The sequence below is a fragment of the Hippopotamus amphibius genome, chromosome 8, assembly GCF_030028045.1.
Source record: "Hippopotamus amphibius kiboko isolate mHipAmp2 chromosome 8, mHipAmp2.hap2, whole genome shotgun sequence".
In the NCBI taxonomy this organism is placed as follows: domain Eukaryota; kingdom Metazoa; phylum Chordata; class Mammalia; order Artiodactyla; family Hippopotamidae; genus Hippopotamus; species Hippopotamus amphibius.
In genome coordinates this window covers 24,277,591-24,382,776 of record NC_080193.1, presented here as the reverse complement: position 1 = coordinate 24,382,776, position 105,186 = coordinate 24,277,591, and the positions used below count along the sequence as shown (strand labels likewise).

The following is a 105,186-nucleotide window of genomic DNA, read 5'->3' as shown; positions in this document are numbered from 1 at the left end:
GAGTGTAAGAAAAGGGTGAGGAGGGCTCTTCCATCAGCAGCTGTAAGCTTCATCACTGACTAAGTCAGGTGTGAGCAATGCCTCTTTGCTAGATAACACCGTGCTACATTAACTGCATTTTCCCTCCACATGTAAAGGTTATAGTGTCTTAGTTCTATCTGGAAACTGACTCTTTGAGTCATTCAAACCTGTACATCAGCAAATTGGAAACTATACGCAAGATGTTTAAACATAAAGTTAACCGAGTATGGAACTAAGAGTGTCTAGAACATTTACAGAAAAACATTTTTTTTATGTCTATGCTTTGGTATTAAAATAGCAATTGCATTTTAAACTCTTCTTAATGAGATGCTCCAGTGTATCTTCTTTTAAAAGTGTGGGAACTGGAGGGTGGAGTGGGGTCTGTCTCTTGCAGACCGAGGCTCACAAAAGGAACACACAGGGGCTCTTTCTGTACGGCGGATGGTGACATTTTATTCATTTAAAAACATGCCCTTCCCCAAAGGGCATGCGGCATGTGTGCGTGTTTCTAAAAAGACATGAATGAACAATGCTGAGGTTCAGTGGAGCCCAGTATGTACAATGTCAATCAACCAGGATGAGCGGAGCTTCCCGATGACCAGCATTTTACCAACAGCAGCATCACTCATCGGTACCCAGGACAACATAGCCTTTTCTTAGGTTGGCATTGCTGATTCCAGGCTCAGATGGAGCTGTCCACTAGGAGTTTGGACTCTGTTTCTCCCTCCCTCTCTTCGCTATGGCCACAGGGGAGCCCTGACCCTACTGACCCTCAGATGCCAGAAAAGGGAGGATGGGGAGGGATATTGTTAGCAGGAAAGCAAATCCTGGGCCTGAGGAGCACCTGCAGGTTCCAAGTAACAGCCTTTGGGAAGGGACCCTGTTCTGAGATTGAGGCGTAGAATGAAACAGGAAATCACACAGTACAGAACCTGTAAATGTGCTGTTCTCATCCCCACGTCATCAGAGTTTGTTTAGTCTGAGGCTTACTCTTCTAAAAACAAGATGTAGGTTTGGCTGTTTACCAAAATAGGATGGTTGGAAAGGAAAAAGTCCAAAATGTAGTGAAATTTGAGGCAAAGATGATGTGGGTCCTTCCTCTCCTCTGCATGCTCTGCTGGCATCGAACACCAAAGAAACAACTCCTCTGATGGGCTCATCTCCTCCTTCTGGACCCCACTGCTTCCCACCTCACGTGAGAAACGGAGCATTTCACCCCCAGTTGTTGATACAGAATGTCCACTGGAAAGCAGGGATTTCAGGATCCAACAGAGGCAAATACCGCCACCAAGGAAAACAAACACGGAGTTTGGAGGATGCAGCACCAGTATGGTCAGGACGTCATTACAGTGATGGCAACACTTGGTTAAACTCACCTCGTGGTGGATAAGATCACAGGGACCCAAGTGCTGGTCCTGCGATGGGCTGGAAGCTGGTGACCAGATTGACACTCATCCCCAGGTCCCTGATGCTGGATCACTGATGCTGGACCACTGATGCTGGACCACTGATGCTGGGTCCCTGATACTGGATCACTGATGCTGGGTTCCTGATGCTGGATCACTGATTCTGATCACTGATGCTGGGTTCCTGATGCTGGGTCCCTGATGCTGGATCCCTGATGCTGGACCACTGATGCTGGGTTCCTGATACTGGATCACTGATGCTGGATCACTAATTCTGGACCACTGATGCTGGATCACTGATGCTAGGTCCGTGATGCTGGACCACTGATGCTGGGTTCCTGATGCTGGGTCCCTGATGCTGGATCCCTGATGCTGGGCCACTGATGCTGGATCACTGATGCTGGACCACTGATGCTGGATCACTGATGCTGGGTCCCTCATGCTGAATCACTGACGCTGGGTCCCTGATGCTGGATCACTGATCCTGAACCCAAAGATCCAGGCTTCAGTATCTTCCAGGTCATGGGCAATGTGGCCCTGTTCCAAACGGTTTTCAACCCAAAATCAACCAGGGGGGTAGGTGGAGCCTACTGGGCGGGGGGGAGGGAGGTGGCCGGAGGCAAGGGGCGGGGTCTGCCTGCTTATCTAGAGAGCTCCCCGCTATCAGTTACATGACTGATCGTGTCACCTCAAGCACAGCACTGTTTCCAGTGTTTAGAGAAGCAAATGTGCAGAGCCTGGGGGCCCAGCCACACATCTGTTGGGGCCCCAGATTTGCTGTTGAGTCTTTACCACATTATAATCACTGCCAGGACCCCTCTCAGCCATGTCTAATTTTTGCTCTTGGAACAGACAGTGATGGGTCAGGTCAATCAGAAGACAGGGGAGAAGTGCCTACCTTGGGACGGCTAACAAACAAGCCCCTACTGTCTCTAGGAAGTTCTAAAGCAGCTAATTCAACTCTCTCCCTGATTCCCCTTAAAACTAGTTACCCCGCCCCAATTAGTACTGCATCTCCACTAGGACTGACTGGAAACACATCTGGGCTGTTACCTGGAAGCACAGAGACGTTTTGGATGAATCGTCTTATGACTGATAAATCTATGATTCCAATGAACTGGGCTTGGTTTATGCTGGACGGTCTCGCTGCCCAGAGCCCTGTTCCTGGGTATCCGCCCAGGGCTGAGCGTCTCATGGCAGCAGGCATGCTCCCTTAATCTTCAGTTCTTCCCTCCAGTGTCCTGACCAGGTGCCCATAGGTGTTTCTTTCCACCTGCCACGAATGATGCATTCTCACGTACTCCCTTCCATTGGCCACCATTTTTTTTTCTAACTCTGGATCGCTCACCAGTCTCTTTGCCAGCTGAACAAACTCCTGCAAAGAAAGAGGTGGAGGAGAGAGACAAATAATTGGTGAAAGGGGGATTGCAAATTCATTCAAAAGCCCACATCTGTCTTTGCTCCAGGTCCCTCCTTTACCCACCTATTGTATTCTGGAGAAAATGGCCTTTCAGAGGGATGTGAGTTAATGTGAACATTGGGATAAAGTAAGAAATTAAACACACACACACACACACACACACACACACACACACACACACGAGAGTTAATGCAAACACTGGGGTAGAGTAAGAAATTACACTCAGGACTTCCCTGGTGGCACAGTGGTTTACAATCCGCCTGCCAATGCAGAGGACATAGGTTTGATCCCTGGGCTGGGAAGATCCCACATGCCAAGGAGCAACAAAGCCCTTGTGCCACAACTATTGAGTCTGTGCTCTAGAGCCCACGAGCCACAACTACTGAGCCCACATGCCACGACTACTGAAAGCTTCGCACCAAGAGCCCATGCTCTGCAACAAGAGAAGCCACCACAATGAGAAGCCAGCAGACCGCAGAGAAGAGTAGCTCCTGCTCACCACAACTAGAGAAAGGCAGTGCACAGCAATGAAGACCCAACACACCCAAAAAGAAAAGAAAAAAAAAAAAATTACACACACGCACATGTGCTAGGGTGAACATCATGGGAAAACACTGGTGTCATCAATTATGCTTCCACAACTTTCTTCCCTAGACTGCCCAAAGCTGCTGTTTCTTACAGTGACTGAGTCCTTACAGTGACTCTCAGCTCCACAGTTTCTTCCCTCCTTTGTGAATATCAACTGAGACAGGGAGTTTAGTCTTACTCCAGAATCTGAGCTCCTATATTCTAGACAACATTACCCCGGCCCCGTTTGATTTCCACTGTGTTGGTTCTTTCATCTTTCCTGGGCACGGAGCATGTCTTCAAATCATGAACATCATCTGGTGGAGGGGAAAGGGCCAGGCTTCCACTGGCTTTGATCTGGGTTCAAATCCTTCTTCAAGATGTAACTTAGCTGTGTGTAGCTTTGGGCAAGCTAGTTAACTTCTCTGAGCCCCACAGTGATCCTCTCCAAAAGGGTAGTAGGCACTTGATGGGAAAGCCCAGCCCTGCCCCGACTCCACGAGTGAAGGAGGGGAGAGGGGATTTAACCAGCCTCAATTTTCTAGACTTTTCTTAAATTTTTCAGCTTCAGAAAGAGGAAGTCTGCTTTGCTCTATATTTATCAATGCTTGCAGACGCAGATGCGATGAAAAAGTGGCCGCTTTTTAATATCAAAGCCCTTCGTGATTGGGAAGAACTAAAATTATTTTGGGGACTTTCCTGATGGTGTAGTGAATAAGAATCCGCCTGCCAATGCAGAGGACTTGGGTTCGATCCCTGGTCCGGGAAGATTCTACGTGCCTCAGAGCAACTAAGCCCGTGAGCCACAACTACTGAGCCCATATGCTGCAACTGCTGAAGCCTGCGAGTCTAGAGCCCATGCTCCACAACAAGAGAAGCCACTGCACTGAGAAGCCCATGCACCACAACAAAGAGTAACCCCCACTCGTCACAACTAGAGAAAGCCGCGTGCAGCACTGAAGACCCAACGCAGCAAAAAAAAAAAATTATTTTGATTGCTAAACAATATTCAGAGGGAGGAGGGAACACGTATTATTTATTATATTTGTACATAAGTCAAAGCAGGGCTCACAAGCCAAGAGGAATTTAAATTCACACCCTACCCTTCACGGGAGTGATGCTGGGAGCATTTCGCAACCTCTCCGAGCCTCAATTTCTTCATCTTTAAATTAGGGATAATTACAGTACCTGCTTTGCAGTGTGCTGACAGGATTCAATGAGATAATACAAAGAATTCAGGGCAGAGCCTAGCCCAGCCTTAGCTGTCACTATTGTGATTCCACAACCCAAGTAAATTCCAATAAGGCAACAGTGCCTGAGATTAATACACGATGCTTTGCTGTTTGCAAGGAACGTCCTCATATTCACAAAATTATTGTTAATTAAACGTTGGATGATTTTTACAGCTAGCAATATAAACAGGAATATTTATGATAGACTGGAATTATATTTTTATGTAGTATGTATACACTTTATGGTAAATTGGTGTTCTTTTTATAATAAAAATATAACATATTTATTCCCATCTCATAGGAGAACAACATTCTTATTAAACTTATTCAAGAGCCTTATAGTTTTGGTACATTATTTTATGATGTGGGTCATATCTTTGATTTATCTGATGCAGCGACTTTGGCTAAAATCTAACCCCCTGCTTATGATTTCTATAGAATCTATAACCGTTTTACAACAGAACCCTGAATGATAGCGTTTCTAGGAATAGGATGTGATAAAGCACACTTTTTTTTTTCCCTCTCTGCATGGAAGACTGAACAAAAAGCACAGACTTAAATAAAGCAAGAGAGAGTTGGGTGAGGAGTGAGAAACTTTTTGGCCATTGGTATAAAATCCTGGATGGGTGGCTGAAAGAAAAGAAAGAAAAGAGGAGGACAATCTCACTCTTGAATTGTAAGAGCCACTCCCTGAGGCCCTGGGATTCTTTTCTTCTGGCCTAAAAGATCTCCTCCATGATAGCTAAGGCAAGACTCTGAACACACGCCCGTGGACAATGAGAAAAGCATGTGGACACAGACCGTCATTTTCTGTGTGCAAGGTGGCGGCCACAGTTCCTCCATCCTTGCATGAACGTCCCTTTGCAATAGGACCCGCCCACTCCTCCCATAAAGGAGGAAGGACGTCTATTTCCCCATCTCCTGAATCTGGGCTGGTCCTGGAATTTGCTTTGACCAACAGAATAGGTCAGAAGTGATGTAGTTTGACTTCCAAGCAAAGCTGCAAAAGGTCTAACAGCTCCACTCGTGCCCTCTTGGAGCCCTGAGGCCATTCCATAAAGGAGCCTGAGCTAGCTTCCCAGAGGATGAGCGACCACTGGGAACCAAGTTGCCCAGCAATCACACGCACCAACGACCTGTCATGTGAGGCCTGCTTCATCCAGTGGACCGTGTCATAAGAGCTGCAGCAAAACTTCCAGGAAACAAGTACAAATGCCAATTCGTCACCATCCTAACCAAAGCCCAACAGGTTTTACGTAACTGTCAGCTTCAGAACTCACCAGAACACTCATCATCTGATCACCAAGTCTTGACTAGGGGAGGGGAGTGTCCATCACTCATGTGATGTAATGATCTGTTCTTGAAAAGTACTCGATAGTAAGTTATGAGGCACTAAAGGGTACACACTAAAACAATGGAAAGAAAATAGACACCAAGTATCAGGATTCCACATCTTAAGAGAATTCAAAAACAGATGTAGACGGATTTCTCTGGTTGTACAGTGGTTAAGAATCCGCCTGCCCATGCAGGGGACACAGGTTCGATCCTTGGTCCAGAAAGATCCCACATTCCTCGGAGCAACTAAGCCTGTGCACCACAACTATTGAGCCTGCGCTTTAGAGACCATGCGCCACAACTACTGAGCCTGTGTGCCACAACTACTGAAGCCCACTTGCTTAGAGCCCATGCTCCACAACAAGAGAAGCCACCGCAATGAGAAGTCCGCGCACCACAATGAAGAGTAGCCCCCGCTCTCTGCAACGAGAGAAAGCTTGTGTGCAGCAACAAAGACCCAACACAGCCAAATAAATAAATAAATAAATAAATAAATAAATAAATAAATAAATAAAAATAAGTTACAAAGATATATTACACAGAATAGGAAATATAGCCGATATTTTATAGTAATTTTAAATAGAGTATAATGTACAAAAATACTGAATAACTATGTTGTACACCTGAGACTAATCTAATATTGTAAATCAACTACATTTCAATTACAAAATGTTTCTCACTGAATCCTTTTGACCTGCTTTGTCCCCCTGAGGCACCAGCCAGACCCAGGGCACGAGAAGCAGTGTCAGTTTTACAGGATGGATATTTAGACCCCTGTTGAGATCCTTCTCGTAACCGTGTCCGCTGAAAGCCATGGGGCAGTGGGGAGACCATGCAAGAGAAACCAGGAGCTGGCAGACTGAACATGGGGTGGTTTGAAAGAGCACTGCATTCTGACAACCTTCTGTGAGTAATCCATACGTATTCTTCCAGAAGAAGCAAAAGTCAGTCGCCTGAAAACTGTGGATTTCAGGCTCAGGAGGTATGGTCCATCAGACATCTCTGAAACTGCTTCTCCAGATGCTTCCAATATGACAACTCGCTGATGGCAGACGTTGACAAGGAGGTTCCTGAAGACCGACAGGTGCACTGTCATCACGATCGTGGTTTTCCGCGGAACCCTGGAGCTGATGAAGGCTTAGTCTGTGCCTCTAGTTCTCAAACACTGCCATAAGATTCTGATTGGGCAGTTTGGGAGTGAGGATCAGGAAAGGTGTCTTAGTCTGTTTGAGCTGCTATAACAAAATACCAAGGACTGGGTGACTTATAAATACCAGACACTTATTCCTCACGGGTCTGGAGGCTGGAAGTCCAAGATCAAGGTGCTGGAAGATTCAGTGTCTGGTGAGGACCTGCTTCCTGCTTCAGAGATGGTCATCTTTTCATTAGCATCTCACACGGCAGAAGGGTTGAGGGATCTTTGTGGGGTGCCGTTTATTAGGGCTCTAATCCCATTCATGAGGGCTCCACCTTCATGGCCTAATGGACCTTCAGAGGCCCCGCCTCCTAATACCATCACATGAGAGGTTCGAATCTCAACACGTGAGTTTGGGGGTGAGTGCGAGGGGAAACATTCAGTCCACAACACATGTGCACTTTCTGATAGTCCCCCCAGGTGACTCCAGAGAGTCACACTATGAAAACCACTGGTCTGACCTGTATGCAGAAAACTATAAGACACTGATGAAAGAAATCAAAGACGACACAAACAGATGGAGGGACATACCATGTTCTTGGATTGGAAGAATCAACATTGTGAAAATGACTGTACTGCCCAAAGCAATCTACAGATTCAATGCAATCCCGATCAAATTACCAATGGCATTTTTCACAGAACTAGAACAAGAAATCTTACGATTTGCATGAAAATGCAAAAGACTCCGAATAGCCAAAGCAATCTTGAGAAGGAAAGATGGAGTTGGTGGAATTAGGCTTCCTGACTTCAAACTATACTACAAGGCCACAGTGATCAAGACAGTATGGTACCGGCACAAAAACGGAAAGGAAGATCAATGGAACAGGAGAACCCAGATTTAAACCCATGCACATATGGGCACCTTATCTTTGACAAAGGAGGCACGAATATACAATGGAAAAAAGCCTCTTCAATAAGTGGTGCTGGGAAAATTGGACAGCAACATGTAAAAGAATGAAATTAGAACACTTCCTAACACCATACACAAAAATAAACTCCAAATGGATTAAAGACCTACATGTAAGGCCAGACACTATAAAACTTCTAGAGGAAAACATAGGCAGAACACTCTATGACATCCATCAAAGCAAGATCCTTTTGGACCCACCTCCTAGAATAATGGAAATAAAATCAAGAATAAACAAATTGGACCTAATGAAACTTAAAAGCTTTTGCACAGCGAAAGAAACCATAAACAAGACAAGAAGGCAACCCTCAGAATGGGAGAAAATACTTGCCAATGAAGCAATGGACAAAGGATTAATCTCCAAAATATACAAGCAGCTCATGAAGCTTAATACCAAAAAAGCAAATAACCCAATCCACAAATGGGCGGAAGACCTAAATAGACATTTCTTCAAAGAAGACATACAGATGGCCAACAAACACATGAAAAGATGCTCAACCTCACTAATCATTAGAGAAATGCAAGTCAAAGCCACAATGAGGTATCACCTCACACCGGTCAGAACGGCCATCATCAAAACATCTAGAAACAATAAATGTTGGAGAGGGTGTGGAGAAAAGGGAACTCTCCTGTACTGTTGGTGGGAATGTAAGTTGGCACAGCCACTATGGAAAACAGTTTGGAGGTTCCTTAAACAACTAAAAATAGAACTACCATACAATCCAGTAATCCCACTCCTGGGCATATACCCAGAGAAAACCATCATCCAAAAAGAAACATGCACCGTAATGTTTATTGCAGCACTATTTACAATAGCCAGGACATGGAAGCAACCTAAATGCCCCTCAACAGAGGAATGGATAAAGACGATGTGGCACATATATACAATGGAATATTACTCAGCTATAAAAAGGAATGAAATGGAGCTATATGTAATGAGGTGGATAGACCTAGAGTCTGTCATACAGAGTGAAGTAAGCCAGAAAGAGAAAGACAAATATTGTATGCTAACTCATATATACGGAATCTTAAAAAAAAAAATGGTACTGAGGAACCCAGTGACAGGACAAGAATAAGGATGTAGATGCAGAGAATGGACTGGAGGACACGAGGTTTGAGGGGCAGGGGGCGAAGGGGAAGATGGGACGAAGTGAGAGAGTAGCATAGACATATATATACTACCAACCGTAAAACAGATAGCTAGTGGGAAGTTGCTGCATAACAAAGGGAGATCAACTCGATGATGGGTGATGTATTAGAGAGCCAGGACAGGGAGGGGGGGAGGGAGTGGCAGGAGGGAGGGGATATGCGGATATGTGTATAAATACAGCTGATTCACTTTGGTATACCTCATAAGCTGGTACAAGAGTGTAAAGCAATTATATTCCAATAAAGAGCTGAAAAAAAAAAAAAAAAAGAAAACCACTGGTCTGAGACAGACCATTGTGCGTACTTTATTTTACACGAGTTATTTGGCCACAGAATAGAGTCATGTTATTGAAAACTGCAAGTTATGAGAATCACACTTCAAGAGCCATCTAGAAAAATGACATACACGTGTCTGTTCTATTTTTCTTACAGACAACACCATTTGCTGGTCGAGGTATTTATTTATTTATTTATTTATTTATTTATTTGCTGTGTTGGGTCTTCATTGCTGCACATGGGCTTTCTTTAGTTGCAGCGAGTGGGGGCTACTCTTCATTGTGGTGTGCGGGCTTCTCATTGCAGTGGCTTTGCTTGTTGCAGCGCACAGGCTCTGGGCTCGCGGGCTTCAGTAGTTGCAGCACATGGGCTCAGTAGTTGTGGCCCATGGGCTTAGTTGCTACTCAGCATGTGGGATCTTCTCAGACCAGGGATCAAATCCACGTCCCCTGCATTGGCAGGTGGATTCTAAACCACTGCACCACCAGGGAAGTCCCTCACTGCTCGAGTTTTAAGCTCTGTCCAAATGCCAGCATTCACAATGGTGTGTGTGTCAATGTGGCCACACAATAATCTCAACAGCCTGCATACATTAGCTGTTCCCTAGATGACTCCTGCTGTTGGGTCAAGTGGGGACCACTAATAGAAACGTGCAGATAGTCTCAGAGTTATTCAGGATAAACCTCCAGCCTATTTTTTTTTTTTGAAGTATAGTTGATCTACAATGTTGTGTTAGTTTCTGGTGTATAGCAAAGTGATTCAGTTACACAAATATATATACATATTCTTTTTCAGATTCTTTTCCATTATAGTTTATTACAAGATACTGAATATAGTTTCCTGTGCTATACAGTAAGACCTTGTTGTTTATCTATTTTATATATAGGAGTGTGTATCTGTTAACCCCAAACTACTAATTTAGGCCCTCCGACCTTTCCCCTTTGGTAACCATCAGTTTGTTTTCTATGTCTGTGAGCACATTTCATTTTTGTAAATAAATTCATTTCTGTCATATTTTATATTCCACATATGAGTGATATCCTATGATATTTGTCTCTGACTTACTTCACTTAGTATGATAACCTCTAGGTCCATTCATGTTGCTGCAAATGGCATTATTTCATTCTTTTTCATGGCTGAGTAGTATTCCATTGTGTATTTGTACCACATCTTTATCCATTCCTCTGTTGATGGACATTTAGGTTGCTTCCATGTCTTGCTATCGTGAATAGTGCTGCTGTGAACACTGGGGAGCGTGCATCTTTTTGAATTATAATTTTCTCTGGATATATGCCCAGGAGTGCAGTTGTAGGATCATATGGCAACTCTGTTTTTAGTTTTTCAAGGAACCTGCATACTGTTCTCCATAGTCAGCCTATCTTTTAAATTTGCAGCAGCGATAACTGAGTTTGGGGAGGGTCTGCTTGCTCATGTGATAACACAATGGTTAGAGAGAAGGGTTGACTTCAAATATCAAAACCAGCCACGAGAATCTGTGCAGATGATGGCGCAGGAGAAACCACCCTGGGTAGGGTTAGAAGCAGCTTCTCAGTAGATCATCCCCATCCCCACCGCCTGCCTGAGGCAGAGCCGGAGAGGGTGGCAGGGGCTCAGGCCTCTGACCTTGACCTGTGGCCACGAATGGCGGCAGCTGGGAGCTTGATCTGGCTCTTTCCCACCCGTCCCTTCCAAGATTGGTCTCTGCAGAGTCTGGCTGTGAGTCCTGTTCGCTCACACTGCAAACTGAGACCCTTTTATAGGACAACTCCTGAGCTCGCATCTAACAAGCCAGCTCATAGCCAGGTCGCGAGCCCAGCGATACCCAGGAGTGATGGGGCAGAGCGCCAGAAGCTCTGGCATGTGATCTAGACCACTGTTCTCGGGCTGCCCACGAGAGGTAGCGGGAAGAGGGCAGTGAATGACCGTGGACCACTTGGTGAGAAAGTGAACTGCCCTTCCGTTCTCTTCTGTGCCTGGTTGAGTCAAGGTGAAAGCCTCAGTGAGATGCCAACCTGTCCTCTAACTTCTCAATAAGGACACCTGGTTTCTGGTTAAGAGCCTCACATCGGTGGCCAGAATTGGCCAGAATTTGATAATAACAATAGCCAACATTTATCAAGAGCTTACACCCAGGTAACCCGTCATGTTTCAGAATCCAGGATTTGGGGTTTTTAATAAGATGGTCTATGTACCCTTTTAGTAACATATGCCCTCCAGCAGATCTAGGGCAGAGTCCCATAAACAACACACCAGAACTTCCAAATCATACGTAAGAATCGTCCCACCAAGCAGGATAAACAAAGCCACGAATAACTTCACATCAGCTCAGACACAAGTTTGCTGCCAAATAAGTTTTGGCACCCGACTTACTAAAAATAAAATTGTTTTTCAAGTGCTTTTTGGATTTCAGAATTGCAGAAAAGGGATGAGGACTCTGTGCTATGACTGACTCTTTTCACACAGAAAGAAACAGTGCACAGAGAGGTCCAGGAACCTGCTGAGGTAACACAGCAGTAAGTGGCAGAAATGGGAATTAAACTCAAGACTGTGCAGCCCCAGAGCTGAAGTCCTTCTCCTCCGGGTCTAGCTGTTTCACAGGAAGAATGAGCAAACACACAAGGCTACACACAGATCAATGAGATTTGGGAACTACTGATTAAGCTAAAAGCAGGGAGAGTGAACATTCTCTGTGTTTCTCACTCTCTTGCTTCCCAGATTCCCATCAGAGCATCATCTCAAATACACAGAAAGATGCTCTTGCTACCCTGGCTGCCTTGGAGGCAGGGAAGAGGAGGACATCAGGAAGGAAAGGGAAGAAAGTGAGGAAAGGCTTGGAAAGAAGAGGTGGACCCAGGAGATGGTTCTGGTGGACACGTTACTGGCAGCTCCAAGTCAGAGGGAAAGAGCAAAACCTGCAAGAAATGTGCAAGTAATTATGCAATTAAGTCATCCTGGTCATGCTTTGGGGAGATGGCATGAACGTGACACTAACTGGCAGTGTCACCCAAGGAACGCTGACTTCAGCGAAGCCGTGGAAAGAACCATCTAGGGAGGGACACCTCAGAGTCCAAGCAGAGTTCGGGGCTGAGGCTATTATCTGCTACTTTGCAAAGAAAATAGGAAAAGAAAGCAGTTCAACTACATCTGGGTGGCCTGCAGTGTAGATTCACATCAAACTAAAATAACCAAAGGTGTTTGCCAGAAAGGTTATCCCTTTAATTCCCTGTTGTAACTACCTCTCCCAATAGTTACTGAGCAGCCATTTGTGCCAGGACCACCACGACGAGCCGTGTGAATAAACAAGCGTGACCACCACCCTGGGGGGCATCCACTCAGGCAGGGAGGCCATGGACAATAAAAGCAAGTGTGTACATGTGAACTGTACTGAGGGTTACAATGGAAAAGCACAGGGTGGGGGATGGAGAATATGGCGTGGGGAACAGGGTGGTAGATTGGGGGTGAATGAGGATAAGGTGAATGTGTATTTTTTAACACATGGACACATATATTGCATCATGGTGATTAGGGATGGTCAAAGCTTTGAAATTGAATATATTTAATAAAGTAACTAAAAATTCTCACTTTCAAAGAAAAAAAAAAAGCCCCCTAACCACAATGTGCTCATTCACACGCAGAGGGGATGTGCACGGCCGGCAGGTCGGAGAACTGCACTCGTAGCCTGTGAGACACGGGCGGCTAGCAGAGGTCGGGTCAGAAGGTCAGGTCAGAGATGCTGTCTCCTGCCTCGTAAAGGCGGGTGCAGAGGCCACAAGCGGAGGAAAAACTATCCTCTCTTCCTCCTATTTTAAGAGAATGTCAGACTTTGCCTGCTGGCCAAGAGCACAGGACCCTGCATCAGAACCAGGACCCTGGACCAGAGCCAGGAAGGGCCCTGAGCTCATCCCTGATTGGCTCCCAGCCTGGCCTGGCCTTTTCTAAGCAGCGAGCCCCACCTGGTGGTTCCATTCTTGTCCTCCTCACCTGGCCAAAGCCCGACTCCTCCATGTAGCACCGCTCAGTACCGGGGCCACTGGGGGCATCCCTGTCCCCACTCCCAGCCCCCACCCCGCCATCAGGGTCGTTCTGACCCCAGGGGCCAGCCACAGGCAGAGAAGCAAAGTAGGACTGGCCTTAGAAAGAGGTTCATTCTGCAGGATGCTTTTAGAGGATGGTCCCATGGAAAAGTGCCCCCTCTCTCCCCAAACAACAGAGGAGGGCAGGGAGGGAGACAGAGAGAGAGATGGAGAAGGACACAGAGACAGAGGGAGACACAGAGAGAGACACAGATAGAGGGAGAGAGAAAGAAACAGAGGGAAATACAGAAAAAGAGATAAAGAAAGGAGAGACAGAGATGAGAGAGGCACAGAGAGAGAGAAACAGAGACCAGAGAGGAGGAGAGACACACAGAGCAAAGTGGGGGAGAGCCAGAGACACAGCAGAACCAGAGACAGAGAAAGAAGGAGAGAGGCACACAAAGACAGAGAGAGGGAGAGACAGAGAGTGAGAGACAGAGACAGAGGGGGAGAGACAGAGGCATACAGAGATAGAGGGAGAAACAGAGACGAGAAAGAAGGAGAGACAGAGGGAGAGACAGAGACAGAGGGAGACAGAAGCAGACAGAGAAGGAAAGACAGACAGAGGGAGAAACAGAGACAGAGAAAGAAGGAGAGACAGAGACAGAGACAGAGACAAAGGGAGACAGAAGCAGACAGAGAAGGAAAGACAGAGACAGAGGGAGAGGCCGCCACATGAAGAATCACATGCAGACGCTCTCAGGGGTGGCCGCGCTGCTGGTTGGACTCCCTGCCCTGCCACCTCCAGCTGAGCTTCTAAGGCAAATGCCTTATCCTCTCTGGGATCACCATGGTAACACCCTCGGGGGTTACTGGGAGGATTAGTAAGAGAAATGAGCAAGGTCCCTACAATGGTGTCCAGCCCACAGAGGAAGCCCGGCTGGGACCACCTGCCCCATCACTCACTCCCTCTCCTGAGAGCAGCGCCGCCCAGCATGCAGCCGCCACTGCTCACTCTGAGCTCTGGAAATGTGGCCAGTGTCCCCCATTCACTTGAATGCACTTAAATTCAAATTTTAAAACTGGTGCTCTATTCAGGTACCACAAAACTTTTCAAGTATATTTGGAACAACCTGCATACGTGAATCTACTTTTTCAACTGCCAATGGTATGGAGTCTTGGTGCGAACCAAGTATTTCAATACAAATTTAATCTCCAGATTGAGATGAGCCGGTGTGTAAAACACACATGGGATTTCAGAGGCTCGAAAAAATAAAAGAATGTAAGGATCTCATTAAAAACTATTTATATAGATTACACGTTGAGATGATGCAAGTTTGGATGGATGATGCTAAATTAAATATATTATTGATAGGAATTTCACCTGTTTCTTTTTATTTTCTTTCAACGTGAGTATTAGAAAACTGTAACATACGTGGCTGGATGCACCTCTGTTCCCTAGCAAATACCAGCCTTACATCTGATCTCAGCTCTTCAAGAAGACGGTCCTTACCTGCATTATTTAGGACAGGTTCACAGTGTCATCCCAGCAAAGTTATCAATAACACCCCCTTTACTCTCATAGCTATCCTGGTTTTGCACAATGAACAATATGGTCGCCTTATGGACAAATCCATGTAAATAAATGTAGGACTGACTTCCAATTTCATTCACGCATAGTTTGCCCTGAGTTTCCTTTCAGCTTAAGTGGCAATCCAATCAAGACTGGACATCCCTGCATCTGTGCTTTTACATTCCGGAGGGACTGGTTAGGGGCTTGCACATCATAGGCGTATTTAACATCCAAGAATTCTAAATGTTTGGTTAAAAAGTTACAAATTGTTTTAAATAAAAAATAAAAAGAAGGAGAGAAATGATACGCTGCAAGATGCTGGCCAGATTCCACAAGGAGAACGTCTCTCTGCACTGAGCCTAATTCCGCTGCTTAAACCTAAGAGCTCCCCAGGGGCAGCGGATGACTTCACCCAGCAGTCAGCACCGTGAATACGATCAACTCTATGTCCACGTAGCTCTCCTCCGAGCCCACATGCTTTCTGTTATTCCCCAAAGACAGGCATCATTATCTCCAGCTTACGGATCAAGGAATGAGCACAGGAAGAAGAACCGAGTCCAGGATCACTCAGATTTCACAGAGGAACACTCCAGATCCAAGCTTCTGCCTGAACAAAAGTGTGGAAGCTGGCATGTCTCCAACACGCCTCCCTTCTTCCAAACATGAAATTGTGGATTGATTGTCAAAGTTTTACAATGAGACAGTCTTAATCAAAGTGTAAATTTATGCTGAATGCGAAGAACAGCAGCCGGAGCATAATACGTACACGATAAATGTTAGCTGTCATCGTTATTATTCCGAAAGTTATGATTTTTTTCTATAGTTGCCTAAAAAACAAGCAGCACCTCCCAGCGACATTAGGTTGGGCCACACCTCAAAAGTCTGTCCTTGAGAGAGACTATGGATTCACAGTTTCTATTAAATGTCAAATGGATTTTAATTTTGAAGCTATAAAAGGCAGCCATAAAATAGCTCAGCTCTTTTCTTCTTAAAAAGAAAAAGAGGGACTTCCCTGGTGGCGCAGTGGTTAAGAATCTGCCTGCCAATGCAAGGGACACGGGTTCAAACCCTGATCCAGGAAGATCCCACATGCAGCGGAGCAACTGAGCCCGCGCACCACAACTGCTGAGTCCATGTGCCGCAACTACTGAAGCCTCTAGAGAAAGCCCGCACACAACAACAAACACCTAACGCAGCCAAAAAATAAATTAATTAATTAAAAAAAAAAAGAAAAAGAAAAAGAATGAGATTGTCACAGTACCAAAAAAAAATCAATGTTTAGTAGGTTTGGAAAGCTTCACTCAAATTAAGGTTTTGTAAGGCTGAGGTATATAAAAATAGAGATTATTTTGTTCCCACCACAGCTGAATATTTTTAATCATCATTTTGTTGAAAATCAAAAAAATGATTTTTCTGCATTTGATATGTATCTATCATCTATCTATCTATCTATCTATGCATTATCATATAGATAGATGATAACTTTATGAGGCTGACACCGTGGCACGGAAGTTCCTTCTTAACAAGTGAGACAGAGCCTTGAACACATATTTGAATACACATCTGAAACAAACCTTGCAAACACCGACAACAAATCAGTGGTTAATTTCATCTGAACTTCTGAGCCGAGATGACTGTAACCACAGCCACTGACTTATAGAAAATGCACCTTTGTTTTCGAGGAAACAGCTCTCACTCCACGCTAGGTCGAGTCTGATTGCGACTATAAAACAAAGACACGTGTGACATCCGTGTCTAGCGCACTTTTCAAAATGTGTTAAAAAGAAAAAAAAAGCAGCCTCCCTCCATATGAAACCTAGAGCGTTTTATTTTTTTTAACATCCTTTGTCAAAGTAACATTAAAGTGCTGGAATCAAAATAAGCCCACGCCTGAACTTTGTGAGTGCTGCAGGGCTGTGTCTGGTAACTCACAGGAAGTCGGTACCCAGCAGAAATAACTTGGACATGTCAGAGATAGGACAATTATTTGCAAATATTAAAAGGAATGCCTTACAAGGAACATGAAATGAACTCAGGATAGCCAAACTGCTCTTGTTCTAGCGTTGGACCTGATACACCCATTTATAAGTGATGGCTATTCAGACACTCACTGATAAAATTGTAGTGCACTGAAATTGAGCTATAAAATAAATAGGCATTGTGTTTGGGGAGATGAAAATAAAATCTCTTTGCCCATGGGGAGACAATATTCTATGACCTCCAGCTTGGCTGGCATTGATGTTGAGAGATGCAGAATATGGTAAAAAGCAATACGCCTTTGTCTAAGGAATCAGCGAGGAACCACTACACGCTCTTCCTGTCCTGGTATTGTTTTGGCCGTTAGGGGTTACTATTCAAAGGAAAGGCATTAGTGTTGATGTGCCTTTTGTTAGACAAGCACAGATAATCCCTGGGCCTGACCTTTGCTTCCCAGGTGAGCGGCTGCATCCACACCATACCTGGCCTGGACTACCTGCAATCCTGCCCCTCCCCTGGGGAAGCTGGCGCCCATCTTGTCCCTGTGACTCTGTAATAAGAAGGCAGTGAAATGCAGTGACCTGTAATTATACTAAGGCGAAGGGAAAGTGATCTGGGATGAAACATCTGCTGCAGGAAAACTGAAAAACGGAATTTTCAAATATTGGAGTTGACCCGAGCTTTTAAGTATTAATCCCTTCACTTCTGCATATAACATGGGTTTTCATAAAGATGATGATGCATAGAACCTAATTTTTAAATCTAAAGACAAAGAACAAATGATGGAAATGAGGGGCCTAAGATTCTTTTTTTTTTTTTTTTTTTTACTGCCTGACTGCGTACCATGCCCACGGCTCTGCCCACATCACACCTCTATGTGCAGTTATAATTAGCTCCCTCGTGTAGAGGAGAAATCAGAGCCTGAAGACATGCCCTGCACAGGGCCCCAGGGGTTCAAGGGCACATCCTTGGAACCTCAGCATCTCATGAACGGGAGATGCACACACATCCTGGGAGGTCCTGGCACACGAGTGCCCCAGATGACACTGGGTCCACCAGCTGTACCCACCGTCAGCTGCACCGGCCTTCATTTTTACTTCAGATACATACACGTATCAGACACCTACATGTATAAACACAACTGCAGGGGCTTTGCTGGTGGCGCAGTGGTTAAGAATCCGCCTGTCAATGCAGGGGACAAGGGTTCGATCCCTGGGCCGGGAAGATCTCACATGCCATGGAGCAACTAAGCCCATGCGCCACAACTACTGAGCCTGCACACCACAACTACTGAAGCCCACGTGCCTAGAGCCCGTGCTCCACAGAAAGAGAAGCCACCACAATGAGAAACCGGTGCACCGCAACCAAGAACAGCCCCTGCTCGCCACAACTAGAGAAAGCCCGTGTGCAGCAACGAAGACCCAACGCAGCCAAAAATCAATAAATAATAATAATTTTTAAAAAAGCACACAACTGCAGTGCCTCTTCTGTACATTGTTTTGAAGGATTGCAAGGGATCAGATATATGGCAGTCTTCTGAACACCAGGAGGTGTCCTAGCAGTGTAGGATTGTATCTGAAGAGTACCTGCTTCAGAAACCATAAACCCATTTGGGAGTTTGGGGTTAGCAGATGCAAACTACTGTATGTAGGACGGATAAACAACCAAGTCCTACTGCACGGCACAGGGAACTAGACTCAATATCTTGTGATAAACCATAAGGGAAAAGAATACGAAAAAGAATATATATAAATGTATAACTGAGTCACTGTGCTGTACAGCAGAAATTAACACAACATTGTAAATCAACTATACATCAATAGAATTAATTAAAAAAAAAAAGAAGAAACCAGAAATCCAGACATCTAAAAGGGGAAGTGACCTGCTCACAATCACACGTATTACCAGCGGCATCAGAAATAGAACCCAGGTTTCATGTTTCTGGAAAGTCCCCAGGTTTCTTTCAGTGACACACCCAGGTGGCTGCCTGGCTGACAACAGTGACACTGCACTCCACACACTCTTCTACTGGTTATAAAGGGACCACCGAGAGCCAGTCACAGAGACGCAAATCACAGACTCTGAACCGCACGCAGATGAAAACTACTCGGACCAGCTGAACGCGGGGAAATCGCTCTCCTTTACCTGAGGGTCAGAAAACAGCAATCCTGTAACTTCGTGCTTCACCACCGCGGCGTTCCCAGGGATGTTTCTCGCCAACACGGGGACTTCCAAATCCATTGCCTAAAAGGATGAGAAGAGCAAAAGAGAGGGGGGCGGTCATTGTAAGAGCTTCCGTGGTAAGATGAACTGGTTTGTGGGAGAATAACTTCTTAGGTTAACTGGAGGGGTGGCCCCACACAAAAATACCCCAAAAGCTTGCCAAAAATGATTTCCTGTTCCAAACCCCAGATTTTTCAGCTACATACAGAATCTTAATGACTGACTGTACTTGCAAGTCTTGGGAAACTATATACTGGAATGATCTGTCTGACATCATCGCTGCAAATGCATCTCTCTGTCAAGTTCAGTGGACACTTCTTTGGTGGCAGCTTGGAGTATCCATTTTTAATTCCATCATTACTTTCCCTGATGAGTAATCTTCTCCCAGCACCAGCCGTACGAATGCCACCAGGATCCCACGCGTCCCTTTGGCATGCACACCGTAGTGAGGAGGAACACGGTGTATCACCTGATTACCCACAAAGCAGCCTTTCCGGTCCCAAAGGGCTCAGATCAGCCAGCCCAGGAAACCCCATAGCCTGGCACAACCTGGCAACGAGGCCTTGAAAAGATGCCCAGAAACGTGGCATGCAGTGTTGGCCTCACCTGCCCCGTAGGGGGGCATTTTTCTGACTCTCTCCCCAGTTGGGGGGAGCTGACTTAGAAACGTATAGGATGAGGCCAGCCCTTCTGAAGCCCATTTCAGCTCCCTACATTAACTTTCCCATGGTTACTTTCACTGGAGCCAATCCAGCTTTTTTTTTTTTAAGGTAACCCTATTTATTTATTTATTTATTTATTTATATTTTATTTTTGATTGTGTTGGGTCTCTGTTGCTGCACGCAGGCTTTCTCTAGTTACGGAGAGTGGGGGCTACTTTTCGTTGTGGTGTGCGGGCTTCTCAGCGCAGTGGCTTCTCTTGTTGCAGAGCACAGGCTCTAGGTGTGAGGGCTTCAGTAGCTGTAGCACATGGGCTCAGTAGATGTGGTCCACAGGCTTAGTTGCTCCGTGGCATGTGGGATCTTCCCGGCCCAGGGATCGAACCCGTGTGCCCTGCAGTGGCAGGTGGATTCTTAACCACTGTGCCACCAGGGAAGTCTGCCAACCCAGCTTTTATGTCACAGGTGCCTTTCAGATGGTGAGAGGGATACCCCTTCACAGCTTGGGGTCGGGAGGCAGCCCTGGAGGGGGTGTTTGCTATCAGCAAACCAATATCCTGGCTCTTACTCTACACAAGGATGTTTTGGTATGACAGCTGTGCAGGTGGTGTCTAGTTTCACGTAATAAAAAATCTGATTATGAAGGAGTGACGTTTGATTTTCAGAAATGAATGTTCAGATCCATAATCTCAGCTGCTTAGTATATCACCACGGACAGCTCTGACTCCAGGGACTTCATACGGCACGAATGCCACCAACGCCCAAGTGCCCAGAGCCCTGTGTGACACACAGTAAGAATCAACCAATGCTTGTGGATCAAATGTTCCAGAAGCATCTGAGCGTAAAATGATTATAAGTCAATGGTTTACACTGTGATCATCTTTTCGTTAGCAGCTTTCTTGGTGAAAGTTTTCCGGTCCTGTGTCAGCTGTATCTTCCTAGGACACACTGAGTGTGAGATGCAGGCCCTGGATAAGGTCAGAGGAGAAAGGACACCCCTCCTTTTTGCCCCCAACTATGCTGTTCCCACCATCGGGGAAAGTTGAGCTGGCTGCTCGGACTGGAGCCTTCCTGCCCGCCCCCAGCTGCACGGCCCCCTTCCCGGAACAGCGACGGCCTCCTGTGGCAGCGTTTCACGGTCACAGAAAGTCTCCAAGTCATGATTTTCCTCTATCATCTTGCAGGGTAAAGATTGGGACCTTCCAACTGTCAGAAACACAGGTGAAAAGTAACTCCAAACGGCCACATCTCAACATTAGGGTCACAGGTGGGCCACTTGGGTTCTGACACACTGTGGGCACAATCCGGTATTTTGAAGAAGAGCAAGGCCAGGAATCACGAGACCTCGGTCTTGCCCTGGTGGAGGCTTTGCCCTCGGCTAGCAAGGCGGGTCTCAAATTCATTGCTCTTCACAGTCATTTTGGGGAGGTGGAGTCGAAGTTCAACACCTAGTACCAGACCACTTCCTGGGCCCCAGTTTTAGCATTTGGAAAAGAGGGGCTAAACTTCCCAGAGTAAATGAAAACTTCAGATGTCACTTTGCACAAATACCACTTAGGGGGTTGATGGCTTAGAGCTGACATTGACCATGTAAGTTACAAAGGTCATAATATAATCACGGAGAGTAAGACCACGTGGCGTCTGATGCCTCCTTTCCCCACGTATCACCCTGTTCAGGTCGTTTGCTGATCAAACTGGCACGACGCACTGTGATTCCATTTCTAGGCATCTGTCAACCGACTACAGAATCCTCTACGTAGATGAGACCTTCCAGACCGTCTCATCTCATTCCATCATCTCATTTTAGAGCAGAGGCTCCCTAGAGGCTGATCACACCCATCAGGGCACACGGCTGGCTCTGTTTTCTTTGTCCTCTGTTCCAGGTGGCCCCCGGAGCATCTTCCAATCCAAATGGTACATTTATCCACTGACTGTAGTCAAGCATCAGTGTATTCTGGAGAATCTAGCAGACACACAGATTGAGGAGATTCTATAGACATAGATGTAGACATAGAGATGAAGATGCAAATATAGATTCTATAATTCTCTGTAGGCCATCTGAGAATCTCAGAACCAGCTGGTCCTGAGGGAGGATAGAATTTATATCCCTGCTTCAGGCAAAAAAGATCCCATCATCCCTCCCACTGTACAGACTTACTTGTATATCAACCACTGCACACCAAGCACCCAATGCACAAGTAAGGCCATGGGCGACTGAGATCACCCATCCCTGGTCCTTCATTCAACAAATAACCATCAACCTATAGAGGGCAAGACACAAGAGATTTGGGGGATGAGACCAGTTGATTAAAGGGAAGGAGGTGATACTTTGACTCAATTCAGTTCAGCGTTGCTCAGTGCAATGAATATTTATTGATTATTGCTGGCACTAAGCTAGACTCTGGGGGAGGGTCCAAGGTTGCAGAGGACATGCAACCTTGCCATCAAGGAAGACTGCAATTCAGCAGAAAAGATGAAATACCATCTGGAAATCTTGCCATTTGCAACAATGTGGATGAACGTGGAGGGCATGTTGCTAAGTGGAATAAGTAGAACAGAGAAAGACAAATACTAGATGACATCACTTACATGTGGAACCCAAAAAACAAAACAGACAAGAAAGAAGCAGACTCACAGATATAGAGAACAAACTAGTGGTTACCAGTGGGGAGAGGGTGAGGGGAGGGGAAAGATAGGAGTAGGGGGTTAAGAGGTACAAACTTCATTGTATAAAAAAATAAGCTAGGGCTTCCTAGGTGGCGCAGTGGTTAAGAATCCACCTGCCAGTGCAAGGGACATGGGTTCGATCCCTGGTCCGGGAAGATCCCACATGCCTCAGAGCAGCTAAGCCTGTGTGCCACAACTACTGAGCCCACGTGCCGCAACTACTGAAGCCCACATGCCTAGAGCCCGTGCTCTGCAACAAAAGAAGCCATGGCAACGAGAAGCCCGTGTACCACAATGAAGAGTAGCCCATGCTCACCACAACTAGAGAAAGCCCATGTGCAGCAACAAAGACCCAACACAGCCAATAAAATAAATAAATTAAAATAAATAAATTTAATTAATTAATTTTTTAAAAAGCTAGAAGGATATATTATACAGCACAGGAAATATAGCCAATATTTTATAATAACTATTAATGAAGTATAACCTTTAAAAATTGTGAATCACTCTGTTGAACATCTGAAACATATAATGTTACATCAACTACACATCAAAAAAAGAGAGAGAGAGACAATCTGGGTCATGAAGTTTTGAGTTGGGTGGAGGAAGAAGATACTTAAATGTACTCTGAAGGCTGTATATTCAGAAAAAACTAATTTTGAAGTGTCCTCTTTAAAAAATAAACTGTCTTTAAGAAAGGAGACATTTTTTTTTTTTTAATTTGAAAGAATTAAGGTTGTGTTTAAATTTATTTCTTGAACTGGTAATACTTTAACGTTTCAAAATTCCAAAAATATCAAGATATATAATGAAAATTATCCCTCATCCTTTCCCCACTTTTCCTCCCCAAGAGCGACTAGTATGTACGGTCACTTTGTACTCTTCAGATGATCTGTGTGTGTGTGTGTGTGTGTGTGTGTGTGTGTGTGTGTGTGTAAGCAATAGCTTCCTCTTTACACAAATAAAAACATACCATACAAACTGTTTCATACCTTTTCACTTAACAATGTATCTTGGCATTCTTTTCCACATGTGTTCATAAAGACAGTCCCCATTTTAAGGCTGTGTAAAAGCCAGCCAGTCCACCATAAATCACTTAGCCAGTTCCATGTGGTGTTCACTGAGGTTGTTTCCAAATTTTCACTTTTCAATACCATAGTAAAAAATACAAAACAGTTTGCACAGGTACAAATACATCTGTAGGATTGATTACCAGCAACTGACTTGCTGAGACAGTTTGTTTGTTTGTAATTCAGATAGCAACCAACAAAGTGCCCTTCACAGAGGCCATATCAATTCATACTCCTTCAGAAATGTGTATGAATCCCTCTTCCTCCTCTTGGATAAAAGTCAAGGCTGGTAAGATGCTGGATGAAGGTCACATTGCTACAATCTTCCTGAAAGGTAATTCAAAAAGCTACATGAAATCCATTTTCAGAGGAAAATGTTCAAAATATAGTAAGAAGCACATGTTACAAGAGAAGTAGAAGGATTCCAATTTTCTAAACGCAAGATAACTATACATATTTTTGTTGTGTGTATAAGATTGTGTTCACTCTATGTATACACACATGTATATTGCAAGAAAAAATTACAAGGAAAATTAACAAAATCTTAAGGTAATAACCATCTCTGGATGGTGGAAGTATGAGGAATTAAATTTTAAGTAAACCTTCATACTTCTGTGTATTTTACTTTTGTGCATTTTCCATGTTTTGCTACAAAGAATTTGCATTACTCTGATAAAACCATATATTTTGCCTAGTTTATAGTAATTTCCCCTGAGGAGTTTCCTATGTGACTTTGTTTCAAAGTATCTGTAAGGAATTAATAGGAATATGATGCCTGGAAAACACGACCTGAAAAGAAAAATGGAAAATTCCCAAAGACCTGCAGTGCACGCGAGAGGGCAGCAAATGGTGACAGTGACAAGCTTGTCCCCAGTTTACCCAGTGAATCCACTGTAGCCTCAGCCCACCCAGTGTCCATTCTGAGAACTGTGGAAACATGACCCTTTGGCAGCTGCCATTTTGGGGGTCAAGGTGGAGGATACAGAACAATTGTAGGCCTGGTTTCCAACCTGTCCACAGAGGGGAAGTTACAACCGGGTCTCCCTCCCTAGAGCACACTGGCAGTGGGAGCCTTCTGAGTCTGCACCCCACGTCACTTACGGGGCAGTGAGGAGGTAAAGCGAAAAGCGGGGCGGGCTCTGGTGGCCAGGCCACTCGCTGTCATGTTACTTGCCCTCTGGCAGCCGTCCTGCACCAGTGGTGGCAGTGGGATGTGAGACAGATGAAATGTGTAGATGGTAAAACCAATAGGATATCTGTCTTCTGGCTTGATGGGGTGGCGGGTGGCAACAAGCCCCGTCAAAGGGACCCGGGGAGGAGGAACAGGTCTGGATCGGAAAGTGGCCTTTCCCTTCAGGTAGGCTGTGTGTTCAGAGTTTGTGGGGCATCTACGTGGAGCTGGGAGTGAGCAGCACAAAGCCGTGGGTGTGGACGAAGACATCCTGGGAGCCTACAGAACACAAGATGTGCCGCTGGGACAATGCACAGGGACTCCAACACTTAAGGTGGGGGGGGTGGCAAGAAGTCCCTCGAGAGGTGGGAGAGATCTGGAAGAGTGTGGAGTTCCAGAATGCCAGGGGACCGAGCATTGCAGGGAGGGGGACCGGCCGGCAGGCTGGACCATCCTGGGGATGAAGGGACGGTGCTGAGAGGTGGTGGCCCCGGTCAGGAAGTGGCACCTCCTCCAAGAAGAGCCTGGAGGAGAAAAGGTGCAGCTGCTGCCCGCTGCCTATCCAGTACCGCTTCCCAAAACCTTTTCTCTGGTACAGTCTCAGCCTCAGGGGTTAGAGAAGCTCATCACTAGGTTTCCAAGCCCCCTCGTCACTGGGCGGGGGAGGAGGGAGGGGACTGTGACCCAGTCTTGGCCAGTGAGACATAACGGGCATCGGCTGGAAGCTTCGGGGACAGCCTAAGAAAGGAGACATTTTAAACAAGGATTTACTGTGTAGCACAAGGAACTATATTCAATATCTTATAATAACCTGTAATAGAAAAGAACCAGAAAAGAAAAGAATATGGATACATACATATATATGTATAACTGAATCGCTTTGCTGTACCCCTGAAACTCACACGCTACTGTAAATCACCGCTATTGTAAGTGAACTATACTTCAATAAAAGGAAAAGGAAAAAAAAAAAAAAGAAAGGAGGCGTCTTAAGAATGAGGAAGCACATGGAAATGCTATTTTCATACAGCCAAGACACAGCATTAAGGAATCGGAGGGTTGACTCACAAGTCACTTTCTTCGGGTGTGGAGTCACCTCTTTAAAAAACAAACTGCATCTTCAAAAAAGGCAAAGTCCCAGAATGTGACAGTGCTGTGAGCTGGTCCTGATGAGAACTAGGCCTGGCGATGTCTTGGGTGAGACAATGTTTGGAGGTGGGCGAGCTTGTTCCCTAAACCCTTTCAGCTCATGACCCGGGAAAGGGGCAGTGGAGGGAGAGGGGGAGCTTAGAACAGACAGCCGCTTAAACCTGGAATCCAGGGCCCCATCTGGGGACTAAGAAGAGGAAACATCAGAGCTCGAGGAGCATCTAACACTCCGTCGAGTTTGCAGTCACTGGATTTCTTCCTCCCCGCCCCCCAAACGCCATGAGCTCTTCAACCTTCCAGCAGGTGGACGGAAGCTTCATATTTGACCTTTTTAAAATGCTTTGTCGCTGGTGCACTGTCTTCAGCAGGGCTGACAAAGGTTTTCGGGGACATGGCCCCCAGTCTACACGCAGAACAGCCTTTGGAAACAGCGACAGCACAGCCAAGCGGGCTTTTGCAGGGCGCTGTCACCTGTACTGATGCTTTTTTAAGCTTCAGAGGGAATTCTGATGCACATCCTAGGTTGAAACCTCCATGGTCCAGATGTCCTTGCAGAGAGGTCTGCGTGCATTTCAATGGCCTTGACTGAGCATGTGTCCAGCACCATGATCACAGGAGGGGATGTGGTTGTTTCTGCGTGTTTTTCTCAATGATGTGTATGCGCAGTGCATCTGGACCTGACGCCATGGGGGGTTAGAGCGTTTCTCGAAGGACACTCCGGTGGCATGTTGGGGACAGATCTTTGAGACAAAGACTGCCTAGCACCTTGAAAAAGACTTTACCTCCCTTGTAGCTCCCTCCCCACCAAACTAAATGCCAGTAGCATCCTTCTAGTTGTGACAGCTCCAAAGGCCTTTCTGTTTTAAAGTTGGCAAGGGCACAGCTTTGCCCCACACACCTTTGAAATTAGGCAAGGTCAAATGACACAGGGTCACAGTTGTCCTTGAAGAGCCCTGAAATGAATCTTTCATCACCTGGGCCTGGAAGCTAAGAACCCAAGAATTATCTTCTTACTGCTCTTCGCTTTAGAAGATGGACTGCCTTTCCTCTGGGCAGTGAAAACTTTGACCTGGAGGTTAGGGTGTGTGTGTGTGTGTGTGTGTGTGTGTGTGTGTGTGTGTGTGTGTGTGGTTGTGTGTGTGGTGTGTGTATGTGTTTTCCAGGGCAGGGAGGAGAGCCCAGTGAGGAAGAGTGGGATAAGAAAATAACTTTTGGGAAATTCCCTGGTAGTCCAGTGGTTAAGACTTGGGCTTCCACTGCAAGGGGCACGGGTTCAATCTCTAGCCAGGGAACTAAGATCTCACATGCTGTATGGCCAACACAAAACTAATAATAATAATAATAATTTTGCATTCTTCTAATCCTATGTAGAATTCAACTCCATAACAGGCCCAAACTTGAAACAAGTGAGGCTCACTCTACCACCCAGGCATTCAGCTAACACTTGCTTTTTGGAGTTTATCAGCAAAAGAAATGTGTTTCAGCAAATGGCATTTTTACATGCTTCCATGGCAAAACAAAGCTAATTCTGAAAGGTCAAAACATCCCTGCCTTCAAAAGTGATATGCACTTATTCTGTGATTAACCACTTTGGTTCTTTGAATTGATTCTAATGAAATCCACCTTCGACAACTCTTCTGAAATCAGTTTCATTCAAAACCCTCAGCCCAAAGGTTATTTTGGAGTTTTCAAAAGGAACACAGCATCGACATCTGAAGGCAGACAGAATTGCTAACAGCTGCCTTTCCTTTGAAGTCAATGAGATTTGAAAGCAATTCATCTGCAATGAAACTCTGTGTGTGCTGGTTATAAAATCATTCCCGAATTCCACTTTACCTTTCCTTAAGAAGTTGGAGGAGAAAAAAATGTATATTTACATACAAAGGAGCGATTCAGCAACAGCTTGAGGACTGGTTCTGTAAGAATGTACATTTTTAAAGCTAATGTGGAGAGTACAATGTATTGCTCCAATGACTCTAGTCCAAAGCCGAGTTTAAACCACAATGGAGATAATAATAATTAAGCTTGGACTGAGGTATTTAACATCTTACTGAAGATGAACATGTCACAAATCCAGGCTCTGTGCTTTGAAAGCTTCCACACACTGGAATTATAGGTGTAGGTATATAACTTCTACCCCAGTCCACAGTATTTTGTTTTTGGTAGGTTGGGTTTTGTTTTGTTTTATTTTTTAAGTTACCTCTCTCAGCTTTCTTTTTCTTTCCTTTTTTTTTTTTTTTTTTTTTTTTTTCAGCTGCACCTGGCAGCATGTGGGATCTTAGTTCCCCAACCAGGGATTGAATTGAGCCTCTTGCAGTAGAAGCATGGAGTGTTAACCACTGGACCGCCCCAGGAAGTCCCTTTTTCCTTTTAAAATGATGTCATATTAACAGAAAACATTAAGCATATGGCATCATTTCTTAAATTTAGAAAGCATGATTTTTTTTCCTGCTTTAATTATTTACCATGTTCTCGCAAACAAGGAAATTCACAAATTGTACCTTTAGCCAGTAAACTCGATCAGTGCCCAAAGGAATAAATGGATGTTACAAATACTTATGATAAAATAATAGCATCGCTCTAAGTAGACCCTGAAGTAAGAAACTAGCATCGTGAGAAAGGGGATGTGGATTGTGATTCAAAGACCCAGAGGACCAATGGCCAAATGTTTCCTTTTCTACAGTGGGTTTTATCACATGCTAACCAAAACGACTTATGTAGCATCTACTGTGTTCGAGGCACGTGTAGAGAACTATAGGCGATTTTGTGTATGCAACGGCTTGTGATTTAACGATATGAAGAAAACCCAGCACTGAAAGCTGTTTATGACAGGAGGAATGGAGTCTCCTCTTTGCTAAGATCACTCTTCAAAAGGAACCCATCCTGCCATGAACCAACAGCAAAATAAGAGAAAGGAAAATCCTTTTGCATTAGATGCTCACTGGTGATGACCTCAAGAAACCAGCATCAAAGCAGTTAAGATATCCTGGTAAGGCAGCTCCCTGGCGGTCCAGTGGTTAGGACTCTGTGCTCTCACTGCCTAGGGCCGGGGTTCAATCCCTGATTGGGGAACTAAGATCCCACCAGCCACTGAGCATGCGCCCCCCCCCCCCGCCCAAAAAAAAAAGTTTTAAAGGTAACCTGGTAAAACACCCAATCATGGAAAACGCTTAGTGAGAAGAGATTGCAAAGGGCTTCTAGGTTGGATGAACTTCCTCTAACCTAAGAGTGAACACATTCAAGCCAGAGGCTGCCAGGATTTTAAGAGCAAGGGCTTTTTATTTCAACGTCTCCCTGTAAAACACAGATAACTTCAGCAGCAGACTGCAGGGTTGTGCTGGGCTGTCCACACTTAGCCCAAGTAGAATAAGAGATTTTTCAGAGCGGAACACTAGGCAGAGAGATGAGGTCCACCCTCATCCCTGCCCCCATGTGCATCCTTAGCTACTCTCCTCTGTGTTGCCACCCCCACCCCCTGCCATGTGCACAAACCCAACCTTTTATTTTTCCTTTTTTTTTTTGACTGTGCACGGCATCTTTGTTCCCTGACCAGGGATGGAACCAGTGCCCCCTGCAATGGAAGCGCAGTCTTAACCACCAGACCACCAGGGAAGTCCAAGCCCAACCTTTTCTTATCCCTTAAATTCTGGGATCACAGAACACGCCGAAAGGAGGGAGAAGAAATCAAGGGAAAAGGAGGTGTCCTACAAAACACATCTTCATCCCATATCCTGTCCCGACCCTTTATAACCTCAGCCGCCTTGCCACTGAAGCTACTTGGCAAGTCATAGAGACAATACCACCCTAGTTTTATTTCGTCACTGGCAAGGAAAAATGGCAAGGAGAGAGAAAATAGTATTTTTAAGTCCCAGGATAGGGTTTAAAATCTATGTTAGAACTCCTGAGGAAATGCGGTTTTGCTTTGTTAGCTTTGAGAAGCGGTCAACTTTGACAAAGGCGTCACCTCCATAACTAAGAAAAGGGGTGACAGACAATTTCATATTTCCACTTTCAGGATTCGTTAGATCATTACCTCCAGGATTGCGGCTGACATGCCTTCCGAGACAGAGCTATTCACCACTGCGAAGCAATTCTTCACGACCGCGTGGAGGTCTTCCTGAGCCATCTCCCCAATCAACCGCACCCCAGCAGTCCTGAAACAACACGGAGCAGAGAGAGAGTCTGTGGCTGGAAATCTTACAGGGAGGGGCTGGGAGAAGGAGAGATGACAACTGTGGAGAAATACCCTGGATCCACAGGGAAGCATTCTTCTTCTTCTTCTTCTTCTTCTTCTTCTTAATTATTTATTTTAATTAGATGCCTGCTCCTCAAGCTGATGATGTTTTATTTCTTTCCTTTTCTTTGTTTCTGGCTGCATAGGGTCTTAGTTGTGGCACTTGGGATCTTTCATTGGGGCACGCGGGCTTCTCTTTAGTTGTGGCGTGCAGGTTTTCTCTTCTCTAGTTGTGGCACGCTCGGAATCCAGAGTGCATGGGCTCTGTAGTTTGCGGCATGTGGGCTCTCTAGTTGAGGCGCGCGAGCTCAGTAGTTGTGGCACGTGGGCTTAGCTGTCCCGGGGCATGTGGGATCTTAGTTCCCCGACCAGGGATTGAACCCATGTTCCCTACATTGGAAGGCGGATTCTTTATCACTGGACCACCAGGGAAGTTCCTAAGCATTATTGATAAAGGGTTCAATATAGAAAACCATACTGGAGAGAGAATCTATCCTATTTCTATCCCTGGTGACAGAGAGGAAGCCTGTTACCACATCTGCTTTCATTCTGAATCCACTTGACCAAGGAGACACATGCTTCTCAGATACTGGACATCAGAGATAAATGATTTTTCAAATACTTTTTACAGGATACTCAGAGAGAGAATCACAGATGTATCATAAACAGAGAGAAATAGAAATAGTAAGATAGAGAGAGTAATTCAACCAATAGCCGTGTTCCCAGCACTTTGTCACAAGGTTTTGTCTTGTTCTATTTTTTTTTCACCAAACAATACAGACATTCTTACCCATCCCCCACCCCCTCCACTAGTCTCCTGGTTTTGAGATTATCCTTTCACATAATTGGTTATACTTTTACATATGCAAATTCTGTATCTATGAGCAATGTAAAGACACCTGATTGCATATAGGGATGAAATCAGTGTTTCCCAGTCCCCTGGGGGTGACGGGGTGGCCAGTGAGAGAAGCTGGAATCCTAGGGGTGTGAGGAAATTCACACAAAAGACGGGCTGACCCACACGGGAGATGATCTTTCTGGCCTTTATCTTTCCCCACCTCCCCACTTAGAACTCGGAATGTGATGAGTGGAGTTCTACAGCCACTGTCACCTTAGGGATGATGCAGGGACTGTAGGACAGAGAGACAGGAGCCGACATCTCTGAAGACTTACTTGGTCCTGGACCAATGACCTCCGATATTTTATGTGAGCAGTTAAGCCCCGGGGTGTGCATGCCGGTGTTGCTGGGTTACTGGCAGACAAATGCAATTGATAAAAAAGACCCTGACAAATTGCTATCCGAAGAGATGGCAGCAATTTTCACTCTCACCAGCAGATGTTTTAAGTTTTTTCCATTTTAGCCAATGTGATCAGTGACAATTATAACCTCAAAGTGGGTTTCCCGGGCATTTCCTGACCTAGCGAGGCTGCAGGTCTTCACATGTGTGTCCACGCTGCTGCCCCCTAGGGAATTGCTAATGCTCTCAGCCTTCTGGCTTGTAAATGGGGAAAGTAAGAGCGCCCAGGATCTCACAGCATCATCAGGCAATTAAAGGAGGAGTTATTAGTAAAGTGCTGGGAACAGAGCCCAGGACTCGGTGAGTGCTGGGAACTGGGACCATTTATCAGTCACCAGGCTTCCTCTCCCGCAAAACGCCTGTTCCCTCCCTACACCTACCTCTTTACTTTGGCTTTTACTTCCCTTGTGAACACTGGATCAACCTGAAAAGAGGCAAAGATGAATCTTAGGAAAAGCCGGAAATGAATCTAAGTCTCAAGAGAACTGCAGATCATGGCAACAGAGCAAGATGTAACAATTCAGAAAGGGAAAAAAACAAATCAAATAGGAAATAATACCCCGGAGTCCAGCTATTAGAAAGTAATAAGGAAAAGAGAAGGACTTGAGAGAAAGTTTAAAGAAATATACACATACAGTCATCCCTCAGTATCCATGGGGGGTTGGTTCCAGGACCCCCTCAGATATCAAAATCCTCAGATGCTCAAGTTCCTTATATAAAATGGTGTAGTATTTGCATATAACATATACACATCCTCCTGTATACTTTAACTCATCTCTAGCTTACTTATAATACTTAATACAATGTAAACACTATGTAAATAGTCATAAATACATGTATGGCAAATTCAAGTTTTGCTTTTTGGAACTTTCTGGAATTTTTTTCTGAATATTTTTGATCCGTGATTGGTTGAATCTGTGAATGCAGAACTTGTAGATACAGGGGGCCGATTGTATTCCTGTTTCTTGTTTGGCCTGTAAGATAAGAGCCTGGTGAAGCCCCAGGTACAGGAGGGCAAGAGCTGTCCACCCAACTCAAAGTCTTGAAACAGAAGCCATTTATAGCCAAGGGAAAATCTGACAACACAACACTTCAATGAAAGATTTGTCTGGCTCATTACAGTAAGTTTTGTCATAAAACCTTTGAGGCAGAAGGAGTTGGAGCCCTTAGTAGACCTAAGACAAAAGATCTGGCGGAATTAAAATGTTATTTTTAACAGGGAGCCTTCCCAGACACACAGTTTTAAAGCCAAGGGCACACCCATGAGCTGACACACGGGAAAACAAAATGTGGTCTGCCCATGCAATGAAATATTATCCAGCCACAAAAAGGAATGAAGTACTGATTTATGTTACAACGTGGATGAACCTTGAAAACATGATACTAAGTGAAAGAAGCCAGACACAAAAGGCCATAAATTGTGACTCTTTTTATGTGAATTGTCCAGAATAGACAATTCCATAGAGAAAGAAAGTAGATTAGTAGTTGCCAGAGACTGGGGATGGGATGAATGGGGAATGACTGCTGATGGGTATGGGATTTTTGGGGGGTGATGAAAACGTTCCAAAATTAGATAAGGGTGATGGTAGCAACATTTATGACTATACTAAAAACCACTGGATTATCGAAAACTACTTTAAAATGGTGCATTTTATGGCATATGAATTATATTTCAATTTTTAAAAAGCCAAGTCCAACTTTTTAATTAGTTGTAACCTAATATCCTTCAGTCTGCATTTCACTCCTATTTCACATCTGTAGGAAATATGTCCTTTGGGACAGGCACCGTGTTTTGTACCATTGTGTCCCTGGTGGTCATTGTGTTTCTTGAATTAATGTAAAAATTAATAGCAATGCTTTCAAGCTGATCTGCTATACCAACATATTTGACTCCACGTGTTTTTAAGCAAACTTGTATGTAGATGTCCAGAGGCCAGAAAGAGAGGCGGTACAGACTGAGTGGGGCTCTGGAGACAGACCACCTGGGTGAAATCCCCCCAAAACCAATCACTAGCCACATGGCCATGCATACTTTAATGGACCTCTCTGGGTCTTGGGCTCCTCATCTGTCAAATAAGAATGATAACAGCACCTTGGGATTGTTGGGAGGATCAAATGAGTTAAAACACCAGGGCTTACAACTATTTCTGAAACATAGTAACTACTATACAAGTAGCAGAAGAAAACAGTTAAATATCAAAGCCCTTCTAAATAGATGGAATGAGAGCTGCAGATTGCTCCACTAATACAAAAATATCTATACACTTAATCTCAAATGTGTACTTTCCCAGAGACACTGCCACACTTCTCAGCAAGAGAAAGACAGCTAAACACCTGAAGATAATAACTGTATCCACAGAGGAACATACTTTATTCCTGACCATCAGCAACCAAACCATAATACTCTTTGTGCACAATGATCTCTTCTCAGGTAAATTTACTTCCTGAGGTACAAAGAGGACCTTAAGGGATACTTTCCCACCCGTCACAGGGTTCCTGTAAGCCTAGTTAGGATGAAGCTGCGGTATATGTTTATTACACCTGGTTTATCCAACTGCAAACTCTTCAATGAAACAACCAATAGGCTGGTTTTGCCCCGCATCCCTTCCCTGGTTGTATTAACAGTGAATACAATTTTAAAATAACTGAGAAAATATTCTTAAATTTATGCAAGTGTAACACAAAATTCTAAATATGTCTTCAAAGATAGAGGCAGATGAGGGTGTAAACACATTTTACAAATCATGTCTGCAGGCTCGTCCTGCTGATGGGCTTAGAAGTGAAGGCAGATTCCATTTCTATTCTCATTCACACTTCACCAGTAGGTATCAGGAATTACAAACCAAGGCAGTTTAATGAATATGATGATATCCCTAGAGTTTTTCATACTAACTGAAATAACTTTGTGTTTTCCAGAAACTTCATTTTGGTTTCTTTTGGCACTCTGTGTGTGTGTGTGTGTGTGTGCTGAACCCCAAATCCTACAAACTACTCATATGCCTGAGATGTATCCCAAGGAACCAGTAACGCAAAGCTCACTTAGATCCCTGAGATGATGGCATCACTTTGACGGCTAACAGGGCAAATCTGCATGCATAAGGAAATTAAAATTATTCCTAGATTTTTTTTATAGCTTAATGTATTTTAATAGTAAACTTGCAGGAACAGCACAGAAGACAGACACCATTAAACAAATGCACTTGCATGTAAAGCAACTCAGAAAAGTATAGCAAATACGTGGAATCTACCTTATGATAAAAATGCTGCCAACACCATGTAGTTGCCGTCAGTAACAAATTTACTAATTTTTTTAGGTTTGTTTTCTTTTCTTTTTTTTAGTATACTTATTCATTTATTCATTTATTGGCTGCTTTGGGCCTTCGTTGATGCTCAAGGGCTTTCTCTCGTTGCAGAGAGCAGGTGCTACTCTTCATTGCAGTGCACAGGCTTCTCATTGCAGCAGCTTCTCTTGTTGTGGAGCACAGGCTCTAGGCACTTGGGCTTCAGTAGTTATGGCACTCGGGCTCAGCAGTTGTGGCACATGGGCTTAGTTGCTCCATGGCATGTGAGATCTTCCCGGACCAGGGATCGAACCCGTGTCCCCTGCATTGGCAGGCAGATTCTTAACCACTGCGCCAACAGGGAAGTCCCACTTATTGCTGTTGTTAATATTCAGCAGTCACTCACTGCTTACTCGAGTGACTAAGCTACGCCAGGTCCTACTTACCTGATGCATTACTTCTTGTCAACAATCCTGTGATCATTATCCCTGCTTTAGGTGGGAGGACAGTGGGGCTCAGAGAGCTGGTGTAACTTAGCCAGGATCACACAGCTAGGAAGGTGCTGGGCCAGGAGGCAAACTCGGGCAGCCTGACTCTGGAGATGGCATTCTTAGCCACGCTCCACTACCTCTCCAGTGTCTACTCAAAGGATTTCTATCCAATAGTTCATATAAAGCACACGTGGATTATGGGACCCCTACCTGCTTACCTACTTATATCATGGGGAGGAACAAATCTGACTCCATATTAGATGTTTCTTTTACTTTAACCTTTTTTTTTTTTTGGCTGCACCTCGAAGCTTGCAGGATCTTAGTTCCCCGACATGGAATCAAACCTGGGCCCCTGCAGTGGAAGCTCGGGGTCCTACCCACTGGACCACCAGGGTATATATATGCTTACTTTAACCTTTGTAGTCTATTGCTTTTGCTACAAGTTAAGAATGTTGCCTAGGGACTTCCCTGGTGGTCCAGTGGTTAAGACTCTGAGCTCCCAATGCAGGGGATGTGGGTTCGATCCCTGGTGCAGGAACTAAGATCCCATATGCCACACAGTGTGGCCAAAAAAAAAAAAAAAGAATGTTGCCTATAGCCTGAAATATACAAGAGAGCCCATTCTCAAGGCTCTGACCTTAAAGGTATGACACTTTTCCATTCATACAGAGATAAAAAGTTGCAGAACAGAGAAGACATTTGTCTTCTTTAAGATCTATAGAAACATCACAACCTGACCTACGTGGACTGCTACAAGAACAAAGGATTCTGACGACGTCCAGAAGTTTGCAACAACTAACCACATTCCTCCCCTTTCAGTATAAAAGACGTCTGAATTCTAACTCGGGGAAAATGGTTCTTTGGGACATTACGCCACCACCTTCTTGATCTGCTGGCTTTCTGAATAAAGTCACTATTCCTGGCCCCAATGCTTCATCTCTTGATTTACCGGTCTGTTGTGTGGCGAGCAGTATGAGCTTGGACTCAGTAACATTTATTCTCCACTTCTCACCTCTCTTCTAACTGCATGTATTTCTCTCCACCAGGAATGCCACCCTCTACCCCTAAAACCCATACATCCCCCAAGGCACAGGTAAATGTCACCTTTCTGAGAAACTTTGCCCAATTATCCAAACCAGAAGTAATAACTCCTTCCAAACTCTTCTACCACCTCCTACCAAACACGGGCCTACTGGTGTGTTTTGGTGCTTGACCATCTCTCCTCCTTATATATCTTCATTTTCTTCCCAAGGTCATGCTACTTCTATGCTTGATAATATTTGCTAAAAATGAATGATTTCCAACTGGCTCTATCCTTCTATTTCCCACTTCTGATTCTTTTCATTCAAATTATCCTAAACCACTGAATTGCATTATAATCCTAACATCCCATCATGAAAAGATAAACAGTCTCATGAAAGCCTTCTTTTGGCATTACATTTTTTAAAAATAGATGTATTTATTTATTTATTGGCTGCATTGGGTCTTCGTTGCTGCACACGGGCGTTCTCTAGTTGCAGCAAGTGAAGACTACTCTTCATTGTGATGCGTGGGCTCCTCATTGCCGTGGCTTCTCTTGTTTTGGAGCAGAGGCTGCAGTTGTGTGGGCTTCAGTACTTGCGGCACATGGGCTCAACAGCTGTGGCTCACGGGCTCTAGAGCACAGGCTCAGTAGTTGTAGCACATGGGCTTAGTTGCTCCACAGCATGTGGGATCTTCCTGGAGCTGGGGTAAAACCCATGTCCCCTGCATTGGCAGGCAGATTCTTAACCACTGTGCCACCTAGAAGTCCCGGCATTACATGTTAATTCTGACATACATATTTTACTTACGATAATTTTTCGTTAGAAAGTCCTCTTGTTTTTAATTATTTTTTAGCATTTTTTGTCTCTCTTGATTAACTATTTAGGGGAAAAGAATTCATCAAGGGAAAAAAGAAACTTTACAAGATAGTTGAATTACCTAACCCTTTAACTAAAATTTTGAAGTAAAACAGCAACTTTCAAGTTGAAAGTACAAACTGCATTAAACTTTTCTGGGTCTGCCTTCCGCACCAGTTCATTTTCAAATCTCTTAGTGAAGCCAAGGGGAACAAAACACAAGATAAAGAAAAAAAGAAGGGTAGATATTTTTATTTAATGAAAGCACAAGTTATGAAATTTTAAAAAGCGGAAGCACTGCAAGCAGCAAAGAAAATTCTCATTTCCTCCCTTCAAGCTTATTTACTTTCTAGCAAAATATATTGTCTCAACTCCCAGGCTTAAGGAAAGTCATCTTTGATATAAGAAATTATCGTGGAAAGTCATTAAGCTGTCATGCTCTAGCCGAATGCTCCGATCACACTGCTTATCAAAGAGCATCAAAAAATGCCCCCACTCCAGACCCCCCTGCAAGCAGAAACCACATGCTTTGCCGAGATGGTTGGACCAAGAGATCAAAGAAGCTTTAGTAGAAAACCAATGCCTTACTCAAACCATCCTGCAGCTAAAACAGAATCCTAGCATGTCAACACAGAAAGGAAACATCAACACAGAAAGTTCTTTCATTTAATGTCCATATGATGCTGCCTACGAACCAGGTGCTGTGCCAAGTGTGCACTCATTTTGGTAGCGTTTTCTTAGTCATGCCCATTTTACAGATGGGGAAACTGAGACTCAGAGCAGTGACGTGCACCCAACTAGCACACGATCACTCTACTACGTAGCCATGCAAGACTACCCTTTGCCTGACACAGATGATGCGATTTTGGCCCAAAGGTGTAAACTAACTTGCCAGCAGTAAGCAGTAATGGAGGATTAGGTAGATTTCACAGAGGACTGAGATAGCACTTTTTGAAATGTTCTTGCTAAGAATGACCACAGAAGAAAACATGTGTGTTGCATCTAAAAAATAAAGCACACACAAGAACATTTACTCTCCTATTTTATAAACCATTGGTAGAAAGGTAACGCCACTCAAAAAGCAGAGCAATACTGTTCCAAAGAGGCGTGTGATAACTGCCTTCTGAACTGGGCCATTGGACATGGCAAGAACAAATGTGAGTGCTGTATGCAGCCCAGGTCCTGGGCTCGGCTGTCCTGGTAGACACAACTTCAGCCTGCATTGACTTTGTTAGTTAATATGTCTTGAAAAAGAGCTCAGCCTATTATTAGCGAGTAATCGCAGCACATACAGCAGTGGTTCCCTCTCTCTCCCCCTCTCTCTGTCCATGTCTCTGCATGGTGCCTGGTTAGATTGGAGACCACAGCTCAGCCAGTGCCCCTTGGACGCTGCATCAGTCCAACTTCGGCCCAAAGAAATTTATTAGCAGATGACAAGAGCTACTAGGAGAAGCGTTGGGAGGCTGAAGACCAGCTCTGACTGCATCCATTTCTTCGTCTCTGGATCATTTCCTTCAAGGCCCGTGGTCCAGCGTGGGTTACATCTGCCACTTTGTAAGAGGAGGACCAAGCCCTGAATTCCACTTGCACCAGACCACATCCAGCGGGAGGAGGTGAGGAAGACGCCCTAAGGAAGCAGAAGAGGTGAAATGGATGCCAAACAGTCAAAGCAAACAATTGATGAGCGTGGCATATGTGGATTACCTGTTTGTTGTTATGAAAGATGAAACAAGAACTGAATGCTTTTGCAGGTTACTTAATGGAAATCAATGTGGCCACAATTTATTCCTTCCTAACTGGACTGCGTGCTCCATGCAGGCAGGGGCCGTGTCTATTCTACTCACTGGGATGTGTCCACGTGCCTACAACACAAGGCCACTCGATACGTATTTCTTGAAGAAATGAACAAAAGCTGAATAAAATTATATGTACAGTGGGAGAGTGACATTTGCCACCCCCAAATGTCTCTTTGGTATGGGGACTATTATTTATTATTATTTCTAGCTGTAAATAATCAAGGCCCAAAAAGACTCAGGAAGAAATTTTGACCCCCCCCAACTGCCATGAGGGCTTCCCTAGTGGCACAGTGGTTAAGAATCCACCTGCCAACGTAGGGCACACGGGTTCAAGCCCTGGGCCGGGAAGATCCCACATGCCACGGAGCAACTAAGCCACGCGTGACAGCTACGCCTGCGCGCGACAACTACTGAGGCTCCGTGCTGCAACTACTAAAGCCTGCACGCCTAGAGCCCATGCTCCACAACAAGAGAAGCCACCGCAATGAGGAGCCCACGCACCGCAAAGGAGAGTAGCCCTCACTCTCTGCAATTAGAGAAAGCCCGTGCACAGCAACGAAGACCCAATGCAGCCCAAAATAAATAAATAAATATAAATAAGTAATAAAATAAATCTTAAAAAACGAAAAAAAGAATGTAGATGGAGGACCAGGAAGGGAGCATCACCATAAGTAACCACAGTATGAACTGGGTGAGGAGACACAGAGGAGTCCAGCACAGTCTACTTGTTAAATTCCTCCTTGGGCCCCATGATCTCTGCTTGGCGCAGCAAACATGTGCTTTTCCATCTCCATGTCAACTGCCTTCCTTGCCTGTAGGGTCCCCTACCCCTACCCTCAACATCCTCTTCTGTCTTTAGCTGAGGCCTTAGTTTTCCTGGGCCTTACGTGGCGACATAGTTTTCCTGGGTCTCTCCCATGTACACAAATGATTAGACTTGTGTTTGATTTTTCTCCTGTTCATCTGTCTCATGTCAATTTAATGCTTAGACCAGCCAGAAGAACCTAGAAGGGGAGAGGAAAATTTCTTCCTTCCAAACAATATACATGCATATGCATATATACGCATATATACACATGGACTCATACATATACATGTGAATGTACGCATATCTACAATAGCATGTAAATGAACAGGGAAGTCAATGAAGGTGTCCAAGCCTGTTGAAGTTTTCCTCACAAAGGTCAGCGTATCTGTAAAGGATGACGCAGTAAGGGGTAATTGCTACATTAAACTACAGTGGAGCACCGTTCCCACTGCTAAGAGCATTCTTTCCCTGGGGAAAATCACTGAATAAATGCCGGTGGCCAAACATAATGGCCACATTGATTTCCACTAAGTGACCTACAAAAGCATTCAGTTCTTGTTCGATTGTTCATAAAAACAAACAGTTATCTGCATATGCCAAGCTCATCAATTCTTTGCTTTGACTGTTTGGCATCCATTTCACCTCTTCTGCTTCCTCTGGCAACTTCCTCACCTCCTGCCACTGGATGTGGTCTGGTGGAAGTGGAACTGGGGGCCTGGTCCTCCTCTTACAAAGTGGCAGATGTAACCCACGCTGGACCACGGGCCTTGAAGGGAATGATCCAGAGACGAAGAAATGGATGCAGTCAGAGCTGGTCTTTAGCCTCCCAACGCTTCTCCTAGTCGCTCTTGTCATCTCCTAATAAATTTCCCTGGGCTGAAGTTGGTCTGAGGCTACCGCCAAGGGGGCACTGGCTGAGCTGTGTGGTTTCTTCACTGTGGTCTCCAATCTGACCAGGCTCCGTGCAGAGATATAGACAGAGAGAGGGGGAGAGAGAGGGAACCACTGCTGTATGTGCTGCGATTACTCCCTAATAATAGGCTGAGCTCTTTTTCAAGACATATTAACTAACAGAGTCAATGCAATTTTGTACTAAGAGGCCCTGCGCATGACCTGGAAAGGCTACAGTCCTCCAAAAGCGTGTAATTTAGACTTAAAGAGTTTGTTCAGTCATCGAGCTTAGCAGTTAACAAAGAAAAAAGATGAACAGAAGAAGAGTGTACGCACATCAGATGTCAAAAATAATTGTCACACTTGGGGTGTTTAATTGGCTCTAAGAGAGAATGGTTAAAAGATGAATTTTAATATGTCTCAAGATTTGACCTCTGACCCACTTCTCAAATCCATTTCCAAAAGATCAGCATATTAACCCATAACATTGGAGCAAATATTCAATTTCAAGTGTAAAATCCTTTTAGTCTCCCCCTAGTCCTGTATTCAAAAGTGATGTTAAATTGAACTCAATGCTGAAAACTGAGATGCTTGGAAATCTTATAATGAAGATGGGGAGGCGCTTGTTTAAACTGAGTGGTCAGGAGAAGCACCCCTGAGCCAGGCCAAGACCTAGGGAAGGAATTTCACTGAGGAAGCAGCCAATGCACTGGCTTTCAAGGGGGAATGTGACGTGTCATCCACGTTTAGTGGATAGTCAGACAGACAGGCACACACAGACACACCCCCATCCAACGTGGCCCAAGTCAGTGTTTTCCAAACTTCAGATCATGGAGCACATCATGAAATCAATTTTGGAATAACAATAAGCATTGCTTTAATGACAAGGAACAGCAAAGCACAGGCATGGAACAGGGTTTTTAAAATATCAAGAGCATGTGAAATACAGGAAGCAAAAGTATTGTTTAATAAAGCTTGTTTCGGGAGGGGTGTGTGTTTGTGTGTGTGGTGGGTCACACTGTAAAATGTGCTGTGCTGGAGTTGGCTTTACCTGCTGTCTGGTCATTTGAAACTGGCCATGGGGAAAAGCTTTGTATAGGAATAGGCAAATAGGGACTTCCCTGGTGGCGCAGTGGTTAAGAATCCGCCTGTCAAGGAAGGGGACACAGATTCGATCCCTGGTCCAGGAAGATCCCACATGCCATGGAGCAACTAAGCCTGTGTGCCACAACTACTGAGCCTGCGCTCTAGAGCCTGCAAGCTGCAACTACTGAGCCCACGTGCCACAACTACTGAAGCCCATGCGCCTAGAGCTGGTGCTCCACAACAAGAGAAGCCACCACAATGAGAAGCCCGTGCACTGCAATGAAGAGTAGCCCCCGCTCGCCACAACTAGAGAAAGCCCACACACAACAACAAAGACCCAACACAGCCAATAAATTAATTAATTTAAAAAAATAGGCAAATAAGGGTTTTTGGCAATAGGGCTTCCCACACTGCTCTCCCCTGTAGAACCAATTGTTAAACACTTAGCAGCATACCACCGGTTATGGAGAAAAAGCAAACAAACATAAAACTTGAGAGACACTAGCACTTATCTGAGTTATTGGGAGGATCTGAAATGTGTGTCTACGTATATTGGTTTTAAATCTTTTGGGGAAGTCCCTGGTGGTCCAGTAGTTAAGACTCCGTGCTTTCACTGCCGATAGCCTGGGTTCAGTCCCTGGTAGGGGAACTAAGATCCCACCAGCAGCGTGGCATGGCTCAGGAAAAAAAAGAAAATCTTTTGTAGGGAAGAGGAAATCAAGAAGGAAACAAGTGGTTTGAAGGAGTCTTTGACTAACTGGATTCTAAGTGCTGCCTTAGAAATTTAGAAACAAATTATTCTGTCTACTAAGATGACACTAAGGTGTTTGGGTTGTGGCTATTGTTTCTCTTTAGATTTGATAAAGACCTTTTACAAAGCATGGATATTGGTAATGGGCTGAATGTTTGTGACCCCCCCTAAAATTCATACATTGAAATCTTAACCCCCAAAGTGATGATATTGAGGGGGAAGTGCTCTTTGGAAGATGCTTAGGTCATGATGCTGAAGCCCTCATGAATGGGATTAGCACCCTTATAAAGAGACTCCAGAGACCTCCCTCGCCCCTTCCACCACGAGGACACAGCAAGAAAACAAGAGCATCCTCACGACAACATGACCATGCTGGCACTTTCGTCTTGGACTCTCAGCCTGCAGAACTGTCAGAAACAAATCGCGGTCATTTGTCAGCCACCCCATCTGCGGTACCAGCCGCCTGGATGGACCAGGACAGATAAACATGCGTCAGGGCCAAAGGCTTTGCTTCTGCACTCAGGTCTGTCTGTGCAAGCCTGAGAAGGCGGCTGCAACCCTGCAGGCAGATTCAGATCTGGAAGATCCGGTCTCTCCGGTCAGTAGAGGAGAAAGTGAGCAAATCTTAGGAAAGCCCGTGGCACAGTGCCAGGTGCTTACGACTGGTTTTGCTAAGTGGCAAATTCATAACCCGAGGATGCTTTTCCCCATTTCCTGGAGGGTTTTTAATTATAGATAGTGGATTGCCTTGTGGAAGGAGTGCCTGAGAGTTATTACTAATTCATCGCAATGAACTTGAGGACTAGCAACTCTCAGATCACAGCCCTTCACAGCCCTTTACTCAAGAGCTCCTCTTTCTCTCATTTGTTCCCTGTTGCTTTGTGTTTCTGGCTCCACCCAAGCAAATGAACTCGGTGGCTGTAGAACAGTCCCACGGGGGCCCTAGGGGTGGGGGTGGGGGGTTCCAGGACCTGCATTTGCCCAGCAAGCATCTTTTCCTCAGGTATATCAGAGGTTTATTAGACTAGTTTGGAAAAGGGGAGGATGGGCCCCCAGAAACTGCAGAAGCACGAAGGTTTCCCCAGACATGTCTTTCCATGGTCCTGGTAAACCTGCTTTGCCTTGCCCAGCTCAAGTCACTCGCTGTTCCCTGATCCTCACCAAGCAAAGCCATGACAGCCCTTGCTCAAAACCACTTAGGATGGCCTCCCTCTGGAAGTTACAAAAAAGAAAATACAGAGATGCATTTTGTAGGGCCCGCAAGGCAAACAGAGAGAGAGAGTGATAGAGTGTGTGTGTGTGCACACGTGTGCGCGCATGCATGGACAAACATAAGTGTGTTTGTCTAATTAGTTCCCAGCACTTAAAAATAAGACATTTCACACACACAGGCATTTTTTCAAAAGAGAGAGGAGAAAGAAAGGCTTCTGAAATGTGCTTCTCTTAGAAGGATGACATGGGGCCTCCATCTCCGGATGCAAACCCTGCTGCAGCTGAATCGTGCCCCTGCCCCCCATTTCATTCCACAGTTTGCCACACTCTCCACCCTCCCCTAGTGTCTCCCAACCCAGAGCCTGAGGGACTAACTTCCTTGCATTGAAATTAGGAGGAAAGAGAAATTTTTTACACTCACTGTTCTTTCAAAAGTAGGCAAATTAAAGTTAGAGGGAAGGTTGTATGTTTCAAAAAGAAATGGCAGAATAGGTAACTTTCCCCTGGGAAGGGAAAAGCCTTCCTAATTGTTTAATGTAAAAAGAAAAACAACAGTGTCTCTTCTAACAGACTGTGACTTAGGAAGCCTTTATGAAACAAATGGCATCCCTCACCTGTAGGCAAATGAGTTAAAGATGAAGATGCTAATAGCTGCAGGAAAGCATCACATGCCTGGTCTCTCCCTCTCCTCTGACCTCTGTACCAGCTCAAATGCTGCCTCCATCTTTATTTCTCTGGAAAAGGGTTTCTGGCACATATTTAGTGCTAAGCTAGTGCTTCGAAGTTTTGTCACCTCCCTCTAGGTTTCCTTGAAAGGAAACACGGCAGAAAAAGTCAAATGGAGAAATCAGATCATCATTACTCTGGTTTTGCAAATGTTTCTCTCCACCAAGCGTTCTTCTTTTGGTATTTCTTCCACCGAGCACACTGATTCTTGATAAAAACTGTTTCCCAAACTTCAGCTATTTGCCTACTTTCACATTTTGTCACATTTGTGCCCCATCTCTACTATTGCTCATTTCATACTCTTTGTGAAATCAATTCTTTTTTTTTTTTTTTTTTGGTAACTTGGACTTCACCAATATCTAATATGTTTGGGTTTTTTTTAAACATTTTTTAAAATTTATTTATTTTTGGTTGCGCTGGGTCTTTGCTGCTGTGCGCGGGCTTTCTCTAGTTGTAGCAAGCGGGGGCTACTCTTCGTTGCTGCACGCAGGCTTCTCAGTGCAGTGGCTTCTCTTGTTGAGGAGCATGGGCTCTAGGTATGCAGGCTTCAGTAGTTGTGGCACGTGGGCTCAATAGCTGTGGCTCGTGCGCTCTAGAGCACAGGCTCAGTAGTTATGGTGCATGGGCTTAGTTGCTCTGCGGCAGGCGGGATCTTCCTGGAGCAGGGATGAAACCTGTGTCCCCTGCATTGGCAGGCGGGTTCTTGGCCACTGTACCACCAGGGAAGTCCCTGAAATCAATTCATTTTTAAAGGAAATTTTCAGCATTGGAAAGCCAGTATCATGCACCATAAGTAGAACAAAACTATAAAAGTAAAAACAATGGAAAAGAAAGCCACATTACTAAATTCTTTCCGGGTAACTTGTTGCCATGGCTCTGAGCTTTAGGCCTTCTCTCTTGGTTAGTAAGGATTTTAGCATCAAACTGAAACATTTTTGGTCAATCATGCTCTTCAAACAGAAGGATGGAAAGAGAATTAAAATAATAATAACAATAATAATGATAGTAACAACTTTGCCACCATGGGACTTGACATTCATTAGTGCACTGGGAATTATCTTATTAACCTCAAAAAGCTGGCTTGGGGGCTTCCCTGGTGACGCAGTGGTTAAGAATCCGCCTGCCAATGCAGGGGACATGGGTTCGAGCCTTGGCGTGGGAAGATCCCACATGCAGCGGAGCAACTAAGCCCGTGCACCACAACTATTAAGCCTGCACTCTAGAGCCTGAGAGCCACAACTACTGAGCCCATGTGCCACAACTACTGAAGCCTGTGCGCCCAGAGCCCATGCTCTGCAACAAGAGAAGCCACTGAGGTGAAAAGCCCTCACACCACAAAAAAGACCCAATGCAGCCAAAAATAAAATAAATTAAAAAAAAAAAAAAAACAGCTGGCCCCGAGTGTGTGTATGCGCGTGCAGGGGGGTGTGTGTGTGTGTGCATGCCTGTGTGTGTGAGTGTGTGTTATACCCAAAAAAAAGCATGGATGATGGTACGATTCATCCTCTGTGTGGCAACCAACGTGGCCACACAGATTCTAGCCCTAGATATGTTTTTAGGCTAGGGGGCCTTTTTCCAGGTAAGCGTATCATTTCCAGAGGTCTTTAGAATACTGAGAAAAGTTTGCCACCGGCCTTGCAGGCTTGGTGGGTCCCTAGGGAACCAGGAAACCAACGAGAGGAGGAATCACAGAACAGAATAGGGAAGTCATGCAGGCATTTTACACGCACAGACTCAGCCACCCCTGCTGGGTAAAAAGGAAAGGAAGTGGGAGACGTCGTTCACGGCGGCAGGGGGTGCACTGTGCAGCCCTGGCACAGAGGCTCCAAGGAGAAAAGAAAGGGCATCGTTACTGCACTGCTACATGCCGCCTGGCAGGATGCATATTTTGTTTCCCAAACTGCTTGGAGCAAACTGGCATTCACTTTCATGAGATGACCAACGTCACCACCCAGACGCTCTGTGTCCTGAGTGCTCAGAATTGACTCTAGAACAGAGCACGTGCTTGCTCCGGACCTGCCGGGGGGAGAGCGGATATCCTGAGTCCCAGGGAGTGGCAGGCGGCACCTCCAAGCCCGTTCACTGGTCTCCGTTCCCAGGGACAGCGGCCACCATCAGCCAAGGACATCCCCCAATGCAAACTGTATTTCTTGTGCTTATAGACACTTACTTTCCACCCTACTTGGCTCCTAAATGCACATCAATGACTTAATCCGGTGTTCAGGTGAAGGAACAGCTCTGTGTTTGTCTGTTGAGCACTTCCAGGAAGTTTCAAAGACGACCTGAACCACATGTAGCCTTTGTCTTACGCACAGACTAACTTGAACTTTCTTTATAGCCTCCTCTATATTCCCGTAAGAATTCATTACTTACATTTGTAGCAATAAATTAATTGTAAAGACTTATAAAGCCTCATAATCTTTAACCTTGGTCTGGTGCTCATTTTTAAAAAGGCAAACAGATTTAATTTACTTAAGAAAGAAATAAAATTTGGGTTAGAAAAGTAACATAGGGCTTCCCAGGTGGCGCAGTGGTTAAGAATCCGCCTGTCAATGCAGGGGACACATGTTCGAGCCCTGGTCCAGGACGACCCCACATGCCGCAGAGCAGCTAAGCCCGTGCACCACAACTTCTGAGCCTGCACTGTTGACCCCAAGTGCCACAACTGCTGAGCCCACGTGCCACAATTACTGAAGCCCGAGCTCCTAGAGCCCATGCTCCACAACAGGAGAAGGCATTGCAATGAGAAGCCCATGCACCACAACGAAGCGTAGCCCCCCACTCACTGCAACTAGAGAAAGCCCGAGTGCAGCAACAAAGACCCAACGCAGCCAATTAATTAAAGTAATTAAAAAAAATAAAAATGGTTCACATCAAAAAATATCTTTTTAAAAAAAGGTAACATTTTACACTAAAAAAAAAAGGTAACATAAACTAATTTTAGAAAATATGTAAAAAGAATAAACAGAAAAACAGAGATGAGATCAATGCTTATGGAAAATCCGACTCACTTCAGGACCGACAATAACCATGTAAACGTTGGGCTCTTCCTGATGCCATTCTTGGGGAGAAAAAAGGAAAAAAAAAAGACTTTTAAAATGGTTTTAAGTCACAGCTGAAAACATAATTTGGTTTAATATTAACTATACTGCAATATAAATTATTTCTTACCATTTTGCTTTCATTCATATTAATCAACTTATAATTATTTTAAATGTAAGTATTTGACATTTTATAGTTTTAAGGAAAATATTTTTTCTAGAACATTGTGATATGTTTATCTAATTTATTAGGTAATTAGGATGGATATGCAATCACAAGTCAATGTGGGTTTTAGAATATACTGAAAAGCCTATAGATTAACTTAAGCAATGCAACAAAACTCCAAACATATCATACAAAATGGCATGTGTAAAGTATTTCCAGATAAAATTATTTGAGCCTTATCATTATTGGCTATGTTTTATGATCTCCTCAGAAGCTGAGGGCACAGGAAAGTAAGAGCAACTGAAATGACTAGACAGCGAGATTACTTTTCTGGTGGTTTCTGAAGTAACAATCTAGAAACAGTTCTGCTGATGGGCAAAATAAATGAGAAAACTCAAAGCTCTAAGGAGAGACGCGTGAAGACAGGGACCCCACTGGAATTCCGCAAAGAGTCACCTGAGAACACGTACCTGAGAACGCATCCACCAGGTAGAGAGGGTCTTTCACTTGCCTGAGTCCACAGATCAGGAGAAACACGTGTAGGTTGTCAGCACTTTGGTTAATCTCTGCAAAAGAAGAGTTCAGGGTATTTTCAAAGAAGGGGACCTGGCTTGATAACCTGGCGACAATGACCCGGCAGACACAGCTCTGAGGCCACACGGCTCTGACCTCTCAGCCAGCTGCTCCCATGCCTAATCTTTATCTTCACTTCGCTGCCTGAACTAGCCGTTCCTCCTGACGGACCAAGCTGAGCTGAACTTGGCCGAATAGACATAAAGGTACTTCCGCTGTGATGCGGAAGGATGGGGTGGTGACAGAGAACTGATTCAATTATTTACTGAAATATGAACCACAGGTCCTAGAAAATATTTTGATGCAATTCCAGTTAGGAAGAATCTTTTCTTTATGAAACTAGAAAGACGGTTTATATATGAATGACCTCGAGTTTATATGTCTATATACAGGGACATACACGTAATGTGTACACGCCCACAGATACATTAAAATAAAAGGTTTGGACTTTCTATATTTTTTAAGCTCTTTATTGGAGTATAATTGCTTTACGCTGTTGTGCCAGTTTCTGCTGTGCAACAAAGTGAATCCGCTGTATTTATACATATATCCCCATATCCCCTCCCTCCCGCGACTCCTCCCCTTCCTCCCTATCCCAGCCCTCTAAGGGGTTTTCTATATTGAAAGCTGTCATGTAAGGCTGGTTGTAGGTGACCACATTCTTCATGGTTCCTCTCAGCAAGAGGTGGAACCCATTTCCCTACCTTCAGATGCTGGGCTGACCTGGTGACTGGCGTTAATAACAACACAGTAAGTAGAAGTGACTTCCAAGTCCTGGCCATGGGAAGCCTGGTGTCCAGCACCCCCACCTGCTGGGACTCTGCTGCCTTAGAGTAAGGCCCGGCCACCTCCTTAAGAATGAGACTTGGAGGACTTCCCTGGTGGCACAGTGGTTAAGAATCTGCCTGCCAATGCAGGGGACACGGGTTTGAGCCCCGGTCCGCGAAGATCCCACATGCCTCGGAGCAACCGAGCCCGTGAGCCACAACTAATGAGCCCATGTGCCACAACTACTGAAGCCCGTGCACCTAGAGCCCATGCTCCACAGCAAGAGAAGCCACCGTGATGAGAAGCCACCTCAATGAAGAGTAGCCCCCACTCGCTGCAACTAGAGAAAGCCGGTGCGCAGCAACAAAGATCCAACGCAGCCAATAATTAATTAATTAATTAATTAATTAAAAAAAAAAAGAATGAGACTTGGTGGAGAGAGACCCAGCCACCCTGGCTGGAAAATGCTGTGCAGGACCCGTCAGGCCTCAGCCCAACTTGCAAGTGAGCCCTGCACACACAGGGCAGGCAGGGATGACCCAAGTCCAAACCGCTGACCCACAAAATCATGAGCAAATACGTGGTGGTTGTTTTACGTCGTCATGGGCTGAGGTGGTTTGTTCTGAAGTCACAGATAATGGGGTCAATAGACAGTATTAATATCATTAACTCGAGCTGACCTAAAACTTCATCACTTTCAAACACATTTAATCGGACATAAAATCATGCAAGGAGAAGGTTTTCAATCATTCATTTTATGTCATTCATCCAATTCTTATTCTGTTTTTTTTGTTTTTGTTTTGTTTTGTTGGCCATGCTGCAAGCCTTGCAGGATCTTAGTCCCCTGACCAGGGATCGAACCCACGCTCCCTGCAGTGGAAGCGTGGAGTCCTAACCACCAGACCGCCAGGGAAGTCCCTCATTCACCCAGTCCTCAACACAAACAATCTCACTTCTTCTGTGCTTTTGTAAATCTTAAGTAGTAATATAATTACAATGACCGTAGTAAGATACACTGACAGCACTCTGACACAATCACAGAAGCTAATAATAATAATAATAATAATAATAATATAATTCCTAACCAGTTCTAGAGAAAATCTTTACTGAAATGTTAAGACTCAGATATTCCCTTAGAAAAACCTTAAAGCCACTCAGAAAAGCAGATTTGGAAGACCAGTGGGAGAAACATGGCCCTCGACGTACCCCCACCCCAGGATCCCTAGGAAAGCCAACCTCAAGAGAGAATAACCCCTAATTCACAGTGCTGATCTTCGGGACGCTCTGACTATGACTTACAGTAAGATGCACACATTACACTGCAACCCTGTACACATGAGATACGTGTTTATACACACAGACTTACGGACACACACACAGTACACTTTCAAAGAATAATTTAGACATTGCATACGAGGCACTCTGATATTTTCTATTCTATTTCATTTCAATTTTTAAAAATGCTGGTGGGCTATTTACATCAGCCAGGACATGGAAGCAACCTAAATGTCCATCAGCAGAGGAATGGATAAAAAAGATGTGGTACATACATACAATGGAATATTACTCAGCTGTAAAAAGGAACAAAACTGGGACATTTGTAGAGACATGGATGGATCTAGAGACTGTCATGCAGTGTGAAGTGAGTCAGAAAGAGAAAAACAAATATCGTATATTAACATGTATATGTGGAATATAGAAAAATGGTACAGATCAACCAGTTTGCAAGGCAGAAATAGAGACACAGATGTAGAGAACAAACAATGGACACCAAGTGGGGAAAGCTGGGGGGGGGGGGGGGTTGGGGGGGGATGAATGGGGAGATTGGGATTGCCATATATACATTACTAATAAGAAAAAAATATCAAATTGTACACTTTAAATATATGCAGTTTATTGTATGTCAATTGTATCTCAATAAAAGTTGTTAAGAAAAAAATGTGCTAGTGGGCACCTCACTGGTGGTCCAGTGGTAAAGAATCCGTCCTGCAATGCAGGCGATGCAGGTTCCATCCCTGGTCGGGGAACTAAGATCGCAGGGCAATTAAGCCTATGTGCCACCACTACTAAGCACACACCTTAACTAGAGAGCCCACGTGCCACAACTAGAGAGAACCCTGAGCACTGCAATGAAAGATCCCTCATGCCTCAACAAAGACTCGTTGCAGCCAAAAATAAAAATAAATTAATCAATTAATTTTTAAAAAGTGCTGGTGCCCAACTCACTAAACTCATTTTGAGATCTCCCTGACCTACCAGACCCTAGAGGGTGACAGAGTTAATCCCATGTTCCCTTGCCCCTCTCCCACTCTGCTTCCTAGGCTGGAGATGAAATGTCATGGGGATTTAGAAACCTATATCAGAACAGGATCAAACAAAGATGCTTTGTCTTGTTCTAGGATTTTAAAAAAAAAAATTGTTTTAATTAAATGCAGAGACAGCATTTGGGTATGCGTACTTCTATGTACTTTTCACATACACCAATATCGTTTTCAGGAAGCAAAGCTCAAAAATCCTGATCAAACATCCGAGGTCTCAGCCCCACTTCATGTACACATCGCTTCTGAGTAATCCCATTTCAGCTTCTCCCAGGGCCCTGGCCAGCTTTAGGGAAATGTGCTGTGTTCATTCTCAGATTTTAAAAAAGAACTAAAACAGGCTGGCCTCTAGAGGTTTGGAGGTAAGGCAGGTACCTACCTAATTGTTTTAGTGGATTTCCTTTCCTCATTCTAACCCTAAACTTATTTTTCTTGTCTTTACTTTTCCCCTAACATCCTGGATTCACAGGATGGAATTCAAGGTTGGAACTCACCCCTCACAAATGTACCTGTTTACGTGTCTTTCCCATATTACCATTTCCTGGAGAATGGTATTTTTATCTTCAAAACAAAACGTGTTGATTTCATGGTCTGGCACCCTAGCGGTCCCAACAGACTAAGCACCACGTTCCCAAATCCTCTAAGTGACTCATCGGCTGGTTCTAGAATAGAAACCCAATCCACGTTTAAGCCGCTTTCTTAGCTGTTTTCTATTCCAGCAGCTCTCTCTCTCTCTCTTTCTTTTTTTTCCACATGTTATCATAAAGAGAAAAGAATTCAAGAACTTCTGCTGAGTGATTAGACTTAGTGAATTTTAGCTAAAAAAATCTGATATGCGGGTCTGTGAATGCATACAGGGATCTAATAACATGAATTTTCCATGTGAAAAACAACTGAGTTTTCCTACGAATAGCCTGAGGAAGGAAAATATGACCACCTGAGTTGTGCATATGAGTTTCCATATAGAAAAACAAACAGTGTTTTAAAGAAGAGAGGGAGAAAATTAAATAAACAATGAAAATAGAAATAAAATGAAAAGAAAACCAAGAAGTTGTGGGCAGGTCAAGTTTAAGTTTTCACGGTTTCAGGATTTGATGGCCTGAGAGGCACCAGTACTCTAGATCCATTAGTTACTGGCATTTAAAAGCAAAAATCATGGATCACTGAATCATAACAACATTTAAGATGTACCTGAAAACGCGAAGACCAGGTAACTACCTTGACATCTAAACACAGATCTTCAGATCAGAAGAGCTATTGTGAATATCATGTGAAAAATTATAACAATGCCACTTAGTGCCTTTTGGCCTATTTTATTCTTTATTTGTCCCTAGTTGACCTGCTTGAACATGGAATCTGGTTGGCATAAAACTGATTTCATCTTTTAAACTAAGGAGACTTAGTTAGCTCGGGCTTAGAGATATAACTGGGTATCCTCAGCAAACCCTAGACACACCTTAAAGGATGAAATTGACTTCCTTTAAGGCATCCTGAAATTGACATCAGATATTTAAGAAGGTGACTGTGAACCCTGGGGACAAATCAGCTACCTGCCTATTTATACCGAGTGTTCAGTGAGGCCCTTCCCAACCCACCCCCCTCAATTTTAAGGTTAACAAATCATGGGAATCCAGAGGGTGAGTATTTGATCACTAACGGTCTGCATCGAATTCACTGTAACTTCTGTTTTCACTGGCTCAGCTCAGAGTGGAAGTGACAAAACACAATCAGAGGTTTCAAATGCTCCAGAGGCCAGGGTGAGATAGAGGATGGGTGAGAAAGACGGTCCACCTCTGGAGCCTGAAATTCGACAAAGATGAACGACTCTACAAATGAGAACAGACACCTGATCATAAAACACAGAGATGCTGCTGAATTCTCCATCTTACTCTTAAGCCGTTATCCAACAGTCAGCTCCTGCAATCCCCACCGGAGCTTCCCTAAGCCCATATATTCTGAATACATTTACAGCTTCTAATTGCACACATTAAGATTAAACTGAAGCCAAGTAGATCTCCAGAGGGAGTGTTGTCGGAGGAGTATTTTAAATCTGCTGGCTGTTCCATTAATCACTCAACAGTGAGACCAACAGAATAAGCAACCATCAGGCTACAGAACGTGATGACAAATCACTCTCCTTTTGGAAATTATGAATCTTAGTTACACCGCAGCGGTAACCTGCGATATACAGAAGATGTAATAACCTTACAACAGGCAATTTAAAACAGGCCCCCTGGTCCTGAATAACGGCTTACACTTCCTGACATGATAAAGCAATCGGACCGTTTGGGTTCATTTGTAACGCTGACAACAGCTCTGTCACTCTCGCTGAGATTGATGTAAAACACTTGGAAAATTATTTCTAATCAAATGCCTGGAAATTTCTTCTTTCCAGGGGAACCGAACGCTGACGCGGAGGATGCGGTGGAGGTTTTGTTTGAAGTTTCTGGAGCAAAAACAGGCCTGGGGTGTCTTGCTGTCTGCTGAGGGCAGGGCACCGATTTTGCATTTTCACTCTCTTCTCTGAAGTTTACAGCAGGACCTGCAACTTCAAGTCCCCCTAATGGTACCCCTGCCTTGTCGTCTTTAGGGAGAAGCATTTCAGGTTAAAAGAGATGACTTCTTAGGCTTCGAATTGCATTTGCTGAGTTAATTTTAGCTGTTCTAGCCCTTTTACCAGAATTTCTGGGCCGATCAGCCTGTAAGGTAGTTATAATCCCAAATAGCATATACTTACAGGCTTCATTCGTGGACAGCTAAACTTTCTACACTTAAAGATACTGTACAATACAATAAAATTTTGCTTAAACACCGTGATTATGCTTGGATCATACCATGCACAGAAAACACAATGGCACTGCATGTAGGGAAACTGGTACCCTCATAGCTTCACTGATGGACATGCACCCTGATGTCAGCTTTCCAAGGTGACACACTTACACATCATGTAAGATGTATGAAAGCTCTGGTTAAATGCATAATTTAATCCAGCAATTCTATTTTTAGGAATTGCTCCTACGAAAACAATTGGGCGAACATATGAAGATTAACATCCTAGCACTTTCGTCACCGCGTATCAAAAAGTTTTTAAAAATCTGAATTCCCAACAAAAAGGATTGCTTGGATACTTTTATAGGATTTTAAATACAGTAAAGGAATTAAAAATATGATGTAATTAGAACCAATAAATTTATAATATTTCAAGATACAATGCCAACATATTATAAAAATCAAAGGTATCGCTATATACTAGCAGGAACTAAAATTCAAAACTGAACTTAAAAAGAAAAACTTTATAGCACATCAAAAATAATAAAATCCTTAAGAATATTTTTGCAAGATGTGAAAGATCTGTACAAATCATTATGAAGATAAATAAGACCCAAGCAGATGGAAAGATACATCACGTTCAGAGATTTTAAGACAAATTATTGTTGATAGCAATTCTCTCTAAAATGATCTATGGATTCAATGCAACAAGATTTTATAGATATTGATAAGATGATTCTAAATTTTTTATGTGGATATGCAAAACACCCAGAAGAGCTGAAATAATTCTGAAACAAAGTGGTAGGCTAGCACCACCTGATTCCTAGACGTACCATAAATCTACAGCCACAAGACAGCATGATACTGGCATAAAGGTAGATTTATACAGGCACATACAAAGAAACACACACAGCAAACTGATTCTCAGCAAAGGAATCAGAGCGATTCATTGAGAAACATTTTTAATGATACTGGAATTTATATGAAAAAATGAATTTCAATTCCTACCTCCTATCACATGCAAAAATTAACTTCAGATGGATTACAACCCTAATAAAAAAGCTGAAACTTCTGGAGGAAAAAATAAGGAAAATATCTTTTTGACCTTAGTGTAGGCAAAGATTTCTTAGGACTCAAAAGGACTAACCACGAAAGAAAAAAATTGACAAGCTAGACTTCGACAAAATTTAAAACCTCTGCTCTTCAAAAGACATAGTTAAGAACATGAAAAGGTAAACCACAGAATGGAAGAAAATATTCACAATATATGTATCTGACAAAAAGCTTGTACCCAGAATAAAAAAACAAAAATAAATGAAAAAAAAAAAAAAGCTTCATGCAGACCGAGAATCAAAAGACAGCACGCTAAAAATTGGGGCAAAGAGCTTGGCTAGACACTTCATCAAGGAAGATAACGTGAATGGCCAACCCCACAATCAGATACAATTTCATGCTCCCCTAGGATAACTACAATTAAATAGACTGTCCACACCAACTGTTGGCAAGGATGTGTCATAACTAGGTCTCTCATCAACTTCTACGGACACGTAAAATGGCACAACACTTCCGGAAACTGTCTGGCGGTTCTTTTATAAAGTTAAGCATGTTTCTACCCTACACTCAAGCTCTTCAACTTACAGGCATTCATCCAAGAGAAATCCAAACAAAGGTCAGCAGAATCCTTGCACAAGAAAGTGGAGAGCAGTTCTATTTATAATAGCTAAAAATGGAAACCAATCCAAAAATTCATCAGTAGGAGAAGAGAGGCACAATGTGTGACACCTCCATACAACGGAATAGGACTTCGCGATAAAAAAGGAGGTGCTACAGAGGCACACATTATGGACGAATCTCAAAAACATTATGTTAACCCAAAAAAAAAAAAGATGCCAGACACTAAAACATACTTACATATGATTCCACTCAGATGAAGGTCAGGAACAGGTAAAACGAACCGATGATGATAGAAACTGGAGTCAGGGGCCCTTACAGGTGGATGGGAATTACATACAGAAAAGCACAAGAGGGAGCTTTCTCGAGTGGTGGAAAGGTGATCTGTGTGGATTCGGGTATTTATACGTTTGTCAGGACTCATCTAATTTTACCCTAAAGGTCTGTATTTCACGCTACATAAATTTTACTTTAGTTGAGAAATTTTTCAAAAAGAATAAGTTAGCTCGTATTGTTAGCAGCACAGTGAATAAATAAAGCAGCTTAGAGCAGTAAGTACAGTTTGACTCTACTTCTGTCTTTTAAAAATCATTATATATATGATCATTTATGCATATGTATTATTTAAATATAAAGTATAAAATCACACCTACATTACATATAATCTATATATAATCTATATGTAATACAAACAATATAGATATCACATATATTATGCATTTATAATAAACATACAAATATCACACATTTATATATTTAATATATGATTTTAAAAGACAAAAATACTTTGGTGCACCTCAAAAACTGGTACAAGAGTGTAAAGCAATTATATTCTATTAAAAAAATAAAAATAAAAAAATAAAAGAATAAAAAAATTTTTTAAAATGAAAAAAATAAAAAAAGACAAAAATATATAATAGATTAATACAGCTATAATGTTAATATTATATATAAATATATGAAAAGCATTAATATGTATATGTAAAATTGTTGAGAAAGATATATCAAAACACTAATAGCAGTTCCTTTTCGGTGTTGAGATTTCAAGTGGTTTAAAACTGTGTTTCTTAATCTGATCTCCATTTTACAATGGTCACTTTTTTTTTTTTTTTTGCCCTGCCACATGGCTCGTGGGATCTCAATTTCCCCACCAGGGATCAAACCCAGGCCACAGCAGTGAAAGCGCCAAGTCCTAACCATTGGATCCCCAAGAATTCCCACAGCGGTCACTTATTATGTGTGTAGCTAATAAAGTAACATCGAATGAACACAGGAGGCTGGCATCCTTAATAAGAATGAATGTCACATGACAGTAAACATTTGGGAGGTTTATCTGAAGTAGCAGCATCAGATGGGCTCGCGCTACCCTTCCTCCGGCATCCCAGCCTCATTCCCATCCTCACGGGGATCAGACCACCGATGACGCCTCGGAAAACGGGGAGAAACAAAGTTTGTTCTAATCGTGCCTTGCTCCCTCCCTTGTTCTACCCAAACAGTTCACTTTGAGCCTGACAGCCTCTTCTTCAAAACCACGTGAACCTAGCAAGGAACTGACACAAGCTGACCAGATGCACTTGAGTCAAAATCCTATCGGAAGATTTCATCTCTTACCTGAACGCTGAAGAAAGGTGTTCCAGTTAAAGGTGGTGTTCGGCACTGTTGCAATTCCTGGACCAAAGGAAAGAGAACAAGAGAAAGTTCATGTTGTTGAGACATAACCTGTTATTTTGCGTTGACATTTAAATAACCGTCATGCTCATTTCTTATAAAGAACGGAAGTACTGAGGGCTTCACTGAATTCCCGTTAATCCCTCCAAGCCGGTGCGGTTTAAAATGAGCCCACAGGGGAATTCCCTGGTGGTCCAGTGGTTAGGACTCCGTGCTTCGACTGCAAGGGGGTACGAGTTCAATCTCAGGTCGGGGAACTAAGATGCCGCATGCTGCAAGGTGCGGCCAAAAAAATAAAATAAAATAAAATAAGATAAGCCCATAGTTCTTAAGGAGAAAAGATCCATCACCTTCAACCCCACCATCCATTCCTGGGCCACGCTGTCTCTAGATCACATAAAGCTTGAGTTCTTAAAAAATGTGCATCGGTAACAGGCATCCAAACCACTACCAACTACACTCTAAAAGAAATTACATGGAAATTATGTCTGTATTTAAAACTCCTCATCTCAGCCTTCTAAATCACACATAATTTCCTGCTATCTGTGTCACTTTTTCAGACAGATTTCACTTTAAAATTCTCTGCAAAAATGAACATTTTAAGATTTCAAAACATCAGAAGAGATTTGACATTTTATGGTATGTACATTAAGTCATCGAACCACCTCTCCAAGGCACTTCTAAGCTGGCCATTCGAGCTGACATACAAACGGCTGCCCTGGCACAGACTCTGACTGGGAGTGTTCCACCCCATCCTGGAAAGCCCTAAGCCCTGTTAAGCAGGTTGATTCCTCCAGTTTATCCAGCTGTAAACCGAGTTCACCGAGGTTATTCGGGATCCAAAATGCCTCAGTGTGCAGGTGTTAGAGGCTGCGTCCAAACCCACGTGGTTTTCCTGCTACCCCAGCATCCTCCGTGGCTATAAACCAGGGGCTGTGGAGGAGGAATGGGAGGTCCAATCCCAGGCCTGCCCTGACACTCACACGCCGCTTTTATGCATACTGAGTCAGTGCACCTTTTTTAAAATGTGGGCTCCAAGAAGGTTTATTTGATGAGTGACTCTGCTGCTAAAAGTATATCTGAAGCCACTAGAGCATTTATACGGTGACAATGCGATCTGTACAAGGGGGACTTGAACTTGAGACCCTGGGCTCAGCACGGGTTCAAGCCTAAGCTTGGAATCAGCTATACATTCTTTGGAGCTACTGTTTCCCTGATTTCTACTGTGTGGGGTAGTGGTTTGCTACGTGTGTTTAGGAGATCCCGAGGGTCTCAGGAAAGGATGTCAGAGACCACCACCGGGGCAGGACTAGGGGAGGGCAGGAAGGGCTAGAGATGGAGGTAGAGGGTTGCAGGGGCCCCCAGCTTAATCCAAGCGGAGAAGCTTGTCTTTTTCCTTTTGTAAACATACCACTGATAGAGTACCTGCACTTCTGCTAAGTGACCTGCAATCTGCATTTTATTTTTTGTTTGTTTTGTTTTTTTTAAATTTAAAAAAATTTTTTGGCTGCGTTGGGCCTTTGTTGCTGCCTGTGGGCTTTCTCTAGTTGTGGAGGGCAGGGGCTACTCTTCATTGTGGTACACGGGCTTCTCAGTGCAGTGGCTTCTCTTGTTGCAGAGCACAGGCTCTAGGTGCACGGCTTTCAGTAGTTGCGGCATGTGGGCTCAGTAGTTGTAGCTCGCGGGCTCTAGAGCACAGGCTCAGTAGTTGTGGCACACAGGCTTAGTTGCTCTGAGACATGTGGGATGTTCCCTGACCAGAGACCGAACCCGTGTCTCCTGCATTGGCAGGCGGATTCTTAACCACTGGGCTACCAGGGAAGTCCTATTTTATTTTATTTTTTTAACTTTTTATTTTATATTAGAGTGTACTTGATTAACAATGTCATGTTAGTTTCAGGTACAGCAAAGTGATTCAGTTATACATATACATGGATCTCTTCTTTTCCAAATTCTTTTCCCATTTAGGTTGTTACAGAATATTGAGCAGAGTTCCCTGTGCTAGACAGTAGGTCCTTGTTGGTTATCCATTTTAAATATAGCAGCGTGTACATATCCATCCCAGACTCTCTCACTATCCCTTCCCCCGCCCTTCCCCCCTGGTAACCATAAGTTTGTTCTCTAAGTGTGTGAGTCTATTTCTGTTTTGTAAATAAGTTCATTTCTACCATTTCTTTTTAAATTCTGCATATATAGCGATATCATGCGATATTTCTCTTTCTCTGTCTGACTTACTTCACTCAGTATGACAACCTCTAAGCCCATCCATGTTGCTGCAAATGGCATTATAACGTTCTTTTTTATGGCCAAGTAATATTCCATTGTATATATGTATCACATCTTTATCCATTCCTCTGCATTTTAAATTATTCTTTTATAATGTTCTCCTATTTTTATCTTAATATTAAAAATAATAAAAGTGTACCCATTCTACTATTTTCAAGTAAATCCCAGACATTATTTCATTTCAGTAGGTGTCCTTAAAAGGTAAAAGACTCATTTGTTTTTCAAATATATATATTTAAAATTTCTTACCTTGACTCTGGACGTAGATCTTATCCTTAGCATGAGGCTTTTGAAAAGGGGGGAGAAAGAAAAAAAAGTAAGTTTGCTAATCCATTCCTATTGCTTTTTAGCAATAAAATGAAAGCCATAAACATGTCCTCTTGGAAAATATCGCAAAGAATCATCTACACAGCCGCTCACAGACAAGTTACTTTATCAGAGCGAGGAGTTACCTCTGCTTTTAATGGGGATTAGCCCATTAAAAATACAGCATCTCTAAGGTAAGAAGCACAGAGACGTCCCTTAAATCAGGCGTAATGAAATATTACACATTTATCATTATTATGTTAGTAGAAAAGTTACGAAGCTCAGACAGAGAACATGCCAAGGAGAGGGCCCACTGAGTGCATAACGGGAGCTGAAGCTGAAGGTAGAGATTTTGGGGAACATGGTTTCGGGTATAAATCCTTGAATAGAGAGTACACTCCCCACATCTAGAGAAGAAAGGAGGAGGCGGAAGGGATGAGGAGGGAGTGAGGAGGAGGGGGAAGAGCGGGAGGAGGAGGAGATGAAGATAGAGATGGAGGAGATAGAGATGGAGGAGGAGATACAGATGGAGGAGGAGGAGATGGAGATGGAGGAGGAGGAAGAGGTGGGGTTGGAGGAGGAGATGGGGATGGAGGAGGAGGAGATGGGGTTGGAGGAGATGGGGATGGAGATGGAGGAGGAGATGGGGATGGAGGAGGAGGAGATGGGGATGGAGGAGGAGGAGATGGAGATGGAGGAGGAGGAGATGGAGATGGAGGAGGAGATGGGGTTGGAGGAGATGGGGATGGAGATGGAGGAGGAGGAGATGGAGGAGGAGGAGAAGGAGGAGGAGATAGAGGAGGAGATGGGGATGGAGGAGGAGGAGATGGGGATGGAGGAGGAGATGGGGTTGGAGTAGGAGATGGGGATGGAGGCGGGGATGGAGATGGAGGAGGAGATGGGGATGGAGGGGGAGGAGGGGTACCCAGTATGTTGGGAAACAGAACAGGCACCAGGGGGCAGACTCCTCCAAGATGTGAGTGGACTGGTCTCAAGGACTCTGTAAGGACCTCCTCAAAAGCCTCTTTGACATTGAAGGACATGGTGACACTTGCATGACTGATCTAGATCTGTGTCCCCAGATATAAACTTACTATTCCTGGTGGTGTTTTCTGGTGGAACTTCATAAAACTACTAGAGAGAAAAAGAATCCATTTCTCCAGCTCATTTTGAAACAGTGACATAAATATTTTTAAAATCAGGTTTACACTCAAAGATGGATGTCACAGGAGCAGAGTGAGAAATTCACTTTTCAAGGGCGGCAGGGTCAATTAGGTGACAAAGGCTGTTTTCTCATAAGTGATCAAAGATGGTCATTTTGGTGAAAAAGTCTAAAAAGGTGCATCTTTCTGCCTTGTAACCTAAATATCAGCTCCAAGCAAGGGACGACTAAACTAGGAAAAGAGTGGCCGTCACAGAAGTTGCAAGTTTGTGCTCTCTCTACCTGAATGTATGTGAAGGGCTCTAGATGGCCCTCAAGGTGCCCTGGAGCCTGTGTACTGTATGTGATCTGCTGACCCACCTTGATATTCATCCTCAAATCAGTTTTATGTTTTGGGAAACAAACTAAAGGCGAGGCAGTCCCGACAAGGGAAAGATGATCAATGGGGAGAAGAGGGAGTTACCCCACCCTCTGCCTGGTGGATGGAGAGGTTCTGGGTGAGGTGGCATCTGGCCATCCTAGGACGGCTGAAAGGAAGTTGATACAGAGGGACTTCCCTGGTGGTCCAGTGGTTAAGACTCCGTGCTTCCAATGCAGCAGGTGCAGGTTCGATCCCTGGTTGGGGAACTAAGATCCCACAGGCACAGGGGCCGTGCATAGCACGGACGAAAAAAAAAAAGAGGAAGTTGGTACAGGGACATGAGTGCTGGTTTGGTTTTGCTTTTGACCTTAACATTACATTTTATATTTAACCATCGGAGGTACCTGAGACCTCTAAAAGTCTTGAGTATTCTCCTCAGTGCACCATATAGCAGGGATACAGCCCCTTTTAAAATGCCCTTAGAATAGCAAGCCTCAAAAAAAAAAAAAGGGTTTCAAAAATCTCTTCTCTACTAGTTAAAAAAAAAGTTAAATTTAATGGGGAAAAAAATGGCTAACAGGAGCCACCTGAAATCAGAATTTAGCTCAGAGTCCTAAAATATTTCTTTTTATTTAATTATAATTTCACTAGAAAACGGAAGAAAATTGTATCGGAATGCAGTGCAGGCGAAGAGCGCCTCTCCTTTAAGCCCTAAGTCTACAACATTGGCTCAAAAAATGTTTATAAGAAGGATATTGAAGCACTGTTCAAAAATATACCTGGATGGCATTTTAACTTTAAAGGTAATACAAGTGTTTGACAAAAACAGACTCAATGTAATTCTAAATATATGAATTCAATTCATGACGGTCAGGCAAAATTGAGTTTATAGCCTTGCTACTATTTTTGCTAGCACTGTGCCATGCAATTAGAAATATATAAACCCCAAATGCTCCTCTCAAGAAAGTTCCTTTGGGCACAAAAAGAAATTAACTAATTAAACGGGTATCTCAACGCTATAAATAGAATAAATGGACTCTGTATGGAAACATCTGGGTTTATCTGCTCATCTTTACATATCTCTGAAGATTATTTCCCCAAAATCTATGGAACCACTCCCCCCGCCCACCAAAAAAAACAGGTAAGTATCAAATCCAATATAGACTTTGAAAACATGTCATCAACGGTATTTAAAGATCTTATCCAAGCAAATCAAGAAAATAGAGGCACAGTAGAAAGGAAATCTGCATCTGAGTTATTTTTAATCATTGCAAGAAAAGCGATCTGGCAAAAGCCAATTGGCTTATATTGATTTTGAAAATCATTTTCTATATTAAAATGCTCTAAATACAGATTAGCTTTCTTTGCTCAATATTTACTGTTGTTTAACTTGCCTTGAAATAACATGAGTCGAAGTCCTTATATATATCATTTCCCTTGCAAGGTCAGCAGCTTATTGATGCATGAAATGAAAAAGAAGACGTTGTGTGTGTGTGTGTGTGTGTGTGTGTGTGTGTGTGTGTGTGTGTGTGTGTGTGTGCGTGCGCGCGCGCGCGCGCGCGCATGCGCGCGCGCAGCAAGGGTGGAGAGGGAGGATTCTCCATTTCTTTTCTCCATTTTTAATGTCTATGAGAAACTATTACTCAATTTGACCCAGTAGTAAATATAAAAAGCCAGTGCCCTTTTGGATAAATACCTATAAATACATGTGACTTTGTAACAGATCCAAATGCCCATTTATGCCTTTTTATAATGGAATACCAGACAGACAGCAACAACAGAAAGATTTTCCACTCTTTGATTAATATAATCTTCTGAAGTTAAATTTTCTGCCAAGTGGAAACCACAATAAATATTATTTTTTAAACTCTATGCACAATTTCATCCTCTACAGGTGGCAAAAATATTAATTTTTAATGACAACTTCTGATGATGGTTTTGTTAAAACTCTTTTTAAAATAGTTGCAAATTACTTAAAAGAAATCATGGCCTGTAAGTGTAAAGCTCTTACAATATACATCACAAAACACAGAAACTGGGCATTTTTCAGGGGTCACAGTTCTCTTCTTTTTTCCCCTCTTCTCTTTTCCCTTAGAAATTGTTCTTAAGTAAGGAAAGAAAATAATGTTCAGGGAATTCCCTGGTGGGGAACTCAGTGCTTTCACTGCTGGGACCCAGGTTCAATCCCTGGTCAGGGAACTAAGATCTCGCAAGCCAGGAGGTGTGGCAAGAATTATGATAATAATAATATGATGATGATGATGTTCAGAATAAAAAGGAGAGGGCACAGCCTTGTCACTGAATTCCTGCAACTGAACCAGACAAAGAAAGGTTTTTCAAGAAAGGGAAAAAAATCCACAAATGAGATGGGGAGGAAATCTGAGAACAGGACTGGGGTCCAGTTTTATGGGATCCGACGTGGAACAGGCCATAAAGATGAAACTAAAACAACCCTGGGCAAAATCAAAGGATGACTATGTAACACGTAATCTAGTCTAGCAACTCAAGAAATAGGAATGCCAACAGGGAAATTCCCAAGATTTAAAAAAAAACAAAAAACATACAGTTAAATGTATGGAGTAAATAACATGGAATCGTTATGGATTTTATTCAAAAGCTTCCCCTCCTGTTCTCTGCCTTAGCCATCGGATGAATTAGAGCAATGCTTCTGGTCCTTCCAAAAGTTTGTGCCCCAGATTGTGGGAAACGTTAACTCAGAATCTATGATCTGGAATTGATGACTTTTCCATCCTTCCAGTTCCTTTAAAACTTTTTGATTCCCAGGGATCTCACACGGGGGAAAAAAATGTAAAGAACACTTGTAGTTCTATCAGGAAATCTTGGAGGGAAGCCAATCTTAATAGAAGTTGTTAAAAATGATTAGCTTCCTAGGATAAGACCAGTCTCTGGAGTTTCGCTTACAGGATATCTGTGGGGAGGGTGAGCCTACAAACTAGGGTTTCCAAAGATGAAACAGAGAAGGTGAATGTTTTTAAGTTTCCATTACAATAGAAACTATACTCAAAGATGTGGTCTGTGTAGCTCCTGCTGTTGTCAATGTGATTTTCAGAGATGATCAGATACAAAGCAAGGGGCCATGCACAAAGGAGAAGAAATAACAAGTAATTCAAAGGACAACATAATTCAGCAGTGAGGTGAGAGGCAGCTCTTTCAGATTAGAACAGAATTAACGTCTACATCGTCCTTTAGAGCTCACCTGTGCCAGAGCCAGGCATGTGACAGCCAATGAGATCTGTCTCGATTTCTGCATTTCAATTTCCAAAAGAATTCTGATGAGTAGGTGTACACAATGAAAGTAAAATTACTCTCTGGTATTGCCTAACTGCTTCCAGAAAGTTATTTTTCTTTAACGAGCGCCAAGGCAGGGTAGATATATTAGGTCCCAGAAGGCAGTGACTCAAAGTTTCCAAATTTAAAAAAAATCAAAAAATCACTAAAAGGTAGGAATACCAGGAAGCTTAGCTCAGCACTAACCTCAGCAAAGTGTGCCCATGTGCCACTTTGGTTACAACTTTGCTTTTTCTGAATTCGATAACTGCGTCAAACAATATTTACTCAAACTCAAGATTTTTTAAAAATAGTTCATAAATAAATATTTGAATTTAGAGAAAGTCTTCATAGCTGAGTACTTACTAGAAAAAGCATGTGAACAGTGCAGTTAAACTTTACATAGGCCAGTGGGGTTTTGAACCCAATGGAGACAAATTAAATCACAATCATTGCTTCTGCAGAGAGAAAAGCCTTCAGTTAAGATATTATGTAATAGGGGCTTCCTAGGTGGCACAGTGGTTAAGAATCCACCTGCCAATGCAGGGGACACAGGTTCGATCCCTGCTCCAGGAAGATCCCACATGCCTCGGAGCAACAAAGCCCGTGCGCCACAACTGCTGAGCCTGTGCTCTAGAGCCTGCGAGCCACAACTATTGAGCCCACGTGCCACAAGTATTGAAGGCTGCAAGCCTAGAGCCCATTCTCCGCAACAAGAAGCCACTGCAATGAGAAGCCCTCGCACCACAACGGAAGAGTAGCTCCTGCTCTTTACAACTAGAGAAAGCCCGCGCACAGCAACAAAGACCCAATGCAGTGTAAATAAATAATTTTTTTTTAAAAAAGAGAAAATTTGAAAAAAAAAAAGCTAGCAGATGTTTTTATATAAATGAAGTTTGAGAAAATACAAGTTTTAGGCCAAATTTTATGCTCAAAACTATACTTATTCATACAGACTCTACATGAGATCACAAAAGCAGTAAGAAGCAAAGGCCATAAATCTTGCTAATCTGGGATTATTGGAATTTGATTCTGGTTTGATAATAATTAGGTAGGATTAACTAAGTTTGTACCTGAGTCAAGCCTACTCACCAAAATAAAGAAGAAAGAATTAAAAACAAAGTTGGCAGTTCGATACTGAAGAACAAACCTTAATTACTCAAAAACCTAATTACTCAAAAACTGCATCATTGTTCAGAACACGTAACTACAAGCGCTCTCTCCAGAAAAATCCATCCCAAAGCGCTACATAGATGTGGCTGAACAATGAACCTTTGTATTACTTCTACCTAGTTTTCATTTGCAAAAACTAACCAAATAAAGGTATCGAGCTGAACTGTATTGAAAAATCACCCGCCAAAAAAAGTACTAAATCTGCATTGAAAAACAAGTTCATACTCGAATTTAATAACTAAGCTCCACCATTTTAAACTATAAAAACAAATTCATCCCTTCTTTTATGAGTTTTTATGATACTGCCTCTGACATCATTATCCAAGACCAAACAATTTTTGCTGACGTCTCCATTTTTTCTTCAAATGCTTTGTTATTATATTTGGAAAAGTATCTGTCTGAAAACAAGGACTGTTAACCCAGGATTAGGGTAGATTGGGTGTGGCTGACCTTCTGGGTGACAGGCAAACGGTCAACTTAATCCTGACATGTAAGATAATCCTTCCAGCAGCCCAGTGGTTAGGACACCGCGCTCTGACTGCTGTGGTCCAGGTTCAATCCCTGGCCGGGTCCCAAAAGCCTCACAGCACGGCCAAAAAAAAAAAAAGAAAAGGATTGGAGAATGGTAAGCTGGGTGGTGGATGCATAGGAGTTCGCCCTATTCTTCTTGCTATTTTTGTATATGCTTGGACATTTCTATAATAAAAACTTCTAAAGAAGGATCCATTCCTGGCAAAGTCAATTGGACAAAATTTATTGAACGCGAGGTGGTATGTTACCCTCTGGAGATGCGGGAGTGAACCACACCTTTTCCCTGTCCTCGAAGAACTCACAACCACATGGGGAGAAAAGCAAAGAAAAGAGGTGTTATCATCTCGAGGGATAAGCACTAGTGTGGCAGATTATTAAAATGTACCTAATAAATCGTGCCCTCCCTGCATCCCTGTTTTTTTCAAGGCCACCTTGACGATCATCCCATAAAGAGGTAGAGGCTACAGCTCCATCCTTGACTTGCTCTGGCCAATAGGACAGTCGCAAACATCACACAGGCAGAAGCTTCTAGGCTGCTTGAGCACTGGTGCCTGCTCTCTCCTGCCACTGAGCCTAACAAAGGGTGACACACCACACAGAGAGAGACGGCCACTGTCTCAGCCACCCCAGCCGAGGCTCCAGCATGTGAGCACAGCCACGGTGGACCACCCAGCCCCGCAGAGCTGACGCCAGCCAGAAATGCCCAGGCACCACAAAGAATAAATGATAAAGGCCTGTCTTAAGGCACTAAGTTTGATGTGATTTGTTACATAGCAAAAAATAATTGATACAGCAGTGAACGCACCTCTACTAGTTTTGGAGGGACATGGCTTGTACAGACAAAGGGGACACTGAAAACTGAGAAATTAGGGAAAGGGGAAAAATCATGGAGGAGAAACACGCTTCAACAGGGAAACACGTTCTTTTACATGTGGCTTTAATAGAAGACAGTTGGAGGCTCATATTTGATGCTCTATTCAATGTTTCCATATGCTGTTTTGGCCCAAGAGTATAAAGAAACTCCTGCTTCTTGCTGATAGGTAGTTGGAAAAGGGAGGAGTAATTTATTTTTTTTTTAATAAATTTATTTATTTATTTATTTGTTGGCTGCGTTGGGTCTTCGTTGCTCCGTGCGGGCTTTCTCTAGCTGTGGCGAGTGGGGGCTACTCTTCATCGCGATGCTCAGGCTTCTCACTGTGGTGGCTTCTCTTGTTGCAGGGCATGGGCTCTAGGTGCATGGGCTTCAGTCATTGCGGCACACGGGCTTAGTTGCTCTGTAGCATGTGGGATCTTCCCGGACCAGGGCTTGAACTCATGTCCCCTGCACTGGCAGGCAGATTCTGAACCACTATGTCACCAGGGAAGCCCAGAGCAATTTGAGTCTTTAATGAGCCTTTTCAGATCATTACAGGTATTATTCTTGGCCATGACAGCAAAACTCAACAAACAGTATCTTCTTAAAGGTTAGTTGCAGTATGGAACCTGAAATTATATCATACCGTGAGATATTCAAACCCATGCATTTATCTTGCATTTTGGTGTATTTGTTACCTATGCACGATTCTGTAATGCCACTTATTAGTCATTGAAAAAAATTTTGATTCACTGAGTGAGGAGATCTTCCAGATGTCGAACCATTTCATTATGCAGCATCCAAAAAAAAAAAAAAAATCACATTTGTTAACACAATCACTGATCTCATCAGGGAAGGATGTAAGGGGAAGCTGTCCACCTCCTGGTGGCTTACAAAATTCTATAACGTTGGCAATAAATACTGCCTGTTATTTTTCTTGAAGTGACTCACTCGATTCACTCATTTTTAAGAAAATGACTGCCAAATGCCTATGTCTGAGGAACCATAGTTTGACTACCAGTCTCTCAGATAAAAAATTGTATTAAGATGTGGCTGGTTCAGTCTGCAACCCCAACATCCCACCAGGGCCATTGCTCAAGACAGCTCTCATCCTTCATTCAGAGGCAGCAGAAAGAGCTGATATGTACTTCCCATTTCATCACACAGAACGTTAAAAAAAGCACATGCATTCAAAGGTTAATATTTGATAAAAATGAATCATTTATATGCTTCATCGAGGACACTCTTAAGTGGAACTGGCTCTTTTTTTTAAACTACAAGTGGTTGGCGGTGACTAAGCCACGGGTGCAGACGGGTACCCCTGCCTTCATGAGGATGAAGGCGTCAGCCGTTTTCCTTGCCACCGCTCTTCACGTGGTGAAAAGGGTTTTGCCTTCCATCATGCCTTTAATAATGTCTGAGCACTATGATGAAAACGGGTGTAACCTCCTGCAGATCTTGAAAGAGTCCCGGGCACCCCCCTTTGAGAACCACTGGTCCGTCACTGCCGTAAGGCAGATGGGCAGTCAGACTGATACAAACATGAAACTCGGAGCCAGGAAGCTTGCTGGTTTTCATTCATTACGTCGCACTGAAAAATGGACCCTCGATTCTTGGCCTGGGGAGTTTGAGGTGAAAAATAGGAATATGCACACTCTGGCTGCAGGGAATCTTCACGTTCACGTGTACACGGTTCTGGGCTTTGGTAAAGGACCAGCAGTCCCACAAAGACTGGGTTTGCCCTTGTCCTGTTGCAGCTGTTTCCAAGCATTAGATTTCACACTGTGAAATCCTATAGGTGAAGAATGTGCACAGCCTGTAAAATGCCACCAAGAGGAATAATGCCTCCAGAGGACAAGGGCGTAAGTGCTTTGCACAATGGTTTGCTGGCAAAGCCCAGAGACCAACAACGCTGGTGGCCCAGGCGCACTGCCAGGGTCCCCATCTGAGAAAATAGCCTCATGCCTTTGGTCCCCCCGAGGAAAGTGACCTTTCAGCCGGCTTTTTCTTTAGTTTTGCAGACACCGGCCCCACCAGGCCTCTACAGAACTCCCCACGGAGGATTCAGGCTCCTGCCAGCTCATTTCACCCCCCAGCCAAGTCATAATGAATTTAAAAAGTCAATAAGTGCATTAACTTGTAGAGCTACAAAGCCCTCCGCTCGTTAAAGCTCTTCAAATAAAGAATCCAACCTAGCAAGCTCCAGCTGCCACCTAAGGGATTGCTATTCTCAATACGAGGATGCTGCAACATTTATGGTGCAGTCTGTAAATCATCCCATCGGAGCACATAAAAGGAAAACAAAGTGTAAACCCACCCAATACGGTTCAAAATGGAGTAACACCTATCAAGGGCCCCTATTAAGTATCTCCCAGACACCCAAGAACTGGAAAATTACTGAAGACAGCAGGATTATTCTTGGCAAAACCACATCCTCCAGAGATACACCCAGCCTGGATATTGCTGCAGACCAGAATAGACATGAGCTCACCCCCTCTTTCCTGCACCTTACCCTCAAAACTCAGTACAAGACTCAAACCCCCAGGACTTCCCTGGTGGTGCAGTGGTTAAGAATCTGCCTGCCAATTCAGGGGACATGGGTTCAAGCCCTGGTCCAGGAAGATCCCACATGCCACGAAGCAACTAAGCCCGTGCGCCACAACTACTAAGCCTGAGCTCTAGAGCCCGTGATCCACAACAAGAGAAGCCACTGCAATGAGAAGCCTGCGCACTGCAACGAAGAGTGGCCCCTGCTCTCTGCAACTACAGAAAACCCACGCAGCAACAAAGACCCAATGCAGCCAATAAATGAATAAAATAATTGATTAATTAAAAAAAAGAAGACTCAAACCCCCACCCTTCGGGGCCGATGCCACTCTATGCATCTGGCCTCTTTCCTCCCTGGGAAAGTGAATAAAAACTTTTCCTCCTCTTGCTAATATTTTTGTGAATTCTTTCACAACCTGCATCAGCTCACCTAACACAAAGCATTAAGAGATCTGGCTACGAGGCTATCTTTGCTATTCAAGAAGTATATCAGAAAGGAAAAAAAAAAACAGCAAAGGTTTAGGAGTATCTACCCACATAAAAAAATCAATATATGGGAAACATAATACACCACTGCGCCACCACGGCAGTGCCTATGGGAACCTTGTCAACTCTAATAAAACTGCCTTTCTGTTGCCCAGCCCCGCAACTTCACCAGCAAACCCAAATCAAAACGCGAAATGAACACGTACCCACTGCCTTTGTGCCGTTTCCTTCATTGACTCCGTGAAAGCGACAGCAAACCTAGGAAAGGGAGCAAAAATAATGAAAACAATCAGGGCAGAATCTAATTAACATAACTGTGAAACAACGCTTTGGAACAAATTGTGAGAGACAGGTAAGGAGCTGAATTTACAGTGCGATCAATTTTTATTAGTCCTGGTCATTGGCTATTAGATTTCATCTCCACTCACATCCAAAAAAAAAAAGTTCTGTCTGCAGGAAATAAGCAAATGAAGCTCAAAACTTCCTATGTTTCCTTTTCCTCCATGGAAGATGAGAGAAGCACAGATAAAAGCCAGAAAGCAAGATGCAGGAGAGAAGCAAGGAACTTAGGATTCAGGGGCAGGCAATCCAGGCCACTGGCTTTGCCAAAGGAAGACTAGGCTAAAGTGATCAAGATTTACTGAACATTCGTGGATAAGGAATGTTAATGTCCCCATTCATCGAGAAATGCCTGTGTCCAGAAGCAGAGCTGGGTACACATGGAAGGAAACAGGACACATCTTATGGGGTCAGAAAGTAAGAAAATGCCTAAACATGGCAAGAACTTGTGGAAAGGAGGCAAAAGTCAACTCAAAATATCGCCAAGGGCTTCCCTGGTGGCATACTGATTAAGAATCCACCTGCCAATGCAGGGGACACAGGTTCGATCCCTGGGCCGAGAAGATCCCACGTGCTGCAGAGCAACTAAGCCCGTGCACCACAACTACTGAGCCTGAGCCTGTGCTCTAGAGCCCATGAGCCACAACTATTGAGCCCATGTGCCACAACTACTGAAGCCCACATGCCTAGAGCCCATGCTCCACAACAACAGAAGCCACCACAATAAGAAGCCCACACACCACAACGAAGACCCAATGCAGCCAATAAATTTAAAAATTTTTTTAAATAAATTAATTTAAAAAAATTGAGCTGTACACTTAAAAAAAAGTGCCAATGGCCATGGCTTGGGTGATTTGGGCACCAAAATAAATGAGGAGTGATGGGTGGCCTATAAATTCCAATAAAATAAATAGCCATGAGTCCATGTTGATGTCACTAAATAACTGAATAAGTAAAGGGGGTCAAACCGACAACTCTTCCTTATATAGAATTCCAATGAACAAATGTAGTTGTGGTAGAAATAGAAAATCGTCATTATGCAAACGGTGCAGTAAAAATTGTGGTGGCAAAAAACCATTAATGGGGAATTCCCTGGCTGTCAAGTGGTTAGGACTCGGCACTTCCCTGGATGGGACCCGGGTTCGATCCCTAGTCGGGGAACTAAGGTCCCACAAGCTGCACACGGCATAGCCAAAAAAGAAAAAAAGATAAAAGAACCATTAATAGATGATTCCTTCCCACTGGCATGACCTGGAAAGGGGAGCTTGTGTCCCCCTGCCTGTGTCCTGTGTCTTCAAGCCTTCCTTCTTCCCCCTCCCCGCTCTCCCACAACCAGCTGCCAATCACAGACACAGCTAATCACATGACCCTCGCTTAAGGGAGAAATATGGAATCCTTCCCTCTGGGTAGAATAAACGTGGGTGAGGAGGACCAGACCACATCAGACCTTGCCTCAGAGCCCAGCAGGGATCAGACTGCTGGCATCGGTTATGAGGTGCTCTCCATGCCCCCCACCCCGAACATTGGCAAGAAATATAAATAAACTATATTCTGAGCGCATCAACTTTGCCCCAAGAAAGGAGGATAAAAAGCAGAGAAAGATAACTAAATAGCAATTGTAAGGATAGTGTAGAAACCTTCCTTTGTGGAGAACTACAAAAATGAGAAACTTAAGAATCAAAGAACACGATGCATGTAAACTGCCTGCCACAGTTCCTGGTCCCTAGTTCATTTAACATCTGGAAAACATTTGCTATTATTATTTTCTACTAGTACTAGCATCACGACCAGGACTTCTGCAAGACATCAGTGCACCCCACGTGGCCAGTGATAGCCTCGAACTTTCGAAAAGGACCCCAAAAGCCAAGAAGAGCCACTGAACAGAGAATAAGGTCAGTGAGGATACAAAAAGTGTGCATTTTACCCCGTAACAGCGTTTATGAATAAATGCACAAGTGCAATCCTCAGGGTGGCTTTTGTAGAAAGTTAAATCCACTCATTTGGCAAGCGTGATGCTCTACCTTCCTGTGAGAATGTCAGCTCCACATGAGCTGGAACGCTGCTCTGCTCGCAGCCACCTCCCCAGCCCCTGGAGTGTCTGTCACCCAGGAGATGGACAAAAATATCTGCAGCCTGAATGAGTGAATATGCAGGAGAAGGGAACAGTTCCGCCTTAAATTCCAACAGGAGGCAGGTGACAGTGAGGGAAGGATGGAGTAAGGGAGGAAAGAGAAGGAAAACATCCCAGGTGTGTGGAGCTGACTGTTTGAATTGTAGCTCAGCGGCTGGCTGTGACTGTCCCCCAACCCCATGTAACCGTCCCCACCATCACGTCCTGCTCATTCGGGGACCCGAGATGAGGCATCAAGAGGAGCTACAGCATCGGCTTAAGACGGCAGGGAAGGATGAGAGTCTTGGGAAGGTTTTCATCAAAGGGTGCACGTGAAAATGTTCTAGGATTCAGAGGCGTGAACTGGAGGTAACTTGTCAGACACGTCACATTCCAGAGCCGCAGATAACACTGTTTTTCTTGTGGCTCCTCATATAGAAACAGGCGCCCTGGCTTTACACCCACCTAACACATAATCTTTTAAGAGAGTTTCTAGCCCAAAGATCCTTGGAAGATAAAGACATTTAAAATAACACATCTAGGACTTCCTAGGTGGCACAGCGATTAGGAATCTGCCTGCCAATGCAGAGGACATGGGTTTGAGCCCTGGTCTAGGAAGATCCCACATGCTGAGGAGCAATGAGACCTGTGCACCACAACTACTGAGCCTGCTCCCTAGAGCCTGCGAGCCACAACTACTGAGCCCGTGTGCCACAACTACTGAGCCCGTGTGCCACAACTACGGAAGCCCACGAGCCTAGAGTCTATGCTCCAAACAAGAGAAGCCACGGCAATAAGAAGCCTGTGCAGTAGCCCCGAGCTACTGAAGCCCGAGCGCCTAGTCTGTGCTCCACAACAAGAGAAGCCCACGAACCACAATGAAGAGTAGCCCCCACTCGCTGCAACTAGAGAAAGCCTGTGGGCAGCAAGAAGACCAAAGGCAACCAATTAATTAATTAATTAATTTAAAAATACTATTTAAGGTAAACATAGGAAAATAAAATAACACATTTCTTAGGAAAAATATTAAACTACCACTTTTGCTCTTTTGCCTGAATACTGCCATTTCAAAACATATTTACTTTGACACAGAATTCTGTTTGTCAAAAACATCTTTAGTAACACTATAGCTCAAAAACCATACAAAATTACCGACATTCAACCAGTTTTGACCTACAAAACAGTAATTTCATGCGGTTTAACCCATCATGTACCATTGATTCTGTAATTGTGAAAGTATCTGTGAAGCAATTCATTTCATACAAACTCTTTTGCTCATTTGCTTGGCAATGTTAAATTTTTCTAATATGCAGCTGGATGAGCCTTCACTAAACAATTTCCACAAATTTCAAACACTCATTTAATTTTGGAATTTATAACTACCAAATACTCATTACAATATTCGTAAGCCAAAGAGCGGATGCTAAAATAAGTTCACATACTATATACCATACAGGAAATAAGGTTTTGCTTTTTTTTAATTTCCCATTTTAAATATTTATTTATTTATTTATTTATTTATTTATTTATTTATTTATTTTTGGCTGCGTTGGGTCTTCATTGCTGCATGCGGGCTTTCTCCAGTTGTGGTGAGCGGGGGCTACTCTCTGTTGTGGTGTGCGGGCTTATTGCAGTGACTTCTCTCTTGTTGAGGAGCACGGGCTTTAGGAGCTCGGGCTTCAGTAGTTGTGGCGAGTGGGCTCTAGAGCACGGGCTCAGTAGTTGTGGCACATGGGCTTAGCTGCTCTGTGGCATGTGGGATCTTCCCAGACCAGGGATTGAACCCATGTCCCCTGCATTGGCAGGAGGATTCTTAACCACTGTGCCACCAGGGAAGTCCTAAAAAAGTTTTAAATACTAGAAGAATTGAAAAATATACCTTATAGGAAAAATATAACCATTTAAAGAAACATTCATTATAAAGCTAGACAAGTTCAATGCTTTGTTCTACAGAAAAGTGTACTGTATTGTGTTGGACAAGAAATTTATGATGCATGCAAACTCCCTGCCCACTCACTTCAGTCAATACCCCCAAATAAAAATCAATGTATGTTTTAATAACAACGCAATGAAATATGCTAATGATACTATCATAAGATGAATTCATTCCATGTTGTTTCTCCCAAGCAGAATGATTTTCCTTCTATGAGACAGTGCATTACAAACTGCAGAAATCTAAAGGCAATAAATTTTTAGGGTGTAAGAACAACAACAAGAAGAAAACCTGTAATGATAGATTACCTTTCAAGGTAAGCTGACACTGTTTTAATACCATTACTTATTGTAAAACACACACACATACACAGAATGTACTCTCCATTTTAAAAAGTTTGCATTGCCACATTTATGTCCAGGAAGCCTTCAGGAAGAAGTAGTGCTGAAATACAATTCCATTCATTTGTAACCCTAGTTTTAAGGGGCAAGACTGACACCTACCTTTCTCCGCAAAAAAATTAGGCTGCACAATAGAACCTTGGCTTCTGTCTCTGGTGCGGATCAGAAATGGGCAAGTTACATCACCTTGAAGAGGTCTGGATTCCCACAGGTTTTCAGCCATGCGAGGGTTATAGACGAGCCACAGGAGATTTATGGTTGGCCACTTACAGGGGACATGGAAGCAATCTAAATATCCATCGGCAGACAAAGGGGTAAGGAAAATGTGGTGTGCACATGCACTAGAGTACAATTTGCCCTTGAAAAAGGAAGACACCCTGCCATCTGCAACAACATGAATGAACCTGGGCCACATTTATGCTCAGGGAAGCACGCCAGACGCAGAGGGACAAATACTGTATGATTCCGCCGATACGTGGAATCTAAAATAGTCAAACTCATGGAAGCACGAGTAGGATGGGAGGAGTGGGGGAGGGGGACACAGGGAGTTACTAGTCAAAGGGCACAAAGTTTCAGTTGTACAAGGTGAACATGTCCTAGAGATTTCCTGTACAGCAGAGAGCCTCCAGGTAATAATACTGTACGTAAACAATTTGCTAAGAGGGTAGATTTTCTGTTAAGTGTTCTGATCATAAAAATGAAAGTAAAATAATAAAAATAAAGAAGGTGGGAGTAAACTTTTGGAGGTGATGGATATAGTTATAGCATAAATTGTGATGATGGTTTCACGAGTGTATATACTAATCTCCAAATTCATCAAGTTGTGTACATTAATTACATACAGCTTTCTGTACATCAATCATTTCTTAATAAAGTGGTTAAAAAATTAATAAAGCAGTGTGTCCACATTTTAAAAATTCATCACCTGGAATTCCCTGACGGCTCACTGGTTAAGAATCCGCCTGCCATTGCAGGGGACACAGGTTCGAACCCTGGTCCGCGACGATCCCACATGCCTCGGAGCGTCTATGCCCCTGCACCACAACTACTGAGCCTGTGCTCTACAGCCCATGAGCCACAACTACTGAGCCCACATGCCACAACTACTGAAGCCCATGCGCCTAGAGTCCATACTCCACAACAAGAGAAGCCACTGCAATGAGAAGCCCGTGCACCACAACGAAGAGTAGCCCCTGCTTGGCGCAACTAGAGAAAGTCCGCGTGCAGCAACAAAGACCCAAACAGCCAAATAAATAAACTTATAAAAAAAATTCATCACCGATTTTTTTTCCACAATGATTCAAAAAGGTACTAGAGTTCAAAGGATGCTTCAATAGTACGTGCTGGGTTCTCGGTAAGCTTTCAATTCAGGGAGACTCTATGGAGGTGAGACTTTGTATTGGCAGCAGCCAGTGGGAGCGCAGGAGGCAGAGACCACACCCACTCATGTTGACATTTCCATGGAATCACCCCAGAAAGTCTGCCGAGAAGAGTTCTGTGCTTTGGGTATGCACACATATTTATTTCTTCTTTTGATTTCATTAGCTCTTTTTTTTCACAATTTTTATATGAACATAGAGGATTTGTATGCTGTTATTATCATGTTAGTTATTATGACTGTAATTTTTTAATTTTGTTTTGTTTTGTTTTGTTGGCTGTGTTGGGTCTTCGTTGCTGTGCGTGGACTTTCTCTAGTTGCAGCAAGCAGGGGCTACCCTTTGTTGTGGTGCTCGGGCTTCTCAGTGCAGTGGCTTCTCTTGTTGGGGAGCTCGGGATCTAGGCACGTGAGCTTCAGCAGCTGTGGCACGTAGGCTCAGTAGTTGTGGTGCACGGGCTTCATTGCTCCAAGGCATGTGGGATCTTCCTGGCCCAGGGATCGAATCCATGTCCCCTGCATTGGCAGGCAGATCCTGAACCACTGCACCACCAGGGAAGTCCCATGACTGTAATTGTTATAAAGAGAAAATGGGGTGTTTTTTTTTTCCACCAAGCCTCCCAGTTTACTCCAGAATGCTGTACAAATATCATCATTTTGTAAGAATGCCTCAATATGAAAACGGTTGGGAAGTACAACTCTGGGTTCTCAACTGGCATCAATAACTGCTCCCATCCCAGGGACCAGACATGTGGGGAGGTGTGTGTGATTGTTGCAGAACCTTGCAGATGCTGCCGGCATGTGGTATCCAGAGACAGGGACACGCAGGGCAGCCCCCCACAAAGAACAACTGTCCTGCCCAAAATACTCATCGTGACCCCCCTGAGAAACCCACTCGGCGGTCGCTCTCACAAATGGTTTATGTATAGCCCAGACATCTGTAGAGGTAAGAGCCATGTCAAAGAGATTCTACTTGATACAACTAGAAACATGAAAATTACCAAAGAAAAAAATCTTGTCGGTAAAGGCACATATACAGCTAAGGCAGTAAATCAGCCATGTATAAAGCGAGTCGGAAGGTTAAAAGACAAAAAGTAGGAAAATCATCTATATACCATGATAAGTAGTTAAAGGGAACGCAAAACAAAAAGATGTAAAATATGATGTCAGAAACAGTAAATGTGGTGGGGGGTGGGGTGGGGGAGTAAAAGGACAGGGTTGTTAAAATGTGTTTGAACTTAAGAGATGAGCAAGTTAAAATCATCAGAGAGATAGATGGGTGGTGAATACAGTGAATAACTCTGTAATATCTTTGGTGACATACAGTAACTTGATTTATCACGGGCAACATCCTGAAATGTACAGAAGTATTGAATCACTATGTTGTGTAACGGGAACTAAAGCAGTGTTGTAGGCCAATCACACTTCAAAACCAACCAATCAAATAAACTCCGACCTCCCTGGTGGCGCAGTGGTTAAGAATCCGCCTGCCAATGCAGGGGACACGGGTCGAACCCTGGTCCAGGAAGATCCCACGTATCGTGGGGCAACTAAGCCCGTGCACCACAACTTCTGAGCCTGTGAGCCACAACTACTGAGCCCACATGCTGCAACTACTGAAGCCCACGCGCCTAGAGCCCATGCTCCGCACCACAATGAATAGCCCCCACTCGACGCAACTAGAGAAAGCCCGTGAGCAGCAACAAAGACCCAACGCAGCCAAAAGAAAAAGAAAAGAAAAAAAAAAGCAAACAAACTCATAGAAAAAAAGAGATCGGATTTGTGGTTACCAGAGGCAGGGGCTGGGGGTTGGGGGAACTGGATGGAGACAACCTAAGGCACAAACTTCCAGATATAAGATCAGTAAGTACTAGGAATGTAATGTACAACATGATAAATATAATTAACACTGCTCTGTGTTAGACGTGAAAGTGAAGAGAGTAAATCCTAGTTCTCACCACAAGGAAAAAAAAATTTTTTTTCTATTTATTTAAATTTGTATCCATATGAGATGATGAATATTCAGTAAACTTATTGTGATAACCACTTCCAGCATGTAAGTCAAATCACCATGTTGCACACCTTAAACTTCTACAGTGCTGCATGTCAGTCACATCTCAATAAAACCGAAAAAATAAAGATATTCTACCTGGGCAAACCTGATGCAAAGTCAACCCTAATTTGTGTGCTAAGAAAACCTGAGTTTATCCATATTATCTCTTAGCAGGGATTTTTTTCTCTTCCACCACGCAGAACATTCTAAGAACGTTTGTACGATATTAACTGTAGTCAAAGAATCATTCAAGTGCAATAACTTGTTTACAATGACTGTGGCAAAACGGACATGCACCAAATGAAAGGAAAAAAAATGAAACAAAAAAGAAAGAAATTGGTTGTACATGGTAAGATGTAAACCTCCCAGGAAATTCCCCGGAGGTCCAATGGTTAAGACTTGGTGCTCTTACTGCCAGAGCCCTGGGTTCAATCCCTGGTCAGGGAACTAAGATCCTGCAAAATCACGTGTTATGGCTAAAACAAACAAACAAACAAACAAAAAACAAACCTCCCAAACTATTGGTTTCCTCCATCTTTTTGTTTCAATGAATTTCATTCAAAAGTGTTAAAGGCTTAACTCCTATGAAATTCTCTTAAGCATTACCTGGCTTCTTCAAGGACTTTTCCCATCACTTTGTTTTTCTCTCCCTGGTTAACATCTTCATTTAAATCAGTTCCACCAAAGATGATTCCAAAAGGAATTCCACGACCTGCAAAATTAGGATAATTAACAAAGCACAGTTGACCTTTGGAAACATCCCCTCGCTAACCATCCCAAAGCAACGATACCAAAAACTGACGTTCCCAGAACATAGGGACCATATTCTGTTGTTTGTTTAATCTTATCCAACTCTTCTGAATAGAACAGATGTCACCGTTATGAACGTGATGGGGTCAATCACGTGAGACAAGATGATTTTAAAACAATTTGCTTTAAATTTTAACACATGAAAAATGTTGTTAGCTTCCATCTACTGAAGCCAAGCGTATCGTTCCTTGGAAATGGGTTAATCTGGAACTACTGGTGTTTATTTTTTTTTATAAATTTATTTATTTATGGCTGCTTTGGGTCTTTGATGCTGCACTCGGGCTTTCTCTAGTTGCAGCAGGCGGGGAGGGGGCTACTCTTCATTGTGGTGCACGAGATCCTCATTGCTGAGGCTTCTCTTGTTGTGGAGCACGGGCTCTAGGCACACGGGCTTCAGTAGTTGTGGCACATGGGCTGAATAGTTATGGCTCACGGGCTCTAGAGCACAGGCTCAGTAGTTGTGGCGCACGGACTTCGTTGCTCCGCAGCATGTGGGATCTTCCCAGAGCAGGGCTCGATCCCGTGTCCCCTGCATTGGCAGCCGGATTCTTAACCACTGTGCCACCAGGGACATCCCCTACTGGTATTTAAGACAGAAAAAGAGGGCTTCACCTCTTTTTTAGAGCTGCTGTTCATAATAACAGTCACCATGCTGGTGAGGAACCAAGAGGGAGAGGAAAGAGACACCGACTACATCTTCCAGGAACATGCCGTACCACAGCAGTGATACATCATGGAGGGAGCAAGTATATGGGAACCAAAAATATTTGAGATGCTGTACATGTCAAGTGCAAAAAGATTTCCCCTGGGAGCGTATTTATTCTGAATGAGGGGCCCTGAGTTGATGGAAGGCACCTTCCCTGGCTTGGTTATTTCACGAGGCACCGAGCCTGCACAGATCAGGTTAAACAACGTGCTCATCAAACAGGGCTCCTCAGAAGGACTTCCAAAGGTCAAAACGAATTTCAAAAGAGCAAAGGCAAACCACTAAACAGACCAGATCTAACTTGAGTTCATACCGAGGTTTCTCAAGCCATTTTTACTGAGATTCAATAGGTAAAGTGAAAAGGTTCGGATCTTTCCTTTTATTTGCCTTACAAGTGTTTTTGCCATGCAAATGAGCAGACTATCTTTTTTTTTTCTTTCTGGTGAAGAGCATCTCACCTCACTGTTCAGAATTCAGCCTCTAGATACTAAACACAACAATAACATGTAAGAAGTACAGAAAGGCTGTAACTAAAAACTCAAAGGAAAACAAAAAAATTTTAAGTAAAAAAAATCAAGTGCATTTTGATTAACACAATATGTGTGTAGGAAAATGATAAACATATATTTCTCTGTACATAGAACATCTGTGAAAGGGTAAATGGAAAAAACCTAGCTGCCGATGCCTCTATAGAAGGAACCCTGGGAGGGTTGGGGGGCAATGAACTGGGAGATTGGGATACCAAATTGTATACTCTAAATATATGCAGTTTATTGTATGTTAACTGTATCTCAATAACAGTTCTTAAAAAAAAAAAAAAAGAAGGAACGCTGGTGGTCCAGTGGTTAGGACTCTGCACTTTCACTGCTGAGCGGCTGGGTTCGAGCCCTGGTTGGGGAACTAAGATTCCACAAGCTGCATGGTGCAGCCAAAAAAAGAAAAAGGAAAAGAAGAAGGAACCCAGAAGATGGGACAGATTTGGGATGGGAGAGAAACTTACTTTTCTCTCTATAAGATTTAATATTGTTTGCATTTCTTACTGTGGACAGGTGTAACCTTTTCCAAAAATACATACAGCCAGACAGACATGGAAAAGCAAGTCTGATAGAGATGATTTCCCTTCTGCCATGGGCTTAGACTTGAGGGATGCTGAGATAGGGTGAATAATTTTAGCACGTAGGATGGACGTGAACATTTGGGGACCAGAGAAAGGTCTGTAGTAGGTAGAAAATGGCCCCAAAAAATGTCCATTCATCATTCCCAGAACCTATGAATGTGTTACATGGGAAAGGGTAATTAAGGTTTTGATGAATCTTGTTGAGAATTTGCTTTAGACTTAAACCGAAAGGAATGGACAGCATCGGTGTCTGATTAAGAAGCCAGGTTCGGGAAACCACGAGATTTTTTTCTCAACAGACTGCTGGGAGTGACAGATTTTCAGCATAAGCACTGATTCTAAAGATCACTAAGTTATGTACTTAAATATACAGAGTAATGCATCTATGTGAAGAGAGGGTCCAACTTCCTATGGTGCAGGAGGCAGGAGACAGAGCGGGAAGATTAAATAAGGTTTGATGCACTGCAGGGAAACAGGAAGTCACCTTTAGCAATGAAACATCGGAAAACTTCAGAAGTTGACCCGTTTTTGCTGAGTGAAGTGTTATCCCCATATCATGATTACTGTAGGTAATTTGGGGCCTCAAGTGACGTACTATCTCCTGAAAGGCTGCCACTACTGTGTCATTTAATTCATGTTCAGAAAAAGCCACCCCGCTCAACAACAAAATTATCTGTCCTGCCCCCACTCGGTGGCTGCTGGGCTGTCACTGAAGTTAACTTGGCCTTGGGAGGGATAAGAAGAAATAATCAGAAATTGTAGCTAGAGCCAAGAGGATGATTACATGCACGTTCTTTTGAGGTCCAAGGAAGCAGTGTTTTAATATCCCCTGTGGATCAGTTTTCTAAGAGAAGTACTGTTGCTTGACTTGAGGATTTATTATTAATTAAGAGCTCATGCTCCATGAAGTTGCATCCAATACTTTGCAGGCAGAGAGGCAAATCATTTTGCTGCAGTTGTGATGGTTAATGTTTTGTCTGGGCTAAAGGAGGCCCAGAGAGCTGGTAAAACAGGAGTGGTGGGTGTGCCCGGGAGGGAGGGTGTTTCTGGAAGAGATTAGCATTTGAATCTGTGGCTGAGGAAGGAAGCTCTCTCTCAACAATGCAGGTGGGCCTCACCCAATCTGCTGAGGGCTTGAATACAACTACAAGGGGGAGGAAGGGTGAATTCACGCTCTCTGCTTAAACCCGGGCATCCATCTTCTTCTGCCCTCGGGCATCGCCACTCTGGGTCTTGGGCTTCTAGACTCACACTGGGACTTATACCATCAGCCCCCCAATTCTCAGGCTTTCAGACTCAGGCTGAATGAAACCACCGGCTTTCCTGGGCATCCAGCTTGCAGATGGCGGATGTGGGAATTCTCAGCCTCTGTAATCACATAGCCAATCCCTATAATAAGTCTTCACAGCCATATATTTGTATGCGTGTATGCATCTATATCTGTATCTATATCTATATCTATATCTATATCTCCTCTTGTTGCAGAAATCGATCCCACAAGAAACCAAGCACCACACTTGGAAGGTTGGAGAACTCAGGTTTACTGAGCCGGCGGCGCCAGATGAGCTAATGCTCCAAAATTCTGGGCCCCGTTCCAGGTGAATTCTCTCCTTAAATAGGTTAAGACACATAGCTGCAGTTGGCATTAATTGATTGGCTACAGTTGGCATTAATTAATCAGCTACTCAGTTTCCATAGGTTACAGGTGATTACAGAGGGTGGGCGTTGCTAGGGGTTACATGCAAAGGGTTTTCAAAGAAAGGCGAGCAGGCATAGAGCTATGAACTCCAAATTTTCCTCATCACTCCTGGTTCTGTTTCTCTAGAAAACCCTGACTAATACACCAGTAGAAATGATAGCCCCCCACCCTCACCTCGGAACTTCCCTGGTGGTCCAGTGGTTAAGACTCCATGCTTCCACTGCAGTGGGCACGGGTTTGGTCCCTGATCGGGAAACTAAGATCCCACATGCCCCACAGTGTGGCAAGAAAAGAAAAGAAAAAAGAAAAAGCCCTAAAGCTTACAGTTGATTGCCCTGCTGGACATAACCAGTTCTGCAGCCAACCTAATGCTAATATTCTTAATTAAACCGCCTTCTCAAATCTCAGTCCCTCAAATGTTCTTTAAACTGGCTTTAGCATCTTAGTAGTTTCCTTATTAATAAATCAGTTGAATAAACGCTATCCTATGTCCTCACTTCTATATTTTGTGAGAGAGTCCCATTTTTAACTTTCGAAAATTAGACTTTGAGTTGAGAAACACACATCAAAAACATTCAAGATAAGACTCTTAATGCAGTAAAAACAGCTTCAAATACATCCATTCTCAATTGGCGTAGTTATATCATTTGAGAAAATTACTCCGTTAAGAAGAACAAACCAAAAAGATGATTGTGTTCCTTCCATCTTTGAGCTGGATAAATGGGATAAACTGTTTCATCTATGTTTTAAGTTGAAATTATAGGCGTTTTAGGTTTTCGTGATTGCTAGTGCTTCAAGAGAGAGGGCTACCTTGTAAAAGTCTGCCTCCTCTATAGAGATGAAGAGCCACAGCTGCCTCCAAGTTCTCAGCTTTGATGAAGTTTGAGATTTCAGATGGGCTTTCAAAGTCAAAGGCATCTTTCAGAATACACACGTGACCTGCAGCTTCTAGATGGTCCCTTTATCAAAAAATAAACAGAGAAAGAAAAAGAAAGGAGAAAAACACATTAAAATGGCACAAATTGCTGCTGTGGTTAAAATTTAAAATCAATCAAAAGATTCGTCAAATCAACAGTTAATAATACATATTTTCTGAATTGTCCTCTAGAGACAATCCACCTAAAATACATTCATCCGTCAGTCTCACATGGCTGGGACCAAGGCCACCGGGATGACAGGCTAACTCGGGAAGGCTTGGCAGCCTTAAGACACAAGGCACACACGGGGGACTTCCCTGGTGGCACAGTGGTTAAGAATCCGCCTGCCAATGCAGGGGACACAGGTTCGAGCCCTGGTTTGGGAAGATCCCACATGTCGCGGAGCAGCTAAGCCCATGCGCCACAACTACTGAAGCCCACGTGCTTAGAGCGCATGCTCCGCGACAAGAGAAGCGACCGCAATGAGAAGCCCCAGCACCGCAATGAAGAGTAGCCCCCGTTTGCCGCAACTAGAGAAAGCCTGTGTGCAGTAACAAAGAACCAATGCAGCCAAGAAAGGAAGGAAGGAAGAAAGGAAGGAAGGAAGAAAGATTTACTTAAAAAAAGAGGCACATACAGCCATTTCCGGTGGCATTTGCCGTATCAGAAAGCTCCCGTCTTTATTTCTTTGATTACACTTTTTTTCTCCTTTCCCTTTATTATGGATAAATACCCAAAGTTTGTTTTTAGGCATCTGCTACTCGGCTTCTAATAAAGAATTAAAAACTCACCCACTATCATAGCTTCCAAGAACACTCGATGGCCTTTCCATTCTACCTCCAAAATATCTTTCAAATATGTCTCTCCTTTTTCTTCTCATCCTAGTTCAGTTCCTTGCAACAAAAATCTAAAATACAAAGCTAATAAACCAAAAAGACACTTTCTAAATGGTGGCAATAGCATGAGTAAAACTCAAAGGGCAAATGAGAAATTGGGGAAAAAAAAAAAAACTATTTACAACACTTACAAAAGGAAAGAAACTAATTTGCTTAATATATATATAAAAGCTTTCATAAATTAATAAGAAAAAAAACTAACAACCCAATAGAAAAATAGGGATCAGCATAAAATTGTAGTCCATGCCAGACAAACAAACAAACAAAACAAAACGAAGCAAAAAACTATAATTGGGCTTTTAAATACAAGAAATGGTGATCAACTTCAGTCATATTTTTAACGTAGAATATTTGTAAAGATCAAAAGTCTACCTAAAGCTTCATGAAATAAACACTCTTATGCTGGGTAAACTGGTACAACCTGTTACGTGGGCAAAGTAACAACAAGCTATCATATTTAAAATGCACAAACAGGGACTTCCCTGGTGTCCAGTGGTTAAGACTCCACACTTCCAATGTAGAGGGTGGGGTTTGATCCCAGGTTGGGGAACTAAGATCCCACATGCCTGACTCTGGGTGTGGCCAAAAATAAATAGGATAAGATAAGATAAGATAAGATATAAAATAAAAGTGCAGGAACTCTGTGACCAAACAACTCCATTTCTAGGAACTGACTCCAAAGATACACTTGGATATGAATACAAAACATATACTCAAGAATAAGCTCTGAGGGGCTTCCCTGGTGGCGTAGAAGTTGGGAGTCCACCTGCCAGTGCAGGGGACGTGGGTTTGAGCCCTGGTCCTGGAAGATCCCACATGCCACAGAGCAACTAAGCCTGTGGGCCACAACTGCTGAGCCTGCACTCCAGAGCCCTCAAGCCACAACTATTGAGCCCACATGCCACAACTACTGAGGCTCACGTGCCTAGAGACTGTGCTCCACAACAGGAGAGGCCACCACAATAACAAGCCTGTGCACCACAAAGAAGAGTAGCCCCCACTCTACGCAACTAGAGAAAGCCCGTGTGCAACAGCGAAGACCCAATGCAGCCAGGAAATAGAAAGAAAGAAGGAAGAAAGGAAGGAAGGAAGGAAGGAAGGAAGGAAGGAAGGAAGGAAGGAAGGAAGGAAGGAAGGAAGGAAGAAAGAAAAAGCATTGAGGCTGCAACTGAAGTAGTAAAAAGACTAACACTGACCTCAGTGTGCATCAGCAGGGGACCAGTTACCTTACGGTGCATACGGTAATCAAGCTCTGATGCCATGAAAAGAGTGCAGGTCACGGTGAAGTCATTTAGAACGAACTCCAAGACACATTGTTAATGAAAAGGGGACAAAGTGAAGAACACGTTGTGTCTATAGAGTATGGGTGCACAGAATATCTCTAGAAGGATACAGGGGAAATAGATAATAATGATTCTGTCTAAAGAGGACCAGGGACCAGGGTGGGGGAGAGATTATCTTTCCATCATGTACTCTTCAGCATGGCTGGATACTTTGACTAGATGCATATATTATCTTTTATAATTGTTTGAGGTGTGTGTGTGTGCATGTGAATATACAACCAATCCAACCAGGTTTCTTCCTTGATTAAAACCCTCAAGTGGGGACTTCCCTGGTGGCCCAATGGTTAAGACTCAGTGCTTCCACTGCAGGGGGCACAGGTTCGATCCCTGGTTGGAGAACAAAAATCCTGCATGCTGCACAGCACTGCCCCTCAAAAATTAAAAAAAAAAGAAAGAAAGAAAGAAAGAAGCAAAGAATCTCAAAGGGCTCGTAGCCAGCCCAACTGTCAACTCCATGAGAATGGAGCCTGGATCTGTCTTGCTTACTGAATAAATTAATGGCTGAGACTTTCCTGGTAGCGCAGTGGTTAAGAATCTGCCTGCCAATGCAGGAGACACAGGTTCAAGCCCTGCTGCAGGAAGATCCCACATGCCTCGGAGCAACTAAGCCCGTGCACCACAACTACTGAGCCCGAGTGCCTAGAGCCCACAAGTCACAACAAAAGAAGCCACCACAAGCAGTCAACGAAGACCTGAGGCAGCTAATTAATAAATAAATTTTTTAAAATAAATAAATAAAAATAAACTAATGGCTGAATGTGTCTCTGGGATCAAGTCCAAACGCCCTAGCCTAGCACACAGTGCCCTTCATAGCCTGTATCCCCTGCACGGCCAAGCACATCCCATTTTTGACATCCTTAGCTCCAGTCCTGCCCTTCCACCTGCAAGACACCCAACACATCATGCCTTCTGAGCCCCATGACCTTGCCCTGACATTCCCAATGCCAGCTCCCTTCCATAAAATCTGACAGCCCCTGCTTCCAACAGCCATCCCTCTAACTGTTTCCATTCTGCTCTGAACCCATCACTACTACCACAGTCTCTCTGGGCTGCACTTACATTAACAAGGCAGTCACATCGTACTTATATAACAGGGAAGAGCTAAATCGGACTCCATGTTGGATCTGTTTCTTTGACTTTAACCTTTGCTTTTCCCTGCTTTTTTTATTATAATCATACATGATGGCCTGCCTCAGGGAACACTGCCCCCTGCCTAAATGTTAAAAGAAAATGCCTCTGTTCAGCTCACAAGCAGACCATCTGCTCTGCCCACCTATGTAAATGGTTGCAGAAAAGAATAAATGAACATATACCCCCACCGAGGCTGGTCATTCCTGGAGATGTTTTGCAAGACTGATGGCCCTTTCACTTTACTTCCTCACAGCCTCTCCCTCTCTGCTTCTATAAAAGAAACTGGCATCCAGACCCCATAAGATGGTTTTTTAGAGACACTAGTCTGCCATCTTCTCGGTCTGCCAGCTTTCCAAATAAAGCTGTATTCCTTGCCTCAACACCTCGTCTCCAATTCATTGGCCTGTCATGCAGCAAGCAGAGTGAGCTTGGACTCGGTAACACTTAGAGTTCCTATTACAGAATCTAAAACCAGCAAGGACCTACTGTATAGCACAGGGAACTATACTTAATATCTTGTAATAACCTATAATGGAAAAGAATCTGAAAAAGAATATATATATAACTGAATCACTTTGCTGTATACCTGAAACTAACACAACATTGTAAATCAACTACACTTCAAAAAAAAAAATTGGAAAAAACAAGCAGAAAATCAGCACATAGGTGACAATCAAGGACACAAAATTATCCTTGAAAAATCTCTTAAATCATCCAGAAGGTACCACAGCACAAAGTTCAAACCCAACATAGCTACTCCCCCCAACCCCAGCAATAATGAAGATAGTTATTCTTTAGCTGAACACAAGACACATTAGGTGGCTTGCACTTAGGGGCAATAGTGTATCAAACGACAAGAGTAAACACAGAAGAATGAAGGATCTAGAACCTTTAAGCAAAATGACCATAAAACGACCAACTTGCTTACACTGTGGGAGCCTCCGGGGAACTCAGGTCCCCTGAAGACACATTAGATTCAAATCTTCGAGCCCACATCCACTCTGCGGAATGTGGTGAGAAGCATCCCCTACACTGTACGGGAATGATAAATTTCCTCTGTCTCTCTCTCTCTCTTTGTTTTCTCTGTTGTGCTGTAAATTAAGTGCACAAAGCTGCAGCTGTCATCGTACAAAGAAAGAAAAATTAAGGTCTGGAGACTTGAGTTGGCTTCTGCTGTGAAGCATATTGAGTATCTTGATCTTATCATTTCCACTGTTAATACTGATTTGATCACTGTCACCGCCCCACCCCCATCCCCCAGCTCCTTTGGAAATGCTGATGGCAACAAACAGCTAAGCAGAACCAGGAGAGAAGCCTGCAGGCAGTCTGGCTATCAGCCTAAAGATACATATCACACAAAAATGAGCAGGCAACGTGCTCCAGAGGATGGGTGAAATAACTGTTATTCCATCTTCTTAAAACTCTAAAATGAGAAGCCAAAAAAAAAAAAGGTGTTGATAAATGGAAAAGAGACAATTTTAATTCTATTTAGGAAATTGATACCTGAGAGGTTTCTGGCTGATGCAGAATCTATAGGGTAGGGCATATGGGATGCAGGTGGTTAGGTACAGATAACCACTCCCATTCCACGTTTTTCACCTATTAAACATATTTTCAAATGGCATTTCGATGCTAGCTTTATGATCTCATAAAGATTCCAAAACAGTTTTTTCTTTTAAATCTTAATTCTCTATGGACTGAGACAAGTCTTGTTTCTAGTTGACTTGTAATACCTTTAAATTGCTCTGTTCCTGTTCCTTCTAAAACCGAGCAGGACCCTGTGGGGCTCCTGGGCACGGGAGCCTTTCTGTTCAGCCTCCATGATCCTCCCTGAGTTCCAAAGGGCAGGTTCAAACAGACACTAATCAGGGAAGGGAGGGGATGCAGAGACAAGGGAGGAGCAGCCAAGACACAACAGTGCAGCCTTGGGGCAGGGTCCTGGTTCGAGATTACCTGAGGCCAAATTAAAGGACTGCAGGCCCTGCACACACCCTAATCCTATTGGCAACCCCGCCCTTGAACCATTGCTGTAAAACTCATCAAACTCCTGTGGGTTGAAACAGTTTCAAGGGCAGAAGCCTGCTGTGTCCCCCTTTGCCTGGCAAAGCAATAAAGCTACTCTTTTCTACTTTACCCAAAACTCTGTCTCTGAGATGCAATTCAGCACTGGTGCACAGAGGTCGAGCTTTCAGGCATCACTTCTGCAAGTGACAACTTGATACAACTCATAAATTACCTGAGCACCTTATCTGGCTTAAGGAAGGCTTTTTTTTTTTTTTTTTTTAATGAAAGCATCTCCAATAAAGTAAGAGACTTGAGCATGTTCTATGAATTGACTGAACCTCCTTGCACATCCCTATCTCAAAATTCAAAGATTTAGTGGGGCTCTAACTGCTTCCACCTGGCTGAAAGCCATCCTCTTTAACTGAGCGCACAAAAAAGCTTAACCATTTGTGTGTTTAGTTTATGTGAATTACCATAAACTATGATGCCTTGATGAAAGAAAAAAAAAAGATAGCAAGAGAAACTGATCCAGGGCAGGCAATATGAATTGCATTGCATTCCATTGCCATGAGCCCCTGCATAATCCTGAGATGGGAAACAGGAATCTAATATTCCTTAAGGCCATCCCACCCTGTGGGCCTCTGAGGGTGAGCAGCTGATCAGCCCAGTGCTTCTCACAGGACACTGCACCCACTGGCAGCTCACCCTGGGGGAATGTGGGGCAAAGGTACCTGTGTTGAACTGTGAAATTCAATATTTCCAGAATGTCTGATACGTTAAAAGAAATGATGCTTGTCCTGAATCAATGGTGGCACTCAGCAAGATGAAGGCCTTTGTTTGAATGCAATGCCCGCACGAACCCGTGAGACCCCGGTTTGGAAAGATAAACCGGACAGAACACTGACCCCCTTGCCTTTCTGTAAATGAAGTAACATAATCGTAACACATTTGCAGGACATGGTGTTACTGTGCCTATTATTTTTGTGGGTGCATTTTATAAACTGTAAAGTGTATCTACTTTTCTTTTTCCTTTAACTTTTTATTTTTTTATTTTGTACAATAAACTGCATATATTTAGAGTGTACAATTTGGTATCCCAATCTCCCAATTAATTCCTCCCCCAACCCTCCCCGCTTTCCCCACTTGGTGTCCATATGTTTGTTCTCTACATCTGGGTCTCTATTTCTGCCTTGCAAACTGCTTGATTTGTACCATTTTTCTATAGTCCACATATATGTGTTAATATACAATATTTGTTTTTCTCTTTCTGACTCACTTCACTCTGTATGACAGTCTCTAGGTCCATCCATGTCTCTACAAATGTCCCAGTTTCATTGCTTTTTACAGCTGAGTAATATTCCATTGCATATATGTACCACATCTTCTTTATCCATTCATCTGTTGATGGGCATTTAGGTTGCTTCCATGTCCTGGCTATTGTAAATAGTGCTGCAATGAATGTATCTACTTTTTTAATGCAATTCTAACGGGATTCCTGTACTCACGAAATTACTGTTAGGAAATCACTCTTTTTAAAAGAAAGCAAAAGTATAATCACAAAACAAGCAAAGCATCTAGATCAGGTCTGAAACCCAAATGTCTGCTGAGCTCAGACTGATGAACTAAATGAATGTGGAGTGCGGGTGGGGGTGGGGTGGGGACCATAATACATGAGGAGCCCTACACTAAACGGGAGAGACAGGTCCCATCTGTGGAGGTCAATCCTGTGTTGTCTAATAAGGCAAAGCGGGTTAACTGAGCACTGGAAACGTGGCAAGTCTGAACAGAGAGGTGCTGAGTGTAAAATAGACATACAGCTCATTTGTCATTTTTGTATTGATGACATGCTGAAATGGTATTTGGATATACTGAGTTCATGAGAATGTATTATTAAAATTAATTTGATCTGTTTCTTTCTGCTTTGTTTCAAGTGACTACTAGAACATTTTAAATGACTCATGTGACTCCTTTTATGTCTGGACACACTGGACTAAATCCTCTTCAGCTTTAGATAGCGGGTACCATGAAGATACCTTCTCATAGTGGCTGGTTCTGCCAATTTACCTAAAGGAGCCAGATATTTGAATTTCTATGAAAAAATTTCCCAATTTTAACTGCCTCCCCCAAGTTATTTCTTGCTCCTTCGATGCCAACAATAAATTTGTTATTCCCTTAAATCTTCAAAAGTTCAGAGGTCTGCCTTTCCCCTTTCCTTTACTGATAAGAATCAGTAAAACTTTCACTCTGAAACATGTCACCTCCATAGCATCCATTCTCATGTCCCTCCTTCCTGCAGCCTTTTATGTCCCTATCACTCATTTGAGCAGAAAGCACCCAACACCCAGATCCAACCAGAGCGCCCCACCTATGCACACTCCCAGTCCAGGGTATGCAACTTGGGACCTGGGGCTGCACTGTCAGACACTCACACTGGCTGTTTCCTGCTGAGCTTGAACTGGATGGATATAGGGTTGGGAGGTGCTGGCACAGAAAATCTGACAAGAATGGGAATTGGACCCAAGACACAGAGAGCAATTGACTCCTGTCCATATTATCTTAGCTGCAAAATCATGCCTGAAGCCTGCCCCCACCTCCAGACTTTTTATAGGATAAGCCGCTAAACCCCCTTCCTTGTCCAGGACGATTTTAGTTGGGTTTTCAGTGACCTTAGGCTGAAAATCTCTGCAATGATTATAGACCAGCAGCTTAGAGCCTTTCTTGTTCTACGTTGACCTAAAATCCAGCTGTCACATCTAGCTCCTCATAAGCTTATGAGAGTCTCAGACCACAGTGGTTCTTTCCCTCATGCCCCTCCATCCCTTCCAAGGCAACAGTCCTCTGACCTCAGAGGGTCCCAAAGCCCCTCCCTGTCCCCATTACTTGCTTGTAGAAAAAGGCTTTAGTCTCCTAGACCCTCCCTGGATTCCAGAGAGCTGATTCAAACAGTTATTAGTTAGGGAAGGGAGGGAACACAGAAACAGGAAAAGCTGTCAAGAAACAATAGTTCAAAAAACAAAATAAAAGAGAAAGGAAGGGAGGGAGGGAGGGAGAGAGGGAGGGAGGGAGAAAGAGAGGAAGGAATGGGGAGAGGTCATGAGGAGGGAGGTAAAAGAGGAGGAAGGAGGGAAGTAAAATGAACGTCTTCCATAAAAAGGGAAAAGAAAAGAGAAAAGAAAAGAACAAAACAAAAACAAACAAAAAAACCAAAAAGAAAATTAAAAAAAAAAAAGGAATAAAAGAAACAACAGTTCAGCAATAAAACAGAGTCCTACATCCTCCTGAAGTGATACACATAACAATCTGATACATTCCTTTGAGTTGTTCTGCAGGAACTAAGACCCCCACCCAGGTGGAGGATGGTGACTACATGCTGACCACAAGCATGTGGACCCCAGACTGCTTGGAAGGAGATGCTTGATGATTGATATTCCTGGAACATCACCCCGTTACCTCCCCACCAACCAATCAGAAGAAAGGGATGCACCCTGTAGCCCTCATCCCAAATGTTGCCTTTAAAAACTCCTCCCCGAAAACCATTGGGGAGTTCAGGTCCTTGGAGCATGAGCTGCCCATTCTCCTTGCTTGGTGCCTGCAATAAGCACTGTACTTTCCTTCATCACAACCTGGTGTCAGTAGATTGGCTTTGCTGTGCATTGGGCGAGGGGACCCAAGTTCAGTTCGGTAACACAGGAAAAGTGCCCAATGCTCACTCGGCAGCCGAAACCAGAGCCCAACAATCATCTCTTACATCTTCTCTCTCCACTGCTGCATCATCCCAGGTCCTTCCAAATCATTTTTGAGTCTATACTACCTCTTCCTGTGTCAGCCACCTCAGTCCCTAGGTCCGAAATCCTGTCAGCATTCAATCCAGCACCTTCACCCCTGTGGCAATGACAGGATTAGGCTCACGCCTGCCAGGCCAGCTACTCTCTCTTGCTGGCTCTTCAGCTGCCTCAGGTTCTCAACTCCACAAGCCCCTTCCTGCCTCGGGGCCTCTGCACATAAGGTCCCGTGGCCAGGAATGCTGTTCCCAACCTCTCTCCCTCTTCACCCAGCTAACCCACAGGTTTTAAGACCCAGCTCAAAAAGTTATTTCTCGGGACTTCCCTGGTGGCGCAGTGGTGGAGAATCCACCTGCCAATGCAGGGCACATGGTCTCGGAGGATCCCACATGCCAAGAAGCAACTAAACCCATGTACCACAACTACTGAGCCTGTGCTCTAGAGCCCTCGAGCCACAACTGTGGAGCCCGTGTGCCACAACTGCTGAAGCCGTGCACCTGCAGCCCATTCTCCACAATAAGAGAAGCCACCGCAAAGAGAAGCCTGTGCACTGCAATGAAGAGCAGCCCCTGCTCTCTGCAACTAGAGAAAGCCCAAGCAGCAATGAAGACCCAACGCAAACAAATGGGACCTATTTAAACTTAAAAGCTTTTACACAGTAAAGGAAACCATTAACAAGACAAAAAGAAAACCCTCAAAATGGGAGAAAATATCTGCAAAGGAAGCAACTGACAAAGGATTAATGTCCAAAATATACAAGTAGCTCATGCAGCTCAATATCAAAGGAAACGAACAACCCAATCAAAAAATGGGCAGAAGACATAGACATTTCTCCAAAGAAGACATACAGATGCCAACAGACACATGAAAAGATGCTCAACAGCACAAATTATGAGAGAAATGTAAATCAAAACTACAATGAGGTATCTCATACCAGTCAGAATGGCCATCCTCAAAATATTTACAAACAACAAATGCAGGAAAAGGTGTGGAGAAAAGGGAACCCTCATGTACCATTGTTGGGAATGCAAATCCATATGGCCACTATGGAGAACAGTACGGAGCTTCCTTAAAAAACTAAAAATAGAACTACCATATAACCCAGCAATCCCATTACATGGTATATAGCCTGAGAAAACCATAATTGAAAAAGTCACATGCACCCCAATATTCACTGCAGCACTATTTACAGTAGCTAAGACATGGAAGCAACCTAAATGCCCATCGACAGATGAGTGGATAAAGAAGATGCAGTACATATATAGAATGGAATATTACTCAGTCCTTAAAAAAAACAAGGTTGGGTCATTTGTAGAGATGTGGATGGACCTAGAGACTGTCATACAGAGTGAAGTGAGTCAGAAAGAGAAAAACAAATATCGTATATTAACACATATATGTGGACTATAGAAAAATGGTACGAATCAACCAGCTTGCAAGGAAAAAATAGAGACCCAGATGTAGAGAACAAACATATGGACACCAAGTGGGGAAAGCTGGGGAGGGCTGAGGGGAGGGTTGTGGGGGAATGAATTGGGAGATTCGGACACCAAATTGTACACTCTAAATATATGCAGTTTATTGTCTGTTAACTGTATCTCAATAAAAGTTCTAAAAAAAAAAAAAATCGATCACAGACCTAAATGTAAGAGCTAAAATAATAAACTCTTAGAAAAAAAAAAAAAGAAGAAGATGCAGTACATATATAGAATGGAATATTACTCAGCTCTTAAAAAAAATGAGGTTGGGTCATTTGTGGAGATGTGGATGGACTTAGAGACTGTTATACAGAGTGAAGTAATTCAGAAAGAGAAAAATAAACACCATTTATTAACGAATATATTTGGAATCTAGAAAAATGGTATAGTTGATTTATTTGCAAAGCAGAAATAGAGACACAGACATAGAGAATAAATGTATGGATACCAAGGAGGAAAGAGAGGGTCAGAGGAATTTGGAGATTGGGGTTGACACATATACATTATTGTTACTGTGTACAAAATAGACAACTAATGAGAACATACTCTATCCACAGGGAACTCTGTTTAATGCACTGTGGTGACCTAAACGGGAAGGAAATCCAAAAGAGAGGGGAGATATGCATATATATAAATGATTCATTTTACTATACAGTAGAAAATCACATATTGTAAAGCAAATATACTCCAATAAAAATTAATTTAAAAAAAACACTCAATGCAGACAATAAATAAATAAATACATTTTTTTTTTTTTTTAAAGTTTTTTCTCATACGCAAGTGTTCATGAAGGCCCAATTCATAGCAACCAGTAAGTGGAAACAACCCAAATGTCCTTCCACTGCTGGATGGACAAGCAAAATGTGATATGTCCATCAATGGAATATATTATTCAGCTATAAAAGAATTAAGTACTGATGCATTATGCAGAGTCCTCAAAAAGGACCACATAAGATGTCCAGAACAGGCAAATCCATGGGGACAGAAAGATTAGTGGATGCCCGGAGCTGGGGGAGGGTGGATGCGGTGTAACAGCTCATGGGTCTGGGGTGCCATTTGAGATGGATGAAAATGTTCTGAAATTAGACAGTGGCAACGGTTGTGTGACTTTATGAATATACTAAAACCCACTGAATTGGACGCTTTCAAAGGGTGAATTTTATGGTATGTGAATTATATCTCAATAAAAAAACTATGAGAAAGACAAAGCTATTTCTCAGGGGAGCCTCCCAGACCCCGCTAGGACTGGGTCTGTCCTTTGAATATACTCCTACCACCCAGTACTTCTTCCTAGCACTGATCATATTGTAATTAAATAATCTGTGTAATTGTATGTTCGTGCTACAATGCTGGAACCTTCTTTCAAATGGCAGGGCTCAGCCCTGAGCTGCTGTGCTAAAAATCCTCTGGCTGAATGGCTGCAGGCTTCTGCAGGGCTCACCTGTCCTTCCCTGGCTCCACGCACAGGGCTTTCGCAGTACTGTGCCCACTGGGGATGGTCAATAATAAATATTTGCCAAATGAAAACAATAACCAGCGATGATTATATCCGGGGGCAGGGGGAGGAAAAAGCCTCTTCCCACTGACAATGTGCATTTGCAGTTTCTGAAACCAAGCAGGACCCTGTGGGGCTACTGGGCACGAAAGCCTTTCTGTGTCCCCCATTTCTTGTTTGCAGGAAATAGGCTTCATTCAGCCTCCATGACCTTCCCTGAGTTCCAAAGGGTAGGTTTAAACAGGTGCTAATCAGGGAAGGGAGGGGATGCAGAGACAAGGGAGGAGCAGCCAAGAAACAATAGTGCAGAAGGGTGGGATGAATGCGGAGATTGATTTATAAACACTATTGATACTATGTATAAAATAGGCAACTAATGAGAACCTACTGTATAGCACAGGGAACTCTACTCAATGCTCTGTGGTGACCTAAATGGGGAGGATATCTAAAAAAGAGGGAATATATGTATATGTACAACTGATTCACATTGCTGTATAGCAGAAACTAACACAACATTGTAAAGCAACTATACTCCAATAAAAATTAATAACAAAAAAAAGAAACTATAGTGCAGCCTTGGGGCAGGGTCCTGGCTCCCCCTCAAGGGATACACAAAACAATATCTTTGAGCTCTTCTGCAGAACTAAAATCCCTAATGAATGGAAGAAGCTAACTACTGGATGAAGCAGCAGTTTTCATTCCAGAGAGAAGGTCACAATTTGATAACCTTGAGAACCGAGAACTGCAGAAGCTCATCAGAGGACCACCGGAGGCCAAAGTAAAGGAGTGCAGGCCCTGCACACACCCTAATCCTTATCAGCAACCCCGCCCTGGAACCATTGCTATAAAACTCCTCAGGGACTTCCCCCATGGTCCAGTGGTTAAGACGCTGCACTTCCAGTGCAGGGGGGCATGGGTTCCGTCCCTGGTTGGGGGAACTAAGATCCTGCATGCTGGTGGCTCGGCCAACAACAACAACAACAAAAAACCCCAAAAAACTCCTCACCAATCCCCCTGGGTTGGGACACACAGTTTTCAAGGGCATGAGACTGGCAAAGCAATAAAGCTATTCTTTCCTACTTCATCCAAAACTCTGTTTCCAAGGTTTGATTCAGCACCGGTACACAGAGGCTAAGTTTTCGGCCATCATTTCCTTGGTGTCTTCTAAAGAAAAAGCAGAAAGCTTGAAAAGGCTCAGGCTTTTTTCCTTCCCAAATGCTTGGTGCTCACAGCAGAATTCAGACTTAGACCAACAGAAGGCAGCTGGGCAGTAGGGTCAGGGCTGCACTGGATGCCATGATAAACAACGCCCGCCTTCCTTGCTTTTTTTTTTTTCTCCTCTTTCCAGTGACTTTCCACAAAGCCTTGTTTGCTTCTGTTATCTAAAGTGCTTCCCACTCAAATAAAAACACTTTTACACATCATGTTCCCGGTGGCGGAAGAGAACACACAGTCACACCCCCTGCACAAAGTCTGGCTTTCAACGTGGGGACACTGCATTCACTCTGGTGCCAGGGTGCTCGTACAAATGCTGACTTTCAGGACTCCCTACTCTGGACATAGGAAGCCTCAATCCTTCACCACCTTTTCTTCTTTTCCATCTCTCTCTTTCTTTTCCTTTTCTTTTTTCTTTTTCTTTTCTTTTTTTTTTTTTTGCCAAGATGCAAGGCTTACAGGATCTTAGTTCCCCAACCAGGGACTGAACCTGGGCCCCCTACAGTGAAAGTTTGGAATCCGAACCACTAGACCACTAGAGAATTCCCTTCTTTTCCTGCATTTCCCTAACCCTTAGCAAGGCTGCACAAAAACTCTAGATGTGAGACCTAGTAATCTAGTGGGTCTCTGATAGTCTGGTTGAGAACAGGGGTCCGCAGGCCTTCTCTGGAAATGGCCAGAGAGTAAAGACCTTTGGGTTTGGAAGTGGATGATTTCTGGCCAACCACTCAGCTCTGCTGTTTATTTTGGCCTAACAGGAGGTGCCCTTTGAAACTCTGATCTTCTGTTACTTTGTCACTAAAGCAATGGTGTGACATTTTTTGTTTTTACATCCGTGACTTGTGCAATTTAAATTTCGACCTTTACTCTTAGGAATTGACTCCAACCCATTCGTCTGACTCAGAGGATCCTCAAGATTACCGGGTTCTTCTGGAAATTGTTGACAGCCCCAGGGGAGTAGAGATGGGTGGGCGATCATGGGTCCCCTCCCTGGAACTGACTCTGCTAGCCACAGCTGGCTTCCAGCTGAGCCAGGTGACACCACGGGGACACGGGCCAAATAGAGACGCAGACAGTGAGGCTGCTGGGCAGGCCAGGCTCCCCGATTCTCGTCCACACAGGGACGCACATAACCATGCCAGCAAACCACATACCCCAAACCTGGCTCCTTCCTTCCTTCCTTCCTTTCTTTCTTTTTTAAAATTTATTTATTTACTTATTTCTTTTTGGCTGTGTTGGGTCTTCATTGCTGCGCATGGGCTTTCTCTAGTTGTGGCGAGCGGGGGCCACTCTTCGTTGTGATGCACGGGCTTCTCATTGCAGCGGCTTCTCTTAGTGCATGGGCTCTCAGGCACTCGGGCTTCAGTAGTTGCAGGTCATGGGCTCAGTAGTTGTGGTGCACAGGCTTAGTGGCTCCGTGGCATGTGGGATCTTCCTGACCCAGGGATCGAACCTGTGTCCCCTGCATTGGCAGGTGGATTCTTAACCACGGCTCCACCAGGGAAGCCCCCCCTGGCTCCTTCTTTCTGACATGCTGTATGCTAGTGAACAAAACCTCTGATACAGTTTTCTAATGTTTATAGGACTTAGGATACAATACCAGAGAGTAGGTCCTGATCAGGGTATTTAAAATTCTAGCAAACAGCCCCTGGGTTAGAAGGGAAAGTTACCTGACCCATGGCAGACTGATTAACCTGAAGGATGTATAAGGTGCCACACAGACAAGAGAACAGTCGCTCTCCAGTTATCAAACCCCAGACAAATACTCCCACCAAACACCTTCTCCATCACCTACACCTTCTAAAAAACTCCTAGACAGCAGAGGCCCAAACCTACTACAAAGACCCCTATATACCCAGCTTCCCCTGGTTTTCTCTTAGTATTTTCCTTCTATAATGAAGGAAGTTGTGGATTTTTTTTTCCTTCACTCCTGATGAAGTTAATTTGTAGGTCAGGACCCACAAAGTTGAGGCCACGCCATGGCTTGGCTGACGTCACGCATCTCAACCTAAGTGAGACTGTGCTACAGGGACAGGCTTCACGGTCAAGGAAACTGAATATACCTCAGTCACGATGCTCTGACTCAGCTTCAGCTGGGTCCCTGACCCTAGAAAATAGGGCCTGCTACCTTGTAAGAAATCCCCGACAGCCTGGTTAGTCATGCCCTGTTTCCATGCTGTTGCTTCTAAGATTCTATAAAACTCACTCTCACCCAAAATCCCTCGGAAGAGGGCTAGACTGCTTGGGAGGTGCTCACCCCACAATTCATGGACTATTTTCCCTTGAATAAAGGTTGTCAAGGGACTTCCCTGGTGGCACAGTGGTTAAGAATCCGCCAGCCAATGCAGGGGACACGGGTTTGAGCCCTGGGCCAGGAAGATCCCACAAGCCATGGAGCAACTAAGTCCGTGAGCCACAATTATTGAGCCCGCGTGCTACAACTACTGAAGCCCATGCGCCTAGACCCTGTGCTCCACAACAAGAGAAGCTACGGCAATGAGAAGCCCGTGCACCACAACGAAGAGTAGCCCCTGCTCTCCGCAACCAGAGAAAGCCCGTGTGCAGCAATGAAGACCCAATGCAGCCAATAAATAAATAAATAAATTTATTTTTTAAAAAAAGGCTGTTAAACTCATTACTAACTTGTTTTCCCTTGAATAAGGGACATCAGAGTCATTACTAAATTGTATGTGTTTTGTTTTTTGACACAGCCCACATTCCCTCGCCAAGCCCTGTGCATTTTACTTCTTAAATATGTCACTTCCAGTGGCACCCCCCCCGCCACTGTCCTAACCCGTCCCTCAGGCTGCAGCTCAAACCCTCTTCGACGACATATAAATCTGATAGCGTGTGTCGACTTAAAAAAAATTGGACAACGTGAGAGTTGCAAGTTGAGTTTATTTGGGGCAAAATGAGGACTGCAGCCCGGGAGACAGCATCCCAGATAGCTCTGAGAAACTGTTCCCAAGAGGCAGGGGGGAAGATTAGTATATGTGTATTCTTGGTAAAGGAGTACATGTAATCAAATATATGTTTTTATAGGGGATTTCTGCCAGTCGCGAGGAGCAGACGTCACCCTGTAGGGATTTAGTGCTTTCCTAGATATGAGAAGGTGCAAGGGTTGGGCTCATAAAATCAGCTCCTGAAAACATCTAACTATCTGAAGACCTGTTCCGCCCATTTTCCAAAGCACAGAGTGCCTCATTCCTGGTCTCCACCCTGAATTCCCTTCAGGGGAGGTCGACAGCCAGCAGCTGCAGCAGCACGTGGGATTTAATCCTTGTAGTAGAGGCAGATGGCAAGTGCCCATGGCAAGTGCCAATTTATAGTTGACACGTGTCACAGTTTTCCCCTGTGCCTGGCACAAAACCGCAGGTCCTGTGTGACTCCTGTCCTGTCTGCCTCTCCAGCCCCAGCTGCTCACTCCACCAAGACTGGGTTTTGTCACCACTGACAATCTGAGCTCGTTCGATGTTAGTCATGGGGCGTCCTGTGCACGGGCAGGTGTTTAGCAGCAACCCTGGCCTCCACCCACTGGATGCCAGGGGACGTCCCAAATGTGACAACCAAAGATGTCTCCAGGTACTGCTCCATGTCCCCTGGGGGCAAAATCGCTCCTGCCTCCTTCCTCCTTCTCACATCCTCTCGGCCTCTGCCCCCACCAAGAATCACTGACCTATGGGAATTCCCTGGTGGTCCAGGGGTTAGGACTCAGCACTTCCACTGCAGGGGGCACGGGTTCGATCCCTGGTTGGGGAACTAAGATCCCACATGCCTCGCAGGGCAGCCAAAAAAAAAACACTGACCTAGAACATTCTATACTGCTCAGTCCACACAACTCAGTTCTGAAAGGAATCAGCTCTTTCCCACCCGCTGCCCCTCTGCCCCCCGAGACACCCCTCCTCACACTAACCCTTCCCTGCCTCGCCAACTAAGGCTCATATGCTCACAAATAGCCCACGTTTATTCAGCGCGTTCTAAGCACCAAGCCCTGTTTAAAAATGAATTAACTTCTTTGATCTTCCTAACAAGACTATGAGGCAGGTCTGAGCGGCAGTTACGTAACCTGGCCTAGATCTTAGCGACTTTAAGCAGGGAAGCCCGCACATGAAGGCAGGAGGCCTGCTCTAGAGCTTGTGTTTTTCTAACAGTTTGCGATGCCTGAACCATCCCACGTCTAGCCTGGGATGATTCCCCAGAGCATCCTGTACATCCCGTCTGTACAGATGTGCCCATCACAAGTCAGCATCACTATTTATGTGTCTGGTGTTCGTTCACAACCACGAGCTTGAGTGTGCAAGGATGGGCACGTTTCTTCTTTTTTTAAGTCCATTATTATCTAACTCAGACACCCTCCCCTGCTAGACTGATGGGAACCCTGATCTTACTCATGTGGGGAGGGGGGCTCCCTCCCCCACCGCCCAGAGTCCATTGAGGGTCGCAGGGGTCTCCCTCAGAGAAAGTTTGAACCTCTGGTTCCCACTGTTTCCTGGTAATTGGCTCTCAGGGAAGTCTGTCACCATGGAAACCTCCCTCCCCTCCCCTTTGGGACACCCAGCATCATTTCCTCAAGGAAGGTAGGCTTTCACAAGCCAGAAGATGTCTTCTAGCGACTTCTGCTTTTCCATTTTTCTCCCCCTAGCAATCCTTCCTGCTTGAAGGGGAGACCAAAGCCTGGCTCTGAAGAGAGAGCAAAGCACAAAGAACAATCTTTATTCTGTGTCACCCAGGAAAACAAAGAACAAAGTAACTAAAGGGCCCTGCACCCCTGCTGAATGTCTGCGGAAGTGCCTACTTGGTTCCCTGGGGGCCCTTTGGTGGGTGCGGGCCTTTGGAAGGTTTGGGCTCCTCCGTATAGCTCAAGCGAGGAGCGGAGTGTTAAAGAATAGATGTTCTGTCCAGTTTCAGCAGCATGAACTATGGGTGCAGGCTCCGCTGCGCTGGCCTCTCTCTCTCTGACCTCCCTTCCTCGCCACAGTCCGGAGAGCACGGCCTTCTTTCTGTTTCTCAAGTCTGTCAAGCCTGCTCCGGCCCCAGGACCTGTGTTCGTGCTATTATCCTATCCCGGGACCATCCATCCTTCCAGATCCCTGAGTGGCTGCCTCCTTCGGTCACTGAGGCCTTTGCCTGAATGTCACCTCCTCAGAGACCCCCCCGCCCGAGGCCACAGCCCCAATCATCTCCTTTATTTCTGGTTAATCCTGCAATCTCTCTCTCCCCCACTGGAATGTGTTTCCTGGCTGTTCAGGTCCAAATGGGTGATGGCTGGGGCTCCCCTGGTGGTCCAGTGGCTAAAACTCTGCACTTCCACTTCAGGGGGCACGGGTTTGATCCCTGATGGGGGAACTAAGATCCCGCATGCCACACAGCCTGCCAAAAAAAAAGGGCATGGGGGGGAGGGGAGCATAGCTGCCCTCCAGATGAGTGATGGCAGTGCCACTGACTTAAGATAAACCTGTGCAGTGAAAATCCTCATGGGAAAAACCTAACCATGAACTTCAGAAGACTGACCTGTCCTGTCGGTCAGTCTCACTGATGCTCTTTAGGAGAACTAACACATTTGAGGAGAAAGGGACGTGAAAGCCTAGATGTAGCCCCAATCACTCATTTGGATGATGAGGAAGCAGGCCCACAGAGGGGAAGTCAATTGAGAAATGTCATGAAGCAAGTCAGTTTGCTTAAAAAAAAAAAAAAAAAGGTGCTATGAAACTTCAGGCACTAATCAGCTCCCTCCCTGCCCTGAGGGCTTACCTTCCAGCAAGGAGAAGAGAAAAAGTAGAGGAGTAAACCTAGAAAACAAGATAACTGCAGAAAAAGATAAATGTTAAGAAGATAATCAGGCAGGGAGAATGGGAAGGTGGGAATAACGGGGGGGGGGGGGGGGGGGGAGGGAGACACAGGCTACTTCGTGTTTTGTTTAGCCACGCTGCGCGGCGTGTGGGATCTTCATTCCTCGCCCAGAAATCGAACCCGGGCCGCTTGCAGTGGAAGCACAGAGTCTTAACCACTGGACCGCCAGGAAAGTCCAAGAAAAGGCTACTTTGGATGGCAGGACCAGCATAACACCGGTTTGTACTTTTGCTGCGCCTTCTGCCTGGAAATCCTGGTCCATCCCCACCCCTGCCCCCGCCAGGCCGCCTCAGCTTCAAGGGACCCTCCTCGCAGCCAGGATTCTGCGCAAATGTCACTCTAACAGGGAGGCCTCCCCGCAGCATCCTGCGTGAAACAGCACACGCGCACAAGCGGCCCCTCGCCTGTGTGCGCACAGCGGTCTATAGGTATCACTGTATATTGATACCCATATGTTTGTATTCTTTCTCTCCCGTCCCCGTTGATATGCCGCGCCCCAAAGCCGCGACTTCGCGTTCTGTTGTTGTCTCCCCAAACCTAGGGCGCTTACCATGAATAAGGGAGCACCCCTGAAGACGGCCCCGCCGAGATGCGCGCGGAGAGCGCCGAGCAGCCTCCGCCGCGCTGCCTGACTCGCGGGGCCGCCCCGGCACTGGGCTCCAGCGGCATCACCGGCCGATCGGTCTCGGGGGCGCGTTAGGACCGGAGCTCCAGGCGGCGCCCGGGCATCCGCGCAGGAGCCGGGCCCGCGCGCCCCCGGACCCCGCGCGCGCCGACCGGTCCGTTTGGGCGCGCGGTTCGGGGAAGCCTGGACGATCCCCACCCCCCGCCCCCGCCCGGTGCCCCCGCCGAGACCCGGGCCGCCGCCGCACCTACCGGACACGCTGGGCCGTGATGGCGTTGCCCGTGTGCTGCCGGAGGACCGCCAGGAACAGGAGCCGCATGGCGCCGCCGCCGCCCGGCCATCCACCATCCGCCGAGGCCGAGGCCGGGCCCGGGGCGGGGGCGGGGACGCGGACCTGGGCGTCCGGGCGGCGGGCGGCTGGGCTCCTTCAGTCCGCCCGCCGCTCCCCAGGCCGCACCCGCGCTCTCCGGTTCCGGCGCCTAGGGTCCGGGGCGCGCGAGGCGGCGAGGGGGCGCGTGTCCCGCGGGAGGGGGGGCGGGGCGCAGGGCCCCTCCCACGGGCCCAGCACCAGGGAATCCTCGGGCCCCCTCCATGGGAACTAGAAGAGACTCCTCCGGGGATCCCGGAGTGGCCACAGGTCTGCTTCAATGGGGACTGTAACCAGAGGTGATTTCGGGTCCCTCCCCACGGAGACGAGGGGTGGGTGGCCAGAATCACCTCCCACAGGGACCAGGGTTGGCCACAGGTTCCCCACCACACACACACACACTCTCAGAGGAACCACGGTAGCTGCGCGTGGCTCCCATGGGGACCAGGGGCCTGCGGGTCCCTTTCCACGGGGACCGGGCACAGGGCTGATGGCTGATTCCCTCCCACAGGCACCAGAGGAGGCCATGGGTGGGGGACCAAGGGGACCAGTGTCCATTCCCATGGGTACCACCACCACGGATTTCTGACATTTCTTGAAAATGAGAGCTCTGGCAATAGTAAGGCCGTCATTCCCACAATAGGCCGAGCTAAGAAGCAGCTGCCTCCTTTAGAGGTGTTAAGAGAGAAACTGAGGAATATTTAGAATTTAAGTTTGAGCAAAAATTTTTTATTCCAATTGGGTAGCACAGAACCGGAAGTGGCCAGGAGGGCCCCACAGACAGGAGCTACAGAGAGGCTTTCATACCTAAAAGGCAGAAGCAAAGTAAGGAAATTATTGATTGGATGAAGCTGAAAGCCTAGTTGGCTCTTTATGATTGGTTGTCCTTAGGTTTCGATTCTGTAACCTCAAGGCATTCACAGCTTGGGTTTTGGTTTGATTAAGGAAGCACCAGGGCATTTTATCCCCCGCAGGCCTCCTCCTTTAACAGATGGGACCTGAGCTCCCCAGTTTACCGCAGTGGTAGTAGGTGCATTTCAATTCCTTTGTGAGCTCAGTCTGTACTCCTGTTGTTATAAGAAGCTGAAGTTTATATCTTGACTCCATAGTCA

At 44.3% G+C, this 105,186-nt stretch overlaps 1 protein-coding gene across 8 annotated transcripts; it reads right to left on the bottom strand.

The window, feature by feature from the left end:
* Nucleotides 1-451: 451 nt before the first annotated feature.
* Nucleotides 452-104,241, bottom strand: GLT1D1 (glycosyltransferase 1 domain containing 1). Of its 8 annotated transcripts, none has more exons than XR_009055185.1 (14): nt 103,633-103,772; nt 83,782-83,930; nt 79,246-79,351; nt 70,635-70,686; nt 64,768-64,815; nt 59,971-60,007; nt 57,379-57,435; nt 48,139-48,234; nt 47,473-47,522; nt 31,920-31,963; nt 30,041-30,161; nt 19,217-19,315; nt 2,481-2,802; nt 452-1,911 (listed from the first exon to the last, which is right to left on the bottom strand). XR_009055185.1 is itself a non-coding variant. In XM_057746615.1 (14 exons), exons 2-14 carry the CDS (start codon nt 84,766-84,768, stop codon nt 2,641-2,643), a joined length of 1,110 nt encoding a protein of 369 aa, XP_057602598.1. In that variant the 5' UTR covers nt 84,769-84,795; nt 88,992-89,089; the 3' UTR covers nt 452-2,640. The 8 variants fall into 8 exon arrangements, 6 of the variants coding, with proteins under 6 accessions (XP_057602598.1, XP_057602600.1, XP_057602597.1 ...); XM_057746615.1 differs by lacking the exon at nt 103,633-103,772 and adding exons at nt 84,680-84,795; nt 88,992-89,089 and having other exon boundaries at nt 452-2,802; XR_009055186.1 differs by lacking the exon at nt 452-1,911 and adding an exon at nt 22,112-22,214 and having other exon boundaries at nt 2,790-2,802.
* Between the last annotated feature and the right edge of the window lie 945 nt (nt 104,242-105,186).

What these genes read in the sequence shown, in the direction of transcription:
- GLT1D1 (XM_057746614.1), bottom strand. Translation starts at nt 103,751, where the DNA reads ATGCCGCTGGAGCCCAGTGCCGGGGCGGCCCCGCGAGTCAGGCAGCGC. An exon ending in TGGTTATTGTCGGTCCTGAA is followed by an intron (nt 31,964 to 47,472) that starts GTGAGTCGGATT and finishes GCCTCTTTTCAG; the next exon opens with GTTGATCCAGTGTTCACAAG. An exon ending in GTAAAAGCCAAAGTAAAGAG is followed by an intron (nt 30,162 to 31,919) that starts GTAGGTGTAGGG and finishes GTGTTGTTTCAG; the next exon opens with GACTGCTGGGGTGCGGTTGA.